The 144,179-nt window shown below is 39.4% G+C and overlaps 6 protein-coding genes, 1 long non-coding RNA gene and 1 pseudogene across 9 annotated transcripts in view; 5 read left to right on the forward strand and 3 right to left on the reverse strand.

The window, feature by feature from the left end:
• Window positions 1–4,412: 4,412 nt before the first annotated feature.
• LOC131217354 (UPF0481 protein At3g47200-like) lies at window positions 4,413–5,081 on the reverse strand. Its single transcript, XM_058212267.1, has one exon. The coding sequence runs from the start codon at window positions 5,079–5,081 to the stop codon at window positions 4,413–4,415; it is 669 nt and encodes a 222-aa protein (XP_058068250.1).
• Window positions 5,082–14,278: 9,197 nt separating this feature from the next.
• Window positions 14,279–61,835, forward strand: LOC131258013 (F-box/FBD/LRR-repeat protein At1g13570-like). Of its 3 annotated transcripts, none has more exons than XM_058259036.1 (4): window positions 14,279–14,369; window positions 58,347–59,206; window positions 60,403–60,558; window positions 61,284–61,835. In XM_058259036.1, the coding sequence occupies exons 2-4, from the start codon at window positions 58,349–58,351 to the stop codon at window positions 61,575–61,577; spliced, it is 1,308 nt and encodes a 435-aa protein (XP_058115019.1). In that variant the 5' UTR covers window positions 14,279–14,369; window positions 58,347–58,348; the 3' UTR covers window positions 61,578–61,835. The 3 variants fall into 3 exon arrangements, with proteins under 3 accessions (XP_058115019.1, XP_058115017.1, XP_058115018.1); XM_058259034.1 differs by lacking the exons at window positions 58,347–59,206; window positions 60,403–60,558; window positions 61,284–61,835 and adding exons at window positions 17,774–18,633; window positions 20,410–20,565; window positions 21,249–21,866 and having other exon boundaries at window positions 14,297–14,369; XM_058259035.1 differs by lacking the exon at window positions 14,279–14,369 and adding an exon at window positions 54,161–54,260.
• On the forward strand, window positions 18,892–74,518 carry LOC131258014 (F-box/FBD/LRR-repeat protein At1g13570-like). The gene is made up of 3 exons (XM_058259037.1): window positions 18,892–19,211; window positions 73,653–73,808; window positions 74,145–74,518. The coding sequence occupies exons 2-3, from the start codon at window positions 73,692–73,694 to the stop codon at window positions 74,430–74,432; spliced, it is 405 nt and encodes a 134-aa protein (XP_058115020.1). The 5' UTR covers window positions 18,892–19,211; window positions 73,653–73,691; the 3' UTR covers window positions 74,433–74,518.
• LOC131258015 (uncharacterized) lies at window positions 36,596–37,694 on the reverse strand. Its single transcript, XR_009177769.1, has 2 exons — window positions 36,762–37,694; window positions 36,596–36,639 (listed from the first exon to the last, which is right to left on the reverse strand). It is a non-coding gene; the product is annotated as an uncharacterized LOC131258015 (long non-coding RNA).
• On the forward strand, window positions 71,526–79,044 carry LOC131217355 (uncharacterized). Its single transcript, XM_058212268.1, has 5 exons — window positions 71,526–71,845; window positions 73,083–73,179; window positions 73,653–73,808; window positions 74,145–74,274; window positions 78,357–79,044. Exons 1-5 carry the CDS (start codon window positions 71,526–71,528, stop codon window positions 78,899–78,901), a joined length of 1,248 nt encoding a protein of 415 aa, XP_058068251.1. The 3' UTR covers window positions 78,902–79,044.
• Window positions 79,045–82,068: 3,024 nt separating this feature from the next.
• On the forward strand, window positions 82,069–90,115 carry LOC131217356 (probable leucine-rich repeat receptor-like protein kinase At1g35710). Its single transcript, XM_058212270.1, has 4 exons — window positions 82,069–83,823; window positions 83,931–84,096; window positions 84,463–85,005; window positions 89,514–90,115. Exons 1-4 carry the CDS (start codon window positions 82,069–82,071, stop codon window positions 89,870–89,872), a joined length of 2,823 nt encoding a protein of 940 aa, XP_058068253.1. The 3' UTR covers window positions 89,873–90,115.
• A 9,354-nt stretch (window positions 90,116–99,469) lies between these two features.
• LOC131258017 (WD repeat-containing protein VIP3-like) lies at window positions 99,470–132,374 on the reverse strand (annotated as a pseudogene).
• A 10,411-nt stretch (window positions 132,375–142,785) lies between these two features.
• LOC131257354 (uncharacterized) overlaps window positions 142,786–144,179 on the forward strand; it is a 1,627-nt gene continuing 233 nt past the window's right edge. Inside the window, exons 1-2 of the mRNA XM_058258250.1 lie at window positions 142,786–143,405; window positions 143,503–144,179. The exon at window positions 143,503–144,179 is cut by the window's right edge and continues 233 nt beyond it. Coding sequence (XP_058114233.1) covers window positions 142,908–143,405; window positions 143,503–143,739 — 735 coding nt within the window. The 5' untranslated portion in view covers window positions 142,786–142,907 and the 3' untranslated portion in view covers window positions 143,740–144,179. The remainder of the gene's footprint in view (window positions 143,406–143,502) is intronic.

The raw sequence follows: 144,179 nt of genomic DNA on the forward strand, positions 1-144,179 counted from the left end.
TGCCTCGATCTCAGGTGAGTATCTATTCGGTGGAATACCACAATTATGCCTGCAAGGTATCTCATAACCACGATTAACCTCATTATTTGAGACACGAGGTGTGATAGGAGAACTTACCTTGGTGATATTCTCAGGAGACGGGTCGTTAGGCATTGAGGAGTGGGGGGTACTATTGCAGCTTCAGGAGATATATGTGCAGCGTCAGGAGATATATCAGGAGACAGGTTGTTAACTGGTACAACTGTTTCTGTATTCTCAGTGCCACCAAACCAGTCAAACTTCAGCCAATTCAGCTCTTCATCTCGTGTCTCCCCCTGAAGAGAAGAATGGGATGCAGGGGAGAAGAAAGTGTCGGTCTCAAGGAAAGAAACATCCATAGTCACATAGGTGCGTCGCATAGTCGGGTCGTAACAGCGATAACCTTTCTGATGGACGGCATATCCCAAGAAGAGGCAACGACGAGCACACAGGTCAAGCTTCGTGCGTTGATTTTTATAGAGGTGAACAAAGGCAACACACCCAAAGACGCGAGTGGAAGCATCAATGTCATGGGTAAGGTGACATAGGTGGACAGAGTTTGCAGTGGGGTCTTAAACTCGAGTACTTTGGAGGGCATTCGATTGATTAGGTGCACCGCAGTAGCCACTGCATCAGTCCAGTAGGAGCACGGAACGTGCGCCCCAAGTAGAAGTGCTCGAGCCGTTTCAAGAATGTGACGATTTTTTCGCTCGGCAATACCATTCTGCTGAGGTGTCTGAGGGCACGATGTCTCATGAATCAGTCCATGATGATTGAAATACTCACGGAACTGATGATTTAAATACTCACCACCATTATCAGACCTAAGAATCTGAAGCTTAGCGGAGAACTGAGTTTGAATCATATCATGAAAAGATCGAAACATAGTAAAGACGTTATCCTTATGTTGTAATAAATATAGCCAAGTCATTCGAGTGCAGTCATCAACGAAAATCACAAACCAGCGGAAACCAGATAAAGTAGGCTTCGGGGAAGGTCCCCACACATCAGAGTGAACTAAAGCAAATGGAACTTCACTTTTATTCATACGTAAAGGATAAGGTACTCGATGACTTTTGGCTAAAATGCAAGTCTCATATTTAAAATCCGAAACAGACAACTCTGAAAATAAATCAGGAAACAAATGCTGCAAATAACCAAACGAAGGATGGCCTAACCGACGGTGCCAAAGCCAAATCTGCTCCACCTTGTCTCACACGACGGACCAACATGATGTACTCGGCCCATGCTGAAATCATCCATATAATAGAGCCCCCCCCCCCCTCTTAGTACCACGCCCAATGATCTCCTTCGAGAGAATATCCTAAATAAGACAAAATGTTGGGTAAATCAGTACGGTGCAATTGAGCTCTTTTGTAATTTGACTCACAGATATTAGCTTATGAGAAAGGGAAGGCACAAGTAGGGTATTAGATAATGATAAAGTTGGTAATAATATTACAGTGCCAGCCCCTTTTACCGCAGAGATAACCCCATTGACATTGGCAATACTAGCCCGCCGAGGAGGAGTATGTTGACAGAAATCCCGTGCATCAAATGTCATATGGTCAGTTGCTCCAGAATCAAGAATCCATGTGTTGCAATCATCATTGCTTTTAAACCCAAGTAGAGCCATACCTGTATTGGAGGTGGAGAATTCGGTCGGAATTAGAGACAAGTGTGGTTCTGCTACCGCCACTGCAGCCTTACCAGTAATGACATCATTAGTGGCTCCATCACGCTTCTTCTTGGCTTGAAGATCATGCCACCAATCTGGATATCCATGCAATTTAAAGCATGTGTCATGGGTGTGCTTAGTGTTTCCACAATGAGAGCATTTGGCTGCCTTGGTATTGGTCTTCTGCTTCTGATGTGGACTAACATGTGACCTGCTGCTGGTTAGAGACAAAGATCCACCATTAGAGGCAGAACTTGAGATAGTCTTGACGCTTTTGGAAGCCAAGACTGCTCCAGGTGTGTCATCCGTGCCGCCAGTTGCTGTCATCACAGCCTGTCGGACGGCTTCAAGACGGACATGGGCATATGCTTGCTCCACCGTAGGGAAAGGTTGCATCTGTAATACTCTATTGCGGATATGGTCCAGGCGATCATCAAGGCCATCCAAGAAAACATACACCCTATCTTCTTGAAGGATGGAGTTATAGTGTTGCACATCAATCGGGCATTCCATGGGATTTGGGCGACGAAAATCGATTTTTCACCAAAGTCCCTGTAGTTCGTTGTAGAACTTTTCCAGTGAACCACCAGCTTGCTTCAATCTGCTTACACGCTGCCGGAGTTCGTAGACTTGGGAGGTATCACTTCCGTAAAAAAATGTAGTGGCAATAGCATCCCACACTTGTTTGGCGGTTGGATATCGAATAAAAGTGCTAATAAGAGAGGCTTCCATAGAGTTGATTAACCATCCTTTGACTATTGCATTATCGGTTCGCCACCGCCTGAACGTGGAATCCGTTGGAGACGGCTGAGGAAAGTCACCATTGATATATCCCAATTTATCTTTGGCTGCGATATATATCTCAACCACTTGGGACCAAAGAGCATAATTAGATCCATCCAATTTGATGCCAATCAGTGCAGCACCCACGTCTATTGTCGGTGTCGAGATAGAGGCTTTATTCAAAGCTTCAGTCACCTTCGTGGTCAGTTCCATCAGGGTAGAAGATGATGGAGACTCACCATGGTTGGAATTAGTGTTGGCCATGAGAGACTTTGGTTGGGAAGACTTTAGTTTAGGAGGCTACGGATAGCAAGGAGTAGAGGATCAAACCTTGCTCTGATACCATGACAACTTTTAGAGAATATTTTATGTATATCTTCATATTTCATTGTACATGGATGAATGCTACATATAGTAGTCTCTTATAGCCTATATTAGGCTACATGCACTAGACATGCTAAAGTTGACCCTCTAATTAGGGAATTACAATCTTTCTAATATTACAATCAAACAACTCACGCCACCATTTACTCCTAAAATCACTATAACGTACAACTCACGCCAACATTAGCTTCACTCATCAGATCTGCCAACACCATATGATAAAGGGCCGGGCGCGTATTGGCTAGTAACCCTGCCGCTGGCCATTGGCAATTGGTCGATGCTCCGTGCCCCCATCATGATGTATGTGTTTCATCCATGCCGTCCATCCAGTTTTTTGGATCATTTTATGTTTTAAACTAAAAGTGAGACATTTAAATCTCGAGTGGACCACATCACATGAAACAATGTTGATTGAATGCTGACCATTAAAAACTTCTTGAGGGCCACGAAATTTTTGGATCAGGGCTGATATTTGGTTTTTCCCTCCATATGACATAATCAACAGGTTGCTGTCAAATAAACATTATAACGGGTCTTAGGAAGATTGTAATAGCGGACATTCAAGCACAACTATTTTCCTATAGTGTGGTCCACCTGAGATTTAGATCTACCTCATTTTTTTCATAAATATCTAAAATGATCTGGAAAAAGGATGGATGACCTGAATAAAATACATACATCATGGTGGGGCCCACGGAGCACTGACCACTAGCCAAACCGCATCGATGAAAAAGATCTATGCCACCAGTATGTGAAAAAGATGGATTGTTTGATAAACTTGCCAACAGTATATATTCAAAATAAACATGTTGCCCACCTTATTCTCATCTGTATCTTTTATTATTATCATCTTCACAGTGGAGGCCATTTCACGCACCATTCAAATAATTCTGTGTGAAGGAGGCCCACCTGATATGCAACACCTACGTGGCGTCTTATTATTATTATTATTATTATTATTATTATTATTATTATTATTTTATGGCTGCAATGTTTAAGTATGGATATCAACATTGCCAAATCACACAAAATAACAGTACAGCTAGAAAATAATTTGTTTTAAACTGTTAACCAATTTTATACAATGTGGCCCACCAGAGTGAAACTTCAATTTTTGAGGAAAAAATATCCGAGCATTGCTTCCAACCAAATGAAAAGCTCGGTATTACACACTTGTTACCTGTTCACACAATTGTGCATGACTTCACGGATAATAAAAAATTCATCACATATGCATGTTACATGTATCACAAATATTTCATGTATACCACATCATAGATAGAAGTTGTCCACGTACTCAATTTAATTTATGATTCATGTTTATAAATTTAGCATTTTATTGTGAAAAAGACATTTTATTGTGAAAGAGACATTTTAAGTGTATAATTAATGTTTTTTTAATATATTTGCTTGCGATTTTGGAAGGAACTGATAATTTAGATAATGTTTGTAAGTTAATATTTCTTCAAAATCAATTGAAGTTTAGCGTTTTCAAGAAATATTGCTCACTCTGTTTATTTGTTAACCGCACATCTGAAGTAATAGCCCTTCAAGCTTCCTTACATCCATCCCATTTGGTCCTCTGATAAAGACTAACGTCCAAAATTATGTCTGAGAAATAGGACCCGTCGTTGGAAATAGCCACATCCCTACCCAGCATCTTGAACTCGTGGGCCACATCCCCGTCGCTGTTACCCAGCAAATCCTGGATAATCCTTCTCTTGCAGAGGATGGTGACGTCTTTGGTGGAGTTGATCAGGCAACTCATGAAGGCGGCGTAGGCGGTGAAGTGTTTAGTGCAATCGTTGTAGCATTGTTCAAACGCGATCAGATTGAGGAAGAAAGAGAAAGTGGTCCCATGGATCACGAACATAGGTATTTTCAATGTGCCTCCGCTGGAGTGGAAGAGATGGAGTAAAAGCCTGGGTTTGATCTTGGGGTCCTCTTTTGTAGCTGTTTCGCTCTTGAGTGAATGTCCGTGGAAGAAATTAAAGATTAGGTGGGCGAGGGAGGGGCAATCATGATCGCCTGGGACAGTCATCAGATCAAATAGGCATTGGAGGACGTGGAATGGGATTTGGTTTTCAAGCACCAGCAAGTCTTTCTGAAGCTTGCTCCACAGCCAAACCATAGTGAAAATGGGATCATCACGGTCGATGAATATCACCTGAGCCACCTTGCAAAGGAGGCCGATGATGAAGCAACCATCGATCACCATCATTCTGACGAATTGTCAATATCATTAGCGTGTACTTGTACTCATTGGATTGAAATTATTGTTGTTAGACATCTTTCTGAAAAAGTTTCATTGGTTTCCATATCTTTGACTCTTACTTTGGATCTTGTATATATGTGTGGTGATAGCTTCTTAGCGGATTGTGGGATGGTGAATGAGAATTGTTTGTTTTTTCCCTCCAAAATAAGGCATGTTTTGATATTTCGAAGCACTTTGTATACCATCGTTGTGTCATTTAAACATGTAAAAGATCAGGGACATTCATCAAGTGGGACACTGTGAGTGTACTCATTCATAGTGGTGGCCACAATTGGAAAGTCCAGATTTCATGCATGCGGATGAGTTGCTACAAGGCATCAATCTCACACCATACGTGTAGTCTTGTTGAACATTTTCAAATGAATAAGTTTGTTAACTCATTAGAGAGATACATGCCCTGTATGCGGTGACTGGCATGAATATAGAATAGGTCAACTCATCAAAGTGGGCCACATAAATGTTGAGCGTGGACATGTAAATCCTCTACCCTTGTCTTGAGCTGTACATTTTTTTTCTTGTCCCATCTGCTGAGTTGATTGAGCTGATCCTTAAGGCAAGGGATACACTACCTGAGAGACCACAACTGATGGACAACATTGGTTATGCACATGCCTGCAAACTCTACACATGTGGAATGGTTGCGTGTAACTAGCACAGATCATGTGTGTATGTGTGTTTGATGCAGTTGCAAATAAAACTGAAATTATTGTAGTGGAGATGCTAGCAGGATTCAGATTACTTTTTTGGTGCGTACATCAAGCCATATCCAGGAGGTTTTCAACATTGGAGTCGTGGTAAGAGTTTCCATTTCCACGCTTCCATGCGGTGTGTGTAGCCCACTTTATCTTGCAAATACCTTCCCGAACATGCGTTGAGTATCTTTCTTCATGTGTATTTGTGCATTACTAGTAGGGCACACAGGATTTAATGCCTATTATTAAAAACTTATTGGAAGTTTTCGATAACCTGATGTTTGTGTTTTCCCCTTGTATGACCTTATTAATAAGTTGGATGGCAAATAAACATGATGGTGGGCCCTGAAAAGGTTGCAATGTGGGCATCATTATATCCATTGCGTCCTGTGGTGTGACCCACTTGAGCTTTGTATATGGTTCATTTTTTGTCTCATTCTCTAAAATGAGCTGGCAGAAGTCGGATGTACGGACGGCATGGATAAAACACATACCTCCCATCAGGTCCACCATCTGCACATACATGCCATGTACAATCAAGGTTAGCGTCCTGAAAAATTGGTCTTTTATAAGTTAAAAGAAAAAAATAAAATGAAATGTAAGTGTTTGCAATAATCTCTTCTGAAAATTATGTTGGACCACGATCTTGTCTATGAATGGTAGGATTCCTTGAGTTCCATCTTCCTGGAAAATGCTGGAGATGGGCCAGACTAGCTAATTGAGCTTTACGATCAGCCCACTAGAGTGCGATTTCAAACCCCGTGATTAGATACATGGTAGATAATCGGTCCATGATGAGAAGCAGGTCCTTGCTGAGTTTGGTACTTCAATGAATGGTAAGGTTGTCAATGGGCTGGGCCATCTTAATCAGCCCTCCAGGCAGTCCAACGGCCTAGGATAGGGTTAAAATTTAGGCCTGTGGCTCATTTTTGGTCCTGAAGAACTAAACGGTCTAGCCAAGAATTAAATTTAATAACCGTTAGGCACAAACATGATTGGGAGTGACCCAAGTTAAGATCCATGGATCATGCTCGGTCTTACTTTGGCATGCCCTGAGCCCATCCCATTGACAGTCCTATTTTAGAGTGGGCCACAAGAACATGATGATCAGTCTAGGAAAATGAGCTGTTATGGCAAGATTTCAGCCATACATATAAAATGCATGTCCCTAGAGTGGGCTTTGCTCAGTTTGAGTCTGTAAGGACTGGCCCACCTGCCCTCACCATTGAGATCCCTTGTAGAACTTGAAAAATAAAAAAAAAAAAATTAAGTGATATGTGTGATAATTGAAGATAGCTTATCTAGTGACCCAGCATTGATGGGCGGTTTCCCAAGAATTATACGGTTCAAATGATTGTAGAAGTGCCATTAGAGGACTGTTTTCTCTATCACTGGATCAACCTTCTTTTTATTGTCCCATTGTTGTGGATATATAACACGGTCTATTAGATAAAGGGTCCATATCGGACACCCCCATCCATGTGGCTTGTATCTAAGAATAACATCCTTGTAGATGACCTTTTTTAGAAAAAGAAAAAGAAAAAGATGCATTGTGTTTACACTTGCCCTAACACGGCTCAAATCAATGAGTGAGATGTCAGTACTGCATGTTGGCACACTCATACAAAAATGAAGGAACAAATATACTCATAACTAAAAAAGATTGCAGACACCTATCTATTGGGGACATAAATCCTACTAAGAATCCTAACTAAACAATCAGAGACATGTGCACAACTAGAATCCTAAAGGTGGTCGTCTATCTTATGACACATGATCAGCAAGTTCAAGGCATGCTCAATTAGTAGTGTAGAAGAAACCTCTCTCTATATAGAATTGTCATTTTTGGACTCCTTAATTAACCAGTTACCATACGATTATATGATTATGCATGCAGCTTATGCATCTAGATTATTAGACATGAAGTTAAAACAGATTAAATTAGGCATTGAGAGTACATTCTTACAAATAAGTTTACGGTTGGATGAAATTTTACATTACCTTCTCTTATCAACACGTTCTCCGCAAACGATGGTGATCTCCTTTTAACACATTCTCTACAATTATGATGGTGGACGGCTGACTTGCTGATCTTCCAGGTCCCCTCTTCCGATTCCTTCCTGTTTTTCCTTCTAAAAATGGCCAGTGAACCAACATGCGGGAGAGGGAGCTTTTTATCTTAAGAAGGCAGTGCTCTGTCGACCATCAAAATCCCAACTCTCTGATAGATATATCAAAGATGGGGGAAGATATGGTGTGATTCAGTGGAAAGACAGTAGAATCTTGATGTAAATACAGCTTGATTTCCAATGTTTGAAAATTCGGCAGCAAAAGAAATATCCAATCACATGACTTATTGGATTCACGTGAGTTTTACTCCACTTGGCTGTAGTACTCAGCAATCCAAACAGGCCTTAAACAAACACATAAAAATAATAGTGATGGCTCATTACCTTACATTTCATAGGAAATTTGAAAAGCAAATAAGCCCTAAATAAATAAGATGTTTATTGGATAGCTAAAAATGAAGAAATCTATTAACTTTATTTACACAATCAGGTCCTTGAAAAGAAAAGTGTCCCCAAATTGGTGGGTAGGATTTTTACCCCAATCATATTCACTATTTCATGGAAGCACCACAATAATATTGCTTTTCAAACGTTAATTTTCTACACCAGATGGCATTGTTTACCTATGTATCGGATGAAAATACTCATAATTAGCTTTCAAAAAAATAAAATAAAATAAAAATACTCATAATCAGCTTTTAAAAAAATAAAATAAAAATCTATGTACTTGTATCTTATTTTATCATTACTCTTTCCAAATTTTTTTGGCAAAAACTCTTACCTCAGAAAATTAGGTTATTTTTCTTCTTTTACTCATAATTTTGTCTTCTTTTACTTATAATTTTGGATTGAGCTTGTTAGGGAAAAAAAATTATAAATAATTCACTTTTAAAAGATGAGTGCTTTTTCTTAAAAAAAAAATAAAATAAAATTATGTAGCTAGATTTTTTGTTAAGAAATAAATAGAGAGACAGAAAAGAGACAGAAAAAAATTCACTTTCAAAAGATGAGTTCTTCTTTCTACAAAGATTATGCTCTAATAAATCTACTTTAAAAGAAACTGATATAAAGAGAAGAAATATATTTTATTTTTTTTAAAGAAAGAAATAGCACTTTTAGAAGACGGGCTATTTCTTCAAAAGATTAAATATAGATTGAGTTTTTTCTAATTACGAGATGGATTTAACATCACTTTTGAAAAGTCAAATGGTATTTAAATGAAATAATTCCAAATCAATTCGAAAGTTTGTCAAATTATCTTTCTAATGAGCCTAGGACCGCCACAATCTAGCTTGTATTGAGAAAGTTATGAGTGTTTTCGTGAGACCGCGTGATATATTATTCAAATTGCAATTGTTATATTGGGCTTACTTTTAAAAGGTTAAATGGTTTTCAAACAAGATGATTATAAATTTATTTGAAATATTGTCAAATTATCTTTCTAAAGAACATAATATCACCCTGATTCAATTTGTAACAAATGAATTACGACATTTCCATGGAACTACTTGATATATAGTCCAAACCATAATCTAGGCATTGTTTTAAATAAAAACAGGAATTTAGACCTACTTTTAAAAAGTCAAATGGTCTTAACTTGAGTCAATTTCAAAGCCATTAGAAAAGTTTGTTAAATTATCATTCCAATATATATAAAATCATCTCGCTTTGACCTATGATGAGGGAGTTATGACCATTTTCATGGGACCGATTTTGATTACCATTTTGTCTAAATTGTAATATAAACATTGATCCACTTTTCATAGGTGAAACGATCTTCAAATGATATAATTTCGAAGCTATTTGAAAATTCATTAAATTATTTTTCTTACGAGCATGAGATTATGAGTAATTAGAAAATTCATTAAATTATATTTCTAACTAGCACCCCAATTTCCTTCATGGTTGCATCTGATAGAATTCATTTTAATTCTTATACCTCTCATCTCTTGAAAACTAGATAAAAGGAAATTCAGATTTGATTTTCATGGTTATACCTTCCAACTAGATGAAGATGGGACTCTAAGTCCAATTGAATTCTTAAATCAAGCATAAAGATTTTTCTGATCTCTACAAGTGAATCCTCTGAATTTCTAGTTTTCCACTTTTGATTTCTACAAATTTTAGATTAATATTTTCATCATTACTCCCTTATATTCATTCAATTTAGATTTCATCTTATTCTAATTCTAGTTCTGGTTAATTTCAGATAACGTACAGGTTTTAGTCCTTGTGGATTCGACCTCGGTCTTATCGAGTTTATCACTATACCACAACCTTATACTTGGGTGTGAACAAGACCTATAATGAGTGAGTTATAAAAGCTTACTTTTGAATATGATCTAATAATAAAGTACTTGCAAACCTTATATGAACCACATGAACATGGTGATTGAATATATACCCACCATTAAAAACTTTTTAGAGGCCACCAAAATATTTATTTGCCACCAACTCTATTGTTACGATCACAAAGACCTAAATGAGGGGCCACACAAATATTAGATTGATTCAAAAGTTGTGGCCTACCAAAAAGTTTTTAATTGTCAATCGCCATTGTTACCCTTAGCATGGTCAGCATGATATTTGGATATGCTTCATTTTTATTTTCATTTTTACAATGATATAAAATGAGCTTTCAATATTGATGGGTAGCATAGATGTAAGGCACATGCATCATGGTAGCCCACATTTAGGGATCCACCAACCTGGATCCATTAAAGCCGCCCAGATTGTACTTAAGTTGATTTGTGCCCGGTGTACAAATTCATTGGAGAGTGGATTAGCTCTTACTCGGGTAAGACATTAATTAGTGAGTGTTACCCGAACCATGTGGGGCCACCTTTATATATATATATATATAAACTTCGGAAGGGGGTTTGTCTAATAAACCCCGCATTCTTTGCCCACGTGACAAGGCACGTGTATGTATAGCGTTGTTTGTGATCTTGGACCGTTAATATCATCTATCTATGATGGACGTGGATCACCGGGAGAACATGACCCCAAGCGCAAGGATGACACAACGCCTGACGGCCTGAAGATCCAACGTGCCTTAAAGACCCAGGGTTAGCGTACATAGAATTGGGCCTTCGGCCCAACCCATAAGACTACAGACGCCCAGCTAAAGCGGGCTCTGATGAGAGGCCACGTGCTTCGCACGAGGCCTTCTATTGGGTCCACATGACCTGGACCTGACGCAGTCGCGCACTTTCGAAAGAGTAAAGTTATACAGTTGTTTTGAACAAGTACTGTGGAGATTCAATTTCATTCATTCGACTGAAATATTACATCTTCATCTTCTTCGTCTTTTATGCTTACTCTGTAGCATAATATGTTCTTCGTAATCAATTACATATGTATTATCTCTACTTATAATTATCTTCAATGCTTCGCCATCGTCGTCGATATCTTTCAATTCCGATGTTGTCGACCATTCGTCGCCTGCATAAACGAAATATCTTTGTGCGACCAATTCCACCGCAGTATAGATGCGTGAATTTATCGTAAATGGCATTGAACCTTCATTGAATTTTTGAAATCGCAGATTTCGCATGAATGCACTGGCTTCGCCTTCTGCGTCTTCACGATCTATAATGATATGTATCTTTATTCGCTGCTTATGGCATCGTGCTTTTAATTTCCATACTTTCAGAACCATTTGATCAAGGTTATCTTGTCCATCTGCGAGTCCTTTATCGAAGTCGAACAGCTTCGCCACCGCCTTATGAATATAATCTTCCCAATATATATTCTTTATTTTCTCTTGAATATCTGTAGGCATTTCTTCCCAACGATCCATGCTTCGCAATGCTCGTTTAATATATATATATATATATATATATATATATATATATATATATATATATATATGTTTCTATCCAGCCTATCTTTTCTCATTTTAGGATGAAATTCCGTACGATCTAAATATAAGGTAGACTATACCACTTAGAACATTGATGAATGATCATTAAAAGCAATTTATGGGCCACAAAAGTTTCGGATCAAGTTGATCTTTATATTTTTCCCTTGGTCCAGATAATCTTGACGTTAACTACAAGTTGGATCGGAAATAAACATTAAGAAAACTATATGATGGAGCCTTACAAAATTTTAATGGTGAGGCACTCAATTATCATTGTTTCCTATGGTGGGTTCCCCTTGAGATTTGGATCATCCCAAATTTGGCCAGAGAAACCAATGGACGGTGTGGATATACAACACATCATCAAGTGGCCCCACGGTAACCTACCACCATAGGAATGGACGCGGATTAGATCCTGACAGGTTGAGTAGCAATACTTGCCAATGAAATGACGTCACCAAGTTATGTAGGACCCACTATAATGTATGTGTTGTATCCATACCATCCATTCATTTAGATTGATCATTTTAGGACATGAGACAAAGAATGAATCAGATCCAAATTTGGAGTAAACCCCACCATAGAAAATAGTGGAAAGAGTGACGCTCACTGTTGAAACCTTTTTAAGGTCCACTATGATATTTATCTGAAATCCAATGTGTTCATAAGTTAAGACAGACATGAAAGAAGGGAAAATAGAAATTTGATCTTAATCGAAAACTCTCGTGGTCCTTAAAATTTTTTAAAGGTGGGCGTCACTCTTTCCACTGTTTTCTGTGGCGGGTTCCACTCGATTTTCTTTTTATCTTACTCATTCTTTGTATCATACCATAAATCTATATTTCCAAATGGATGGACGGTGTGGATACAATACATACATCATGATGAGTCCCACGGAACTTGCTGACGTCACTTTAGTGGCTAGTTTCGCTACTCAACCTGGCAGTAGCTGATCCGCGTCCCATAGGAATGGATTGAGTGGGTGCTGCACACCACTGACCTTAGTGGTGTGTTGATTTCACCAAGTTTGTGGGCCCCACCATGATGCACGTGTTATATCCACACCGTCCATCCATTTTAACAGATCATCTTAGATAATAACAACAAAAATGAGATATATCCAAAGCTCAAGTGGACTACACCACATAAAGCAGTGGGACAATGATTCTCACCGTTGAAACCTTTCTAGGGCACACCATGATGTTTACTTGTCATCCAACCTGTTCATTAGGTCACAAAGGCATGGATGAAAGGAAAGAACAAAAATCAGATTGATCCAAAACTTTTGTGATCCTTAAGAAGTTTTTTATGGTACAGTTCAATCCCGACTGATTTTTGTAGTGTGGTCCAGTTGAGCTTAGGATATATCTAAACTTCTGGGATATGCATTAAACTGATCTAATAAACTAAATAGACGGTGCGGATATGACGCATACGTCATGGAAATCTGTGCCACACCACGCAATTCATTGCGCCTATGTGTACACTGTCTGAATATCCTATGAGGCTACTCTAGTCCTGCCTGGCAGCGGTAGGTGTGGCGGGAGCGTACGCAGATTCCCGCCAAAGCCTTTCGCTGGAATTTCGTGCGACCAGAAGTTATGTGCGGAGAGAGTTTATGCGAAATCTACACGTCCATCAGTTTTGAAATATCATTTTTGGTGTGTACGTGAATTTCTACTGTTGAAACCTACTTAGGATCCACCACGATGTTTATATACCATCCGTACCGTTCAAAAGGCCATTCTTACTAGGATGAGCTGAAAACATAAAATGTATCTGATTTAAAAATTATGACGTTCCTCGCATAGTTCAATGCTATAATATCAATCCTCTGTCGTGTGGTCCAATTGAGACTTTTATTTTCATCCTTTTTTGGCACATATCTAAAATGATCTGGGGAAAACTTATGGAAGGTGTGGATTTCTCATAAACAACACGGTGGGCCCCACCTAGCTTCCTTTAGCAGGAAGTTCCGGCAAAGCCTTTCGCGAAATCGGCGTCGGCGGGAGCATGATTTCCCCAGGATTAAAAAAAAAAATGATACTCTGGCAGAATGCGATGGATGATGCGCATGCACTTAGAAATTGCAAAAATTTCAAAAACTTAATTCAAATTGAACCATCTAAATTATGTTAATCAGATCGAGTTGCATTATGAACTAAACTCTATGCCTATTTGTTTAATTGAATATCCGATTCATGGGCGTCCATTGGACGGCTGAAATGAAAGAAATCCACTTGTCTTATTCCATAAAACAATGTCCACAAATCAGAGAGTAGGATTTTCCAACCAATCTAATTTTGGATCTAGAGTTTAGTGAAACTCTGTTACACAATATAGGCGGTTCAATCCTTAGTTCCTGAGTATAAGCGTGCTTTTTTTTTTTTTTTACACACGCACACACATACTCTCGCTAGTGGAAGGTACTCGTACCCTTGACTCAGTGTTGAAACTCCTGAGAGGCTGCCAATACTCTGCCGAGTGTTAAATAACTACCCTTTCAACATAAGCTAGTCTCAGCTGCAGCAAAGAGAAGAGAAGATGAAGAAGACGAGCTCAGCGTTGCTGTGAGACACGTGTGGAGATCCGAGCTTTACTTCAGGTGGGCCACACTCCTTGCAGCCCCAAAAATGGGGCACGGATTCGGTGGATCCCTGTGGAGCCCAATTTGATGTACGTGTTATATATCCACGCCGTTCATCCGTTTTTCCAGATCATTTTAGGATATGGGCCAAAAACGTAGCAGATCCAAGTCTCAGGTAGACCATAACACAAGGAAAGGTGGTGATTAAACGCTCACCGTTAAAAACTTCGCAGGGCCTACCGTAATGTTTATTTCCTATCCAACCTGTTGATAAGGTTACACAGACATGTGTGAAATGAAAAATAAAAATATCAGCTTCATCAAAAACATTCTGGCCCACAATAAGTTTTTTACGGTCAATCTCCACTGTTTCCTATGGTATGGTCCACCTGAGATTTAGATCTACTTCATTTTTGAGCCCGTTTCGTAAAAGGAGCTCGCAAAACGGATGGAGGGCATAGATATACAATGTGGGCCCCACAGTCAGGGATCCACCGAAGCTGCGTTCCTAAAAATCCAGTTCCCTCGATCTTGGCTGGTAAACTGAGTGTTTCTGAATAACTCGGTAGAATCGAGTTTTCAATCTGAGTCATTCATTTCGGGTCGAGTTGACTTTCTCCGAGGTTTGTGGGGGTGAGTTTACCACACCTATGAGGCAAACATGCTCGTCCATGTAGCCAATCTAAATTGTGGGCCCCATTGTGGATGAAGCATAGCCCAAGAGTTCAGAGTTGTCAGATGATCTGAACCGTCAGATAGAGTGGTACAAAGAAAATGGAGATTATCAATATTCGGTAAAGTGAAATCGATGGTGAAGATAGTCCAATCTGTTTATTTTTGAGCCATGCTCCAGTTTGGATGTGTTCATAATACTAAGGGTATGGATTGGGGTAAATGTATGATTTATGGTGTGTTAAATATTCTCTAATTCAAGCAAAATGTAAGAGGCCGATTCTTCTACAAGCTCTTGTAGGGTGGGGCCCACAGGGGTGTGTGAATGGCATCCAAGCCGTTCATCAAGGTTTGCCCTACCATAAAATTTGGACCGCCCAAATATCAGGCCCATCCAACCATCATGCCTCCATCGAATGAGAGATGTGCTTATATCCTCTAGTGATATAGTCTGTTTAACCGTACTGTGGCAGGGGATGGTAAATCAGGCTTCTCCACCTGAGTGGGCGCCACCTAGATGGCTCAGGTAGGCGAACTAAGGGCTGCAGCCATGATGCCATGGGCTATCAGCAGTTGTGCCTAATAGGTGGACAGTCCTAAATCAATGGGGCGGGCTTGGGCTGGGCAAAATCAAAATTTTGATTAGGCTCTGGCCAACCAAACCCAGCCGTAAGAATTTAAAATCCGGGCCAAAGCCAACCCCAGGCTCGGACAATCATGAAAATGGGATGTCCCACTTGAATGTGGAGTTTTCAAGGTGGCTTTTCATGCTTTTTCTATGGCGTGCCCTACCTAATTAACGTTGAATTGACCTGATTTTTGGAGTGTCCCATTTTTTTGATGGATAAGCTTACTGATGGCTGAGATGTCATGGGCACCACAGTGGGCCATATAGTAAGGTATTCCGTATCGGTAACAGTGATTGTAACGGTCACCACCATTACTTATATGGGTATAGGTTGTAATGGCCGATATAGGATCCTAACAATTATTACAACTCTTTTAATGGTTGAAAAATTTCTTTTGCCTAAAAAATTTTAAAAAAATTATCTAGAAAATTTAGAATAATGTAAATATTCCAAATATATGTTCATTTTTTTGCTTTGAACATGTTTATGGTAATGTAACGGTCCACTCTTTGGTAAGAGTGTTATATCGAGTTGTCTAGTGAATTTGTGATCATGATTATATGTCTCTAATGTTTATATATCACAATCAAGAATTAGAACTAGAAATTAGAAAAATACATAAATATTACTTTTTCAATTTTTTGACAAAAAAAAAAAAAGGTCCTTAGAACTTATTCACTCAAATCACTTCAATATACAGTTTTAATCTAAAAAACCATAATAAGAGTGGTCCAAATCTATTATAAAATTATTTAGAATAGTTTTTAAAATGAAAAAAAAAAAGAAAAAGAGAGGTTGCTTTTCAACCATTACAGGGAAACAGTCATTGTGCCCTGTAACAGCCTTTACAGCTACCATAATAGCTAATATGGTACCAAAAAACTATTTGTCACGTTTCATTCATTCCAGTATCGCATAACGGTTATGGTCATTGCCTATACATATTGGCTTTTACAGACATATCGTAATAGATATGGAACACCTTGCTTCACATACCACCTAGTTTTACAGACAAGTAATGTGTGAGCGTTTCTCTCCTATAACATTTTTTTACCAAAGGTTGTGTTGCTAACTATGGTACATGAGTTGGTCAAACTATGACTTGGCTTGAAAAAGAAAATGTCGATTCAGACTTGGCACATTTCAGCATTATTAATAACTTTTAAATACTAAAATATCCTAGAACCTCCAAAAAAAAAAAACAAATGTAATAGTTCTTGAGAACCTTAGCTTGTAATTTTTAGTTGATTTTGGAGGCTTTAATGTTTTTAAACCATGATAATAATATTCTAGAGCTTTAGCAAGTTTTCGGTTCCAGCTAAATGGAAGTTTCCTCTATAAAAAAAAAAAGGAAAAAAAGAAGAAGAAGAAAGAGGGTTGTCTATAACTTGTTGATGCGGGACAATTAACCACCTGCTCTAAAAGCCTGAACTATTAGAGCATGGCGAATCAATCCCTTTATCTCATAGCTCAGGCCCCACATCGCATGGGTTATGACCTTGGCCGAAACCCCTTCATGGCCCCAAATCATATGGGTACCGCCTCACACAGGCCGCCCACCCCGAGTGTGCCCCTGCATCCCACATGCAACCCCACTCAAGCCCGATGTGAAAATGCCCCTGCATTACTTGCATTTGCCATGCTAGGAAGCAATGTGCACCATGGATCAGAATCCTCTACAAAACCTGTTCTTTACAGCAGGTACAAGACCCAAGATCTGTGGGGCCTACTGTGTTGCGTGTTTGACATCCACATTTTCTAGTAAGTGCATACATGCATCTTAGGCCTTGTGGTCAAACAAGCCTGATCCACAACTCAGGTAGGCCATACCACAATGAGAACGGAAGCAGACATCACCAACGGTATGGACCACATGTATTTTGGATTGGCCTTATGTTCAAACTTAAGAATGAACATGACGCAGTGCAGCTGATGGATGGGGTGGATCTCATTCACATTTTCCTGCGCATGGCGCTCACACACCAACATGGTACAGATAGAAGTGAGGTTTGCTAGAATACATCTAGCATTATGGGATACAACACAAATGTATTTGTTATAGAAATTATTCTTTCTCCCTGTATTAGTGGATTTTATAAAGTTGCTTGCATTGTGGGACAGGCATGGAGGCATCGAATCCTCAAAACATGATGGAGATGGACCGAGTCCAATTTCGAAACTTGGATATGATCAGCCACCTTCCACCAAATGTCATTGATGTCATTCTCATGTGCTTGCCTTTGAGAGATGCTGTGAGGACAAGCATCTTGTCGCGTAGTTGGAGGTACAAGTGGGCCACAATTCCACATCTGACATTTGACAAGCGAAGTGTACCATCTTCAGTCGATGATTATTCAGATTTTGATGAGCTCGAGCTTGTGAACTCTAAGCTCGTGAATGCTATTGATCAAGTTCTCTTATTACATAGAGGTCCAGTTCATGAGTTCAAGTGCCAAAATTACCTAGAAAGCTGCCCCGCCATTGATAGATGGATACTTCTCCTATCAGGTCATGGTGTGAAGAGTTTCATGCTCAATCTTTTGCCGGGCGAGCACTATAAGGTGCCTTCTTGTCTATTCCTCTACAAAAACCTTATTCAACTGAAGCTATCCCATTGCATTTTCAAACCGCCTAGCAAGTTCGAAGGCTTTCATAGTCTCAAGACCCTACATCTTCAAAACGTTACCATTGACAACTCATTCGAAGACTTGATTTCGAAATTCCCTTTTCTCGTGGCGTTGACACTGAGGGAGTTTGACGGTCTCAACCGTCTTAAAATTCAAGGCCCCAAGCTCCTGTTCTTTGATATCAGTGGTAAATTAAAATATCTCTGTTTCGAAAATATCCCACTTGTAGCAACTGCACGCATTCAAATGACCTTACCAAATGATTACAAGAAAAGCAAGGATTCCAATATGATCAAGGTTCTTGGATGTCTACATCGCGTAAAGCGGCTCTCTCTTCAAGGTTTTCTTCTACAGGTAACAAATTTCTTGGTTGTTATAAAATTGCTTTTAAACTTACTTCAAATCACGATAAACGGGGAAAGTGCTACATTTGTTGGCCAGTTTCATCCCAAAAACCCAAGATCATGACCAGTTTGCAAGACCATCGATCACAATGGCATTCCATTCTTGCCTCAATTTTTTTTTTTGGTGAACTTTGCTTATGTCTCATAGTTTTTTATGCCATCTCTAGCCCCCTTTTTATAGAGCACATTCTCTCTCATTTGCAATGACTAGATATCAATACCCATTGAGAAATGACCCTCTTCAATTGGCAACTGAAATCAATTTTAAAAATGATTTGAAGACATTTTTTAAGATAATGTATTTGTTACTGTTAATTTATATTTGAAATCTCAATTATTCCACCATGATTATCCTTTCTCCCATAAGGCATCATGACCGCCTGTTGTTAGTGTAGCCGTTAGAGCATTAGATTTTCAAGTAGAGGTAGAGGTGCATTTGAGCTTTCAGTAGTGTATTTGTATTTGACCAAGGTTCTTGGATGCCTACATGGTGTTAAGCGGCTCTCTCTTGAAGGTTTTCTTCTACAGGTAACAAATTTCTTTGTTGTTATAGAATTGCTTTTAAACTTACTTCAAATCGTGATTAAACGGGGAAAGTGCTACTTTTGTTGGCCGGTTTCATACTGAAAACTCAAGATCATGACCAGTTTGCGAGACCATCAATCGCAATGGCATTCCCCTCTTTCCTCATTTTTTTCTTTGTGGGACTTTGCCTATGTCTCATAGTTTTATGGTATCTCCAATCCCATTTTTATAGAGCACATTTTCTCCCATTTGTAACTGCTAGATATCAATACCCATTGAGAAATGACCCTCTTCAATTGACAACTGAAATCAATTTTTAAAATGATTTTTGACATTTTTTAAGATAATGTATTTGTTAATGTTAATATATATTTGAAATCTCAATTATTCCACCATGATTATCCTTTTGCCCATAAAGCATCATGACCGTCTGTTTCCAACTAGTCCAACCAGTCAGACTCATTTTGGCCAAATAATCCCAAATAATCGTTTAATCTAAAATAAGGGATAAATCCGTATGCTGTTGTTAAGTGTAGCGGTTAGAGCATTAGATATTCAAGTAGAGGCAGAGGTAGAGGTGCATTTGAGCTTTTAGTGGTGTATTTGTATTCTTTTAGAAGTAAATCCACCTAATCCGCTTAACTGAACTGACCCAGCCAGTTTTGGTCATAGCTCGAAAACCTCAAAACTCGACTCGAATATTAGATGTCCAGCTGGGTTAGGTCGACTCAATGGCTTGACTCAAGTAGACTCAAGTCTATATTTAATAATTACTTTAATGAGAATATCTAATAATAGCTTATTAATATAAAGATTGACATAAATGGTCATAGATGAAATGTTTCACTAATAGGCAGTCTATAGCTTTTTTAAGACAGTTGAGGTTTCAAATCCCACACTCTAAATAAACCAGTTCATGTAGGATTGTGGCACAACTGCATTCTTAGCATGACGGGATCAAAAGAAGGCCAGACATGAGTGACTCAGCTCAAGTCATGCTGAGTCGTGTCAACCATGTCAGCGAGCCATCATGACTACTCTCAAATTCTTGTTGAATTGAGACTTGACTCGGCCGAGTTTTGAGTCAAGTTTCTGAGTTTTACGACTATGGTGTTGGCAGCCAGGTGCAGTTCAATTTGGTTCAGCTCGGGTTTTAAAATGTTGGCAAACTAACTTCTTTTCTTTGTGAATTGGATCGTAGTTTTTAGCTGTAGGTTATGTACCAAAGAGACTTCCAACTACGTATAATCGTCTAAAGAGTCTGACGCTGACCATAAATTTCCTAAATCTGGATGATTTACTGGTGGCTCTCTGCTTATGTAGAAGCTCTCCTAACTTGCACGATCTCTGGATCATGGTGAGTTACTTGGATTTTTATTTTTTATTTTTCCTTCCTTTCCTTTTTATCTTTTTTCATAAGGGCATTGGCAACAAAATAGGGAACATGTTGACAGTGGGTGTCCACCATTGATTTGCGTTCAGGGCCCACCCTGTTGTTTTTATAGATCATTCGAACCGTTCACGATGTGGACTGGTTTTGTAACTGAAGTGAGCCCCAGCGAAAATGAATGGTGTGCATTGGCAATTACATTGTTCCCATTTCTGTCGCCCATCTGAGCTTTATTTGGGCTGAGTTTTTAGGCCTTGGAGCAACTTGGATGGTGTTCAAACACCACATGAGCTTAAAGACTTAATGGTGTCATAAAGCTCACCTCATTTCATATTGGTATGGTTTGAAATATGAATGAATGTAATATGAAAATGCCGAGGCAGTTTGTAGGCAGTTAGTGGCAGATGGCTATACATGGCACACATTCGCAAGATACCAGATATCTATTAGTGGGCCCAAAACCTCATAGACGGCCTTGATCTTGCACCCGATATGACCATGAGTTGCCTTTGCATTTTACATATCCATAGCAATCACTATTTGGGTGATTCTGCTTGAGCTGCACAAGAAGATCAAATTCTCATTAGTAGTTCCCAGAGGAGTCAGGTGATTGCAGTCTAACAAACTTGTGATTTGATGAACATTTCAAGGCCCACTCGATGAGTGCTACTAGAACGCCCGACGAGAAGTTTTGGGAAGTGCAAGAACATTTGGATGGCTTGTTTGCAAACCTCCAGATTGTGACTGTAACCAACGTCGTTGGCTTTGGGGAACTAGATTTTGTAGAGTTTGTACTTGCCAATGCACTGGTGCTTGAGAAGATGAATATTATGATTAAGGAAACGATGGTTCGTGAAAAAGCTGAGATTTTCCAAAAATTGATGGGTTTTCGAAGAGCTTCATCACAAGCCAGGATCATATTCTTGGGCCTCAACAAAAGTAGGTAGACTGTATTTCTCCATCCTTTTTTTTTTTTTTTTTTTTGAGTACCAATGGGGTGTGTTCGTCCAATTTCATTGTGGCCGTTCATCAGGTGGGTCACGGCTTGAAATTAACCACATTTTGTCTATATGCAACATGCATGTGGCCACCCGGATGAGTGGACCAGCTGGACACAGTCACTTAGTCTCTCTTTTTTGCGATGATGTGTGTTTTGATATTTTTGAAGACTTGTGTAATCCATCCGTGGGCTCATCTTAGATATTGTACCTTCTTTTCAAGTGTCATTTAAAATTGCAGAAGATCAAGGACATTCAGTAAGTGGGTCATACTGTGAGTTTACTCATTCACAGTGGTGGCCACAATTGGATAGTCCAGATTGCATGCATGCATGTCATCTGGTATTTGGATGAGTTGCTCTAAGGCATGTGAGGCCCATATGTGAGGTCTTGTTGAAATGTGGAGCCCGCCTTTGATGTGGACCATCAGTCATGTAAGGCTTGTGTTGGATGTGGCCCATTAATTAGGAACTAACCTTTGATGTTGGCATTTTATTATGTGTTGCCCACCTTGATGTGGGTCATCCATCATGTGGGGCTATCTTTGATATGCACTGTTCATTATGTGGAGATGAGAGAAACGAAGTAAGAACTTGAAGAGTTGAAAAGCTAATAAATATTTCTTAATGATATAAGCAACTTTGAGATGATAAGCTACATTTGAAAGGTTGAGGTGATATTCAACTAGGCCTAGTTTTACTTCGTAAAATTATTTCCTTGAAAGTATCAAAGTTGGAAAGTTAAATAAGATATTTATTGGACAGCTAAGAATGAAGAAATACAATAATTTTATTTACATAAATTAAGTGTATATGAACTAGAGCTTTTTAAAATTTTAAGAGAAACTGATTTTGGGATCATCTCTTATGGACATTCCATTTGAAAATGTACTCGGTTTAATTTTAGTTTTTATGTGACACGTGTATTAATTCATAGGGGACCGGATTAGGTGGTACCCACCTAACTGTGGGCCCACCTTGATGATTTCTAGAAATCCCACATATTAAAAAATAATAATCCTGTGCATCACTTTTCTTCCATCAGATGTCTAAGATCATCTCATGAGTCTCTTGAACCATATAGAGCACAGAAAACCGTATAGACGATTCTGATTGGTTCTTCATACTACTACAAGTGCTGTGGAGAGATAATCTACTGTATTCCCATGTCACTGGCACTACCCTGTCAGCTTCCAAGGAATTAATTTTCTCATTATATGAGTACGAACGCCAAGATCAAGGAGACAGGACTCACATCCAAACTTGGCGGCCACGGTAAGATCGACTGGATTGAAGTTAGGCCAGCATAAGATAGGTGAGAAGCTCTAGGGTTGCACATGGAACCGGTAGAACCAATAAACTGGACGGGCACGGTCACCAGATCTGGTTCCGAAAATCAAAGAATCGATTAGTTCGGTTCGGTTGAACCAACCATAGAACCGAAGTGTGGAACCGAACTTGAACCTGACCATCCCAAGCAATGAATAATTATTTTTTTAAAAATCCTAATATCTTGATTCTCTTCATGCTGCCCCTGCTGCTTCCATTCAATTCTCATCTCTCTCTCACAAGATTGCCACCAGTTATGCACTACTGACCGCAAGATGCTCCACCTCACCCAGCCGGCAGCCATGGTGTCTCTCTCTCTCTCTCTCTCTCTCTCTCTCTCTCATCTATACCAATGCACACCTTACACAATATCTAGACCATTCATCAAATGGATCACAACATGAATGGACATGGGCTGGATTATTTTTTTTAAAAAAACATGCAATTGGGTTGGATTATAAAACGCCCAGGACTGTAGAACCGATTCGGAACCGAATTGGTTTTTACAGTTCAGTTCTAGGGTGCAAACGGTCCGGTTCTGGTTCCAATTTTCTTGGAACTATTAGGTTCTAGTTTCACCCCAGAACTGGACCGAACTGACCCGTGTACACCCCTAAGAGGCTCCCCATCCACATATTTCTAGGAGGCTTGCTAGCTAGTCACACCACCTTTACACAAGAGTGGATTAGGTCTCTACCCTGCCCTCACCCAAGACAGTGTGGGTTACTGTGGGGTTACTGTTGGCTGACCTTGATGTATGTATTATGTATCCATGTGGTCGATCCGTTTTTTAAGATCATTTTAGGGTATTATGCAAAAAAATGAAGCTGATCTAATTATCAAGTAGAATATACCATAAGAAAAAGTGGTGTTTCACCATTAATGGGCCACAAAAGTTTTTATATCAAGCTGATATTTGTCTGGGTTTTAGTCCTTACATCAGTGGTAGACTCTGAGGAGTTTCAACACGAGGTCTTGGTGTTTTTTTTTTTTTAAATATTTGTTTTTTACCTTCATTCAGGCTTATGTGACTCTATCAACAGATTGGATGGTAAATAAACACTATGGAAACATTAAGGTGCATCCTAAGAAGTTTTTAATGGTAGGATCCACCTGATAATTAGATCTACTTCATTTTTGGGATAATATTCTAAAATTATTTATAAAAATGGATGGGCGACGTGATATATATATATACACATCAAGTGGGCTCACAGTAACTTCACGTTAAGGGCCGCACGGACTTGGGTTAGGCAGGGGTCTCACCCAATCCGCTCTCCCTTTATCCAGGCAACATTACAGGAATGACACAAGCGAACCTGTCAACTATATGGGACATTTGACGGGTGCATAAGTGGACCCTGCCTCTCAGATGGACAAATCAAAAAAAACAACCATTTAGCTTCACTCATCAGGTGTGCCAAAGCCATATGATAAAGGGACGTGCATTAGCTAGTGACCCTGCCACTAGCGATTGGCTATTTGACGCAGGGATGAACGTGATGAGGTCGATCACCGTCTTCCTCAAGGATAACTACTCCGAATCCATGGAGCTTCTCTAGACTCCTCACAAAGACTTTTCAAATCCACAAGGAAAAAGTAAGAATATAAAAATAGTATTCATGAAAATTCATAAATTGATTAATGAATGAAATAAACGAGTTGACAACCTTTTAAGTAAGGATACCAAACAACGAGAGAGAAATTAGAAGCAAACTATAACTAAAAAAACTCCCTAAAATTCGTAACTTACTATAAATAGTAAATTTACTTTTATAGTAAGTGTACTATGTGGCTTAACCACGTTATTCTCGTAATTATTCTAGGCACTTTTCATGTTGGACACAACTCCTAAAGCCCAACGGATGAAGAGTTATAATCAAAATAAAATTTGCTATAAATAGTAAAAACGGAATTAAACATGGAATTCGGCTGTCCATATGATGGAATCTTGCAAATTCGGTGTGGGAAACCCAGAATAGCTGGGTTGGTTGGCTAAAGTAGCTCGTCCTACCCCAAAATCATATATGGTACGTCGAGTAACTCATTCTAGTTTGCAAGATATGCTTGTTTGAAGGTTTTGACAGTCATCGCCTGTTTGAAGGTTCTGATGGTCTCGATGACTTCTGCCTCTAATCGGACCTTCTCTGATTCATCTTGGACATGAAAGTGTCTGCGACCCGCTCTACATCACTGTTGGTCGATGCTCCGTGGCCTCTATCATGATGTATGTGTTTCATCCATTTTTTAAGAACATTTCAAGTATTTATCTATAAAATGAAGTAGATTTAATCTCAAGTGGACCACATCACAGAAAACAATGTTGATTAAACACTCACCATTAAAAACTTCTTGGGCCAGTGAAGTTTTGGATCAAGCTGACATTTGTTTTCCCTAGGTCTGTATAACTTAATCAATAGGTTGGTGTCAAATAAACATTATAATGGGTAATAGGAAGATTTCAAACGGTGGGCATTTAATTACTAGTGTTTTCGAATGGTGTGATCCATTTGAGATTTAGATCTACCTAATTTTTGACATAAAGCTCTAAAATAATCCAGAAAAAGGACGAATGACATGAACGAAATGATCTAGCTAGCCCGCGTCCATGAGAAAAGATGTGTTTGATAAACTTGCCAACCGGACATATTCGACATAAACATGTGGCCCGCCTTATTCTCATCTGTATCTTTTAGTATGATCATCTTCACAGTGGAGGCCATTTCATGCACCATTCAAATATTACGCGTAATGCCCTAGTGGGCTAGTGTGCTGCAGGTACTACTAGAGAGGGCTGTTGCTAAATAATTCTGTGAATGAGGCCCACCTGATATGCAACACCTGACATTTGATTTATTTTTATTTTTTATTTTTATGGCTGTAATGTTTAAATATGAGTCTCAACCCTGGCAAATCACACAAAATAACTAGAGAGCTAGAAAATAATTTGTTTTAAGACGTTAACCAACTTTACATGTGGCCCACCAAAGTGAAACTTCAATTTTTGAGGAAAAAGGATTCGAGCATTGTTTCCAAAAAGATGAAAAACTCAAATCTTACACACTTGTTACCTGTTCACAGTTGTGCATGCCTCCAGGGATAATGAAATTTTCACCTCATATGCATGTTACATGTATCACAACTATTTCATGTATAGCATGTCATAAATAGAAGTTAATCACTGTCGTAGGTAATTAAAATCTGGATTTCTGCATCAACAGCCAAATATTCCCTTTAATTTATGATTCATGTTTTTAAATTTAGCATTTTACAGTGAAAGAAACCTTTTAAGTGTATAATTAATGTTTTTTAGTATATTTGCTTGGGATATTGGAAGGAACTAATTTAGATAACGCTTGGATTTGGTTTTCGAGCATCATTATATCTCGGAGGATTGCATTATGAGCTGATCTCCTCCCCTCGTTATCGACCAATTGTGACATTCTCGATGATATTCTTTCTAAGACCCTAACACCTTTCGCAGTGAAGATCTGTAAGAATTCGAGTAAAAACGACGCATCGATGGCCATCATCCACACTAGGGTTTCTCCACTGAAGTTGAGGTAATGGTGCTAACATGACCGGATCCGAGGATTGCATCATTTTTACTTGATTTTGTTTATCTTTTAAAGATCAATAAAAGCTTAACATTTTCAAGAGATATTACTGATTTTGTTTATCTGTTCATTTCAAATCACAATATTAAATTAATGTTAAAATAGAAAGATGTTGTGAGCATTTTCATTAGTTATAACTGAATCTAACTCTCTTTCTTCTATACATCTGGAGGTCGAATTAAATTTATACTAAGAAATATTAGAAACATTCTCAACAGCAAAAGCCTTTTCAAGAAATATGGCCAAGTCTGTCTATCTCTACTGCACACCATCAGTAAATCTGTATGACAAAAGAAGAAAATTGTATGGCATTTCTCAACCGAAATCTTTTCATACCACACATCAAAAAAATTAAATTAAGGCCAGATAAGTAAAATTAATTATGCGGTCATTATAAACAACAACTGGGCCTTTTCAAGAGATATAGCCAAGTTTAGCTCTCTCTCTTACACATCAGTAGTAGATCTATATAAATAGTAGTAACATTGTAAGGCATTCTCAATAGCAACCAAAACTTACCAAAAGATACAGAGATTAAATTGCTAGAGGAAGAAAATGGTGAGCATTCTCGACAATAATCTCAAGTGCATTTTGCATTCAGATTAAGCAACTGTAATGAAACGGCACAAACTGAGCAAATGGTAAATGATGTACTCAAATCTTTCATTTTTATTTTCTCCGCGGCATTGACAATTTTTCTTCCAACACCATATGCTCACTCCCTCATAGAGTCATTCATTTTTCACTCTAGTCACTTCCATTTTCTACTTGACAATTGTCGTTGTATCCATATTAAGAATTTGGACTCCACTTGTAATAATGGTTAATATCATTAGCACCATAACTGCAATCATTGGATTGACATTATTTCTGTTAAACATCTTTTTGAAAAAGTTTAATTGGTTTACGGAACTTTACATCTCACTCTGAAACTTGTGTATATGATAGCTTATGAGTGGATGATGGTATGATGAATGAGCAATGTGTCTCTACAGTAGTGGTCGTACTTTTTTCGGTTAAAGTCTAGCAAAAGTAACTAAGGGACAGGAGTTGAGTAAATTTTCTTTACACTTCTCTCATTGGCATTGGCAATTATGTTCAATTATCGTTATAAGCATACGAAATCCTCAAGACTCATTCCTCATTATTAGCCTAATTGAATACTATTTAGCAATCAACAGTGCAGCATTAGAGAGAAATTGGTCCAGATTTGCAAGCACTCTAAATCACATTACATTGATCTTTGCAGTCTTGAATATGACATTGTTACCATTTGTGTACTTGTCAATGTGAGTTCATTACCCATAACTATGAGTTCATCTTAAACATTAAGTACCTCCTTTGGCATGAGTTCATCTTAGACATTAAGTACCTCCTTTTTAAGTGCCATTTAAATGTGTAAAATATCAGGGACATCATCAAGTGGGACACTAAGTATACTCATTCATATTGATGGCCACAATTGGACAGTCCAAATTGCATGCATGTAGATGAGTTGCTACAAGGCATCAATCTCACACCATATGTGTGGTCTTGTTGAACATTATTTAACTCTTCTCGCTCCCAGTCTTGCCAATCTAAAACACGTAGGGAAATATATGCCATCGCATGCCTGTCATGAATAGAATAGGTCAACTCATCAAAGTGGGCCACATAAATGTTGAGCGTGAACATGTACACCGTCTACATTGTCTTGAGATGTCCATTTTTTTCTCGTACTAGTTGCTGAGCTGATTGACCTGATTCTTAGACCAGGGACACATTACCTGAGAGGCCATAACTAATGGACAACATTAGTTATGCACATGTATACCTACAAACTCTACCGTGTTGAATGGTTTCGTGGAACTATCTCAGACGATGTGTGTATGTGTGTTTCATGCAATTGCGAATAAAAACTGAAATTATTGTGTTGATCCTAGCAGGATTCAGATTCCTTTTTTTGCTGCGTACATTTCCCATTTCCACTCTTCCCTATGGTGTGTGGCCCACTTGATCTTGCAAATAAATACCTTCCCAAACATGTGTTGAGTATCTTTGTTCATGTGCATTTGTGCATTACTAGTAGGGCACACCGGATTGAATGCCAACTGTTAAAAAAAAAAAAAAAAAATTTAAAATTTATAAATAAATAAATAAATAAATTTGTGAGCCACAGAAGTTTTCGATAACCTGATGTTTGTGTTTTCCCCTCATTCAGGTCTGGACCCTGAAAAGTTGCAACAGTGGACATCATTATATCCACTGTCATGTGGTGTGGCGCACTTGACCTTTTAGATATGCTTATTTTTGAGCTTTCTTAAATGAGCTTGCATAAGCGGATGTATGGACGGCGTGGATAAAACACATACTTTCCATTAGGTCCACCTTCTGCACATACATGCCATGTACAATCAAGGTTGACAACCTGAAAAATTGGTCTTTTGTAAGTTAAAATAAAAATGAGATGTAAGTGTTTACAACCAGCTCTTTTGAAAATTGTGTTGGACCACGGTCTTGTCTATGAATGGTAGGATTCCTTGAGTTCCATCTTCCTGAAAATGTTGGAGATGGGCCGGACTAGCTAATTGGCCTTTAGGATTAGCCCATGAGAGTGCAATTTCAAACCCTGTGATTAGACACATGGCAGATATCGAGTCCAAGATGAAAAGCAGGTCCCTGCTGAGTTTGGTACTTCAATGAATGGTAAGGTTGTAAATGGGCTGGGCCATCCTAATCGGCCCTCCAGCCAATCCAACGGCCTAGGATAGGGTTAAAATTTAGGCCTGTGGCTCAGTTTTGGGCCTGATTTTGGTCCTGAAGAACTAAACGGTCCAACCAAGAATTAAATTTAATAGCCATTACTATTTAGGTACAAACATAGTTGGAATTGACCCAAGTTAAGATCCATGGATCATTCTCGGGAGCCCATCCCATCAACGGTCCTATTTTAGAGTGGGCCACTTGGACATGATGATCAGTATAGGAAAATGAGCTGTTATGGCGAGATTTCAGCCATACATATAAAATGCATGTCCCTAGAGTGGGCTGTGCTCAGTTTGGGTCTGTAAGGCCTGGCCCACCTGCCCTCAACCATTGAGATCTCTTATAGAACTTTCTATTTTTTAATTAGACGGTTCGAATGATTGTAGATGAGCCATTAGAGGACTGTTTTCTCTATTACTGGATCAGCCTTCTTTTTATTGTCCGATTGTTGTGGATCTATAACACGGTCTATTAGATCAAGGGTCCATATCTAACACCCATGTGGCTTGTATCTAAGAAGAACATTGATCTGATACAAGGAGGTAGAGGTAGTGCACTTGCATGTGCTTTTTGCACACGTGCGAACCATCTGTTCATCAGGTTCGCCAACCCAAAATGAAAAAGGTTGGATGGTTTAATAATTAAACTTGTCAGTGTTCCACATTCAACATAAACATGTGGCCCACCTAATGCTTAAATCATCCTTAGTTTTTAATATGCTCATATTGGCAGTGGGGGCCACCTCATGCACCGTTAAAATGTTTTAATAAATTATCTAGGTGACACGTGTGCCACAAGTATAGGTTTGCGCAGAGTTACCAAACATGCATTGCTAAGTAAATAAGAATTACACAAAACCTGTAAAGGGATGTTAATGATACGCACACAAAACATGGGGCTGATCAGATTAGGTAGTAACCCCTCCGAGACCAAGTCCATCCTGAAGAAGCTCTGTGGGCCCCAACATAACGTATGTGTTTTATCCACGCTGTCCATACGTTTTTCGAGCTCATTTGAGGGCATGATCTAAAAAATAAGGTAGATTAAATCTTTGGTGGACCACACCACAGGAAATAGTGGTGATTGAATGCCCACCATTAAAAACTTCCTAAGGCCCACTGTAATGTTTATTTTCCATCGAACCTATTAATTAGGTCACATGGACCTGGATGAAAGGAAAACACAAATATCAACTTTATCCAAAACTTTTGTAGCCCCAAGAAGCTTTTAATGGTGGGAGTTCAATCACCACTTTTTTTTCTATGGTGTGGTCCATTTGAGATTTGGATCTGCCTCATTTTTAGGCTCATGCCCTAAAATGAGCTGGAAAAAAATGGATGGACGGCATGGATAAAAGACATACATCATGGTGGGCCCACAAGGCCTTTTCAAGACCAATACTAATGCCAATGTTTGTGTGATATGCTAAACAGGCTTGAGTCCCATACATAGAACCCATGTCAGATCTAAGTTTGTTTCCATTAGATGGGTTGTGTACTGTTTAAATCATCTTCTCAAAAATAACAAGCCTTTAAACTAGCTAAATCATACAAAATAACATACGGCTAGAAAAGAATTGCTTTAACCGTACCTATATTGTGGACTACTTTCGGACTGCATCCATTAGTGAGATGGCATCACATTGTGTTTACACTTTGACTAACATCTGCAAATCAATGAGTGAGATGCCTATTAATTTAGCTTAATGTGGAAATTCCAGAAATCTTGATGTGCATAGGACACAGATCGGCTGATGTAACTGAGACACCATAGCTGAGAAAAATAGAAAATCAGATATTCCTCTCCTTACACCTGAATTCAGAAATTAGATGAGACTTACGTTTATGACTTATGTGTTGGATGGGGACCTAGCGCGTGTTATATATTTGTTGTGGTGAAGAGAGTTTGAAACCCATCACAACTCTCTTCTCAGCTCCACACTTTCAGAATTCATGAAAAATATGTATGCCACCAAAATATGAAAAGGATGGATTGTTTCATATACTTGCCAACGGTATAGATTCAAGACAAACATGTGGCCCGCCTTATTCTCATCTGCATCTTTTAGTAGATCATATTCACAATGGAGGCCATTTCATGCACCATTAGAGTAATACACGTAATGGCCTAGATGGCACGTGTGCTGCAGGTAAACTACTAGATAGGGCTGTTGCTAAATAATTGTGTGAAGGAGGTCCACCTTATATGCAACGCCTATGTGACATTTGTTTTTTCTCTTCATGGCTGCCATGTTTAAATATGGGTATCAACACTGCCAAATCACACAAAATAACCAGATAGCTAGAAAAATAATTTGTTTTAAACCATTAACCAACTTTATACAACATGACCCACTAGAGTGAAATTTCAATTTTTGAGGGAAAAAAATCCGAGCATTGATTCCAACCAGATGAAAAGCTCAGTATCACACACTAGTTACATGTTCCCACTTGTGCATGCCTCCAGGTATGATGAAAATTTCATCTCACATGCATGTTACATGTATCACAACTATTTCATGCATGGCATGTTATAAATAGACGTTAGCCACATACTCATTTTAATTTATGATTCACATTTATAGAATTTATCATTTTACAATGATAGAGACATTTTAAGTGTATAATAAATGTTTTTTAATATATTTATTTGAGATATTGGAAGGAACTGATAATTTAGATAATGTTTGAATAGGAAGAAGATTCAGCCCTAGATCCAATTTTCGAAATGGTGTTCAAGATCTCAATCAGCAGGACCGCAGAGTGAGGAAGCATGGTGCATCAATTCATCTATTTGTGGTGTGGTCCAGATGATATTTGGATATAATTTATTTTTTGTATAATGCTCTAAAACAATCTCTAAAAATAGATGAACGGTGTAGATATAATAAATACATCACTGTGGGGCCCATGTAACTTTGATCTCCTTTGAACCGTTCGTACAACTCTCGCACGACACGTACCTACAGCAGCTATATAGCTGGTGTGTGGTACACCAGCTCATGCCCCAAAATGATATGTCAAAATAGATGAACAACATGGATCAGACACATATATCACCGTGGGCCCATGGAGCCCCTTTCAGGACCATTAGGGCGTGTTTGGCTGGACCGGTCCCATGGGCTTTGGTGGGATAGAATGGTTTTTAAGGTAATGATAGTAGTGTCAGTGTTTGTCGGTTGATCCCATGGGTTTGGGATAGCCCATGAGATATCGGTGTTTGGATGGTCACAAATGGATGGGTTTGCATCTCCACTACTTCTCATGGTGTGCCCCACTCATCGCTTTATAGCTGCATCAAAACAACTTCATGGCTGAATGAAGGCAGGTGGAAATGATGGAGGGAGTAGATATCTCATTGATATCTTGGTGGGCCCTACACATGGGTGAAAACTTATATCTCGAAATTGGCAGCATCCAGGCGCTGTTTAGCTGATGTGTGGTACACCAGCCAATCCGCTTCCCCCAAAACCCTCATTTGCATCCCTCTCCCTCTCTCTCAATCTCTCTCTCTTGATCTCCCTCTCCTGATTTCAACCCTCTCTCTCGATCTCCCTCTCACTCTCTCTCTCCCTCGATCTCCCTCTCCCTCTTCCGATCTCGCCCCTCTCTCTCTCGATCTCCCTCTCCCTCGATCTTCCTCTCACTCTCCCCCACCAGCCGCTGCAACCCTTTCACTGAAACGACAGTCCCCACATACGGGGTATCAGCTTCAAAATGATAAGAGCTTAATCACCAATGTGTGGTGCAAAAAGCACTATGGATGTGTCTTCTCCAAGATATTCCATAATAGTAACGGGAGCATGACATTTTGTTTTAGGTTTCTTATCTAGGCTAGTTTTCTGTATGATTTTTGTTTTGATGTTTGGCTAGGTTTTTGCCTATTGTACTTTCCATTTGTCTGTCTTTGATTCTTTGCTTGTTGGGCCCTTTCATCATAGGATCTTTCATTTTGAAATGATCTTTCAAAGGATCTTTCATTTTGAAATGATTTTACCTATGCTTCATGCGCGAAGGCCCATGATTTAGGCAGTTTGGATTGGCCCACATGTATGCCATGTATTACATAGATATATTATGGTTTTGTATGGATTTGTAGAGTTTGTTGAAATAATTGTCGTTCAATCAGCTTGTTTCTTCATTCCGTGACTACACTTTCTGTAGAGACAATACAAAACTTATCCCTTCTGTCTAAATTGAACTGAAGAACTGAAGATGCCATATGGAAATATTTATTTGAATATTTGTGATTCTGCTTGTCCATTTCTCTATTCCAGAAACTTCCATCTTGTCTATGATGATTTGAAGATAGGAACATTTCAAATGGCTTTTAAGGGCTATTTGAATATCGATAACTTAATTGAGCTATTTTCTGTTCTATCGCTAGGTAACTTCTATCGGCGCCTTTCTGAGCGCCGATAATTGTAAGTTTTTCCGACGCGAAAAAGTGCCGGTAAAAATCACTTAGAGTGCCGGTAAAAATGGTTTGTGGACACTTTTTCTTGTGAAAAAGCGCCGTAAGATTTCTACACAAGCGCCGGTAGAAGCCTTTGTATGGATTTGAGAGGCCCTTGCATGCCAATAATTTCAGGTCGTGTAGATACTCGACGGGTGTCGTGCTGTTGAACTGCTCCACCCACATGCCCATGCTCACATCTTCCATCTTGAAGAGTTGTTTCAGAGTTGAATTGTTGGCGTGAAGGCCTTTTTTTTCCTTTTCTTTTTCTTTTTTTCAAGTTGGTAATAAGGGTTAAAACAACAGCAGCAGAAGTTTGTACATCTTACCCTCAAGGCGTGTTTCTCAAACTCTGTTACAACAAATTGTGCAATGTCTGATGATACGATGTAGCCTGGGCCATTGGCATATGGTGGATAATCTTCTTCTAGCCATTCCTGAAACACAAACAATAAGCATAGTGTTGTGAGCTATTCAGAGTGAAGGAAAGAGAAGTTGGTAATGAATAAGACGATGAGAACGAATGACGAGGTTTCCACCAAAAACCATAAATATTACAATGAAAGTATATAAATCACCAGAAAAGCAATACCGCCCCAATGCTTGCAGTGTTTGCTGCATTTGACAATAGACATTCTACTAAAGCTGAAAAGTCAGCAGGGAATTGAGATTCTAGTCCTGGTAAATTAGACTAATGTGGCTATCCTGACTATGCAACAGGCCATGGTGTTTGGACCAGTGTCCTGACTTCTCTAAGAAATGAAAGGCCTGAGCATGAATAGAGTCTCTAATACTAAAGTTTTCAATTCAGTTCCATTTTTGCCAACAAGATATGAAATTTAGTTCCCAGTCTGCTCTATTTATTGCATTAAATCATCTACTTTTCAATCTTTTGCTTCCTATAAACCTGTAGTAAGTTAGTGAGGAAACACTGTTTTCGAAGCATGTTGGTGTCCCATAATACCTCTTTTACTTGCATAAGTAAACTAAGATAAGTACCCGACCCCAAAAACTCTTCTAAGATGGAAAAGGCAAGTAAAGTTCCAGATTTTCCTTTGTTTCTTCCAAACAGTTCAATATGTAACCATGGCCGTCCCCCATTCAAGGAATGCAATTCAGAGCATTTTATCATCAAGTGCGATTTAGTACCACATAATTACTCAAGCAACAAATTTTATTTTATTTTATTTTTAAAAGAGCAATATAATAATTTAAGGGAAAGATGGGGAAAGTTAATTTATACCTCATATGTCACAGCCCATTAACCATAACGCAAGGGCTTGTGGTAGTAATTCATGTTTCCAACATGTAGGCTTCTACCAATGGGGACTTTCTTGGCTTCCTTAATCACCGAATCTATTCTGACCAATGTGTCATCATCACATTTCATGATATAATTTGTAGAGACTGTACGGACCTGTGTCAATAAACAAATACATTAAGTCCAGCAATCCTTATAAACTTTTTCATTATCAAGGCATACAATTTTCTAACTTTTTCTTTCTTAATGATAACAAGATTTCATAATTAGAAGTATTTCTATTCTGACAAATGTGTCATCGTCACATTTCATGATATAATTTGCAGAGAATGCATAGACCTGTGTCAATAAACAAATACATCAAGTCCATCAATCCTTATAAACTTTTCCATTATCAAGGCATACAAATTTCTAATTTTTTTCCTTAACGATAACAATATTTCATAATTAGAAGTATTTCCAACTTTGATAGTTGAATTTCACTCACCCCATACTCACAGATGGCAACCGTCTTCAAAACAACCAGATCATAGCTATCCATGAAAGGCACTATTACAATGTCGCCGAAGAACTCTGCTTCTTTCTTTAGCTCCACATTCACTTCCTTCCTTCCATGCTTTCCTCAAAAATGATACCCAACATTAGATTCTAAATTCAAGTTAAAACAGTGCAAAGATACACATGGATGGTTTCAGAGAATGACTCAAGAGATGCCCTTACCAGTGCCACAAAGAATCGGGCCACCACATTAGAAGATATGATTTGTTGTGACTGCATCCAAGACTTCCTTGACAGCATAAGCTTTCTATTCTTAGTATCTGAAAAGCTACTTCGTTGCTGATTCCAACTCTAGATATGCCTCAACTAATAGAGGATGACCTGATTTTCTAAAAATGCTTATAGAAAATTGACGGATGGTTCCATGAGAAAGGAAAATATATGAAGAACACAACAAAGTGTGATATGATACCATCTGAAAAAGAAAGAAAATAGTGTTAGTATTTCTCTATATCATGTGTACAACTTATAGGGAGATTAATCCCTATCTCTAGGAACAGTTGCAACAAAAAATTGTTATCTATAGCAGCAATTACAACAAACAGTTCTTATCTCTATGCACAACTAGAAGATATAAGGTTGACAATGAGAAAATCAAATTCTAATAGGATCCACCACCACTCCAAATACCGCGGCATCTCCCTACCGCATCCACACCAAGAGTAAATGTGTCGGTATTGAATCAGCCACTTCAGCCTTGATCATCAAAGCTTCTTAAAATTCCTCACATCCTAAACTCCATAATGCATTAGCCGCTCTCATGCTAATGGAACACATGCCAGTCCCCTGTCATCTAAATGTTTATATTAAAAACAACACGGCTAGCATAGATGACCGGCTTATTGGCATTAAGCCCATTAAAGTAGAGTCCAAATGATATGTTAATGTCCCTTGACATACGCCTGTCTAACTGAAGGAAATGATTAAGGCAACCATTCTTCTCTGTCGCTGATAAGGTACTTGCTACAATTGACCATTGTCTCCAAGGATGGAAGTCAAGGACACTTCCATGAAGAGATGTGTCTAGATGTAAGCACTGAAAACTAGGAGGACCTTCCATCCACATGGAATTGAATAATCTGGACCACAGAAATTTAGTTTCTTAATACAAATTGTGGGAACATTATAATAAATGTGCTCTTGCATGCATGATTCTATAAACATATATACAAAAAAGGTCCACCATAAGTGGATGGTGTACCTTTAAATCTGACATCCTTGAGGGCCTTTCGGTGCACAAACTTGACTATGTTCCCACATCTGAGAGCTTCATTAATGACCTTCAATTAAAAAAAAATTAAAAATCATAAACATCATGGGAAACAGGCTAGAAAGTGAGAAAAATAATAATAAAAAGAACAAGGAGGACAGATAGAAAAAGCAATAAACAAAAGTGTTAATCTAGCATGTGTGTTTTGCACCATTCATTAAAAGTAGGCTGATCCACTACAAAGCTTTTTAGCTTGAGTTTGACCTACAATTCTAGGTGTGGGCCCATTTTGATTTGTGCATGACATCCAATCTAATTAACTACCTTTGGACCTCTTCATGTTCTCCTTGGCACTCAAAAGAAACTCACTTGGATATGATGTGGACAACTTGAGTTTTGGAACGGCCTAATTTTTGGGGTGTCCGTTTATAGTGGGGTGCAAGTCTGAATGGATGCATTGGATGGCATATAGAAAACACGCTGGGCCCCACATCCAATTTGGAAGATTTTAGTGGTGGGAACCCACACCCAACAATTTCCTCTGGAACGGCCTTAGGTTTGGACAGCCTAGTTTTTGGGCTCGAGGAGATGCTGTTGGGGCATGTGATGGATGGATTTGATTTTGGTGGGCCCCACATATTGCATTGTAGATTAAGCATAACCTACAAAGCTTCTAATGGATCCGGCCCCAAAAGTAGATGGTGATGTCTCCACAGTCCAAACAACCTATAGGCCTCCACTGTGACAATCTTAAACATCTGATATCAGCCATTGAACTTGGACCCATTGATGAATTAATTTTCTTCTGTGAATTTGATGGCCATGATCTCCTAGTTGGATGGTCACGATTGTCCATTAAGTTCAATCTCCACACCATGGTCCACTCACATTGGAGCCCCTCAGGCCTCTGTTGTAGATGGAGCATAAGCCAAAAATCCCCCTGATTGGATGATCTTGACCATCTGACCTCAGCCAATTCGATGATTATGATCATTAATAAGTTAAAATCATCATCAGGATATGATACATCCACATTGGGGCCATGTGTACCATCTATCCAATCACTACCATTTAAGAAACCAATAGAAAGTCATATATTATATATAATCTATAGCCCTTAATTTAAAAGATTAGAAAGGTAACACTTACATGTTGAGTAAACTTCATTTTCTAAGTCATTAGTACTCTCCTATTCCTTTTACATTTCTTATGCTTCCATGCTCTTGACTGTTGCAAAAAAAAAAGGGTTTCTTTCATTTTCTCTCTTTTCTTTTTATAAAAAATTTCAAAGAAGGCCATTGAATTTCAGCTTTTTTATATGGAGCTTGAAATGGCTAAAAGGGGAGGAGAGAGAAAGATGGTCTCTACCCTCAATTGTTGCAGAGCAGCTGGTGATTGACCCAAGAAGAGAACTGCCAATGCCATGAGAAGGGAGGTGGTTTCATACCCACCCAACAAAGAATCCAGTACAAAGCTCACCCTTTCATCCTCAGACAGGCTATTTGCTGATAGGAGTATTTCAAGGAAATCACTTTTCTTATTATCAGCAGAGATCTCTCCCTTTGATCTTCTCTCTTCAACTATAGCTTTCACTGTAGAAGATATTCTTGCTCTAGCCTGCATACACACACACAGTCAGTCAAAAGTTCTGGTTAGAAAGTAAAAGGAGCAAATATCTAATTTGAAATGACACTAATGGTGGTAGTTCACTAACAGTCTCAAAATGGTGGTGATCCATGCACCCTGCACATGTGATGCATGTATCAGAATCAGGATCTTTCAAATTAAGTGGCACTTTTTGGGATAAACAACAACCTCAATATCAGACTGATCTGATGGTTAGGATCATTTGGGCAACATCATTTTGGACTCTCAATCAACCATAATATGCCCATGGATTTCCTTACATATATGCCTAGTGTGGATAATTCACCACCCTTCAAAAATGGTGGTAAACTACAACCTTAGTCTTGTCAAATGATAAAGGAAAATGGAAGAGAGATGTTTACAACCCTGTGCCTTTCTTGCAAACACCCCATCTTTCTATTTATTGATAGTAGAGTAGTGCACTATAGGTACTGTAATAGTACCAAAACTAGAAGAAAATGGTGTGTGCATCAAAAAGATGGGTGTAAATGACACTTACCTAAGAAAATGGTATCTATGCATGAAAAGGGTCTGAAATATTTCTACTGAAATATGATTGGAAGTACCTGAACAGCTCTTGCATATGGAGTGCCTGGAATATATAATGGAAAGGAGATGAGTCCTTTCATGAAAGTGAGGAAATCTTCCAGTATATATATGTGTGTGCGTCTCTCTCTCTCTCTCTCTCTCTCTCTCTCTCTCTCTCTCTCTCTCTCTCTCTCTCTCTCTCTCTCTCTCTGTGTGTGTGTGTGTGTGTGTATATATATATAAAAAAAATTGTAACTCTCTTAACCCTAATGCATCACCCACATTGGAAGCCAAAAAAAAAAAAACTGCATCAGCCTCAAACAGCCACAACACCTGCAGCTTGACAAAGGGAAGACCCAGTAGCCAACGTAGAGATTCACCATAGCAGCCAGATCTTGATACAAAGCCAGCTAATTTTAAGATTAATGGGACCCACTTGCTGCACCCAATTCTAAAAAACTGGCATGGACAGCTCTTATAAAAAAGGTCATATCCCACCTAAATTTTTCGTCCACTCTCCATATCTTGCCAATTGCTCCAAAAATACACTCTACAAGTTTTTGAACTTCTTTTGTTGCCATTTCTCCCGAGCTCATAACTATTGCTGCCTCACCAATAGTTGGAGTATTTGGCATTACCCTGATTATTCGACCATGGCCACCCCATTCCTGCAAATCTTTTAATTTTGTTCCTGCGGCAATGGACACGAGAAGTTTCTTCCTTGAAAGCAGTGGCTTCAACTCCAAAACCACCTCCTTTACAACTTGAGGTTTTACAGAGAGAATGATCATTTTTTTCTTATTCAGTCCACTTCCATTGATACCACACAATGCCAAGACAGTCTCCTTTACCTCCAACCCAACAAAAACATGCGCGGTCCAAAGAACGAGCAAGAAAAGTAGGGCCATGGAGGGGCAGTTTCTAAGCAAACAACTATGCATATAATTTTTTTTATATGAAATATAGAATTGAGGCCATTTACATATTCTTCAAAGCATTGAATTTGATAACACAAAATTCGAAAACGGAAGTATATTATCCCATGCATATACCTTTTCGTAGACATCACTAATGGAGATGCGCTCCTTTCCGGGCATACTTGGAATTTCTAAGAACGATATGTAAACTTGCTCATTATGTTGGAACCGAGTCTACAAAAATAAATGATAAAAGTCAAATCATAAGAATCCCACAAAGAAACTAGTGCCATTGAAATTGCAGGCCTTTTCATAATCATAATTGATGATGTGTCAGATTATATGACCAAATCATGGTTTTTGGGGCTTCCGAAACATGCTCACAGTTGATGTCTGGGTCAGTATGGAAAACAGAACCTACATTGAGTGGGTTGCTTTTTCCCAACTTCAGCCCAAATTCCAAATTCAGAAAGAATTGTAAATCGACTAAAATCAAAAATTGAATTCCAGCAAAATAGTACTACCAAGAACCCTTTGAAGCTAGAATATTTGCCTCAACATCTCTTCAATTTTAACACATTTACGATCATAATATCTAAAACAGAACATGGATAAATTAAACAAAAAGAACAACGGGAGGTTTAAACAATTTTGGTACAAACAATAATCTAATTAAAATACACCACATCAACACAAAGTACGATAATCAGGCATAGAGCATAGAAACAAAACAAAATAACAGTTTACTATAGCAACACATCAAATCCTAAAAGCAGTTGTTGGAGGCTGTCAAACCAGATAACACATTCCAATGAAAAATTACAGAACAGAACTCACATTTTCATGCGCACAATCACATTTTGATAGTAATCATAAAAGGATACAAGAATACCATGCAGTTTTGAAAGAAAAAAAAAACGCATACCTCTCCAGCTTTGACTGTTATAACATGAGGTGTAAATCCAACACCTGCGGATCCTGCAGATCTGGTCTATAAAAGACAGAGAGAGAGAGAGAGAGAGATAGAGAGAGAGAGACCCTAGAGGAATAGAGGTGGATTGAGAAAGGGGAAACAAAGAGAGATGGTCGATTGAGAGGGAAAAGGGGAAATAGAGAGAGAGGGTCGATTGAGAAAGGGATAGTAGAGGTAGAGATGGCGATGGCTATCGCTGCATCTAAAGGGAGAGAGAGAGAGAGAGAGAGAGAGAGAGAGAGAGAGAGAGTCGCAACGTTGAGAGAGTTAGAGAGATAGCGTCGGGGGCGGTGAGAGGGAGAGAGTCGGGAGAGGGTAGAACATGAGGGTTAGGGCTTTTGGGAGGGTATTTATACCTGATCGTTAACCGTCGCCCGATCTTAGTTAGCGCCGACAGATGAGCGACACACAGCATCGACTAAGCCGACTGTGATGAATTGAAGATAGGAACATTTCAAATGGCTTTTAAGGGCTATTTAAATATCGATAACTTAATTGAGCTGTTTTCTGTTCTATCCTGATTCTTGTTTCAGTTGAACAACTGAAAATTTCATACAGGCTTTGGGAGTTTCTTAAATATTTTGATTCGATGGAGTTGTTTCTCAGTTTTATGTCTAGCCTTTAGAAAATTTTCAACTTCAACATGCCCAGAATTTATCCTTGTTGTATCATTCCAATTTTTTATATATGACTATCATATTCACCAATGCATATGGGATTTATGCCCTTTCCTAGATATGGTAAAACAAAAACATGAACATGCTTGGAGGATGGGCTTCAGCTTCATTTGTGATTTGTGGTGCCTTTAGTTGGCCTTTTAGCCCGTGTTCTTTTTTCTTTTTCTTTTTCTCTCTCTCTTTCTTTTTTTTTTCTTTTTTTTTTTTTTTTGTCAGTTCTTTTGGTTTTCTATTCCTATTTTGTTCTTTGATTTTATTCCCCTTCTCCTTGTTGCTCCTTTCGTTGTTGTTTTCCTTTTGGATAATATTATCATCTTTCAAAAAAAAAAAAAAAAAAAAAGAAAGAAAAAAGAGAAAGAAAAAAGAAAAATCTTGTGTGTTCAATGCAACCCGTTGCATTATGAGCTGATGATTCAACGAACTGTACCTTTCCCTTTGTTAAACAGTTCCTAATGCATGAATCATGATAATCATGAAGCTGCTCATGCATTTCTTGTCAACTTGTATTCCCCATTTTGATATTCCCTGTATGAGATGTTCTTTAACCTCTTGAGACATTTCCTTGTCCCTTGTGGGTATAACAATTCATTGTGTTTTTTGTTTGTAGAAGAAAGTGTAAGACACCTTTTTCTGTGAATTAAATGGCGTTTTTATTTTATTTTTTTTAATGCTTGGTTTATTTGCTTGTTTACATGATGACAAAAACTTTAATTTGTTATTCTAATACAATAGTTTACACTGCATATCTTCATAGTTTATAATATACTCATCTTCCTTGGAGTGTCTTACATTTATCCTTGGGTGTCTAGAAGGCCACTGCGAAGATGGTTTCAGCTTGTGTTAGACAGCAGTGTATCTAGATCACCCTTGTAGATCAGTAGGCTAATGCTTCATGGTGTACACATGTAGCTAGGAGCATGTGGCATTTCGTTGAGGCTCTTATCCTAAAGGACATCGGCTAGCTTAACATAGCAACTTAGCTATGTAGAGCCCATCAAAAGCTGGGTTGCACTTATCCCCTTGTTCATTGGTGTAGATGATAGGCCCTGTTAGAGTAGATCATTCTGCTGATAGGCCCTGTTAGAGTAGGCCTAAAGTTAAGATAAAACATACAAATCTGAATTTTGGCATGTCATGAGTTTACCATAAATGATATAATTGACAACTATAGTTCACACATCAATTGGGATGACCATGGCAATTGTAACAATTGCTATGACTTGGGTGGAGCTCATGTTTTATAAGTCAAAAGATGCAAAAGTGGACAAATTTACAAGATTGTTAATAGTTGAAGGTCCCATAGAGACAAACAATCTTATATTTCATAGTAAAAACAAACAAATCATCATCAAGTATCACTATGTATGTGATTTCATAAAAATATAAAAAATGATGCTCAAGTTTTATAAATTTGAATATTAGATGACCAATATTTTTACAATGGCATTAGAGGCAGAAGAATTTCTTTAGTTGAAGAGTATGATGGAAATGAGATAAAGGCTAAGTTTTTTTTTTTTATATATATATATATTTTATTTTAACATGCACCTGCCACACACCCACGCACTCAGTAGTGGGATTTCACCCATCCCACATGGTGAATCTAGGAGCCTATTTCTCAGCATGGCCATGTTCATGGTGGGTCCCATTCTCACCTGATGATGGCTCGGATCTTCCACACTTCAGCGAGTGTGCCTCAAAGAAAATCATCAATCGTTTTCACAGAATCTCATTTGCTTTTATAAAAGAAAATGCTGACCCTAATTTACATGCTTTTCTTTGGTGCAACTGTCCTTGCTTTTTCATGTATTTCAGTACATATCATGCTCCCTTGACAAAACCAATAAATGTAACAGATGTTTGTATGGATGAAAGTGCTGTGTCAAGCGATCTTGTTCTTGCTTTTCTTTTAGATTAAGTGGTCGTGAAGGACTGGTGCAAGCAGACTTCCAGAAATATCATAGCAGATCTTCTTTGTGGAATTTGTATCCTGAAATATAAATAGCCTTACCTTTTGAAGCATAGAGTTGCTAATATGATCTTGTAATTTTTAGATATGCTGGAGCCGTAGATGCATTTATACATGACATGTATGCTGTCCCGGCATGCGTGGTGGACATCTGAGCCATGCATCAGATGGACCCCACTGGACAGATGACCTGGCACAGAAATCAGAGCGGTCAACTCATCCGGTGGGCCCTTGCATGAAACCATTGGACAGTTCTAACTAATTGCCAACTGTCCACATTCAGCATATAATTTTGACCCATTTAATGAGTTGTCCAGCCTATTTTTGCCTAGCTCATCTATGAGGTGGGTCCACATGGTGCACTACTTTAATCCCTGACACTTTTCAGGCTGGCACATGTAGCTATATGTATAGGTGCCTACTGGCTTAGCAGATTGCAGCAAGTCAAGAGTTCTTACCATAACATCTTTTATAGATACTATTGGAGTATAAGAAATGAAAATGAAGCTAGGTTTGCTTCATAAGTTTGTGATGCAACTTACTGGAATATCCTCTGTAATTGAGGTTTTGGAATCAGCATTTAAGGGAACTCTCTCTACATCTTCAGGACTTGCATCACCTTTCAGAGAACACATTAAAGGCTAAGCAGGTCTACTTCAGTTCTTGCTTGGATAAAAAACACAGTTATGAATCAAAATAGACTAGGTCAGCTTTATTGTGTGCAAGCCTGGTTGCTTGCATTGTTCTTTTATGACTAAACAATAATAAACCATCCTTTGTTTCTTGTAACTTGCAGCTGTTGAATATGTCTGGGAATTCTCTTATGGGTGCGGTTCCAGCGGGCATTGGGGACACTACCAAAAAAAAGAGCAAAGCTGACAGTTGTGTGGTCGTTTCCCCGCTGATGGTTTTGACGGCTAAAAGCCATCGGCGAATTACAATAAATCCGTCAGCAAAACCAAAACTTTAAACCGTTGTTTGTAGGTGTCGTGGGTGTTACCATAACCTTGGGGCCTGCCTTGATGATGTGATGTATATCCACACCGTCCATACATTTTTTCAGCCCATTTTAGTCTGTGGTCCTAAAATTTAGGCAAATCCAGTACTCGGATGAACACACACCATAGGAGACTGTGGAGATTGTATACCATTAATCTGTGGTGTGGTCCACTTGGGCCTTTGATTTTCCTCCTGTTTGGGTTCATGCCTTAAAATAAACTTTCAAAATTAATGGACGGAATAGATAAACCACATACATCGTTGAAAATTTCTTGGGGGCGAACGAGGTTTTGGATCAAGGTTATATTTGTGTTTTCCACGCGAATTTCCTACCAAAGCCATTGTTCTCAAGTTCCTACGCTGGAAACATGGGTGGGGCCCACGGTGATATTTTTGAGAAATCTACCCCATCCATCCATTTTGTGAGCTCATTTTACGACTTGATACCAAAAGTGAGCATGATTCAAGACTCAAGTGGGGTGCACTAAAGGAAATGTTGGGTAGGGAATTTCCTACCATTGAAACCTCCCTGGGGTTGAAAGTAATGTTTAAATAACATCAATATGGTTCATAACATCATTCCTACTGTGATTAATTGAGAACAAAAATATTACAATGATTCAAAACTTCTGTGGCCCCACGAATTTTCAACTATGGATGTTCAACGCTCACATGTTCGGGCCACTTGAGTGTCGGATCCGGTTCATTTTTGGTCCCATGTTAGGGTAGATTTCTCACAAACACCATGGTGGGCCCTACCTACATTTTCAACACAGGAACTTTCAGCGAAGAATGGCTTTAGTAGGAAATCACAGATTGGCTGAAAGAGCATTGCGTAGTGAGATAACTCAGTACTCTGAGCGTATCAAGTAAACTCAGTGAGATCCACCATGATTTATATATTTTATCAACTTTGTCTATCCATTTTTCCAGATAATTTTAGGGCTTGGGCCCAATATTGAAGCAAATACAATGCTCAAATGGACCACACCACAGGAACAGTGTGAATTGAACATCTGTAGTTGAAAATTTCTTTGAGGCCAAAGAGGTTTTGGATCAAGGTTATATTTGTGTTTTCCATTCATCCATGTCTATACGATCTCATGAACAGGTTGGATGACAAATAAACATCACCGTGGGGCCTAAAAAGGTTTCAACAGTGGAAATCATTATCTCCACTGTTTCCTGTGGTATGATCCACTTGATCTTATCCCCTTAAATTAGATGGGAAAACGGATGGACGGAGTGGATAGACAACGTACATTCAATGTGGGCCCAACTAAGTTTACTTAGTACGATAGAACCTTACTGAGTAACTCAGTACCCAATCCGATTTCGGTTCGGCTAGTGACGCTGCCACCTACAGGTGGCTAATGGTTGGTGCTATGTGGACCCCATAATGATGTATTTGTTTTATCCATGCTGTCCATCCATTTTGAAAGATAAATTTAGGGTTGATCCCAAAACTTAGATCTAAATCTCAGGTAGACCACACCATGGGAAAACAGTTGTGATTGAATTTCCACCATTAAAAACTTCCTAGGGCCCACTGTAATGGTTATTTGACATCTAACCTGTTTATTAGGTCATACAGACTTGGATGAAGGGAAAAAATATATATCAGCTTGATCCAAAACTTTTGTGGCCCCCAAAAGTTTTTAATGGTGGCAGTTCAATCAACACTGTGCGGTCCACTTGAGATTTGGATCAAACTAATTTTTGGGATCATACCATAAAATTATCTAGAAGAATGGGTTGACGGCATGGATGAAACACACACATCATGGTGGGGCCCACAGAGCACCGACCACTAGCCATTGGCTAGTGGCAGGGTGAGTAGCCGATCCGTTTCCCCCAATCTGCGAAAAAAAAAGAGCAGTGATTTTTTTTTCTTGCGCGCCCTCTCTCCCACTCTCCCCCCAATCTTCTTCATTAGTAGCAGCCCTAACTAGCAAACCCTCTCCCTAACACGCTGCAAACCCCGTCTTCCCCACGACATCAACCCCTAAACATCTTGCAAACCCCTATCTTCTCCAACTGCAGCTCCAAAGTCCCAAACCCATCTTCGTCTGTGAGCTTAACAACCACTCCACCATTTCTGACAACTGCATTCCCCAACTGCCATTGGTGACGAAACCCAACTCTAGCCACTGCCCCAAGTTCCAAATCCACAGGCCAGACGAACAATTTCAGTTGTAGGAGCATCAAATCCGACCACAGTTATCGCTGCCCCTCCAACCCCAATGCCTAGAAGCCATCCACCACCACCATCCATGACCACACTATTGTACACACTCTTAAGATTCTCTGATTTATTTTTATTTTTTTTTCTATCCAACATTTCTATTTTTTTCTTTTCTTTCTTTTCTTTTTTAGACATGGGCATCTGATTGGGATTTGGGATGAAATTGTATTTCTTTTGTTTTTTTTGTTTTTTTTTTTTAAATTATTATTTTCAATAGAATCCTTTTTCTTTCTTTCTTTTCTTTTTAGATTTTTTCAAAACAGATCTCATTTTTTTCTTCCATAATAAATGTAGTTGTGCATGTTTAGACTTTTCTTTCTTACCATGCGTTGTTGCTTTGAACTTTTTATTCGGGTTCAGATCTGTTTTGTTTGGATCTCTGTACATCATCATTGTTATCTGAGTTGTTCTGTATATACTTTTTTTGGAAATTGTTTGACCAGGTTATCTGCGCACAAGTGTATGAGACTTTGTCGTGTTTCATCAGTAATCACATACCTGATTGGTCAAAAGCTTCTCAATCACCATCTGTCAGCATTGCCTGCAATTTTCATATTCTTAGCAATAAGCTAAGTGTCCATTTCTTAGATTGGCAATGCTTTTAAATGATACTTGTAACCTTTTTGAAGAAATAAAGCTTCTGAAGATGTGGTCTGTGGAAATTATATGGTATCTTGAGTTCGATATGTTCTTGGTGTTCGGATTTTCCCTGACACATTTTTTTTCTTTTGTACTATTGATTTTTACCATTTTCTCTTTCTTCACCATTAGACATGGTAGCAACAAAGCCCAATAGAGAAGGAATCTTCAAACTTACAGTCGGAGAGATGTGCAACAGGTAATAGATTTACTTCAATTTGAAATCTTATTTCAATTTTGATTTTTATGTGGATTACATTGGGTTTTTAGATTTTCAGTAATTGGGATTTTGTATACAAGTTGGTCATCTTGTGGACAATGTGTATCAGTCATTTACTTTGTGCTTCCACAAAAATTGGACACATGCCATGATGGTTTGTGATCTGAATTTTTGGTGAGGAAACTTGTTTGACAGTCATGGTCTGCTACAGCGGTTGAGGCCAAATGCACGCACACGTTGAAGGTGATACTTTTGTACTTTTGTATTATATGTATGCAACTGTTGCTTGATGTGGAAATTTGGCCCTGTTCAAGTGTATAACTGAATGCAATTTGGGGTCCATGTTGATGTTTGGGTGGCGCTTTTACGATGACTTTTACCAGGGATGATAAAACCACTGGAGGTAAGTTCACAAGAGTCTGCTTGTATCTTTGATTTCATGTTCCATTTTTTAATGTCTGCTAGTTCCATAAAATGGTGTTTGATCATTGCACACAATTGATAGCTTAGACATGGCAATTTTTGGGTGGGTCATTAGTTTGCATTTAGATTTGATAAAAATCATCTAAACAATGGAAATGATCCTCTTGAGCTTATTTTTTAAATAGAAGCCTCTCCATATAAAATGGACAATCAAGATTATTAAATAGAAGCCTCTCCATCTCCATGAAGTTCGGTGACCTTCAGTTCTCATATTGGTTACGTTCATTTCTCTTCCGATGAAGGTTTTGTCTTTGATATTTGAAGTGAGAATGGGCTGGTAATGGCAAGTCACATTTTGGTTACCTTCCTTTTCTGTTTTCTTCTTCTTCTTCTTCTTCTTCTCCTCCTTTTTTCTTTTTTTCTTTTTTTTTTTTTTTAAAATTTTTATTTTTATAATTCAAAGACACAGGGTGTCCCCACCTCTTTTTTCGAAGTAAGACTAATCCCTTCGTTTTCTGTTTTTGGTTGGAGTTGGTCACATAGTGAACCCAATATTGCAAATGCTTTTTGGTGACGCAGCCAAAGTATGGTACTGCTTTCATCAACAGCTTTCTTTTATCTTTACTAATTTTCCTTTTCTTTTTCTAGAGGTTGTTTCTCATCTACAGCCATAGGGCGTGTTTGGATTCGCGTATAGGGCTGTATTGCATTGTATTACTGTACGACACGTGTACTCCGGACATTGTAGACTGTATCGATGAGTCTTATCATTGATAAGCAGAATGTTTGGTATGAAGTGGGTTTGGAAATGTAATCAGCGGATATACCTAATTCATTGTTTGTTGAAGGATCAGACTCCGTAGTGAGAAAGTGTCTATAACACGGACCACATACAATACTTGCTATGGACCACGGATTGGCTACTAAAACCTGACACCTCCTAATGGATGGTGTTCGATGCTCTGAGGGCCCCACCACAATGTATGTGTTTCATCCAAACCGTCCATCCACTTATACAGATCAATATACTGTATGACACCCAAAATGAGGTATATCCGGCATCTAAAGTGGACCAGGTTACAGGAAACAGTGTTCAATCAATCGATAAAAAATACACTACCTGGTCTTACAGAATCTATTAGAATGATCTGTATTGGGGAAAAGAATGATCGATTTTTGGCAGGATGAAGCAGCGTCTACATTCATCTCATCTTCGTCGTAGCCAAAGACGCTAAGGTGAATATCCAGGCAGACGTCCCAGATATTGTCGGAGAGGAACGATCTCCTCTCTCACAGAGGTGAAGACGAACGGAGAAGAAGAATGAGAGCGCAGAAACGCGCTGCGCTATGGTCTCTCGAAACACCAGAGAGTTTTTTTTTTTTTTTTCGAAGGCGGTGCAACGCAATGAAGGCGTTGCACTGCAGGATGTGAAGAGACAACTGCACAGAGACGCGTGGCTTTCATTTTCTGGTTCGGCGACGTACACGGGCGGCGCGTGTATGGCTGATATCAATTCAAATTCAAATGCGTGTTAATGTATTATTTTAAAATAAAACAATGCAGTACATTTTGGGCCTGCGATCCAAACATGCCCTAAGGTGCAGTGTGGGGCTTGCTTGTGCTGGCTTGTGAATCATCGTGGTATCCATATCGTTGACTTCCCTACGATTTTTTTTGGTAAACTGCTTGAGCATGACCTTTCATGTGTAGGGGTACCTAATGATTAGCTGTTTGCTTGGTATGCATATCATTGACTTCCATTTTCAATTTTTCATCACTTGACTAATGCTATGGTATTTGATTGTTATAATAAGGTATGTATGAATCATTTGCGGGTGTTTTTGAACTTGTACTTCTATGAAATGTTTGGTGTAGTGAATGATTGCTTGCTTCAACAGTACTTTATCAATGTATGATACTGCTCGTTGTAAGTCGTGTTTCAATGTTCTCTCCTAGAATAAAATGGGATTGATTCACATGTCTTTTTATGGTTGAGTGTGATGTTGCAACCTGAAATGCAACTGGCTCCTAGGAAAACCAGGAAAGCACAAGTACACAGTGGCACCTAATCCTGAGTGGCACTAGTTGTAGAAAGGAGTATTTTCCTTTAAAGTCTCTTCTTTTTTATTTGAATATTTTTGATATTTTGCTTGAGATCTCATCTTTGGGACGTGTATTTGAATCATTTATCTGGGGTGCTACATGTTGGACCCCATTAAACTAGCTTTAGTACATTTTCACATGCATTGCTGTCCAAGAGTAGTTTGATTTTTAGGGGGGAGTGCCTCCGACAAAGTCCCTGCTCGGGTGGGCACACAAATCAAATTCAGGAGAGTAGTTTGGCTGGTGTTTAGATGCAGTATTGAATTGAATTGCCTTGAGCAGGAGAGTAATCCAGTTCTTTGATGCTCATGTATTTATTTGAAATTTGGATGGTATATTTGATTTTGATTTCTTCCTTTTCTATTACGTAGACTTTAACCTTTTCAAATAGGTTGGTTCGTTTAGGGTTTTGGAGAAATGAGTATATCGGGTTTTGGATGCGTGTTGATTAGGCAATCAATGCACACATCTAAAACTAGATATACCCATTTCTCCAAAGCTCTAAACAAACCAACCTATTTGAGAAGGCAAGTCTACACGATAGAAAATGAAGAAATTAAAATCAAATATATCATCCAAATTTAATTAATTTTTAATTTTAATTTAATGAGGATTGCTGACGGCTAAAACCGTCGAAAATGCTGACGGTTGGCCTTAGACGTCGGAAAGGCCGACGGCTTTAATCCGTCGGCGAGTAATGCCGACACATCCTTTACCGATAGACCTTGCGATGGCTTCCAGCCGTCGGGGAAGGTTATTGCCGACGGTTTTTAGCCGTCGGTGTTGAGCTTTCTCCCACCTGGATCCCAAAGCTTAATAGGATTCATCTAAGCTAGACCGTACCGTCGGAAACATTAATGAATAACCATTGAGAACTATTTGGGCCGTACAAGTTTTGGATCAAGCCAATCTTTATATTTTTCCCTTAGTCCACCTATTCTTGACATTATCAACAAGTTGGATGGGGAATAAACATTAAGAAAACCGTCAGACGGCAACCTCTTTATTTTTTAAATGGCGAGGACCCAATCACCATTGTTTTCTTTGGTGTGTCCCCCTAAGATTTGGATCCATCTTAAAATTGGCTGGAGAAACGTATGGATAAGGCATGGATATATATACAACACATCATCAAGGTGGGTCCCATGTAACTGTAACACACATGGGAATGGATTGCGTGGGTGACGTGTGTTCATGACACCAAGTTTTGTGGGCCCCGCTATGATATACATGTCATATCGACACCATCCATCCATTTGGAGAGATCATTTGATCATGAGCACAAAAATGAGGGAAGGGTTTGGCTGGTGTACACAACAGCGATATAGCTAGTGTGGGTACACGTACACACCAGAATAAATAGCAGAATGACAAGTTGAGCCAAATAGTACACTTGCTATTTTTTGCCAAAAACCTTGAGCACTAGTGGAAATCATGACAGTATAAATAGTAAGTTTACTATTTATAGTAAGTCACAAATTCTATAAGTTTTAAGTATAATTTAATTCCGAAACTTCTTTGCAAGGTTTATATTATTATTTAAGAGGGTGTCAGCGTGTTTTTCATCCATGATATTTTTATTTCGATTTTTTTAGAATTTTTTCTATTTTATTTTTCTCTTGGATCTAAGGTAATTTCTGCACGAGGAGTCGAGGGAAGTTTGGTTGATTTGTTTTTTAATTCGGAATAGATATCCTTTCCAAGAAGACTCTGCTCGACCTCATCATGCCCATCTTTCCGTCAGTATCAAAACTATCCGTCCATCCATTTCATCATTCGCAAGCCAAAAAGACATCCAAAGCTGAGGTGGGCTACTGCGGACAAGATTCCCACCGTTGGAGCCTTCTTAGAGCTCACCATTATGTTTATTTATCATCCAACCTATTCGTGTGACCACGGTCACACGGACCATCTAAAAGGTAAAGACAAATATCAGATTGACCCAAAACTTTGTAACCCTTTGGAAATCTTCAATAGTACATTATCAATTTCAATTGCTTTATGAGGTGTAGTCCACTTGAGCTTAGGATCTTTTTAAAATTTTGGGTTATGACTTAAAATGATTTTATAAAAGGCATAAACGGTGTGGATATGACTCATACAGCATGGTGGGGTTCACAAGACTTGGTGACGTAAACCCAATACAGAGGTCGGTGGCATATGCCAGACCACGCAATTCATCGCGCCTATGCGTACGCTGCCTCAGTATCTTATATTATGATACCCTTGAAGGCTACTCTAATCCTGTCTGGCAGTAGTCCTGGTAGAGTGCGGCGGTAGCAGGCGCAGATTCCCTGGGCAAGCCTTTCCTACGAATTTCGTGCGCCTGTAAACAAGCTGGGGCCCACCGTGCTGTTTATAGCCAATCCACCGCGTCCATCAGTTTTGAAAGATCAATTTAGGAGAAGGGACTAAAAATGATCTAAATTAAAAACTAAAGTTAGCCACAAGTAAGGAAAAATTGTGTAGGTAAATTCTTACTGTTGAAACCTCCCCGGATCCAACGTGAATTTTATATAACATCTATACCATTCATAAGGTCATTACTACTAGGATGAACTGAAAAATTAAAAATTATATTGATTCAAAACTTATGTGGCGCCTCTCATATTTCAACGGTAGAAGATCAATTCTCTCTCGTGTGGCCCACTTGAGTTTGTATTTGCATCAATTTTTCGCTTCATTTATTAATATGATTTGGGAAAACGGATGGAGGGGGTGGATTTCTCACAAAGAAGAGGATCGGCCCCACCTAGCTTCCTGTCGCAGGAACTTCATGCGAAAGCCGTTCGCGAAATCTGCGTTGGCGGGAGGGAAGCGGATTGGCTGGTGTACCTCACACCAGCTATATAGCTGCCGTAAGTACGTGTCGCGCGAAGACGAGCACTGACGCTCCTCGAGCTCCGAGTTGTACGAACGGTTCAACAGAGATCAAAGTTACATGGACCCACAGTGACGTATTTATTATATCTACACCGTTCATCTATTTTTAGATTTCATTTTAGAATATTATCCAAAAACTTAATCATATCCAAGGATCATCTGGACCACACCATCGATAGCAGCGGAGATAATAATTTTCACTGTTAAACAGTTTTTAAGGCCCACCCTAACGTTTATTTTGAGTCGGGATCCTCTGTTATCGGGTCAATAGGGAATTCCTGTTACGCTAATGGTTTGGCGTCTGAAGCTGTTTTATATATATTTTATTTTTTTAGTGAGTGGTGACGCGGACCAATGCGAATTTGGGTATCAGGAATTCTCTGTTGACCTGATAACAGAGGATCCGGACTCGTTTATTTTACATCCAATCTATTCATAAGGTCACAAATACCCGAATGAAGGGGGAAAAAAATTTTATATTGATCCAAAACTTTCATAACCTCAAAAATGGTTTCAATGGTAGACGTTCAATCTCCCACTATAGTGTGGTCCACTTAATAGTTATATATTCTTGTTTTTCATCTCAAGCCTTGAGACTGGCTAGCCAAATGGATGGACAGTTTAGATATAACACATGCTTCGTGATCAGACCCAAAAAACTTGCTGACGTCGATTCAACGGCTATATAGCTGGTGTGAGGTACACCAGCCAATCCGCTTCCTGGCGGGAGGATGATTTCCCATAGAGAAAAACTTTCGATACTCTGGCAGAATGTGATGCATGATACGCACGCATATACAAATTGCATAAATTTCACGAAGTTAATTTAAATTGAGCCATCTAAATTATTTTAATCAAATTGAGTTGCACTATGAACTAAAATATAAGCTTATTTGTTTATTTGAATATCCGATTTATGAGCGTCCTTTGGACGGTTGAAATGAAAGAAATCCACTTATCTTATTCAATAAAAAAAAATGTCCACAAAGCAGACGGTAGGATTTTCCAACCAATCTAATTTTGGATCTAGAGTTTAGTGAAACTGTGCTTAAACAATATAAGCGGTTCAATTTGAGTTTTTGATGTTCACACGTACAATTCCTTACTTCCCGAGTATAAGAGTGCTACTCTGCCGAGTATCAAATAACTCTATCAAATAACTCCCCTTTCAACATAAGCGAGTCTCCGCTGCAACAGAGGAGAAGATGAGGAAGACGAGTTCAGCGTTGCTGTGAGACACGTGTGGAGATCCGAGATTTACGTCAGGTGGGCCACACTCCTTGCAGCCCCAAAAATGGGGCACGGATTCGGTGGACCCCTGTGGAGCCCACCTTGATGTATGTGTTGTATATCCACGCCGTTCATCCGTTTTTCCAGATCATTTTAGGGCATGGGCCAAAAACGTAGCAGATCCAAGTCTCAGGTAGACCATAACAAAAGGAAAGGTGGTGATTAAACGCTCACCATTAAAAACTTCGTAGGGCCTACCGTAATGTTTATTTCCTATCCAACCTGTTGATAAGATTACACAGACCTGTGTGAATGAAAAATAAAAATATCAGCTTCATCAAAATCATTCGTGGCCCACAAGAAATTTTTAATGGTCAATCACCACTGTTTCCTGTGGTATGGTCCACCTGAGATTTGGATCTACTTCATTTTTTAGCCCATTCCCTAAAAGGAGCTCGCAAAACGGATGGACGGCATAGATATACAATGTGGGCCCCACATTCAGGGATCCACCCAAGCGGCGTTCTTAAAAATCCGGTTCCCTCGATCTTGGCTACTAAACTGAGTGTTGCTGAATAACTCGGTAGAATCGAGTTTTCAATCTGAGTCGATTCATTTCAATCTAAGCTATGGGACACTGGCCTTGTGTAGAGGTTTGTGGGGGTGAGTTTACCACACCTATGATGCAAACATGCTCGTCCATGTAGCCAATCTAGAATCTGGGCCCCATTGTGGATGAAGCATAGCCCAAGAGTTCAGAGTTGTCAGATGATCTGAACCGTCAAATAGAGGTATAAAGGAAATGGGGATGATCCAAATTCAGTAAAGTTAAATCGGATGGTTAAGATCATCCAATGTGTTTAGTTTTTGAGCCATGCTCCAGTTTGGATGTGTCCATAATACTAATGTTATGGATTGGGGTACATGTATGATTTATAGTGTGTAAAATATTTTCTAATTCAAGCAAAATGTAAGAGGCCAGTTCTTCTGCAAGCCTTTGTAGGGTGGGGCCCACACTGGTGTGTGCATGGCATCCAAGCCGTTCATCAGGGTTTGCCCTACCATAAAATTTGGACCGCCCAAATATCAGGCCCATCCAACCATCATATGCCTCCATCGAATGATAGATGTGCTTATATCCCATAGTGATAGAGTCTCTTTGACCGCACTGTGGCAGGGGATGGTGAATCAGGCTAGCTCTCCATCTGATTGGGCCCCACCTAGATGGCCCAAGTAGGCAAACTAAGGACAGCCATGATGCCATGGGATATCAGCAGTTGTGCCCAATAGGTGGACAGTCCTACATTATCATTCCCCTTTGGACTTTGGAGGAAGGCTCTGTCATAAATAATAGTATAAAAACTTCAAAAAGTTGAGTTGATTTGCCCGAGTTGACTCAACTCCACCAGATTTCACTGAAACTTGGCAAAAAGCCACATTATCATGACCTTGTTAGCATTTAGGGCTGTCAATCGGGTTTGGGCGGGGCAAAATCAAAATTTTGAATAGGCTCCGGCCAACCAAACCCGGCTGTAACAGTTAAAAATCCGGGCCAAAGCCAACCCAAGCTTGTACAACCATGAAAATGGAATGTCCCACCTGAGTGTGTAGTTTTAAGGGTGGTTTTTCATGCTTTTTTATGATGTGCCTTACCTAATGTTGGATTGACCTGATTTTTGGGGTATCCTATTTTCTTGATGGACAAGCTTATTGGATGGCTGAGATGTCATACAGACACCACAGTGGACCCCACACCAAGATATTTTGTATCGGTAACGGTGGCCGTAATGATTATCACATATACTGATACGTGTTTAGGCTGTAATAGCCAATACGAGGGTGTAACGACCATTACGACCTAAATAATAATTGAAAATTTTCTTTTGCCTTGAAATTTCTGAAAAAAAATATCTAGAAAATTTAGAATAGTGTGTGTGTGTGTGTGTGTGTGTGTGTGTGTGTGTATTCATTTTATTTTATTTTTTTGTTTTGAACATGTTTATGATAATGTCCACTCTTTAGTGAGAGTATTATATCGGGCTGTCTGGAAAATTTATGAACATGATTATATGTCTCTAATGTTTAGACATCACAATCGAGTATTAGAACTAGAACTCAGAAAAAAGGCATATATACTACATTTTCAAAATTTTGAAAACAAAAAACTTTTAGAGCTTCTATTCGTAAAGATCACTTCAATCTGTGGTTTTAATCTTAAAAACTATACTAAGATTGCTCAAAATATATTATAAAATGATTTAGAAGAGTTTTTGGAATGAGAAATGTGAAGAAAAAAAAATGATGAGAAAAATGAATTTAAATAGGAAAAAAGTTGTCGTTTTTCGATCGTTATGGGGGAAATAGTTGTTGTGTCCCGTAACGACATTTACGGCCATCGTAACAAAAGATACGGTCCCAAAAAACCAATTGTCCCATTTCACCCCTGTATTGTGTAACGGTTATGGCCGTTACCTATACATATCCGCCTTTACAAACGTATTGTAACAGATATGGAACACCTTGCCCCACACTCCACATAATTGTACATATAACTAGTGTATGAGCATTTCTCCTTGTATAACACACACACACACACATTCCCCTATAACATTTTTTTACTGTATGCTGTGTTGCTAACTATGATACCCAACTTGGTCAAACTATGACTTGCTTGAAAAAGAAAAAGTCAACTCAAACTTGTCACAACTCGGCATTATTTATATATTAATAATTTTTAAATACTAAATTATTCTAAAACCTCCGAAAAAATGTATTAGTTCTTGAGAAACATAGCTTGTAATTTTGAGTTGATTGAGCTTCAAGAAGAGTTGAGTTTTCATGTTATTAAACTATGATAATAATATTATGCAGCTTCTGTGATTTTTCAGTTCCAGCTGCATGAAAGTTTCTTCTGTGACCAGAAAGGTGGTGGTCTATAGTGTGCATTAGCCATGCTTGGAAACAACATGCAGCATGGATCAGAATCCTCTACAAAACCTATTCTTTGCAGTGGGTACAACACCCAAGTTCTGTGGGGCCTACTGTGCTGTGTTTTTCACACCCACATTGTGGATTAGATGCACAAATCGATGTTAGGCCTTATGGTCATACCAGCCTGATCCACAACTCAGGTAGGCCATATCATAATGAGAATCGAAGCATACACCACCAACTGTAGGTTTGTGGTGGGGCCCACCATGATTTGTATATTTTTCCTGACTTACTCGTCGGGTCCGCCTTCCGAATATCAAGAGACATTTCAAAAATCAGCTTAATTAATTTACTCAAGGAGGCCACATGGTATGAGCGTCAAGTTTCCAGGCATGATTTTACATTGTTTCCTATGGTTGAGTGTGATGTACGATGAAAAATGAGGGTATGCACTTGATGGGCAAAGTGGATGTAAAACAACAACATGGTGGGCCCCACAGAGCTCAAGTGTTGTACCCCTTGTATACAACAATGCAATAGGTGTTGTAGAGGAGAAACGCAGGGGAGAAATGCTTTATGTGCATGAGATCCTTCCCATACATCAGGTTTGCCACCCATGCTTGGCCTTGTGCCTAAAACATCAGGTGAGCCACAACACAATCAACAAAGGGATGGGAATGCCCACCATTAAAACTTTCCACATAACGTGTGGGGCCACAGTACATAGTGTATTTATGACATCCAATTCATTCATCTGAGACACCCAAAAAATCAGGTGGGCTACACCACAGGCAATAGATGGGATGGGAATGCCCTCCATTAATAAAATCTTCCACATTATATGGGGCCCACAGTAGTATATTTATGACATACAATCCATTCATCTCACACACCTCAATGGGGATGTGTGACTTTCCAAAGTCCAAGTAATTCCAAAACTCAGGTGAGCCACTCCATATGAATTTAGAGGTTTTAAGCATGATTTTACAATATTCGTTGTCGTATGGACCGCATGTGTTTTGGATTGGCTTTATGTTTAAACTTAAAAGAGTGAGTTTTGATAGAATACATTTAGCATTATCGGATACAATCATACAACACAATGTATTCTAACAAACCTATATAGAATTTATTATCTCTCTTTTTCCCTGCATTAGTGGATTTTATAAATTTGATTGCATTGTGGGACAGGCATGGAGGCATCAAATCCTCAACACATGATGGAGATGGACCGAGTCCAATTTCGAAACTTGGATATGATCAGCCACCTTCCACCAAATGTCATTGATGTCATTCTCATGTGCTTGCCTTTGAGAGATGCAGTGAGGACAAGCATCTTATCGCGTAACTGGAGGTACAAATGGGCCACAATTCCACATCTGACATTTGACAAGCGAAGTGTACCATCTTCAGTCGATGATTATTCAGATTTAGATGAGCTTGAGCTTGTGAACTCTAAGCTCGTGAATGCTATTGATCAAGTTCTCTTACTACATAGAGGTCCAGTTCATGAGTTCAAGTGCCAAAATTACCTAGAAAGCTGCCCCGCCATCGATCGATGGATACTTCTCCTATCAGGTCATGGTGTGAAGAGTTTCACGCTCGATCTTTTGCCAGGCGAGCAGTATAAGGTGCCTTCTTGTCTATTCCACTACAAAAACCTTATTCAACTGAAGTTATCCCGTTGCATCTTCAAACCGCCTAGCAAGTTCGAAGGCTTTCCTAGTCTCAAGATCCTACATCTTCAAAACGTTACCATTGACAACTCATTCGAAGACTTGATTTCTAAATTCCCTTTTCTTGTGGCATTGACACTGAGGGAGTTTGACGGTCTCACTCGTCTTAAAATTCGAGGCCCCAAGCTCCTGTTCTTTGATATCAGTGGTAAATTAAAATATCTCTGTTTTGAAAATATCCCACTTGTAGCAACTGCACGCATTCAAATGACATCATCAAATAATTACAAGAAAAGCAAGGAGTCCAATTTGATCAAGGTTCTTGGATGGCTACATGGTGTAAAGCGGCTCTCTCTTGAAGGTTTTCTTCTACAGGTAACGAATTTCTTGGTTGTTGTTTTCTTCTACAGGTAACTAATTTCTTGGTTGTTATTAAATTGCTTTAAAACTTCAAATCATGATTAAACGGGGAAAGTGCTACTTTTGTTGGCCAGTTTTGTCCCGAAAACTCAAGATCATGACCAGTTTGCGAGACCATTGATCGCAATGGCATTCCACTCTTTCCTTTAAAAAAAATAAAATAAATTGTTGTGGGACTTTGCCTTTGTCTCATAGTTTTATGGTATCTCCAATCCCATGTTTATAAAACCACATTTTCTCTCATTTGAGAAATGACCCTCTTCAATTGGTAACTGAAATCAATTTTAAAAATGATTTGAAGACATTTTTTAAGATAATGTATTTGTTAATGTTAATATATATTTGAAATCTCAATTATTCCAACATGATTATCCTTTCTCCCATAAGGCATCTTAGCCGTCTGTTTCCAACTGGTCCAACCAATTATCAGACCCATTTTGGCGAAATATTCGTTTAATCTAAAATAAGAGATATACCCGAATTCTGTTGTTAGCATAGTGGTTAGAGCATTAGATTTTCAAGTAGAGGTAGAGGTGCATTGGAGCTTATAGTGGTGTATTTGTATTCTTTTAGAAGTAAACCCATCTAATCCGCTTAACTGACCCAGCCAGTTTTGGTCATAGCTCAAAAACCTGAAAACTCGACCCAAATATTAGACATCCAGTTGGGTTGCGACTCAATGGCTTGACTCAAGTAGATTCAAGTCGATATTTAATAATTACTTTAATGAGAATATATAATAATAGCTTATAAATGGTCAGAGATGAAATGCTTCACTAATAGGCAGAGTCTGTAGCCTTTTTAAGACGGGTGAGGGTTCAAATCTCCTACTCTAAAAAAACCCAGTTGGTGTACGATGTGGCACAGATGCATTCTTAGCATGAAAGGACCAAAAGAAGGCCAAACATGAGTGACTTGGCTCAAGTCATGCTGAGTCATGTCAACCATGTCAGCGAGCAGTCGTAACTTCGCTCAAATTCTTGTTGAATCGTGACTTGACTTGGCCGAGTTTCGAGTCGAGTTACTGAATTTTACGACTATGGTGTTAGGAGCCAGGTGCAATTCCAATCTGGTTCAGGCCGGGTTTTAAAATGTTGGCAAACTAACTTCTTCTTTTTTTTTGTTCTTGTTCTTTGTGAATTGGATCATAGTTTTTAGCTGCAGGTTATGTACCAAAGAGACTTCCAACTACATATAATTGTCTAAAGAATCTGACGTTGACCATAAATTTCCTAAATCTGGATGATTTATTGGTGGCTCTTTGCTTATGTAGAAGCTCTCCTAACTTGCATGAACTCTGCATCATGGTGAGTTACTTGGATTTTTTATTTTTTATATTTTATTTTCTTTCTTTCTTTCCTTTTAATCCATTTTTCACAAGGACATTGGCAACAAAATAGGGAACATGTTGAGAGTGGTGTCCACCATTGATTTGCGTTCAGGGCCCACCGTGCTGTTTTTATAGATCATTCCAACCATTCACGATGTGGACTGGTTTTGTAACTGAAATGAGCCCCAGCGAAAATAAGGGGTGTGCATTGGCAATTACATTGTTCCCATTTCTGTGGCCCATCTGACTTTTAATTGGGCTGAATTTTTAGCCCTTAGAGCAGCTTGAGTTGATGCATCTGATAAACGAGTTGGGTGGTGTTTAAACGCCACATGAGCTTATAGGCTTAATGGTGCCATGAAGCTCACCTCATTTCATATTGGTATGGTTCGAAATATGAATGAATGTGATATGAAAATGCCGAGGCAGTTTGTAGGCAGTTAGTGGCAGATGTCTATACTTGGCACACATTCGCAAGATACTGGATATCTATTAGTGGGCCCAAATGTCATTGACGGCCTTGATCTTGCACGCGATATTCTACATGCACGACCACGAGTTGCCTTTGCATTTTACATATCCATAGCAATCACTATTTTTGTGATTCTGCTTGAGCTGCACAAGAAGAAATTCTGTGTGTATTTCTCAGAGGAGTCAGGTGATTGAAGTCTAACAAACTTGTGATTTGATGGACATTTCAAGGCCCACTCAATGAGTGCTACTAGAACGCCCGATGAGAGTTTTTGGGAAGTGCAAGAACATTTGGATGGCTTGTTCGCAAACCTAAGGATTGTGACGGTAACCAACGTCAGTGGCTTCGGGGAAATGGATTTTGTAGAGTATGTACTTGCCAATGCACTGTTGCTGGAGAAGATGAATATTATGATTAACGAAATGATGGCCCGTGAAAAAGCAAGTATTTTCCAACAATTGATGGGTTTTCAAAGAGCTTCATCACAAGCCAGGATCATATTCTTGGGCCTCAACAAAAAGTAGGTAGACTGTATTTCTCTCTCTCTCTCCTTTCTTTTTTTTTTTCCTTTTTTTTTTTTGAGAACCAATGGAGTGTTTAGGTCCAATTTCATTGTGGCCGTTCATCAGGTGGGTCACGGCTTGAAATTAACCACATGTGGTCTATATGCAACATGCATGTGGCCACCCTCTCTCTTTTTTGTGATGATGCATGTTTTGATATTTTTGAACACTTGTGTAATCCATCTGTGGGCTCATCTTAGACATCATACCTTATTTTCATGTGTCACTTAAAATTGTAGAAGATCAAGGACATTCAGCAAGTGGGTCATACTGTGAGTTTACTCATTCACAGTGGTGGCCACGATTGGATAGTCCAGATTGCATGCATGTGTGTCATCTGGTATGTGGATGAGTTGCTACAAGGCATCAATCTCAAACCATAGTGAGGCCCTTATATGGGGTCTTCTTGAAATGTGGACCGTCCATTATGCAGGGCCTGCATTGGATGTGGGTCATTAATTAGGAACCAACCTTTGATGTGGACCGTCTGTTATGTGTTGCCCACCTTGATGACGTGGGTCATCAATCATGCAGGGCGAGGTGGAAGGAGTGAAAATCTCATTAACATCATGGTGGGCCCCACGCGGATTGACTACTGACACTGCCAGTGGTGAGGTGGAGGTGGCTACTAGACAGTGCTATGTGGCCCGTAATGAAGTATATATTTTATCCACGTCGCCCATCTATGTTTTCAGATCATTTCAAGGCATGAGCCTAAAAAATAGGCAAATCTTCATCTCAAGTCGACCACACCACAATAAAACAGTGTTGGTTGAACGCCTACCATTAAAAACTTCCTAGTGCCTATTGTAATGTTTATTCTCCATCCAACCCAAAGAACTGTATGAAGGGAAATCACAGATATAAGCTTCATTCAAAACTTTTTGTGGCCCCTAAAAAGTTTTTAATGGTGAGCATTTAATCACTACTGTTTCCTGTAGCGTGGTCCACAAGGGATTTTAAACTCCCTCATTTTTAGTCTCATGCCCTAAATTGATCTGAAAATTTTGATAAACGGAGTGAATAAAACATATACATCACGGTGGGTCCCATATGACACCTTCCATTAACTACTGGCTAATGAAGAGTCAGTACGCAATTGGCGTCCCCGGACGAGGATTGCGTCCCACCCCGCCGGGCTCGGACTAGCCACGAACGGGCAATTGTGTGTGTGGGCCCATTGTCATGTATCTACTTATGGTTCATTCCTTTTTGTCTTGTCATTTTAAGATATAAGTATAAAAATGAGACACATCCAAAGCTCAAGTGAAATACACCACAAAAAGGACGGAAACAGTTTATGATGTATGTGTTTCATCCATGCTGTCCATCTATTTTTCTAGATCATTTTAAGTATATGACCAAAAATGAGGAATATCCCAATCTCAAGTGGAACACATTATAGGAAAAAGTGTTGAATGAACTTCGGCCATTAAAAACTCTTTGGGGGCTATAAGAGCTTTGGATCAAGCTGATCTTTGTTTTTTAACCTTCATCTGAGTCTGTATGACCTAATCAACAGATTGGATATCAAATAAACAGTACAGTGGGCTGTAGGAGGATTTTAATGATGGATATCCAATCATTATTGTTTTCCTGTGGTGCGGTCCACTTGAGATTTATATCCCTTTCATCTTTGGGATCAAGCTGTAAAGCAATCTGTAAAAATGGATGAACGGAATGGATGAAACAGATACATCATGGTGGGGCCCACAAATTACTGACCACCAGCCACCGGGATGGAGGGGACGCGGATTAGATACTGACAGGTTTAGTAGGGAGACTCCGCGGAAGTGACGTCACCAAGTTATGTGGGACCCACCATGATGTATGTGTTGTATCCACACCATCCATCCATTTGGAGAGGTGATTTCAGGGGCATGAGATAAAAGAATGAGTCATATTCAAACCTGGAGTTGACCCCACCCTGATGAACACAATAGGTAAAAATGGTATCCAAGCTGTTCATCAGGGTTACCCTACACGAAATTTAGACCCCCCAAAATCAAGGCCATCCAACCATCATCTTTGCATAATATCATAGATTGTGTTAGTCTCTTTGACCGTATTGTGTGAAGGATGGTGAATCAAGCCTCTCCACCTGAGTGAGCCCCACCATGGATGGCCCCAGTAGGGCAAACTGTGGACAGCCATGATGCCATGGGCTATCAGTAGTAGTTCCCAACAGGTGAACCGTCCTAAATTATCATTTTCCTCCTGAGGAAGGTTCTATTATAAATCATTGTTTAAAAGCTCCAAAATGTCGAGTTGACTCGACTCGACCAGATTTCACTGAGGGTCGTTTGGACGCCGGTAGTTTTTTCAGTTGTAAACACATTACACCTGAAAAAGATTTTCAGGCGTAATTAGTTTACATGCTATTTAGTTTGGCTTTTAAGTGGTAATATGTTTATATGTAAATAAATTATGTTTGGCTAGCTTGTGAAGTGTTTATAATAAATAAAGTAGGTATTCAAACCATAGAGCTTTGGGCATTAAACCTTTCAAAATATGCAAATCACATCAGAAATACTTGATTTTTTTAAATGGTTCTAAGAGATTATTAATGTATGCACACGCTAAACAGCTTGCATGTCTTCCACCCATCATAGTGGCACCTAATGCAAAGTAGAAGTTTTTAATGGTGAACTTCTCATCCTTCCCTTGTGTGGGCTATTTGATAATGGATGTGCTGTTTTTTTTAGGGCCACAGAAAAGTATCAAGGGTAGTACATGATAGATAGATTGGATGTACCATGCACATTATGGTGGGCCCCACAAATCATGAGTGTATATTACCTATTGTGTTCTAATACGTAGAATGCCTTTTTAGCATTATCAGAAACATGAATTTTTACCAAGTTTCATATTACAACTAAAAGTTGAAATCTGTTTCTAGCCTGTAAAGTCTTTACAAGCAAATACATCCATCCAAACAACCCCCGTGATCCTTTTATAACTTAAGAACTTTACAGGCATCCAAACAACCCCTAAGACTAAGAAAAACTGGACGTGATCATGACCCTTGTTAGAAAGTAAGAAAAACTGGACGTGATCATGACCCTTGTTAGAAAGACTCCATTTTAAACTCTAATACTCTCTCTCTCTCTCTCTCTCTCTCTCTCTCTCTCTCTCTCTCTCTCTCTCTCTCTCTCTATATATATATATATATATATATATATATAAAATCGTATGGTTTTAGAAGATGAAGCAAAATAATTCATTTAAAAAAAAAATCATTTTTGTAATTTCCTTTCGCACCGCGAAACACAATGGGGCTTTCGGTTCTTCAAAATTCTTCCTAACAATTTAATTTTGACTTTTCATCATTCATTTGTACAATCAAAGGAATATTTTGATAAATATGAAGAGTCATAGCATAGTACAGGAATATCATGTGCTCTTATTAATTGTGACCTAAAATACCCCAAATAAATAAATAACTTTTGAGGGCAATTTAAATAATAGAGATTGGTAGTGGCCACTACCCATTGATAAATCAAGTAGAAGGTGAAAAAGATTGAATCGAGGAAGGTATATAGTAATGGTCTCCTACGAACCATACCGCAAGTAATTTATGTGCGAGCCTTCATATGTAAGCCGTAAGATGAGGAGAGCGGCCGGGATTCAACTTCACTGATAGAGGGAGAGTCTTAGAAAAAGACTCTCCTACACTCATGGAAACACTCTTGGAATTGCAAGTGGGTTTCACTCAAAAGTTTTTCATTGGAAGATCCTTTGTAAGGATTCTGTATGGGGCCTACTATGATGTTTGTGATAAATCCAACTTGTCCATCCGTTTTTCGAAATCATTTTAGGACATGGGACCAAAAATGAGGATCCAAAAATGAAATGGGCCACATGAGAGGAAACAGTGGGGATTTAATGACCACCGTTGAAACATTCATATGGCTACAAAAGTTTTGTATCGATTTATGTTCCTGGTGTTTTCATTTCATCTAAGTGGAAATGACATTATAAATGGTTTGGATTTAATATAAACATCAAGGTGGAGCCTACAAAGGTTTCAATAGTAAGCATTCCTTTCCCCACTATTTCATCTCGTATGGCCCACTTGAATTTTGGATCCTCCTCATTTTTGGTATAATGTCCTAAAATGATATCTAAAAACGAATGGACGGGTTGGATTTCACACAAAGATCACGGTGGGCCCCACAAAGAATTCTGCCGCATATCTTCGTTGGAAAGGCTTTAGCAGAAATCCGCGTCGCTAGGTTTAGGAAGCAGACTGGCTACTCCCCCACCACCGACCAATGGGGGTGGTCGGTGCTATGTGGGCCCCACCATGATGTATGTGTTTCATCTATGCCGTTCATCTATTTTTCCATCTAATTTAAGGGGTTGTGCCCAAAATTGAAGCATATCCAAAGATTAAGTGGATCATGCCTGGGAAAAAGTGAGGATAATGATTTTCACCGTTGAAACCTTATCAGGCCCCACAGTGATGTTTATTTGTCATCCAACCTATTCATAAGATCATACAGACATAGATGAAAGGAAAAAATATATATAAGCTTGATCCAAAACTTATGTGGCTCCCAAGAAATTTTCAACAGTAGAAGTTCAATTCAACGGTTTCATGTGGTGTGGTCCATTTGAACATTGTATATACTTCATTTTTGGGATCAAGCCATAAAATTTTCTGAGAAAATAGATGGACGAAGAAGATAATATACATAAATCATGGTGGACCTCACACAGTTTACTCAGTAAGCTAAGCAATCCCCTTCCGTCTAGGAGGGAAGCGGATTGGCTGGTGTACCACACACTAGCTATATAGCTGTGTAGATACTTGTCGCACTTAGACAAGCGCCAACGCTCCTCGAGCTCCGAGTTGTACTAATGTTTCAAAGGAGATCAAAGTTACATGCCCCACAATGATTTATTTATTATATCCACACCGTTCATCCATTTTTCAAGATCAATTTAGACCATTAAACAAAAAATGAATCATATCCAAAGCTCAAATAGACCACACCAAAAGTAGCAGCGAGGACAATGATTTTCACCGTTAAAATATTCGTAGGGCCTACATAATGTTTATTTCCATCCAATCTGTTAATAAGATCACAAATACATGGATGAAGAGGAAAAGCAAATTTCATGTTGATCAGAAACTTCTGTGACCCCCAAAAGGGTTTTAATGGTAGACATTCAATCCCCAACTACTTTTTTCGGTGTGGTCCACTTGATCTTTATATCTGTCTTATCTTTCAGCTCAAGCCTTAAGACGAGCTTGCCAAATGGATGGACATTTTGAATATAACACATACCTCATCATGGGACCCACAGAACTTGTTGACGTTAATACACCAGTTATATAGCTGGTGTGTGATACACTAGCCAATCTGCTTCCGTCTCGGAGTGGGACCCGGATTACCTAATGAGAGGTTGAGTAGCTGAAGTGACATCACCAAGTTTTGTGGGTCCCACCCTGATGTATGTATTATATCCAAACTGTCCATACATTTTGAGAGATCATATTATGGAATTATCCAAAGAATGAGGCAGATCAAAAGCTCTAGTGGACCCCACCACAAAAAAAAAAGTGGGGAGAGTGATGCCTACGGTTAAAATCATCCTAAGCCCACTGTACTGTTTATTTGACATCCAATCTGTTGATTAGGTCATACAGACCCATATGAAGGGGGAAAACAAAGATCATCTAGATCCAAAAGTTTTATGGCTCCCAAAAAAATTTGAATGGTTGACATCCATTCAACACTGTTTCCCGTAATGTGGTCCACTTGAGATTGGGATATACCCCATTTTTGGTCTCATACCATAAAATGATTTAGAAAAATAGATAGATGGCATAGATGAAACACATACTGCATGGTGGGACCCACATAGCACCGACCACCCACCATTGGCCAACGACGGGGGAGTAGCTAGTCCGTTTCCCGAACCCAGTAGACACAGATTTCCTACTAAAGCCTTTCCCATGAAGATCCCGTGGAAGGTTTCTGTGTGGGGCCCACTGTGCTCTATGTGTGAAATCCAACTCGTCCATTCGTTTTTAGATATCATTTTAGGACATTATATCAAAAATGAGGAGGATCCAAAATTCAAGTGGGCCATACGAGATGAAACAACGGGGAAAGGAATGTTTATCGTTGAAACCTTCGTAGGCTCCACCTTCGTGTTTATATTCCATCCAAACCATTTATAAGGTCATTTTCACTGAGATGAAATGAAAACACCAGGAACATAAATTGATACAAAACTTTTGCAGCCATATGAATGTTTCAACGGTGATCACTAAATCCCCACCATTTCCTCTCATGTGGCCCATTTAATTTTTGGATCCTCCTCATTTTTGGTCGCATGTCCTAAAATGATTTCGAAAAATGGATGGACGGGTTGGATTTATCACAAACATCATAGTGAGCCCCACACGGAATCCTTTGTAACACCCTAAAATTTGGGGGTCGTGCACGTGCTTGACTCCCAAGTTCCCGGGTATTAATTTTATCCAATCTTTTTACTAATTTATGTTTAATCAGTGTAATGCACAATATGGAATTTCTTAAAAATTAAGCACCATCACAACTATTCTGCTGAAATGAAAAGAGATCAATATATACAGGTCCGAAAGAATATACATGTGTCGCACAAGGCACCCAACAAAATTTCAAAAAGAATGTCATGTCCAAATGAATAGAATTGAGTCCACTACCCAACGATTCAGATCCTGTATACTGAGCCGATGGGGAATTGTCCATCAGCTGGAAATAGGACAGCTCGTCCTCCTCCTCAAGGCTCGCGCCACCCCGGTCCTCGTACTCTATGTCACATGCATTTACGGGAGAGTCTGGTTGGTGTTTTAAAACACCGCCCCAGAGTGGGAGTGAGTGATCAACTCAGTGGGTGCTAGTAATCTTAAGTTGTAACAAGCATCAATTATATTATGAATTTAATGAAACGCAATCATTCATAAACACTTGGCTAATCTTATTAATGCATATGCATGATAAATGATATGATGCATGCCCTCGCCACAACACTCCCTCAAGCGACTCTGTCACTCCCTCATTGCGACCTCGACTGCCGGTTGCCAACCTAGCTAGTGCGATGCAATGATAATGTTAGCCGAGTTCTTAGTTAATTTCATTCATCCACCAGGTTGGAAAAACTGATACACTCTATGTATTAATGCCATAAACTAGTTGCGAGGCCAAGACCCCCCAACGTGTGAGGCCAAGACCCCGTGATCCTTGATCCCGTCGAGTTCCTCATCCCCGACTTCAAGCACATGAGGAGTGCTGAGAAAAGGGATCGCTCGCAATCACTTCGGGGAGGCTCGTCACCCCAACGTAGGCCGACGGTTCGGACACAATGTCTCATTCCACCATGCTCGGCTCATGAGGCAGTGGATCGGTTTCAATTTGGTTATCAATGGGCTACAGCGGTTGAAGGGTATTCCAGGTTCTATACATGTGTGAGCAAACAAGGTTAATAAGCAAGGTTGGTCAGTAGGTAGACTAGACCTTATGAATTCAGGCAGGCACGTGACAGACGACATCGGGCACGAGTGACCTAAGTAGTCTAACTACTGTCACCCACACGCACCCGCCCAAATCCATGGGTCTAGCCTTAGGATAGTCCTACTAACGGGACCACCTTCACTCTCATCCTATTCCTGACCAACCTGAGGGTTTGATGGTAGTTTATATCATGCCAACTATCAGGTTTATCAACTACATAAGCAAGATCATGAGTTCATATTTTTTCAACATACAATTCAGATTTATTCTAACAAGCAAGGCTAACAATATCAGGAAACAAAAGTGCATGTGTTTCGTGTGGGTTAGTGAGGAAGCTAGGCACTTCATATATCCCATAGAATAAAAATGCACAAGAGTAACGAATCATACATACCATAATGCAACATCATATAAGAATCGACACGACATGAACATGCAAGCATCCATTTGCACCACATCATGAGAAGCAACAACATTCCATAACAATCCATATTAATTGATAAAATCGAAACTGAGGTCCTTCCTAGGTTTCTCTAGATTCTTTCAATACATCATCCAAGCAATCAAAATCATTAGACTCATAGTATAATTGGTGCCAGGTCACCTAAGGATAATAGTCCACACCAATGAATCGTTGAGAGCTCTAGGAAACGATCTAGGGTTGCCAAACTCGCGATGGATTCGTAGAGATCCTGAGTCAAAGGAACTTTGCATGTTAGGATTACATGCAACATCTAGCTCAACACAAAGGATCTCAAGAAGATGGGTGCTTACCTCTCCAATCGGTTGGACTTCGAATTTAGAGTGGTGGGTGTGGGATCTCTTGAGAAAGAAGGAAGGAGTTGCAAGGATCGACTTCTCTTGAGCCCCACCTTCAACTATGGCCCACTTTCTCTCCCTTCTTCACTCTCCCTTCCTCTCTTCTCCCTTTCTTCTTACTCCATTTTCTCTCTTCTCTCTTTCCCTTCTCTAAGGTAAATTCGTATGGGGAGAGGGGTATCCAAAAGAAGTCCCTTTTATAATGCCAGATTTGGTACAAATAGCCCCAAGTGTTGGGTTTTACTATACCAGCCCTATGGGAGGGTTTTTCTAGCTCTAGGACCCACTATGGGGCGTACATAATGATATACACCGTAGGATAGTTAGTCCTAACGATGATCTACGTATGGACATGATCGGCCCGCCATTTGAATGCGCCGATCGACAGATATGACTAGAAGTCTATTCAACGGTCACCGATGGTCGATCGGGGCCGCGGCTATACGGATATGAGTAAGAAAATATCCTTACTCCACGTGTGAAGTTTGGTCGTAAACCAACGGTTCGAAATTCTCAACTTTGCATAAGAGTGGACGACCCAATTCACTTAAGTTTCAACTTCTTTCTTTAGGGTATTTGCACTTCTCATGCACTCGTCCTTCGACTCAAGTTGAGCAGTTCTAGACACTACCCAGGTCCGACTCCCACGATGGACGTCGAGCCCAGTAAGACGGACATTACTCTATAATTTTAGAACTAGTGGCCCACCAATGAGCGGTCTAGAGCTTGTTTAAAAAATCAAAGCATTTCTGGAATGAATTAGGTATTGAGATTTCTCGTGAGCGATGATTAGGGTTTGGATGAACTATGTTTATAGGATGACCTATTTATAACTAGTGAAAGTGGAGATTTGGTCATGATTACTCTAAACCATCGGTTTTAGGCTAAAAGAATACGAGGTTGACTTGGTCTAATAGTCAAGATCTGGGTCTTATCTGACTTGGCCCCGGTTAGATCTTTAATTTAGTCATGATTGTCTTGGTTAGTTAGCGATGGGTTGGTTAGATTTGGGTCCTATGTGAGTAAATCATGGGGCTACACTTGATGTTCAAGTGATTGGGCGGATTCGTTGGCTTCCTACGGTTGATTAATCGGACTTGTGCGGTTCTTTATTGGTACCACCCCTGTATAAACTAACAGTGAGTGCTAATGGTCATTAAGTGATATTATAAGTTAACTAATAGAAAAAAAAATTCAAGAATTTTTTTGGAAATCCAAAATAGTGAAAATCCAGGATGTTACATCCTTGCACAAGATCTTCCAACGAAAGGCTTTTACGTGAAATCTGCTTGCAATTCGAAGAATGACTTCATGAGTGTAGGATTTTAAAGACTCTCCCTCTCTCAATGCAACCGAATCCCAGCCGCTCTCCTCATCTTACACGAAGGCTCGCGCATATATATAAAACGTCTATGTGAGGTTTAATAGAATACATCTAGCGTTATAGGATACATCAAGATGTATTCTAACAAACCTCTATGGAAATTATCATTTCTTGCTCTTTATAGTAGTGGATGGCATAGAGGCATCAAATCCTCACTACATGATGGAGTTGCACCAAATCCAATTTGGAAACTTAGATATGATTAGCAACCTTCCACCAAATGTCATTGAAGTAATCCTCATATGCTTGCCTTTGAGAGATGCAGTGAAGACGAGCGTCTTGTCACGTGATTGGAGGTACAAGTGGGTCACGATTCCACATCTGATATTTGACGAGCGAAGTTTTCCACCTTTGGACGATTATTCAGAGCTCGATAATCTTAAGCTCATCAATGCTGTTGATGAAGTTCTCTTAATACATCGAGGCCCAGTTCATGAGTTCAAGTTGCAGATTTACATAGGAAGCTTCTCCGCCATCGATCGATGGCTACTTCATCTCTTTGATAATGGTGTGAAGAGGTGCACCATTGATTATTTGTGGGTGGAACAAGAATAATATACGGTGCCTTCTTCTTTATTCCGCTACCAAGACCTTATTCATCTTAAGGTATCCAGTAGCATCTTCATCCTGCCTAAAAAGTTCGAAGGCCTACGTCATCTCAAGACCCTTTATCTTGAATACGTTGAAATTGACGACTCATTCCAAGATTTCATTTCCAAACTCCCTTTTCTTGAGGAGTTGACACTGAGGAATTTTTTCATTAATATGATGTCAGTAAATGAATACAAGAAAAGCAAGGCGTCCTCTCTGATTAATGTTGTCGTTTGTCTACATGGTGTTAAGCGGCTCACTCTTGATGGTTTTCTTCCACCGGTAACAAAATTCTACCATTGTTGTAAAATTTCTATTGAATAAATGTTTATTGTTCCTTTCAAACTTGAATACCTCTTTTCATAACACATTTAGTTTAAAGTAAATATTAGAGTATATGTTACCACAGATAAGATACTTTACTCACACACACACACACACACACACACACACACACACACACACACACACACCTTTTATTCTCAATAAATTAAATAAGTTACATTTTCTATAATGTTGTCTTTTGTGGGTTAGCAGTAGTGATGTTGTTAGAGCATATATGGTTAGGCATGATAACTATGCATGTATAGAGCCCTCTTGAGGCTGCATCTCAGACTATTAATTTTTTATCATTTTATGGGCACCCAGAAAACAGATTTTCAAAATTTTCTTCATTTCAAAGAAATAATTCCAAATTAATTTTACAGCAAACATAAGCTAAGCTTTTCTCATCAAGACTACTTATTTTTTGAACTACTAAAAGTGCATTCTTAAGAAATGTGAGCCAAACAGCGCTTATGCATTTGTTTAGGTTCTGTTTGGGTACATGGGATCCTACCGAATAGGTATTTAGTTATAATCATTATCTTAGATCTCTAGCTGTATCAAATTTTTGTGCATTCATAAGCTCTTTCCTCTACTTAATTGCAATGTTGGTTATTTTATATTTTTAAAAAAATGGATTTTATGAAACCACAATTAGACAGAACCACCCCAAAAAAAAAACCTGTAGATGATAGCATCCACACTTTAAGGGTCTCTTTATTTTTACCACTTTTCACTGGAATAAGTTATGGCTAATAGCCATGATCCTGTTATGGAGTGGTAGAGGCTATTACATAAAGGTAAAAGTGGCAACCGTTAGACATTATGGGGTTGTAACAGCCATTACAAGAAAAATGAGCTAAATGACCCTAATGACCCCCTTGTAAAAGGAGTAATGGCTCTGTCAAAGTCGTTACAAGCAATAAAGATTTTTCAGGTATTTTAATTTTTTCTTTTTTTAAGACTATAACAGTCACATAGTAAAGATAACAGTGTTGTCTGCTATGTCCACCATTATCGTTATGGAATACCTTACCACTAGCATATTTCTAAAATGACGATAATACCTTAGTGGCAATATATTGGCATATATTGATGGAAGAATATATATATACATATATATTGATGGAAGAATTGGTCCATTTTGTTGTCCACAATGAGTGGTCCATATTGTTATCCACGTGCTTTTAACACCTACTTTTGAATGGTGCAAACCATTGACCATGTGTTGAAAAGGTCTAAATCATTGTTTGCCCTATCTCTTTTTTATTATGAAAAATAAAAAAAAAAAAAAATCACCCAATGAGTGAGTCGGTTTAAAAATCTGATCTCAATTCTCAATTTTCAATGCAAATGGACAATCTGCAAACTAACTTCTTCTTCTTCTTTTTTTCATGAATTGTATCATAGTTTTTAGCTGCAGGTAATGTACCAGAAAGGCTTCTGAAAATGTATAATCATCTAAAGAATCTGACATTGAAGATAAATTTTGAAAATCTGGATCAATTATCTGTGGCTCTTTGCTTATGTAGAAGCTCTCCAAACTTGCATGAAATCTACGCCAAGGTGAGTTACTCACAATGTTTTTTCTTTCTTTCTTTCTTTTATGACTATTTTTCATAGAATCCTCAAGCAACGACATAGGGAACAAATTGAGAGTGATGACCGGTGTCGATTTGCATTTGGGGCCGGCCGTGATACCTATATATAATATAGGTCATTGCAACCCTTCATGGTGTAAATATTGGTCAGGAAAAAAATCAGACGGTTTCGCAACTCAGGTGGGCCCCAGTGAATATTAAGGGTGTCCATCTCTAACTTGTTCCCATTTCTGTGACTTTTGATCTTGATTCGGGTGATTACAGTCTAACAAACTTGTTTGAGTTTTGGTGACATTTCAAGGTCCACTCAATCAATGCTGCTAGGATGCCCCATGAGAGCTTTTGGGAAGTGCAAGAAGGTTTTGATGGCTTATTTGCAAACCTCCGGATTGTGACCGTAAATGGAATTATCGGCAGCAAAAATGAACTGGGTTTCATAGAGTTTGTTCTCACGAATGCGCCTGTGTTCAATGAGATGAATTTTAAGATGAGCGCAAACTTAGCTAATTCAATTTTTAGGATTTTCAGAGATTTAATGGGATTTCAAAGAGCTTCACCACGAGCCAGGATCATCTGCTTGGGGAAGTAGGTTTGAAAAAGGATTTTAGATGATCTAGGGTTAGGCTAGGAGGGTCTCTTATTGCCTTCTTTTTCTTTTTATCTGAGTTATTTTACAAAGACACTACCAGAATAAGGGGCAAAACCAACGGTGGAGATTATCCTCTACCGGCACTAGGTAGCGACGGGTGCTGGCAAGCCTATGCTATATATATATATATATATATATATATATATATATATATATATATATATATATATATATATATATATATATATATATATATATATATATATATAAAACCCTAGCAGCTCCCTGCCCCGATAATCCCCAAAACCCTTTTCTCCCTCTCACTCTCCACATCTCCCTCTTCTTCTCCACATTTCCCTCTCCTTCTATCTCTCTCGATCTCCCTCTCCCTCCAAGTGCGCCCCAAAACCCTCCTCTCTCTCTCTCTCTCTCTCCAGCATCATCTTCACCACTCTAAGTGCGGCCAGTAGTCCCCGCCCTTCACCTCCTCCACGGCCATTTCTGGTAAACAATGGGACCAATGATCTAGATGGTCTGGGTTTTTATAGATGTATGCCATTTATACAACGGATGCAAATATAGAATAGTCTTGCCATTCATCATTTGTTGTGAATGTTTAAGGTGTGCACAACATATGTTTGATGAAATGTCTCTGTTTTAACAATTTTCATGCTCTTCTCTCACAACGATCTTCAACTTGTGGCCAACCTTTTCAACAGCCAAGATGGCATACACGCATGATAGGTTGGCCATGGGCAACTAAACGGATAGCAACCTTTTTGTCCATTGAGGTTGATCAAAATAGCTCTATCTCTGGTCCTTACTCATGATGGGACAGATGAACTTACATAAAAATTTCAAGTAAGAAAATCAGGACCGAAGGATTCTTGTTTTAAATGTAGGTGCCACTCTTCTTGTTTGGAAAATGCTCTTATTATTCATTTAATAAAATTGGGTGAGTGGAACAGCTAGAAACCTTGAATTTTTTTATTTTTATTTTTAAAAATCTAATGTCACTGTTTCTTGTTGAGGTTTGCTGGAATACATCCCGACTTATTGCCATATAGCGATTGAATTGGGCCCTTTTCGATGTCTCAAACTGTTTATATGATGGTCCTCTTTGTGGAAGGGAGATGGCAAAAAATAAAAATAAAAATCCAATTAAAATGTACCATTTGATTGTTGGTCCATATTCAAAGGAAAAGAGTCAAACACGTTGAAATATTCCATTTAAGAGTTTTGTTTTTTGTTTTATTGTTTTTTGTTTTTTTAAAGGAGGATTTGGGCCAAGCTAAATGGGCTAAACGTTGGGTTAGAAAATGGGCCAGGCTCACGTTGAACCCTACCTAACTCGACTTCGGTATAGTTATTAATGGGGTGGGCCAAATGATTTTTAAGTGGGTCCGGTCATTGGACCGTTTGGTAAAGTGGAAAACCTCATTAATAGGATCATCTCCTTTCAATATGTCATCTTCACAATCATCATTGTTTGGATCTTTTCTTTTGGTGAAGAATGTGGTCCTATTGATACTACGGTTATGAACATGCAATCATGCAATTTTTAGACCATGGGCCTTCAAAGAGCTAGCCTATCAATTGGATGGTTGATGTGATTTATGTATCTTCTTTTCTCAGGTTTGTAATTTTGATATTTTCAGAATCAATTAAAGAGAGCTTCTATTGTATGAGTTAGGAAAACAAGAGATTTTGAAAAGATGTTCTGCTTTAAGTGTGTAAGCTTCTAAGTGAAGCTAACTCCATTGCTGACAAGAAGTCATCTCTTGGAATAGCCTGTCTATTTTGTTATCCATGGGCCAAATTTGGAATAGGGTCTGTTTGGATTGGTGGAAAATGGGATACAACAACAGAGGAAAGAATACTGTCACCTGATGTGATGGTTCCAGTGGTTTCTGAAAATCAGTTTTCTTTTCGACTTCCTCAGTAAGGGGTCATTTCCTTTTCTTCTCCATGGTAATGTGAAATGGAATTTCCTGATTAGCGACCCTTATCCCATGTACATGTGCCACATTGCTACAGGCGACATGGAAATCAGATTGCGTACTTTGTAAACTCTTTTGAGACAACCACAAATGTATGTGGCCCACTTGATAATTATTTTGATCAATTCCAAATATCAGGATAACACATTCAGGTTGTAACATATCTGAATGTGGGCCACACCATTGTTTTATATATTAAGCATGAATTCAATAGATATGTGCACTTGTTTTGTAACAGATCTACACATGTGGCTAGAACAGATATGCACATGTGACTAAAACAGATCTTGCACTCGTTTTGCAACAGATCTACACGTGGACTGTGTGGTTTTGCAACAGATCTACACCATGTTTTGCAACAGATCCAAAACATATGAATGGTTAAGATATGTGCACTTGTTTTTCAACAGATCTACACATGTGAACTGTGTGGATGCTAACAAATCTACACGTATGGAATTAGCAAAACTAAAACATAGTTGATGCGGATTGGCTGATGTGCATCATACCAGCCATATAGTTGTTGTATTAAAATACAACACTAAAACATATAGTTGCTGCGGATTGGCGGATGTGCATCATACCAGCCATATAGTTGTTGTATTGAAATACAACACTAAAACATAACTGTGCTGTATTAGAGAAGCGGATTGGCTGATGTTCATCATACAAGCTATATTGAGGTCAGCCACTCATGTGGGTCTAATCACATGGTATGAGTTGTATCATTACCCATGATGATCAAATGCACATCATCCGATCATGTTCCTACGTGTACAACAGCTATGATGTACACCAGCCGATCAATTTCTCACGTGTACAGCAGCTATGATGTACACCAGGCGATCAGTTTCCCACATGTACAGTAGCTATGATGTACACCAGCCGATCAGTTTCCCACGTGTACAGTAGCTATAGCTGGGTGTGTGACGTCAATTACAACAATCTATTGGCACGTATGGTGAGATACGTCACCAGCAGCTGTATTGATGAGATACGTCACTAACAGCTAGTAATGTACATCACGATGGGCATTTGGTGAGCGGCTAAGAATAAAATATGGTGGATGATATACATGGACATGGAAGGGACAATTTGATCATAGGGCCATGTACAAAATGAACGGCTAATTATAAACATAATTCTACAATTTCTATTCAATTTTGTACATGGCGCATGTGGATGATACCAAGGTGTCATCCACAATATCTATTCAATTTTGTATATGGCCCATCCATATGATGGGCTACAAACTGACAGCCATGGTCACAAAAAAAAATGCATGCCAGGCTAATTTGAAAAAAAATAGGAATCCAGATCGTTCAGTTGTGGGTACTGTCCACAGCAGTTCCATCTAAGTCCGAATATAATACATACAACACATATCATTCGAAAGCCACAATTAGGAATCCAATCCAAAAAAAAAAAAAGGATCATTTACCTTTTTAGATAAAAATAATTGGAGATCCGCCGTTGAACGCTCTGATACCACTGAAGGGAAGCGCAGAAGGTGAGCCCTCAAGATCTAACGGTCTACACGAGTTTTGGAACCCTCACAAAGCAGAAGATCGATGCTTCAACAGCCCGTCTATCTACTACTGGAGTAGATAGATCTATTCACACCTCTGATCCTATAGTATAAGTGACCCCGGATTGCAATTTATGGATTAAATCGTCCCAAGGACAAGCCAAAATGGATAAATTATAGTGCACATTATATCTCTCTGTATACTCGAGGTGGAAGGCATGAGAGTTTGGATGAAACTATATCATCCGGTCATATCCCTATCTCCTATCATAAATCAAATTCAAAGTTGAATTTGAAATATAACAAAAAAAGAAGAGGCGGGAAGAAGCCTAAACTTATGGGACCCGCCCACTAGTGATTGCCTACCAGTGGGCCCCACTGGCCTACGTCCAACAGTGAGGACAAGCATCTTGTCGCGTAATTGGAGGTACAAGTGGGCCACAATTCCAGATCTGACATTTGACAAGCGAAGTGTGCCATCTTCAGTAGATGATTTTGATTTTGATGAGCTTGAGCTTGTGAACTCTAAGCTCGTGAATGCTACTGATCACGTTTTCTTACTACATAGAGGTCCAGTTCATGAGTTGAAGTGCCAAAATTACCTAGAAAGCTGCCCCGCCATCGATCGATGGATACTTTTCCTATCAGGTCATGGTGTGAAGAGGTTCACGGTTGATCTTTTGCTGGGCGAGCATTATAAGGTGCCTTCTTGTCTATTTCACTACGAAAGCCTTATTCATCTGAAGTTATCATGTTGCATCTTCAAACCACCTAGCAAGTTGGAAGGCTTTCATAGTCTCAAGACCCTACATCTTCAAAATGTTGCCATTGACAACTCATTCGAAGACTTGATTTCCAAATTCCATTTTCTTGAGGCATTGACACTGAGGGAGTTTGACGGTCTCACTCGTCTTAAAATTCGAGGCCCCAAGCTCCTGTAATTGGATATCGGTGGTAAATTAAAATATCTCTGTTTCGAAAATATCCCACTTGTAGCAACTGCTCGCATTCAAATGACATCACCAAATGATTACAAGAAAAGCAAGGAGTCCAATTTGATCAAGGTTCTTGGATGTCTACATGGTGTAAAGCGGCTCTCTCTTGAAGGTTTTCTTCTACGGGTAATAAATTTCTTGGTTGTTATAAAATTGCTTTTAAACTTACTTCAAATCATGATTAAACGGGGAAAGTGCTACTTTTGTTGGCCAGTTTGGTCCCAAAAACTCAAGATCATGACCACTTTGCAAGACCATCGATCGTAATGGCATTCCCCTCTTTCCTCGTTTTTTTTTTTTTTTTTTTTTTTTTTGTGGGACTTTGCCTATGTCTCATAGTTTTATGTATCTCCAATCCCATGTTTATAAAGCACATTTTTTCTCATTTGCAACTTGTTAGATATCAATACCCATTGAGAAATGACTCTCTTCAATTGGCAACTGAAATCAATTTTAAAATGATTTGATGACATTTTTTAAGATAATGTATTTGTTAATGTTAATATATATTTGAAATCTCAATTATTCCACCATGATTATCCTTTCTCCCAAAAGGCATCATGACCGCCTGTTTCCAACTGGTCCAACCAATCAGACCCATTATGGCCAAATATTCGTTTAATCTAAAATAAGGGATAAACCCGTATTCTCTTGATGGAACATTGGTGCCAGATATGATCTGAACTTTCAAATGGAGAGGTACAAAGAAGATGGGGTTGGTCCAAATTCCGTAAAGTGAAATCGGATGGTTCAGATCGTCCAATCAGTTTGAATTTTTGCGCCATGCTCCATTTATGATGATGTCCACAATACTTATGGTATGCAATGGGGTACAACTGTACATGTGTGCCTTATGATGTGTAAAACATTCAGAATATCTGATGTAGAATGTGTCACGGGTATGTTCCTAGCATGGTTGGGACAAAAGAAGGTGGGCCGTAAATTAACCGTAGCTTTTGATCTGAGTATCATTACGGGGCGCACAACCTATCAATCTTTACTGAAACGGGCCATTTGAGGTGAACCGACTCACGGATCACATAAGTCCTAGTTAGAAAACTCGCGCTTTCAGCTCAAAAATGAATTTTTAGAAAAAATTTACTATTGTTAGTAATTCCAATTTTTTTAATATTTTTCTATTTTTAGATTTTTAGATTTTTTTTCTTTTTTAGAAATAACTTTTAATTATGCTAGGATTCTGCTAGCAAAAGTTTATTTGGAATTTTTATTTTTAGAAATTTGGCTTTAGAAAAGTTTTATTAAAATTTTGATTTTTATTAGAGTTAGAATTTTGCTATTTTTGTATTACGAATTTTAATTTTAATTTTAATTTTTTAATATATTAATAATGTAACATGCACATATAGATTAGTTAATTGATCAATCAAATTATGAATTTTATAGAATTTATTTATATTTTTATTGCTTTTTCTTCATGGATTCAAGAAGTCTCCGGGAGAAGTCTAGAGAAGTTCCATGGATTCGGAACAATTATTCCCTTGAGGAAGACGGTGCTCGACCTCACATCCTCCTTGCATCAATATTGCATCAATATCCTTACTCGCGTTTCTGTTTCTCTAATTTTCAGACAAATTTTAACGGGGCAGTTCTTCTACAAGCCCTTGTAGGGTGGGGCCCACAAGGGTGTGCATGGTATCCAAGCTGTTCATCAGGGTTTCCCCACACAAAATTTGGACCCCCCAAAATCAGGCCCATTAAACCATCATCTCTGCATAATATAATAAAATATTGTTATAGTCCTCTCTTTGACCCTTTTGTGGGAGGGATGGTGAATCAAGCCTGTCCACCTGAGTGGGCCCCACCATGGATGGCCCAAGTAGGGCAAACTCAAGACAGCCATGATGCCATGTGCTATCAGCAGTAGTGCCCAACAGGTGGACGGTCCTAAATTATCACTCCCCTTGGAGGAAGGATCAATTATAAATCATTGTTTAAAAATTCCTAATCGTCGAGTTGATTCGACTCATTTCACTCCCCTTGGACGGCCCTAAATTATCACTCCCCTTAGGGTTTAGTCTCACAGCCCTTGAACGGCTGAATTAGAATGTGGGGTCCCATAACTATATATTTGACAAGTCTTATTAAAGTCAGCAATTTGCGGCTCGATTTTGACTCAAAATTCTGATCCGCTCACTTTGTTGTACTTATTGAGTGCATCGATTTGATTGGGTATGTTTGGCCACATGTCCTAACTTGATCTGGAAAAATGAATGGACAGGATAGAATTCTCACAAATGACAGTGGGCCCCACCCAGTTTCCTGTCGCAATCCGTGTCCGGCTGGTCACGAAAGGATGAAAGCGGTGTGTAATTTGTAATTTATAAAAGAGACCTGTTCCTCTACAACATTATTGAATAAACTTATCTAAGAAACATCCGTGCGGCCCACAGCGAGCTTTTCTTGAAAAATCAACCCAATCCAAAACTCAGGCAGGCCATGCCCTGTAAACTCTTGTATAAAACCAATAAAATCACTTTACATGGCCCACCTAAGTTTTGGAATGACTTAAAATAGGTGTACATTTATCCTGGTGGGGCTCATCTTATATGATTGGATTGGATGGCATAAACGAAACACATGGCCTCATACACAGTTTGAAAATACATAGCACAGGTGTTCCCATCACAACTGTTTCCTGATGTGTGTGGCCCACACCCATGGTCTGGATGGGTCTGCATTTTTCAGATGCCGGCTGAACATGAAGGACCTCATATTGTGAGCCGAGTGAATATGGACCCACAAATGATAGTTGGCCCAACACGATTTATAATAGGATATGCTTATTCTACAATTTAGTGGAGGAGCCGGCCTGGAAAGGAAGACCAAACCTACGTAGACGTCAAGTCATGCTAGGGTTTGCTAGGCGTCCATTTGTCATGCTAGGGTTAGCTAGGCGTCCATTCGTTCATCTCATACAAAAATTATTGTTGACTCGAACTTTTCAACAATTCATACAAAATTGCTTTGCTTGTGCTCGATTGGGCATTTGTTTTATTGTTCAAGGAAGAACTGTAGATGATCTGACTGAGTCGAAATCTTCGACTATAAAAACACATGCATCCATTTTTATCACACCATAAGCAATAACAGCAATGGCCATGAAAACATCTTTCTCCCACTCTCTTCTGCTTGTATTGGCAGTCTTTCTTTCTTCCAGTGCAGTTGCAACATCCACCTTCGGAGAAGCAGATGCTCTAATGAAATGGAAAGACAGCCTCCTGCAGTCACAATCTCTCCATTCATGGTTTCTTCCTTCTACTAATGCTAGTACCATGACAATCTCACCATGCAAATGGATTGGGATCTCCTGCAACAGCCTCGGAAGCGTGACAGAGATAAGCTTACCCAATGCCGGCTTGTTAGGTAAGCTAGATAACTTGAGCTTCCCCTCATTTCCAAATCTCCTCCATCTTAATCTCAGTGGCAATGCCATCACTGGAAACATCCCAGCTCATATCAGCTCTCTTTCAAAACTTTCCTCCCTTGATCTCTCCATGAATTCTCTCTCTGGCATTTTACCTCTTTCACTGTCTAACCTCACTAACATTTCAGAGATTGACATTTCATCAAATGAAATGATAGGTGAACTAGTTCCAAGTTTCTTCACCAACTGGACCAAACTCATCTCCCTTCAGTTCCAGAACAATCAACTCACTGGGAAAATTCCATCTCAAATCGGCCTGCTTAAACATCTCCAGATCCTAAGCCTTTGGGGAAATAAAATCAGTGGTTCAATACCTCTTGAAATAGGGAATCTGCACAATCTGACTTCGTTAATTTTATGCAAAAACTATCTTACCGGGCCAATTCCTCCATCATTAGGTGACTTGACCAGGCTCACGATCCTCTGCCTCTTTGACAATCAAATTTCTGGTTCAATTCCCACACAATTTGGGAATCTCAAGAATTTGGTTGAGTTGGTGTTGTACAATAACAATTTAACTGGTCCAATCCCTCCCGCTTTAGGTAATTTGAGAAACCTTACACTTTTGTACCTCTACAACAATCAATTTTCTGGTTCAATTCCCACACAATTAGGGAATCTAAAGAATTTGGTTGAGCTGGCACTGTCCAATAACAGTCTAACTGGTCCAATCCCTCCTACTTCAGGTAATTTGAGAAACCTTAAATTCTTGTACCTCGACAGCAATCAAATTTCTGGTTCAATTCCTCCAGAAGTTGGGAATTTAATCAAACTCAACGAGCTAAGCCTGTATAATAACCTTCTAAAAGGTTCTATCCCTACCACTTTCGGAAATTTGACCAGCCTTGTTATTTTGTCCCTTGGTTACAATCAATTATCTGGTTCCTTGCCTCAAGAAATGACAAACATGACAAATCTTTCTGCACTCTACCTGGGCGGCAACAACTTCTCTGGGTATTTACCACAGTTATGCCAGGGTGGATCTCTTAAAGCATTCACAGCTTTTGACAACCATTTCATTGGTGAGATCCCGAAAAGCATCGGAAATTGCACTAGATTAACTAGAGTGCGGCTTGAAGGAAACCAGCTCACTGGAAATGTATCGGAAGCCTTCGGTGTATATCCACATCTCACATTCATTGATGTTAGCAACAACAGGTTGTTTGGTGAACTCTCACCAAACTGGGGAGAATGGCAAAACTTGACAATGCTTCAATTCTCTGGGAACATGATCACTGGTACAATTCCTCCTGAGATTGGGCAGTTGACGCAGCTAGGAGTGCTTGGTCTTTCTTCAAACTATCTGGTAGGGGAGATTCCAAAGGAACTGGGGAGGCTGACTTCTTTGTTCAACTTAAGTTTAAATGATAACCAGCTTTCTGGTCCGGTGCCACAAGAAATTGGAAAACTATCCAATTTGGAGGTTCTTGACTTGTCAATGAATCACCTAAGTGGTCCTATACCACCTCAATTAGGGGATTGCTCCAAACTCCGGTATCTAAAATTGAGCAAAAATTATTTCAATGGAAGCATTCCATTCCAAATTGGCAATCTGATACACTTACAGTTGCATTAGACCTTAGCCATAACTCGCTAAATGGAGAGATATCACCACAACTTGGGAAATTGCAAATGCTGGAAATGTTAAACCTCTCCCACAACATGTTGTCTGGCTCAATTCCGAAATCTTTTGAAGGTATGATCAGCTTGCAATCCATAGATTTTTCATACAATGATTTAGGAGGCCCTATTCCTAGCAGCAAAACCTTTCAAAAGGCTCATGCAAATGCATTCATAGAAAACAAAGGCTTATGTGGTGAAGCGCAAGGTTTGAAACCCTGTAATGCCCCTTCAACAAGCTATGGTGATGCAAGGAAAGGACACCAAGTTGTCATCTTCATTATTCTTCCTCTATTAGTGGCCTTATTTCTTTTATTTGTGGTCGTCAACATTTCTTTCATTTATTACGAAAGAAGAAGAAATCCGGAGCAATTAGTTCTTGAAAGGAGCAGCGGAAATCCATTTTCAATATAGAATTATGATGGGATTCTCATGTTTGAAGACATTGTGGAAGTAACAGAGAGTTTTGACGACATATACTGCATCGGAATTGGAGGGTATGGGAAAGTTTATAAAGCAAATCTCCAAACAGGCCAGGTAGTAGCTGTGAAGAAACTTCACTCACTCGAAGGTGGGGAACAATTTGATCAAAGAAGTTTTAGAAATGAAGTACGAGTATTAAGAGAAGTCCGTTATCGCAACATTGTGAAGCTTTATGGCTTTTGTTCCCATGCTCGATGCTCATTTCTAGTTTATGAATACATGGAAAGGGAAAGTTTGGCAAGCATCCTAAGCAATGACGAAGGAGCAATACAGTTGGATTGGACTACTAGGGTGAAGGTTATTAAAGGTGTGGCCCATGCTTTATCTTACATGCACCATGATTGCACCCCGCCAATTGTCCATCGAGACCTATCAAGCAACAATGTTCTGTTGAATTCGGAACTTGAGGCTAGTGTCTCTGACTTCGGCATTGCACGGTTGTTGATACCTGATTCATCCAATTGGACTACGCTTGCAGGAACTTACGGATACATTGCTCCAGGTTCGTTGCTTGTACATTCTCTATGCTTTAATAGTTTTATTAGCAATTAGTCTTTATTTTTCTTATGTTTACTTATTTTCTATTTGCAATTATATACTTAAAAGTTTGTGCATTAGTTACCATATTGTTGTTCCATGTGGAAATCTAAGGCAACTGAAATATGAGAAAATTTATATTTGAAAATTTTCCCCTTTCCCTGTAAGATTCCTTAATTAAACGATTATGAGAGGCAGTGATTGTATTATTCGATTCCCCAACTTTATTTTGGGTAAAAGTTATGAAGCATGTTGATGCAGAAATTTGGTTGATCCTTCCTCACCTCCCATTAGTCGAAGTACCTACGATTTATTAGAAAACAAGGGAAGACATTGGAGGCGTCAGTTAAGGGTGGGGACACTCCGATGCCTAAGTCAGGTAGTTTCACAGTAGGAGCAGAAAAATCGGGATAATTGTCGTACATTTAATTATGACAGCGGGTGTATTTATAGACTTTTGGGGGTGGTGGTGTATATGGCAATGCCTCTCTATGATGAATGCGTATTGCGAAAGGGATCTTCTTCTGAATGCATTTTGGTTATCTCCTTGAAATCCACGGTGAAGATCTCGAGAAGATCTTCTTCAGATAAGATCTCTGAGTAGTCGGAATACGAGGAGGTCTAGGCAGATAGCTGAGGCTAACCTCCAGGACAGTTGGGTCGAGATCTAACTGTCATCTATAGTCGAGAATGGTAACAGACCAAGCTAAAGTGTTGATCGTGGTCGAGGCTCTTCTTCGAGGCCGAGGTCAGTATCCAAGGTTGAAGTTGCTACCTGAGACTAATGTCGGCATCTGAGGTCAAAGTTGGTACTCGAGGCCAAGGTCGGCTTCCGAGGCCGACCTCCAAGGACAAGGTCATCCCTTAAGACCGAGGTCGATACCTAAGGGCCAAAGTGACAATTGAGGCTGAGGTATAAGCAATCCATAGTCATCGAGTCTGGCTGCTCGGCTCATCTGTCTCATATATCTGGTCAGTCCATTTTTACCCATAATAAAACATATGTAAATATTTAAAGCTAACATGACATAGGAAGTGTGAAACAATGAAAGAAAGATCACCGTCTTCTTCAAATAATAAAAACCTTACTTGGTGATTTCTTAAATCCAAAAGAAAATGAAAGAGAAATTTCGGATATTTTATAGAATAATTAAGAATAATTCATATGGAATGCTTGATTACATCACTTATATGAAAGACCCAAAACCCTTATTCAAAATTATCCAAAATAGCAAAATGTTTACCCTAATTCGAAGATATCTAAAAAAGTAAAACTCTTCTAAAGCCTAATTTTTCAAAAATAGAAAGTCCAAATAAATCTTACTAGAGGATTCCTAGCATAATTACAAACAATTTCTAAAAATACGAAAAATCCTAAAAGTCTAAAAATAATGAGACCAGGTAGACGACCCGTTATACAGGTCGGTTAACCCCGGAAGCATCATTACATAAAGAATGATAGGTCATGTGTTCCATGACGATACCTAGATCAAAAGTTACTGCTGATTTATGATCCAAACTTTAAACGACAATTTCTCCCTATTCGAAATGAATTTCTTCAATTCGGATGCGCTTGAGGCCTATTATATCATGTCGTACGTAGGACTGGGCCTGGATCTAACGAACTACTTCCACTTCTGTTTAGGCTTCTTTTTGTCTAACTGTGCTAAGAATGCATTTATGGCATGTCTATTTTGGCTAAAAATTAATAAGCATCTGTGAATATTTAAAGTTAATACCACCATGCAATTGAAGATAACTATAAGGATGCTTTTCCTTTGCACACTTGAGTTCCATCATTGTTGCATTATGCATGGTCGAAATAATGTGGCTATATGGTAAGACTAACCCCTGAATTCACATTTAGGGCCTGTTTGGATACCTTCAAATATGTTGCTTTTTAACTTATATTAAGTGATTAAGTTACATTTTCACTTAAGTTAGTTTAGTAGGCATCATTGTAAAAGTAACTTATGTGCTACGGAGGCTATCAAAATGCGCCCCCCCCCCCCAATTTCTCTCTCTCTCTCTCTCTCTCTCTCTCTCTCTGGGTCCATATTAAAGGAGGCTCACTCTCACAAACGATATCAACGGAGGCCCTACTGATGGATTGTCTACATTGAAGGTGGGGCTCACGGAATGGACAATCCATATCAAAGGCGGGCCCCACATGATGGATGACTCCACATTAATGTGAGCCCACATAATGGATAGTCCACATCAAAGGTCGGCGTATAATAATAAATAGCCTGTATCCAAAGCAGGTTGTTATGATGGATGACCCACTTTAAAAGCGGGGCCTATACGATGGACAGTCCATGTCAAAGGTGGTCTCCACATGATAGGCGGTGGACATTGAAGTAGGCCCCACGTGATGGATGGCCCATATCGAGGTGACCCCACATGATGACTATCCAGATCAAAGGTCGCCCCCTAATGATGAATGCTCCACATCCAAGGCAAGCGCGCCCCACATGATGGGCAACCCACATTGAAGGTGGAGCTCACATAATGGACAATCCAAATGATAGGCATTTCTTATTGGTGGACCCCACATGATGGATGATCCACATCAATGTAGGCCCCACATGATGAACAATCCAGATCAAAGTCAGCCCTATTGATGAGTACTGGTCCATATCCAAGGCGGGCCATGCATGATGGATGGCCCACATTAGAGGTGGGGCCCACATGATGGGCTGTGGATATTGAAGGTGGGCCCTACATAATGAATGGTGCACATTAAAGGTTGGCCCCTAATGATGAATGCCCCACATCCAAGGTGGGCCCCGCATGATGGACAACCCACATCAAAGGTGGGACCTAAACAATGAATGGTCCACATCAAAGGTTGGCCCCATATGATGGATGGTGGATGTGAGGGGTACCAATTAGACTTAGGGATAATTACTTATGATGTTAGGTATCAAACATGCTTTTCTACTTTTTGGTTGATAAGTATGTTATTTAGCAAACATATTTATATGCTAAATAAGCAATATAGAAAACCACACATACTTCTAGCATAAGTAGCTTATCTAAAGTAACTTACGATCCAAACATCCCTTACCTAACTAATTTAACCATCTGTTATCAGCTATTAAACTTGTGGTTCTGACCTTTAAAAAAAATAAAAATAAAAATAAAAAAAAAATCTAACTGTTCATTTGTTAGCTACCAATTGGATGGATAGAATCCTCCAATAAGTGTTTTTTAAAATAAATAAATAAATAAAATTGCTCCAACTACAATATGGGCCATGTTTTCAGATGGTCTGGATTGATTTACAAGCACACCAATTGCAGATAGATGGGTTATCACAATTTAAGAAATGTTTGAGAAAACTCATCGCTTCTATCCCATAAAAGTAGTGTGAAAATGATGTATTAGGAAATGTGGTATCCTGCAATGCTCACTGAGATTGAGATCCTAGAGGATGGTTGGGTTTTCTCTATTGCACAAGGGTTCCATAGCTTAACAATCCAAACTGTTGATGTGATGTCTCACACAGTGAGTGCTTGACGCAACAAAAGAAGTTTCAAGATTGGAATATCCTAGCCATCGAATCTATGGTCTTTCTTTGTTGAATGTGCACAATTGCTTTTATTCCCTTGATCATCTATCTGCTACCCAGTAAAATGGTTAGAATTTCCAATTAGGTGAATTGTTAATGCATGAACCATCCATATTGGGGCCCACTATATCAATGGTTTGGATATTGGTACTATATATGGACCCCACCAATATAGACTTGAGCAAAATATCATAGAAACTCTTGGGTGGAGAAAGCTTGTTGGTTGTTTTCTTTGATTCCCATACTGAGAGAGAGAGAGAGAGAGAGAGAGAGAGAGAGAGAGAGAGAGAGAGAGAGAGAGAGAGAGAGAGAGAGAGAGAGAGAGAGAGATTTGGTTTGTCGGTCCAAAATATTGATACGAGAGAGAGAGATTTGGTTTGTCGGTCCAAAATATTGATACAAGAAACAATACCCATATCACCCAATCCTTGCCAATGAAATGTGTACCATTACCCTCTGGTTGACACATACCAGCTTCTCATGCGTGTAGGACATACGAGGCATATGTAAAGGTAGGCCCAAATATGCACTAAACATAATTATTAAGCCATCACCATGTGAAATCAATGGACAGTTTTGGGAAAACAAATGCCAATATTACACACTCAATATATGCATGTGGTGTGCCTGATGAGTGGACCATCCTGACTTTCTAGCAAATTCATCTGAAAGTTTGGCCCATCTTATGCACCTTCCAGATGTACCACACACATCTCAATTGGCACATGCTTAGTTTGTAGAGATTCCTTAGGAGATCCCCTTATCCGGCAACCACAAAAATATAGAAGATAAGAAACCTAATTTAAGAAACACATGTGAATTTGATAATGATTAAGAGTTTAGTTATAGATGATTAACATATAGAAAAGAACATGACTGAAATATCTTATTTCTTGCAGAGCTTGCATATACCATGAGGGTGACTGAAAAATGCGACGTATACAGCTTTGGTGTTGTGGCAATTGAAGTGATGATGGGAAGGCATCCTGGGGAGCTCATCTCCTCTTTAACGTCACCTAATAGACAAGACAAACTGCTGAAGGATACATTGGACCAACGTCTCTTGGATCCGATGGTTGAGGTTGAACAGGAAGTTGTATTTACGGTGTCCATGGCACTTGCTTGCATTAAGTCAAATCCAGACTCTCGGCCAACCATGCATCACGTGGCTCAGGAGCTATCTGTTGGTGGGCCTTCTTTCTCTCTAGAACCATTCAATGCACTTACATTATGTCAACTGATGGATCTGAAGGTATAATTGAGTGGATGAAAATCCCTCAGGTTGTGGGTGTGTAGTGTCAAGAACATTATTATTATGTGTGTATATTGTGTAAAAATCATCAAGAACAGAGATGGTATTTTCCCTATTATGCTATGTACATAGTTCAGTGGGTGGGGTCGATGTTTATCTAAAATGTCGATTGCTAGTATTGGTTATCAAAATAAAATGTAATAAATGTAGGTTGAAAAAATAAAGATGTTTCCTTGTGGCGTGCTTATTTTCTAACTTAAGGTTTTTAAGCCAAAGAATTTGCCTTTTAGGTATTGTAATCCTTCCCTAAAATAACAATTTTGTACTAAAGTATTATTAGGAGTAGAAGAATTAGTGTATTTATCAGCTGAGAAGGTATAAATTGTGGATTCTTAAAATGGAAGAGAAAAGAAGAAAAATGAGAGAAAAAAGAAAGATGACTTCACACTCTGACAGTGTGATTCAAGATGATCATATTGTATCTCAATCCAAAGTATCTGCCAAACCTACTCCATTCTACAAAGGCATAATGGGTAGCCTGAGCCTTTCTTTTCATGCAACCCTAATATTAAGAGTGTTGAAACTATCATAAAGAAGGGCCTTATGTTGTATGGATATATCCCAAAGTTCATATAAATTGAATAAGCCTCAGGCTCGGAAGAGGATTTTTTCTAGAAGAGAAGGCACTCTAAAGAACTTTAGGTTGGCCTTTGCTATAACCATCTTCTATTTTCTTTTTTTCCTGTTCAGCAAGTCCTTCAATAAAATAATTAGTTGTCTATTTTTAAGGCTTGTTAAGGAACTTTTTAAATACTTGGAAGGAGATCCTTTTTTCAAAGAACACAAATGATTTACTTTCAGCTGTAAGTTAACTTTTTTCCACAGCTTTTTCATATATAAGATAATCTTAATGTTTTGATTGATAGAAAAAATATATTTTTTTTTTGTGGAAAGTACAATGTAATCTTTTTTTAGGAGCTTGAAAAGTAAAAGGAGAGAGTGACATTTTCATTTAGGAATGATTTTACATCATTCATAGGGCGAAAAACCATGTTCCCTATGCTGCAGCTGATGTTAAGTCTTGGTTTTGATCAGTGTGGATTGCTCGTGTCGAAGACATTGGAAAACTCCCAGAGTCGCTTCTCCTATGTCATTGTAAATGACATCTCCTCACAAACTACATTGATTTTTCTCTCTCAAATAAATTACCTTATACACAACACAACTTTCAACGTGTGAAAATTTTCCAAGTCATATCATGATTCAAATTATTTTGGAGCATGAGCCCAAAAATGAGGCACTTCGCAGCTCAAGTGGTCCACACCACAGAAAGCTGAGGGATTGAATGGTTATTGTTGAAATCTTCCCGGTTCCACCGTGAGGTTTATTTGCCATCTAACTCTTCATAAAGTCATGTAGACTTGGATGAAGGGAAAACACAAATATAGCTTTATCATGGCCTTTCTTTCAAATTAAAAACTTTTTCAATATAGGCATCCAATTCCTGTTGTTTCCTGTGGTCTTGGTTTTCAATATAGGTATATCCAAATCTCAATTGGACCACATTACACAAAACAGTGTTGAATGAACGTTGCCCATTAAAAACATTTTGGGAGCCATAAAAGTATTGGATGAAGCTGATCTTTGTTTTTTCCCTTCATCTAGGTATTTATAACCTAATCAACAGATTGGATGTCTGATAAACAGTACAGTGGGCCTTAGGAGGATTTAAATGCTGGATATCCAATCACTATTGTTTTCCTGTGGTGTGGTCCACCTAAGATTTATATCCCTCTTATTTTTCAGGATAAAGCCCTAAAATGATCTTTAAAAATGGATGAACGGAATGAATGAAACACATACATCATGGAGGGGCCCACAGAGCACCGACCACCAGCCACGCGGCTGGTGTAAGGGGAGTAGCCAATCCGTTTCCCAGTTAACTAAAGTGGATGTGGATGCTGATTTCACGGGGAAGCCTTTCACGAAGGCTAACGGAAACTGCGAAACATCTGAGAGACCGTAATGGGTGAACTAGACCAAGGGATACTAAACTTCAGTCCAAGAGACATAGGGACGTCTCTGTATGAAGGACAGTATCTCTCTAATAGGTCCGTACCCCTGAACACTTCAGGATATACAGAAAAGAAAGGATACCCAAGACTGACAATTGTTTTATACATCTCTTTTGTTGATTTCGATTTTTGGATCAACTTAGAGGCTAACGGAACAGCACTGAAGGAGCATTCATTGCAAGAAACAGTCCATTGGTATTCAACCAATGACATTTTTCCACGTCACTTCAGTAGCCTTTTGGGTCCTGAAGCGTTCAGTATCCAATCCACTCCCGGTGGGGTAGGACCAAATCCGCACCTTACCGAGGTCGGTGCTCTGCTATACATACTGTAAACCGATTCTTCCAAAGGAACGGAGTACGGCTGCAGTAGAGAGAGAGAGAGCAGAAAAGAAGACGGCGACCTAAGGGTTGCTGTGACACACGTGTGTATATCCAATCTTTTACTTCAGGTGGCCCAAATTCTTTCCAGCACCAAAAATCATTCATTTATTTATTATTTATTATTGTTGTTTGGAGGAAAAGAGAGAGAGAGAGAGAGAGAGAGAGAGATAACAGAACTCGGAAGAGTACACGTTTCCAGTCAGGTCGACTTTCAGTTTTTAAACCATGGAACACAAAAAGGTTTTGAAAAGAGGACTATATATTGTGTGAGTTTACCACACCTATGAGGCATAGGTGCTCGTCCATGGATCCAATCCAGTTTGTGGGCCCCATTGTGATGGAACATTGGTGCCGGATATGATCTGAACCTTCAAATGGAGAGGTACAAAGAAGATGGGGTTGGTCCAAATTCCATAAAGCGAAATCGGATAGTTAAGATCGTCCAATCAGTTTGAATTTTTGCGCCATGCTCCATTTATGATGATGTCCACAATACCTATGGTATGCAAATGCAATGGGGTACAACTGTACATGTATGCCTTGTGATGTGTAAAACATTCCGAGTGTCTGATGTAGAATGTGTCACGGGTATGTTCCTAGCATTGTTGGGACAAAAGAAGGTGGGCCATGAATTGACTATGACTTTCCTATCAATCTTTACTAAAACTGGCCATTTGAGGTGAACGGATGTGGGTCTCATATGTCCATTTAGTCATGAAACTTGCACTTTCAGCTCAAAATTATTTTTTAATAATTCTGAATTTTTTATATTGTTTTATTTTTAAAATTTTAGATTTTTTTTTCCTTTATAGGAATAACTTTTAATTATGCTAAGCCTCTTCTAGCAAAAGTTTAATTGGATTTTTTTTTTTTTTTGAATAACAAAAGTTTATTATTCAAGCTAGGAATAACTTTTTTTTTTGAATAACAAAAGCCGAGCCGGGGGCCTGCTCAAAAACAGCTCGAACTCATTTTCAAGCTAAAGAAATCAGCCCGAACCAAGTTGATTCGAGCTTTTCGAGCCGGGTCGAGCGACCTAACCAAGCTAGCTCGGTTCGTGTGCCATCTCTAACAGCATTGCGTGGCTCAATTAAATCCCGCCACGTTCCAATACCACCAAGCTGCATGTTCTTAAGGTTATTGGGACCTGTAATTGGAGCATAATCGTACCGTACACTTCAATTGACAACAAGTTACCGTCCATCATGTGTGTATCTGCCAGTGTGGTTTATATGTTTTGTGCACATCCAAGCCCGATGGGTCACGGGTGTATGTTGAATCAGACCGTTGGCTGTCTATTGTTTTCGTACACTGGCACACCTGATCTTAACGGTGGAACCCACCTTTTTAACGGCTCGTATTTCATTTACACAACAAATACAACAGCTTGCATTTCTGCCTGAGTGGGTGACAAACTGTCCATTGAGGTGTATGCGAAAACAATACCACTCGGATTTGCTTGATCCGAGGAGCCCCTGCATGAACGGGGGATGCTCAGAAACATTCCAAAATGTGGACCGCTGATAGTAAGGTCCTCCAACTTCAATCTTTGGCTTATTATCTGTTGGATGCGGAGCCGTTTGCTGCAAGTTTTTTCTTTTATCCCTTAAACTTTCTATTTACAGGTTGCGTATGATCTGCTTCAGGCACCGTCGGATGTATATCCTAGATGACCGAACGAAAAGGCCTCGATGATTTGTACAAAGTCCCCTTAAGACTTTTTTTTATTTTTTGGTTAGCTTGTTAGTATACCCCACTGTCAGTTCACACTTCACTGTTAGCCACCCCAACTAGGGAATCGATACCATGACCTCGGGTTTTAGACTATACCCATTCCTTAATAAGCATTTTTGTTTACATGGACTACCACTGTAGGTGTAAAACTCACATCATTATATCTTACATATCTTACCTATGATTTAATATTGCCAACAGTCAAATAACTGTAATCACTGTAATTCTTCCTAATTAAGCAAGATATGGATTGGTGAAATTGTGTTTACCTTGCATAGTTTCGTGAGCCCCATTATAATGTATGTGTTATATCCACACTGTCTATCCATTTTGCATGATCCTTTTCTTGTATGAGATAAAAAAAAATCAGGTATATCCAAAGTAGAAATGGACAGAAATGGACCACACTACATGTAGCAGTGGGGATCGAACGCCTGCCATTGAAAACTTTTTGGGGTCCACAAAAATGTTTGATCAAGTTGATATTTGTGTTTTCCCTTCATCCAAATTTGTTTGACCTCATGGATATCCTGGACAGCAAATAAACATCTTGGTGGGCCGTAGGAAGGTTTCAATGGTAGGCATCATTATCCCAATGCTTTTTATAGTGTGGTTCACGTGAGCTTTTGGATCTTCCTCGTTAATGGAATTACATCAAAATGTTAAGGAGTTAATAGAGGTGTATTGCAAACTGTCATAAAACTTGTTTTACTTCCGATTATCATTATCGTAGTAATGATAATCATTACTCATTTACATATATTACACCACTTCATCGTGAAACTTGTAAAAAGAAAAAGCCCTAAGAGGCTTCGATCATGGAATGTAAGGTGCACAATCCAGGAGATTTGTGGGCCATCCCCGTTCATACTTATCAGGGATGGGTGGCAATGTAGTAGGATTTGATTGGCGTGCATGCCATTGTAAGAATGGTCCTGGTCAAGTAAATACTCAACTAAAGAACTTTCAAACATGATTTGCACAATCAAATACCACCACATCACGGCCCTACTATACAATCAAATACCACCACATTGCTGCAAGTATCAATTGGGTCTGGGTGGAAGCAGCAACTAATTCAAGTCCGTCTTTTTTCTACTTCTCTATTTCATATATTAAGGTGAAAGAGATTTTATCTCATATCATCCTTAGCCTCTTTTATAAACAATCATATCAAAGTGAAAGAAATAAGGGAATGTTTGCATGATTTAGCACAGAGAAATAAAAGCATGCATCTATCCAAGCAATGAAAGAAAAGACAAATCTCGTCACCTGCCTTAAGACACCTCCATCTCACAAAATCTCTCTTCCAATTAGACTGCATCACGTACATGTTATTGCTTGTCCACTCTTGAAAACTCAATTCATATTCTTCATGCACATCAAGATCTCGTACAATAACATGAATGATCATTGAACCCTCGTTAACTCTTTCGACAAGGTCATTGTTCCAAAACTGAAAGATATGATCATGCACTTGATCTTTCTTTAACACTAACCTGCTTAGATGACCCACGTCACTTTCTATCAAAATTTTCTTGATTGTCCATTGATTGTCCTTGAATATTCTCGGAATAAGTGCATTCGGAGGACGTATGTTCACTATAATGTGGGAGGGAGAGAGGGCATGCAGAGGATGCATGTTCATGGTTGGATGAAAAGAAAAGTGGGATAAAAAAGTTAATAGAGAAAATGATAATACATAGCAGGAAGTGAGAGAAAATGAACAACGTGAATATAATATATGGGGCCAACCACGCACTTCAATCCGAGTCTAGGGGATGAAGAAAGAGAGTGCAATAGCAGTATACCCGCCTCACACAAGTTCGGCACTGGGTAGGGCTATGATGGGCCACCGTCGATGTATCAGTTTTATCCACACCGTTTATCCATTTTGCTTTATCATTTTACGTCATTGGACCAAAATCGAGGCAGATACAAGGATCAATTGGCCAAGAAAATGGGGATTGAATGACTACCGTTGAAAATTTCTTGAGAACTATAGAAGTTTTTGATTAAGCTGATATTTGTGTTTTCCCTTCATCCGGATCCATGTTATCTCAGAAAAGGTTGGATGGGAAATAAACATCACAGTGGGCCCTAGGAAGGTTTCAACAGTGGATGTCATCACCATCCAATCCGCGTCCGTGATACACTGGAGTGGCTTAGGTGCGGCGCAGCCTCACTCAAGACGTGCGGCCCTTACTGTGATCCTTACTCTTACTCGGGTGGTAGACTCTCAGGAGTTTCGACACCCGGTCAAAGGTTCGAGTATCCATAGGTGGTGAAATTCCACTAGGGTGAGTGCGTGGGGGTGTATGCGTGTGAAAGAAAAAAAAAAGCCGAAAAATGAAGAAGATCCAAACTCAAGTGGACCATAGTAACAGTGGTGATTGAATGCCCTGCCATTAAAAACATTTTAAGGTGTAATGTTTACATAATGTTTATTTTCCATCCAACTTATTGACAAGGTTACACAAACATGGATGAAGCCAATAAAACAAATATCAGCTTGATCCATAACTTTTGTAGCCAATTAATGTTCAGCTGCTAATGTTTCCTGTGACATGATCCACCTAAAATTTGATCTGATTCATTTTTAGGATAATGCCCTCAAATGATCTGGCAAAGCGGATGGACGGTGTGGATATAGAACACATCTATCAAGGTGGGCCCTACAGTAAGTGCCGCATCATTTGTGTGAGGCCGAGGCCACACCTAATCCGCTCTCCTGAGGATGGAATGGATTTACGGGGAGCGGATTCGATCAGGTTGTGTGACACCGAGTTCGCTCAGGGCATGACCGTGGGGCCACCTTTTGTATTTCTGTGTATCCACACTGTCCTTCCTTTTTAACAGATTATTTTATGGCATTCGCCCAAAATCCAAGCAGATCCAAAACTCAGGTGGACCATACCTTAAGAAACAATGATGATTGAATACCTATTGTTAAAACTTCCTACAGCCCACTGTAATGTTTATTTTCAATCAAAGCTCTAGATAAGGTTACAAAGATCTGGATGAATGGAAAAGTCAAATATCAGCTTCATTAAAACATTTTGCGTCCCATAAGCATTCAATCACCACAATTCTTTTTGGTGTGGTCCATCTGAGATTGGATCTGCTTCATTTTTGGGCATACGCCATAAAAACAACCTTTAAATACTTCTAGACGCCATGGATATACAACATTTGTTAATGTGGGCTCCAAAGCTCCGGCTCTCTAGGTTACATGGAGCTGTCCAGGCATGCATTCTCCTACCTTCTCAGAGTGTGACTCCGACAGCCCGGTAGTTGATAGGAAAGTGATAAAAAAAAAAAAAAAAAATGTACACGTGGCACATATTAAATGTAAAAAAATCATATTATTCGAGTCCCACTATACATAGGTAATATAATTCAAAAGATTAATGGGATTCAACTTTTTGTGTGGTCCACTTAAACTTTTGGCATCCTTCAATTTTGGTCTCACGCCCTAAAATCAGGCGGTAAAACGGATGGACAGCATGGATAAGATATATAAATCATGGTGGGCTACAAAAAGTCTGCATACTAGCATATTGAGTTGCTCGGTACACAATCCGCTTCCATCCAAGTATATCATGGAAAGCATGCATCGAGAATGCATGTGACAGAGGCTCTCTCTACTCCACACCTCCATAGTACATGTGTAGCACTTTCAGAACAATCCGAACCATTGACCTTGTGGGCCGCCACTTGAAGTGACAATGGCTCAAAAATAAGACTAGTCAAGCAATTGCAGAGATTATATTTATAGCCAACAAATGGACGGTTGAAAAAGGTCCATACTTGAGGTTGTTAGTTGAATAGGGTTTCAATTGTAATTTTAAGAAGGATTTCAAATATGACTCCCACATTTTAAATCAAGTAGTTATTAGTAAACTCTGTCAAGTCGTCTACTGGCGTACCTATACCCAATCAAAACCGTCAAAATTGTTAGGCCACCAATACACTGATTGGATCATAACCATATAATTTTTCAATTGAGCTTGGACTACTGCGCCTTTAAATTTATCAGTCGATTGGAGGATCGCTCATCCAACGGCCATCACTAAGGTTAGGATCCTATGATGCTTGATTTTGTGGGCCATGCTCCATCTGCATGCGGGGCCCACTATTTTCAACGTACAGAGTCTCGATCGGATTAATGTGTCACATGTATAAGCTCGTTTATCTATCACGCATCATTCCGTAGATGGATTATGCCCCTATCTAAACAAGTGGGGTCCATGGTTATGTGGAGTCCCGCTGCGGATGGATCATGCTCCAAAACTCTCCCAGATGGGGATAATAAAAAACCTGGCCTTTCTCAGTTGACTATCTACAAATGTTGTATTTCTATTTTTAACCGTTTATATATGGACCAAAAAGTAAAAAGATTAGTACTGTCCCATCGTTGAGATCTCCAAGGTGTAGCCCGTCTACAGAAGGACTCAACTAGCCAATGGTCCAGATTGCTGAACCATGCACCGCACGTGTCAAAGCTGAAAATCTGTGGACTCTGTGCAACGACGTGAGTAGTAGGAGCCCAAATCTTGAAAACGTGCAATGTTGGCACGTGTGGGGTGCTTGAGCCTTCACTCGATTTTTTCAAATTTGGAAGATCCACGTCCAGGATGAGGTCCACCATATCAACAGGTTTGAGCGGTGGGTCGCACATGAAGTAAATCCAAGTCCACTGCAGACCATGAGTTATTAACTCATGATTAAGACCCGTAATGAATGATGTGATTCAACCATGCTAGTTTCCACTTTTTGGACCATCCAATTTTTGTCTAATCCCATCTATGATATATGATCACCATCCAATCCTCAACGGTTCATTTTTCATGTATGTGAATGAGCACTCTCACCCTCAAGTGGGCTTGAATGTCCATGGCTGGTTATCATTTCCTTAACCGTCCGTTGGTGAATGTGTCCTAGAAAACGAGACAAGCGGCCCATCTACATTCCAATGGCATCAACCTAGAAGAAGGCGCCAAATAGTGGCGGGGATCTTCAATATAGCCATCCCCAGTGAGGCCCATCAGATCAATGGTTCAGATCACTGAACCATGAGCCCCACTTATAGAAACTGGATATAGGACCAAACCATGCATACAGTGGCAGTAATACATTTTGAATATCAACGATTGAAAACCCAGCTCAGCTCATCAGCAAACCGTATCGTTTGATGTCGGCCAGGATTTTGTGCAAGTGGGTCAACTAACGGTCCCAACATGGATGGGGATTTCACGAAATATCACTGAATGTAGAGAAAGCGCTCATTTGATCTTTGGAATACTTAAATGTCAAATACAAATTATTCCTGCACCTCAAGACCATATACCATCTACAGTTGGCCCATCAAACAAACGGTCTTGATGACCAACCCATGCCAGACCCTACAATTGATATTTAATGAAAATCATAGATATAAAAATCAGGAATTTGTTACACTAATTCTGCAGAGAAGATGAGCCAATCCTATTCAAAAAAGTCCATTCTCAAGAGTAATCATACAATGAGATGCTCTTGTCATCCGACACACTGGCGAGCCGACCAGCACGCACGCCGGTCCCACTAGGTGGGCGGAACGACACACCCCAGACCTGATCTGTATGGTTGCTCATAGTTTGGATGGCGGCCCTCATGCCCAGGTCCCAAAGTCGAACCGTCCGATCGCTAGAGCCAGTCGCGATGGCTGCACCATCTGGGCTGGCATCCACGCTCAACACCCAGCTCGCATGGCCTGACATGGCCCCAACAAGGCTCTTCCCCTCAGCATCATACATGTGCACATGCCCATCATCAGATGCCGTGAAGAGCACACGTGGGTCGACGGGGGAGTACACGAGTGACCTCACTGGCATGAAGTGGCCTTCCAGGTGATGAAGGAACTTGGCACGTGCAACATCAAAGACGGAGATAGTGCCGTCCATGGCGCCGCAAGCTATACGCCTCCCATCAGGACTCCATGCAACTGACAGAACAAACTTCCCACTGCCAATCTTGTCAGGGGGCTTGGATCCTTCTGGGCGTGGGACTGCTAGGGTCGCAATCATCTACCATGTGGCGGTGTCCCATAGCTTGGTAGAGGCGCTACCTCCATCAGCAACTGCCAGCACAGTACGCTGGAAAAAGAAAAAGAAAAAATCTATTATTCAGCCATGTCAGGTGCATGAAAATTCAGGCAGTATGTCGGCATGTGCTGCATGCAGGTTATCCATAACAGTCTATTTTACAAGGCAAAAAAGATTTTAGAAGGCTATATTCTTCAATCAACCATAAGGAAGAAGCAATATGAGAGTTCCCAACAATAGAAAATCCATAACAGGCTGGCAAGATACAAAAAGATTTAGGGTCTGTTTGGATGCACTATTGAATTGAATTGCAACAATTAGTTCAATAAAGAGGAAATCCAAATAAAATTACATATTAGTTTCAAGCTAGACTTTAATGTAACTGCAATTTGAAGGCTACTTCCACACTATCAATTATATAAGGCAACAGCAATTTGGTTATTTCCTCTACTCAGTTGAGAGTAACAATCCACCTTGAATTCACCATACCTTTGGATGTGTGTAGTCCACTACAGATTACTCATGGCCCTATAATCACCATGATTGAATAATCAAAGCCCTCTGATTAACAGCATGCAATTGGATGGTAAGAGTAAGCATGGTCTTACTGTTCATTTTGCAGGCCCTTAATCAGATGGCTTCAATTACCTGATCAGGGTGGTTATAGGATCACCTGTCGTCCGACTACTCTTATCAAGAGGTCCACCGTGATCTAAGGGGTGACCCCCCCTCTGTGCGTGTGGATACACAATTTAAGGTATTTCTACAAAACCCCTAAGCATTACTGCATGAGGATAGGATGGTGTAGAATTCCTCTTTGACATTAAATAGCCAAGCGACCCAAATTCTGAAATGTTAAAGACTATTTATAGATGGACCATCAATTTGTCTCCATGACAACAACCAAGACCAAGACTTAAATTACGATTATGCACATAAGTCATAACCACCAATCCAGAGCCAATACAAACCAGGTAACATTCTAAATGGCCTGCCTTGGGATTGAGCATTCACCTCATTCTCTCTTGAATGAGGACCTCGCAAACTCAATTGCTCAGCTTCAGATAATCACTTCGACTCTATTGAATAATGAAAATCATATCCTCATTGCCCATGCCTGTACCGTCAAGGCCGCCACAATGATAAGATTTGTGGTGTCTAGATGTGGCCCTACAAGCAAGGAGGGAGTGCAGATGGTGGGAGGGTGGGTGGCAGTGCTCAGGCTAAAACATGCTCAACTAACATCACTTTGGAAAGATATGGAGAAAGAACAGACAGTGAAGGCCAACAAATAGAATGCTTCAAGTCAGGTGTCCTACAAACAACAGTCCTCTCTCCTGGTTCTCATGGTGATGGCTAGCAATCTCGAATCATCTAGTGATGAGCTTTATATATGCATTGGAGCAAGGGGTGGACGATAGCTGTTCGGATATGATACCATTGGACCAACCCGCATGTCTCAAATCCTGCTGGCTAGGATAAATGGAGTATTGTTGCCAAGTCAGTGTCCAGATCTGCTAGAATCCTTAAGACATAACACTCAAGCCAGAGGGATATCGTAGATCAGGGTCAGGATAGATGGTGTATTGCCGATGGATATCTTGCTGGCAAATCTTCTGAAGGGGCACGGTCTAGTGGTACCGGTACACTGTGGGCTTACGGTGGTACTGGGCAGATGTGCGACCCACGTGATGTCCAAGAATCCAACCCGTCCATAATATGCGTCACCTCAGAAAACCCCTAGAACCCCAAACTCAGCCCGATCCAAAACTAAGGTGGACCACAGAAAAGGAAACAAGCTAGGAGGGCAACGCCCACCCTTAAATTTCATTCTTTCGTTTGTTTTGAAAGATGAAATTATTTATTAGGCAAAGCCAAAAGAACATGCCCAAGAAAAGCAAGCAAAACCAGAAGCAAAGAACAAAGAATACACGAAAAACAGAAAACTATAGTACAACAAGCCAGTCCCATGACTGGAAACCACCCAGACCCAGACCAAGGAGCCCAATCTCTAAAGAAGCTTAACACCCTACAAAAGACCCCAGCAGAGGAGAGGCAAGAATTCTGAAAGTAGCAATTGTTCCTCTCAGACCAAATAGCCCAAATAACCGCAAGGAGACAGTCTCCAAGTCTTCCTACCAAACAAACCCCCATCTTTCGATGCTAAGAGTCAAAAAAACCCTTTATAGACGAGGGCATCATCCGGTGGACACCCGCACAAACCGGCAACCTTGACCAAATGTCCCGTGCAAAGGAGCAGTAGAGGAAGAGGTGATCCACTGATTCGGCTCCTTGAAGACAAAGCAAACAAATGTCAGTAAGAGCCATTCCTCTTTTCCAAAGATTGTCTATAGTAAGGATGTGGTTCTTTCTGACCAACCAAGCGAAGACCATGACTTTAAGGGGGGCTCCAACTAGACTGCCCCAAAGGGATTGCACCTAGTTGGGAGAGAGTTAAGAGACAAGAGTCTTGTAGAAGGCCTGCACTGAAAAGGTTCCCGAACTAGATAAGCTCCAAACCACAGTATCCTCTATCCCGGGGGAAGGAGCATAACCCTATCATCGAGATAGGAGAGTGGTCAACAATTCTACTCACAATCTATTAGAATTCTTCCAAATGGGGGGGGGATCCAAACCCCATTCGCACCTTCACTCAAAAAACAACCTACCACCGAAACATTGATGTCACGGCCAAAAGCAGACAAAGCGAGGAAGTACGAAATGAGGGAAGAATCACCACGCCATTTGTTAGCCCAGAATCTCACTGCTTCCCCATTACCCCAAAAAAAATTCAAACCATTAAAGGCTTTGGGAGCAACCCTAGCAATCCCTTTCCAGACAGAGGAGCAATAAAGAGAGGAGGATTTGGTCCATTCGCCACCAAAGTCTATACCATATTTGGCTCCAATAATCGATCTCCAAAGGTTGGATCCTCTTTGTTAAACCTCTGGACCCATTTGCCCAACATTGCCTCATTAACCAATTCTAATCTCTTAGGAAGTAGATTGCGTCCAACCCCTGCTCGGACAATAATTTGTCCATATAGGAGTTCCTGTGGGGCCCACCGTGATGTATCTGTTTATCCACGCCATCCATCCATTTTCTCAAATCATTTTAAGATATAAGCCCAAAAATGAGGCAGATCCAATGATTAAGCGGACCACACCAAAGATGACTCTTGTATTTAATGCAACCCAAGCTCACTATTCGGTGTGGTCCACTTGAGCATTGGAACTGCCTCATTTTTGGGCTCATACCTTAAAATGATCTGTGAAAATGGATAGAGAACATGGATAAAGAGACACATAACGGTGGGCCCCAAAGAAGCCCTTATATGGACAGATTATTGTTCGGGCGGGGGTCAGACGTAATCCGCTTCCGATCTCTTAATGATCGCTCCCCTGTTAAAGTAGGAAGTATAAACTTCCTACCAAGTAAGGAGAGGGAATTTTCTGTGGGGAGATCCTCCCTACCAAAGGAACTCCCCAAGGAGTTTATCGATTCGAAGGATGATAAATTTAGGGCAATGGAAAAGAGAGAATAAATGGGCATGTTGGAGAGAAAATCCTTGATTAAAGTTATGTTGCCACACGGCGAGAGGAGTTTCTTTTCCAAGGGGAGAGTCTCCTCTCCACACATTCCAAGATTTTATCCCAAAGATAAAGAGCAAGTTTTCCCACATGGAGGAGAAGATCAAGGTATGTTGTTAGAAGAGTTCCTACACCGCACTCAAACGTTTCTGCCAAGCAGGAGATCTCCATCGAAAGGTTAATTATGAAGAATTCACTTTTAGACAGATTAACCTTCATAACTGAAATTAGAGTTGTACACGAGCTGAGTGGAGTTTGACCCAAGTTTGGTTTGGCTTGTTATGAGACGCCCCCTTTCGAGCTTTACACAACCCGAGCTTCAAGCCTATCCCTACTGTTTGAGCTTGGTTTGGTCTAGATTATACAAGCTTGAGCCAGGTTTGGTTTGGTCCAAATATCCAAGTCGAGTCGAGCCGAATCAAGTCAAGTTTGAATAGATGTCAACTCTTTTTAATTTTTATTTTGCTAAATAAACAATATACATAATATGAACTTTTTTAAAATACAAAGATAACACTACGAGCATAGAATCTACGAGCTGAATTAAGCCAAGTCAAACCGAGCTTCGAGCTGATATTGCCCTAGTTTGAGCTTATTTTTTTTTAAATTTTATTTTATTTTAAATGAGCTTTTTTAAAATACAAAGACATCATTACAAGCATATAATTTACGAGCTGAATTAAGCCAAGTCAAACTGAGCTTCAAGCTGAGCCAAGCTAATACTGCCTTGGTTTAAGCTTAGTTTATTTTTTTTAAACAAGCTTGACTGCGAGGCTTGGTTTGGTTTGAACTTCTATTCAAACCAATCCAAGCCAAGCTTTTTCAAACCAATCTGAGCCAAGTTTTCCATTTGGTTTGGTTTGTGTCCAAAAGACTCCTCCACCTTGCAAAAGACTAAAGTATCATCAACAAACTAGAGATGACAAATGGGTTGGGATAAATTTTCCACCTTAAAAACCCTTTACGGGCCAACCTCCTAGCCCTTAGAGCATTCAACTAAGGTCTTCCAACACAAGGACAAACGAGAACGGAGAGAGAGGATCAACCTGTCAAAGCCCTCGAGAGGCTTTAAAAAACCGAAAGGCCGCCCATTAACAAGGACTGAGAATCTCACAGACGAGACGTAGGAGCAAATCCACGCCCTCCATTTAAGCTTGAAACCCATCCAAGTCATCATATAGTCTAGAAAGGAACAATCGATATGGTCATAAGCTTTTTTAACATCGAGCTTGCATAGTACCCCTGGATGACCAGATCTATGGCAAGAGTCCAAACATTCATTTGCAATCATCACACTACCCACAATCTGTCCACCAAACACAAATGCACTGTGAAACGGGGATATGGAGTTTGGGAGGACAACTCTCAATCTTTGACTCAAAACCTTGGCGAGAATCTTGTAGGGACTGCCTATCAAACTAACTGGACGAAAATCTTTAAGATTCGCTACCCAAGAAATCAAACATATCCGATTTAGTCAAATTCCAAAACCATTGAAAGAAATCTAAGGGGAATCCATCAAGTCCTAGAACTTTGTCCCTATCAACGTCCCAAACAATGTTTTAAATGTCGACGATATCGGTCGATATATCTTGTATCGCACCTATGCGATACAAAATGCATAGGTAGTGCCGATATATCCCACCTATTCGATCTAGTGAGCATTTTCATTTTTTTATCAATGTTTTAAAAAAAAAAAAAAATTGTAAATAACGTCAAAACGAAGTCAAATGGTTACAAATCTATGATACTTCAAGTTTTCTATGAAAATTTATGGATTTGGAACTTCAATTTTGAGATTTTGAGGAGATAGGTCAAATTGCAGAAATTTGAGAAAAATAAAAAATTCTCACAAAACACAAAACATGAAATTAAACATGTATGTAACCTGATCTAGTGATTCTTCTTTTGCTATTGAATGTATTGCTTTTGTTTCCATACATGTTTTCTTACGTCTATAAATTATATGAATAGACTTTGAATATACTTGCATCAATTCAATTGGAAAACACATATATTAGGACCTCATGCAAAGGAAGCCCCTATTATGTGCATTTTTTTTTTGTAATGTTTTGATTTCTAAGTATGTATTGATATCTTTTTCAACAATTCCTGAAGTTTCATTGAAAAATTCGACCAATTTCCCAATGTTCCCATGTTTCCCAATAACAACGATACATTACATGATACGACCAATATATTCCATGAGATAACTGATATTTATTCCGTATCCCAAGGGTGCAATACATTAGGCAATAATAATATTTAAAACATTGGTCACAAACAACAATCTCTATTTCCTCTAAAAGGATAGGCCGTTCAAGAGAGTCGGCCTCCTCCTAAAATAACCAATTGAAAATGAGATCATTGATGTTTGGCCAATTCGTACCCTCATCCGAAAGTAATCTCGAGTAGAAGGTGACGATGGAATTGCAAATGCGATCCTTATCAGATACCCTCTCCCCATCAATCATCAAAGAGGAAATAGAGTTCGCACATGCCTTGGCATTGGCTATCCCATAAATATATATATATATATATATATATATATATATATAGTATTGCGATCACCTTCTTTGAGCCAAATAGCCCGGGACTGCTGTCACCACCTTATTTCATTTTATTTTAATTGAGAACTGTAGTCTGAAATATACTCAGCTCAAGTTGAAGACTCTGCTTCAGACGGTTGACCTCCTTTAACATCCAAAGCTTGAATCTTGTTGAGAATGGTAGTCATTTCAGATTCCCTTTTGCTGAAAATTTGAGTTTAATCTTAAGGAGCAGCAACTTTTTAAAGAGTTTGAATCCCAGGTGGCCCTAAACCTCAAAGGAAGACAACTTTTTAAAGAGTTTGAATCCCAGGTGGCCCTCACCTCAAAGGAACCACCATTCTAAAACTAAGGACCAAAACCCTCCGTCTCAAGCCATGCCAACTCAAATATGAAGGGTTTCATTTCAGTCCCCAATTGATCTCATCCACTTCCAATAAGATAGGACAATGGTCAAATCATTGGCTTGGGCATCCCTCTTTGGCGGGCAAACGGGAATTGTTGGACCCATCCCGGGGAGATCATGAATTTGTCCAGCAAGGACATAGACGGACATGAAAGACCATAGGACCAAGTATATTTCATGTCTCCCATCAGGAGTTCCGGCTGTTCATGTCTGCCAACCCAGTCAAAAAAACCTCTAATGCTAGAGGTAATCTTCAAGCCATTTAGCTTTTCGTGAACAAACCTAATAATGTTAAAATCACCTCCTAAGCACCAAGGGAAAGGCCGCTTATTCCCAACGAAGGATAATTCTTTCCAAAAAGAAAGACTAAAAGATGATCTAGTTGGGTCATAAACTCTGGAAAACAACCGACGGAAACCAGAGGACGAGTCTCGAAATACAATGTTGACGAAGTATTGACCCAATTGTTCAGGTTGAGAAATATCCTCCTTCAATTTTTCATGACTACCACAGAAGCTTTGGCTCCTTGGAGTCCAACACACAAGAAGAAGAGAAAAGAAAGGAAGGAAGAAACGAGCTCAGTCAACTTCAAAATTTTCTCCGAACTCTTGGCTTTCTTGAAGTAGTTGCATCACTTACCAAAAGTGAAACAAGTATTTCTCAGTACTTGATTTGTTTCAAAGAAGAGATTAATGCCTATTCCATCCTCATCCATTTTCCGCTACTCTCCATCTTTATAAATGTTCCCCAGCTGCAACTTCTGGCATTTTATAGTGCACAATTCTGATTTGTGAGTAACATATGGGACCGCCACTTCCTTGTGGTGGATTAGCTTTCAATATGCGCAACTTCACCATAATAAGTTTTAAAGGAGAATCAAATCATAACTCGTATGAATAATTGCACATTAGTATCATATCATATACATGTGAAGGCAACTATCCATTAGTTTGGATACATGTAACCTAATTAGCTCGTCCCACATTAGTATCATATCATCTTCATGTGAAGGCAACTATCAATTAGTTTGGATACGTGTAACCTAATTAGCTCGTCTGTACCAGACGGTTTGGTGATTGACAAAAATGTAGTACTTTGTCATTCCTTGCCCATACCAGATGGTTTGGTGATTGACAAAAATGTGGTACTTTATGCCATTCGTCATCTGTACCAGACGGTTTGGTGATTGACAAAAATGTGGTACTTTATGTCATTCCTTGTCCGTACCAGACGGTTTGGTGATTGACAAAAATGTGGTGCCTTTTGTCATTCCTCCCTCTATCAGGCACAAACCTAGTCCCTGCCTAAGGTGTTTCTTGCTCCAATCCTCTTCCTACTAGATCCGTACTGGGTACGGAACAAGACCTGTTAGTGAGTTCCATCTCAGTAATAGAAAGACATGCCACCAAAAGCATTCTGATGGAGCAAGCAGAATTAGAGCCTTCTCCCGCCATAATAGCCACCACCTAGCTTCGCTGCATAAGGACAGTAGCAGCACATACATCGAGTTGAAGCAGGAAAATGTTCATAAGAATAGCGATAAGGGACTGCCTTGTGGTCTTCCTTTCTCACTGGATCTATATTGGTTTCCATCTTTGTCTTGGACATCAGTAGTTAAAAAAGCAGCAACCAGATCACATGTCTCACTACCTGGATCAGTATGTGATTCGAATGTGGCATTGAGCAGAGCATGACTTATATTGTAAAAGCAGCCAACGCTATCTGCTTTGATTAATCTATCAACCTTCCCCCAACTTTCTACTTGCACGAAAAATGTAAGAGCCCTTCACCCTTTTCGAAAGCTGTGGGAGTAGGTGAGAAAGATGTCCTCCAAAACAACATTGTCAATAGCTTGGATTGCAATAGCTAGCCTAGCACTAAAAAAGTCTTGCTATTGCTTGGCTAGCTATTGCTAGCGCTTGGTCAAAATCTAGCTAGCTATAGTGTTGTCTATTGCTATCTAAGCCTTGGTCTTAGGGAAGTAACGGAAGTTTCCACCAACCATGCCTAACATGATTCCACAAAGACCACCTTTAACTTGGTTAATGGAATATAGTCTTTGCCAATTTTGAATACAGACAATCTTCATTTCAGGTTTCTATACAAATAATAAATAATAGCTAAATAAGGTGATTATTACATGCCATTAGATATAAATACACTTTAATATTTAAAATAAAAAGATACCTAATCTAGCGAGTTGATAATCCCATGGAACAATGTTGCAATGATCAAATTCTTTTCAAATAACTTTATGTGAGGTTAAAGAAGATATAATCATATCAATGAACTGTTGTGCAGCGAACACCCTGACATAAAGTCCACGGCTTCTAGCAGTCCACTAGCGTGTCTGTATCAGATCAGATTCATCTCACATTTAAATTGTGTCACCAAAAATCCAAAAATCAAGAAGAGATTTTTGGGTCAAGAAACATGTTTACGAATATAGGCCTAGTTCTCTATGTTGTCCTCTATACTGGTGTAGCTATACATGCAGGTGGACACGTGGACACTCCAATCAGTCCAAGTGGACTGACCACACATGCATATACCAGTACGCAAAATGCACATCCATTGCACCATAATATCCATCCAATTAATGCCCTGAAAAAAAATACAAGATCATTGGACAATTCAAAGAAAGTCCAATCATCGATCTTAACTACGCATTCAGTAGGCCCCATATTGGATTGATTATAGTTCTCCTGACTCACTTAGACAAGTCAATAATAACCATTCCACTTTGGTAAACAAATGTTTACAACTCACTACATGAGGTGAACAGTTAAATGGATTAAATAGTCAGACTGACATGATTTTACACAGTGGCCCATGAAGAGTAGGATTGACTGTCTGGACCGGTTGTAATAACCCTAATTCCTGTAGCGATTTACACACTCTTGCGCTATCAGAGCTCAAGGATTAGATTTTACTGAGGACCTTGGGTATGGGTTACACTAGGGCTTAGGTATGAGTCATAAGGAACCTAAGGGTTAGTTTTGGTCAAAGTACTTAGATAGAGTTTAAGTAAGGTTAAGTAGGGGTTGTAGCCCAGTTTAGTTGCGGGTAATGGAGAACATATAGCGCTTTGTATACATACTTAGGAACATTATTGATAGGGTGCACTTTTTTTAAATGTGTAGTATTGTTGATGACTATATTGATTGTTTACTTTTACTTGCAATGTTGTTCTTGTTACTTGTTACTCTCAAGTAGGGAGCGCTTAAGCACATCAGGGTATGCAGCGACAATGTGGCTGTGATTACGATTGAATCTCGGGGACGAGATTTCTATAAGAAAGGTAGATTGTCATAACCCCAATTGCTGTAGCGATTTACACACTCTTACGCACACTTAAAACCTACAACATATGAAACCTGGCTTTGATACCAACTTGTCACGCCCCGACATTCGAGTACCCGAATGTCGGGGCATGGCACCGGTTGGATGGAGTGTTCACATGTAACTGACTGGCCGAGTATAGGGAGCTTCCCTATCCATCTGGTATCGAGAACTAATCAATGTGAAAGCTTTGGATTGTCTTGCAATGATGAACTGAGATCTTATCTAGTAAAAATCAAGCACATAAGAGATATAATGGGATTGTCTTGCAAATTGCAATGATGAATGAGGATCTAATCCTCTGATGACCAAAAGATGGAAAATATCATTGTGAAAACTTAGTTAAATTGACAAACCAAGCACATATATACAAGCAGTCACGCACATACACCCACAGAGACTAAGAAAGATGTAGAGAGAGATTAAATGAAAAGAAAGGATGACAAAACAATTAAATGAAAAGGTCAAAGGTGTAAAAGGAGAAAAATCTTACATTGGGATCAAATTGCATGTTCCAGACTTCTGAGGGTGGGGCCTCAAGAGTTGAGATTGTGGCATTGGTATCAACATCGAAAACATGGACAAAGCTATCCAAAGAAGCTGAGGCCGCAATGACTCCTGAGGGATGGGCAGCCACCGAAACAACACCAAGGCTATGGCCAGTATTGGTACCCTCTGAGACGAGCTCGTCAGGACGCCAGAGTTTCACGGTTTCATCAAGAGATCCCGTCAGTAAAAGTGCGGGCCGGGCATCTGTAGCTGGGACCCAAGTGACTGCCCAGATCGACTCCTCGTGGGCATTCTCCACAGATTTCAAACCAGCAAGCTTCATCACTTCTGTATAAACGAACAAAATAGCCTTTACATGAAAAGAAAAAGGGGGGGGGGGGGGGGGGGGGAAGGATGGCGTGCATGTATCCCTGTGTATTGTAGCCAAGTTTCGACCAATGTAGCATGATACATTCATAAAGAATTGTGTCAGACTAATGATACAGTTGATATTTTTATTTTCTTGTCTTTCTTTTCTTTTTTTCTTCTTTTCTTGTCCTTTGTGTGTGTGTTGGAGGTATCAATGACCCAAAATGATGCCTCTTTGCATCAGTTTGCATCATCGAATGCCTTTTCTTTTTTCTTTTTGAAAGATTTGCATCATTGAATATTCCAATACATAACACAAATTTATTTCCTTCTTTGTTTGGGATGGTCTAGTGTTTCTATTTTGCATCGAGGATATCTCATTACCCTACACATAAAAAACACGCAGTTAGAAAACATCGAAGTATTGGTCATAATGTCACTGATTCAATTTTTCCCTTCAACTAAAAATCAAAATAAAAATCATCCTTGTCATCACAGCCCTGTCGTAACCATTTAGAGTTGGCACTACAATTCATGTTTTCCCAATTACACTCGAAAGTGAAAAGCAACAACTACCACAAGGGCATCGGAAAAATGTCGTACAGCTGGCTTCCCACTTGATATCAACTTCTTACTTCACCCAGGCTATATAAAAAGTTGTACAGTTATATCTTCAATTTTGCGTCGCTTCCAAGTGGAATTTCCACGACAAAAGGTATAATTTATCTTTAAGGAATACAAAATAACATAATGTTAATATTTAATAATCGTCAATTATCTTATGTTTCAATTTTATGGGTTTTTGTTATATCTTACTGTCATGTCATTTCATAGCTATTTCTATAACTTTAAAAACATATCATGAATAAATTCCATGATTTGTCAAGGGAGAAATTTATAACATACATGTTAAATTAATGTTAACTACCCTATAAGTTTTATGTTTAAAACTAAAACATATTTTCAATTAATGTTTTAAATTAATATTCAATTCCTAATTGTTTTAAGTTTTTCTTTTCTCCATATTCAACTTTGGTATTTATATATATATATATATATATATATATATATATATATAGAGAGAGAGAGAGAGAGAGAGAGAGAGAGAGAGAGAGAGAATCAAACTCAAACTGTTAAAATGCAAAACCGGTGGATCATTTCAAATACTAAGGGTAGCAATTTAAACCATAATTTCCAATTTGGAGAAGACATGAGAAGTGCTAATATGCATCCACAGCGCGAACATATATATGCAGTTCCCTCATGGTAGAGGTGGCGAACATGCCATCTAGTTAAGACTGTTGATCTGGTGGCCCACTCTACAAATGATCTATAGGCCAAAAATCCAGTAACCGAACAACTTCGACAATCCAATTGTTGTTAATTTTACTGGTCAAATGTGGACCACTACTCTTTTTTCCAGGCCACTTATCAGATGCATATAGAGTAAAATCCCCTCGCCTTTTGGTATATTGCCTATCTCTGTGGTGGCCCACTAGAACAATAATTCCAGTCACCAGTCCTGCTTGCCACATGTGCCGTGACGATGGAACTACATAGAAACTTTTACAAGGTGGTATGCCTATTAGCATTCTTTTTTTCTTTTTCTATTTTGTTGAATGAAATAGTATAATTTTGCACTATTTCAATTCCCCAAAGTAGAAGTGTGTGTGTGTGTGTGTATGCAATTGCGTAAAAAATTAACAGCAATAAAAGATGCGAAGCATGGATTAGGTGGGCTGTAAGTAGTTCTTTTTTTTATAAAGGTGGGCCATAAGCAATATTGCATAAGCAATAGAATCATCTGTCTCTTACAAAGGTTGTTAACAGTAAGAACCTTCCTTATACCCACTAGCCAAGCTAGCGTGCTACCTTTGGAGGGGCACCATATCGCCATATGAAAGTTGTCAGGCTAATCTCTTCACTACATCCTTCCCACTTAACATCTTGTAAAAGGAAGACCGAGATATGTAGTTGGAAAGAAACCCTCCTTACATCTGAAGATCCTCACAAAATTTCCCACCCCTTCTTTAGAAACATCCACCCCCAATAGCACGCTTTTACTCATGTTCACCTTTATTCCCAACACCACCTCAAAGCTAAACTATAATCACTCAGAGTTTATCCACCTTTTCTTTGACTCTCTTGCATGATAGTAATGTGTCATGTAAGTGTGTGTGTGTGTGTGTGTATGCAATTGCGTAAAAAATTAACAGCAATAAAAGATGCGAAGCATGGATTAGTTGGGCTGTAAGTAGTTCTTTTTTGTTTAAAGGTCCACCCCCAATAGCACGCTTTTACTCATGTTCACCTTTATTCCCAACACCACCTCAAAGCTAAACTATAATCACTCAGAGTTTATCCACCTTTTCTTTGACTCTCTTGCATGATAGTAATGTGTCATGTAAGTGTGTGTGTGTGTGTGTGTATGCAATTGCGTAAAAAATTAACAGCAATAAAAGATGCGAAGCATGGATTAGTTGGGCTGTAAGTAGTTCTTTTTTGTTTAAAGGTGGGCCATAATCAATATTGCATAAGCAATAGAATCATCTGTCTCTTACGAAGGTTGTTAACATTAAGAACCTTCCTTATACCCACTAGCCAAGCTAGCGTAGCTACCTTTGGAGGGGCACCATATCGCCATATAAAAGTTGTCAGGCTAATCTCTTCACTACATCCTTCCCGCTTAACATCTTGTAAAAGAAAGACCGAGATATGTACTAGGAAAGAAACCCTCCTTACATCTGAAGATCCTCACAAAATTTCCCACCCCTTCTTTAGAAACATCCACCCCCAATAGCACACTTTCACTCATGTTCACCTTTATTCCCAACACCACCTCAAAGCTAAACTATAATCACTCAGAGGTTATCCACCTTTTCTTTGACTCTCTTGCATGATAGTAATGTGTCATCAGCATATTGTAAATGAGTCACCTGGAATTCTGATCTATCCACCCGAAATCCTTTCACCAATCCCACCGCGACTCCATTGTCAATCATCCTACTAAGTTTACCATAACCATCACAAACAAATATGGAGATAGAGGATCTCCTTGTTGCAACCATCTAGAAGCTGGAAAGAAACCATTTGGGAATCTATTAACCAAGACCGAGAATTTTGCTGAACTAACAAGCCTGGATCTAAGACCACCATTTCTTTCCGCACCCCATCCTATCAAGCATATAATCCAAGAAATCCTAAGCTACATGATCAAAAGCTTTTTATATATCAAATTTACATGTAACCCCTTTCAATCCTTTCCTATTACAGAGTCAATACAATCTTGAGCCACCAATGCCCCGTCTACTATATGCCTCCCTTTCACAAAAGCCCCTTGTGATGTAGAAATAACTCCAATAACCTCATGAAATCTAGATGCTAATACTTTTCCTAAGATTTCATTTCGACCTCCCAAGAGACTGATAGGCCTAAAATCTCTAAGACATTCGACACCTTTTTTTGGGATTAACACAATAAATGTGGCCCCTAACTCTGATGCAACACCTCCTTGTTTGTAAAAATCATTGATGAATTCGACTACCACTCGCTTCACTAACTCCATTACTTTTTGATAAAACGCTATTGGGAAACTATCTGGCCTGGGAGCTTTGTCACCTCCCAAATCTGAAACTGCTTTCACTAGTTCTTCCTCTGAAAAAGCTTCTTCTAACGAGCACCACTTCTCTTGAAATAGAGTCAAATGGCAAATCGTCAAGTGTAGGTCTTGACCACTTTCTGTTTGAATGGATTTGTTAATAAAATTCAAAAAATATGAAAGGAGATTTGGACATATGACCCTGTGGAGTAGTGAAAAGCATCGTTACCAATTCACCATCTGCTATATCAGTTAACAAATCGGCTATATTTTCTTTTGAAGGAAGTCGGCTGTTGTTTTATACTCATTCAACTTCAAAAAACTATTATTAATTATTGCATTTAGTTGAGTATTCGAGTCAACACAACCTGTCTGGATATCAAGCCGAGTTGAGACGAGTTTTCGGGTTTTTGAACTGTGGAGCAAATGTGTAGACTTCACTCTCCCTCCTGTAATATATCTTGTGCTTATTTTTGGAAAGGCCCCCTTTTCAATTTCTTTTGTGTGTCTGTTGCCCATGAACGATCAAGATTCTCTAAAAATATATTTTTCAGTTTGCATTTGGCTTGGAATGACAGGAAATGGAACTTCTAGATGTGATTCTACCCTTTGTGATTGTACTTTCTCTTGATTGTGAGGTCATTTTTTGATAGAAAATCCAGTAATGCAATTTTGCCTCTTTGGCCAAACTAGTAGGAAGAGAACATGAACAGGAGTAGGTTATTTGAGAAGTGAAATTTTATTGTTTCAATCTTGCCCCTGACGAATCCGATTTGTTTGTGTTCTCACTCATTTCTCTGCATTTTAAGATCAAACCCATATAGAGGTGGCGTCATTGTTTCACTGCTGCCAAGTGCCAACATTTCATAGCTTCCAGGTTGAAGGATGTGGTGAATTTGATTTTTAGTGGTACTCGTCATAGACATGAGAGTGTGTTTTCTGCACTTAATGCATTGAAGTAACCATGGATTTCTATCCTCTGTCAATTAGATTGTCTGTGTAGATGTTGCTGACATTGACGTGTATTTGAACTTTAATGTGTTTCATTTACGTTTTTATGATCTTTTAATTTGGGAGTATTTTTGAAGGAGGGAGGGAGCCTCCCTTGTTAACAAAGGTTCTTCTAGCAGGCTTTAAAGAAAATAGATGATCCACACGTGGGGGATTTTCCATTTTGGCGCCCTTTAGTCGTGCAATGCAGTTAATTGTATGGTACATCAGGGAGGACAGGAGTATGGTAGAGCTATCTCTTGCTTGCACATGTGGAAGGGTGAAATTTCAATAAGGACCGTCCATATATCTGATCCTATTGTGGATTGAGAACTTAGGAAAAGTAAAGGTACATAGGATGGATGAAGGCATCTGATCGGTGGCCATTATATGATGTTACCAAAAAGCTAGTTAAAAGTTTTTGGTGTGGGACCGTCTGATGAGTACAATTTTTTAAATATGGACCTTTTATCGTAGGATTCACTATGGGGTTGTTTGTTTTTTCATTTACTCATGTATTTCCTTGTAAATAAGTAATGATTATTTACATGTGTAAATGCAACGCCTGTACCGAGGTTGACATTGACAGGGAGCTTGTTTGAAAAGCTTCTCATTTTTTTAATACAATTGTTCAGTTTCACATATAAACATTGTGGGCCCCACCATAATGTATGTATCTTATCCACACCGTCCATCCATTCTGCCAGCTCATTTTATGGCATGAACTAAAAAATGAGGTAAATTTAAAGTTCAAGTAGACCACACCATTAAAAAATGGTGAGAATTGAACACCTAACGTTGAAAACTTCTTGGGGGCCACAACAGCTCTGGATCAAGCTGATATGTGTATATAGCCTTCATACATGTCAATGTAATCAAATGAACGGGTTGGATGATAGATGCACATCCCTGTGGGCCCTAGGAAGGTTTAAACTTTGAACGGTGGGTGTCATTAACCCCTTATTTCCTGTGGTGTGGTCCACTTGATCTTCCAGTCTATCTTATTTTTTTGGCTCATGCCCTAAAATGAGATAGTAAAACAGATGGATGGTGTGGATCTCACAAACATTACCGTGGGACCCACAAACTTCAACAGTTTCCAATCCCTCTTGGTTTCATGCTTTCTTGGACACGATTTTCAAGATGTAATTACATGTTTGTCTTTCCCTTAAACAAACACCCTTCGAAATTAATTATTATTTATTTACCTACATTTACATGTGTAATCGAAAAAACAAACACGCCCTATGTGAACGGTCCAGATTAACGCAAAACCATTTCAACCTGCGCGAGTCTCGCACGAGGCCCGCGTGTCTCGCTAAGCAGCGAGTCTCGCCGCGCATATAAAAACGAGCTCTACCTCTCTTCATTCTGTTCTGATCTGAGAGAGCCGATCCTTATGCCGATCGGTATCGGTCTCTCCATTTTCATGGTCATACTGGTGTTGTTGATAGGGAGATTCCTGCTACTTTTGTGGAAGGTAATTCTCCTTCTTTCTTCTCCTTCTTTCTCTCTCTTTTTCCTTTCTTTTTATATTTCTCCTTCTTCATCCGGTTTGAATTTTTTTCTCTAATGATAGGGAGGTAATCACGTCGTCCAACGCACCATAGATATGGTGATGGAGACTTTGGTTTCTATTGCAGTTCACCTTTTCGAATCCTATCTGGAAAAGCTAATTTCAGTCATGGCAGTTGCGGTCGCGGTCGCGAGCAACCAGGAGGTCCTGAGCCACCAAGTCATGTGCCAATACCTTAAGGTGGTCCTATGGAGGAAGCTGCATCTGCTCCACCACCTGCTCCACTTGAGCAGCGAGAACGTCCTGTGGAGGAAGCTGCATCTGCTCCACCACCTGCTCCACTTGAGCAGTGAGATCGTCATGTGGAGGAAGCTGCACCTGCTGCACCACCTGCTCCACTTGAGCAGCGAGTTCCTGTGGAGGAAGCTGCACCTGCTCCACCACCTGCTCCACCCGTTGTCGGAATTGCAATTGCGCTACTACCTGCTCTTCGTCAATTTCGTCCTGATGAACTTCCCATAGCAGACATGGTTTAGGTTTAGGACATTGCATCTCCTACATTCCATCTGCCCGTTTTTTTATTTGTATATACAAAACACTGAATAAGGGTGGATGCCACGTGACGATTGCTTTCCAATTCCAATTCCAATTAGAAGTAATGAGTTTGAATTTTCATTTCCCAGGTAAATACATTTTCATTTCCCGAGTAAATACAGGGAAATAGAATTTTCATTTCCCGCAACCGCCATGACGGAAAATTAGTTTTTCTAGATAGGATCCGAAAACATGTACAACAATAGAAACCAAAGTCTCCATCACCATATCTATGGTGCGTTGGGCGACATCATTACCTCCCTGTCATTAGAGGAAAAAAATTCAAACCAGAGGAAGAATCCGATCGAAATAGAAAAAGAAGGGAAAAAGAGAAAAAGAAGGAGAATTACTTTCCACAAAAGTAGCAGGAATCTCCCTATCAACAAAACCAGTATGACCACGAAAATGGAAAGACTGATACCGATCGGCATGAGGATCGGCTCTCTCAGATCAGAACAGAATGAAGAGAGGTAAAGCTCGTTTTTATATGCGCGACGAGACTCGCTACTTAGCGAGACACGCGGGCCTCGTGCGAGACTCGCGCAGGTTGAAATGGTTTTGCATTAATCTGGACCGTTCACATAGGGCGTGTTTGTTTTTTCGATTACACATGTAAATGCAGGTAAATAAATAATAATTAATTTCGAAGGGCGTTTGTTTGAGGGAAAGGCAAACATGTAATTACATATTGAAAATCGTGTCCATATCGACACGATTTTCAAGATGTAATTTCGTCATTATGCTCCTTCCATATCGACCATAAGTGTGCAAGCATCGAGGTTTGAGAGGCACATGCCTTTCTACTACTACTTTTTTCCTTTAGGTCTCCATTGCCTTGCTTGAAAAAAGGGCCTTGAATGGTCCTGGCATCACCCCATTGGTACCAAATAAACTGAGAATTTTCATTAAATTTTCACGGTGAACCTGCAATGAGAAAAGAGATTATCCACTGCCTCCTCGTCCGTAAGGATAGGTTACATACATATTGGGGATAATCATATTCCTGCTTCTGAGATGAGTTATCGGTGGACCCAGATACTACCGGATATTTGCAATCCAAGACATCGACTGACTAAAAATATCCCCTGATAACATGGCATAAAAGGAACTCACAAAGAAGAAGGCTCTATCCCACTAATCCCTCTCCCCGTGAAATAGGAATATCTGCTCAATCCACCCATCATGCGAACAAATTCATCAATTTCCTCATCCATTAGATTTCTACTAAATCCAAGGCATCAAACAACTCACCTATCACATTTGTTATAAGCTTGGGAAACCATAACTTCTCTTTCCTCCTGGCACTTGGTACAATCCTAGGAATGCATTACATAACACTACAGCAAACATTCCCCTAGAATAAAAAACTAGCCCCGTCGCAGAATCTCCCTTTTGTTGCCTTCAAAGATTCCTTTTCCATGGTCAGTGTTTGGAATACTCATTTTCCATGGTATGGACATTAGGAGGAATTGTCTTTGTTTGGAGTTCAGATGGTTTGGTATATGTGGATTTCGTGATTAGACTCTTCTCTATAATAGTTTATTTAAAGGTGAACAATGGTGATAGTTAGCTTCTCTTTGTAATGTATGATTTGTACGATCCAAGCATTTAGGAAAAATTGTATTCCCTTTGTAGTAGATCGAATGCGCCATGATGTCCGGGCGGTGGCTTCAACATCATTAAATTCTCGCCAAACTTGGAGGATCGGTTTCTGGTGTAGTCTAGAGAAGATTCCCACGTTCATTATCTGATCATTATGATATTGTATTCAAATCTAAATATCTAATATGGAATTGTTAGGTCCATTACCTTTCAAGTTTGAGCTGATGTAGAGTGATACACGGATATAGTTAGATTAGTTGAGGTCCCTTAATGTTGAGGGTTGGATTATTGTTAGCCGGTAAATCTAAGGACAATTAAATTGAAATTAATGCAGTAAGGAGCACTTTGGGAAGGTTGAGGAGACTTAAGCAGCAGGTTTGGAAAATATTCAACTAATCCATAAGAGTAGCGAGACACGCGGGCCGCTGCTTCAGTGGATAAGCAGATCCCTGGCTATGGGGCCACTGTGATGAATGTGCATTACATCCATGCCGTCCATTCATATTTATAGCTCATTTTAGGGCATTATCCAAAAAATGCAGCAGATCCAAATCTCATGAGGACCACACCAAAGGAAACAGTGGTGATTGACCATATCTTCAATCATATCAATTACATTTCCTTTATATCTTCAATCACATCAATTAGATCTTCAATCATATCTTTAAAATCAGCCTCATGTATCTCCCAAAATAGTAAATTATAATCCTTGATTTAGGCCCCTAAATCTGTAAATAATAGGCCAAAAAAGCAGGACATGTTGGGCCCTTCGCTAAGTCATGGGCCCACGTCATTGGCGGGCCCTACGGTGGGCCATGGGCTTACATCAATGAGGAAGTATGCGCTTTTGATGACTTCTAGGATATAAACCATTAGCACTTACAACAACTGAAAAATGATCTAGAGGCATTCATTGACCAATCCCATGGTCAGTGCCATCAAGTTCATTGGTCTATTGTCTAACACGAGCATCATTGATCTAATGACAAGGCCTTAAATTTTCAAATCTTCACATAAAATCACTTGCATCATGAGGCATAATTAATAGCTTACCTTCTCTATCTCCACAGATGCATCGTCATCAAAGTCAATGGCACTGTCAGGCAACATTGATTTACACATCCTACGGCCAGTGTAATGTGAACCATTGGCACTTGCAACCACTGCTAAATGATCTTAGTGGCATTCATCGACCCATCCCATAGTCAGTGCCATTGACTTTGTTGGTTTGTTGTCTAACACGAGCATCATTGTTCTACTTGTCTAACATGAGCATCATGGTCTAGTACAGTTCTGGATCTTTGTTGTGCATGACCAAACCATCTAAATCTACTTTCTATTATCTTATTACCTATTGGTATACTACTCTTAAGCTCCCATAGATGCATTCATTTCTAATTCTATCCTTCCTCGTCATGACACTCATCCATCTCAGCATCTTCATTTCAGCTATCCTCAATCCTATAAACATTTTGTTCCTTAACTACCCAATATTCTGCTCATAAAACATGGCCGGTCTTATAGCTATCATATAAATTTCACCCTTTAGTCTGATTGGTACACGATGATCATATAAAACTACAAAGGCACAACTCCATTTCTTCCACCCAGCTTGAATTCCATGGACCACATCCTTCTTAATCTCTCCACTCTCATGAATTAATGACCCAAGACATTGAAAACAGTCATTTTGGGATACTTATTAGTCAACAATCTTAACTAATTCCTTTTTTGCACTCCTATTGTTACAAAAATTGAAGTCCTTATACTCTAGTTTAGTCCAACCAATTTAAAATCCTTTAGATTCTGAAGTACCCCTCCATAAATCTCTGTGTTTATGCCCTCCCTCATCTTGCCAATCAAAACTATGTATCTACAAACAAAATACACAATGGGATCTTTTGCAAGAAAATGCCCTATTAACTGGTCCATAACCAGTTAATAGGGTTCAAGTACCCATAGGTGGTGAAATCCCACTACGGTGTGAGTGTGTGGCGGTGTATGTGCGTGTGTTACAAAAAAAAAAAAAAAATGTAAAAATGTACCGGCTCAATGCCAACCCCTGGTGCAAGCCTATAATAATTGAGGACTCACTTGTCTCTCCACTGGTGATCTACAAATTTGATACCACCAGTGGTTGTCACAGGAGGATACAATCTAAATGGAACCATACATGTAGCGTGAGGATGAGATTAGTCTTTCAAAATGTCCTTGACAATATTTTTAATAGTGAAGATGACTTTCTACATGTTTATAATTCATAACTTATTTTCGGTCAGGATATAAAGTAGAGTTTAGTTGTTGGTTAGATCATAGATGGATGCGTCAATGGATAAGGGAAAGAATATAACTTATAAGTACCTCTTATACATAATTTTTTTGAAGAAATCGAGAAACACCAGTGATACTCATGTTGGAGACATTGGACAGTAGAGTAATGAAGTTGATGGCACTGCCCATGGGACGAGTTGATTGATATCACCCAACAACACCATTAACATTAAAGAAAATGCATGTGGGATGGAGGGGAAGGTAAATTATTAATTGTCTCACGATGAGAATGATGTTATGTTGAGATTTGACATTTCAAGGTATTGATAAGTACCTCTTGTACAAAATTGTTCAAATAAAAATCGAGACGTGACAATGAGCTCATCTTAGCCAACAGGCCAGCAAAGTTGATGGCACTGACTATGGCATGGGTCAACATGCCACATGACAACACAATCCACTCAAATGATGATTTTCTACATTTGGTTCTACCATCCGGAATATCTACCCAAGTCAGTGAAGTCATCGGAGTTGCCATTAAGATGACGTCAACTAGAAAATGTAAAGTCACGCCGATGAAAAAATCCCATTTTGTAGTCACATGAAAAAAAGAAGAAGAAGCAAGCAAGCAACTAATCCAAGAGATGGTGCTGATAGTGAGTAAACAGTTAGAAATTTTACTATCTTACTTTATTTATGTGAGTTGGACTTGTAGGGGGAATTGGGACCGACGCACATGGCAGTTGGCACGATACAACATGGTCATTCTAAGATAGTTGTGTATTTAACTAATTCTACAATTAATTGCTTGCATTGTTATTTATTTGTTTGATCGTTTCTAAAATTTCTATTAGTCCTTTGATGGATAGAATGTATTGACACTGAAGCCCACTAGTTATAATTTACTGTGAATCTATAAATTTGATTAGGTGACGAACGGTTACCTCCAAATATTTATAGAGCGACGGAAACAGATTCATCAAGCAGCTTACCATGCATAACTGCCAACATATTTTACAGTAATCACCCTTAGCTATAAATAGACGATAAATTCCTGGTTTGGTCGTAGAGATTTGAGCAGTTGGTACAATTCAAATAAGTTAAAATATCGAGGATTCAGACTATGAGTGAGTAAGATCATTCTTCGGGTTCTTAATACAAGGAATTCTGTTACGTTTCAGGAACAACGACCTTATGTTGCTTACTTATGTTTATGTGGTTGTATATCCTCTTCCTTTGAACATCATTGATTTGGATATGTAGTTAGCACCTTTATGTTTTTTTTGAAGAATCGGACGTAGCTAACACCTTTCATGAAGAGATTTACTATCTTGACTCCCTTAAAAGTGGAAAACAGCATATAAGTGTGTGAAAGTGGTTGTAATTGCCTACTTCAATAAACTGGAAAAGAAAAAAAAATTACAATTGTCTACCTTAGTATTCACAGCAAGCAAGGGGCTAGGCCTAATTTATGTTATTTTGAGTCAAGGAATATAATTGACACTGAGGACCACTTCAATTTATGTTAGAATCTCATCATTTCCTCTCTGTATAGTAATGATCGCTTTTCAATCCACCAGTGCATCCAAACAAATTAAGAAATATGGCAGCATTCATTTCAGAACATCATCACCATTACCAAGCCTTCTATCAACTACATGTGGCCAACTTCCTGAATCCTGTTGCAACATTCCACTCCACCATTCACTTCAGAACATAAGAGGTTCATTGAGCTGTCTCGATTTACATTAGAGTGACAACGCATGTATTCCTAATATTTTCCCCTTCCTTTCTGCCACAAGAATAGTAAAAAATCATGAAATCGGACAGTGCTTGTTGCGGAGGAATGATAGAATTATCCCGAACTGGTGGGTGGATGCTTTTACCTAATTCCCACAGTGCCAACAATTTAGAGTTTTGCACTACAACTCAATCCGCAATCCATTCAATTCATCGTGGATGAGATGACCAAATTGGGGGTGGCTCTATAATGACAGAAACCCCTAATTGCAATTATGCAGACTTCAAGTGCCACTTGAAACAATAGTATTTGCAATTTCATCACTCATCCTCATTGTGAATGGAGAGGGACTTGCCCCACTCTAGCCATTTTCCCTTCATTGTATCAGGTTATAGCAACTCCATTCGGTTGATTATCCATCCTGAATCTTGCAGGCAGGATATACAAGATTCTAGAATAAGGTCCTAGTTTTCCAACTTAAGCCTTCGTCGATAGGGCACAAAGTGGTAGAAGGGTTATGAAAGCAACTGAAGCAATCGATACTCTAAAAAAAGGGAAAGTTCAAAGAGAAGGAATCGAACATAACATAACCTGGCTCTGGAAAAAATCACATGTATCAAACCAAAGAATACCTAAAAAAAGCAGAGAAGGACATTTCGATCCTTGTTCACCAACCTGAACAAGGTAATAGAAGATGCGAAGCCCTTCAGGATCTTTGCTGCTCTGGACATCAACAAGAGATCCCATCTTTGAAGTGGTGAAGGAGTTGTGCTCGTTCCCCATCACGATCTCGAGCTCCTGCCGACCCACCCGGTCCGGCTCGGGCTAGTTGTTATCATCTTCCTTCATTATCTGAAAACCCAAAATAAAATGAATAAAACCCTAGAAAAACCCTAGGAGAAAGGGCAGACCTCGCTCTCGGCGATGATTCTTGGGCATTCTTTGAGGACAGCAGGAGTGAGGAAGACTTCCTTGCAAATCATCATATCGCTCTTGTAGTTGGAGTTGTTGGCGTATCGGAGCTTCCTGTCGGGCCGAAACTCAAACTCTAGGAATTCGTGCCCGAATTTGCCCTTATGCCCTATATAGTATCTCAAACAGAACTCCTTGATCTTCCGCTCCTGACATTTTCCTTCTTCTGATTTCCTTCAAGCTTCTTGTTTCTTCCCATTTTGATTTTTCTCGTAGGGAAAGTGAAAGTTGTGGGAAAGAGTACCTCTTGGGTACTACCACGGACCTAGCTAGAGACGGACGCCTCTTGCAGGGGTTCTATGGAACCCACTTTGATCTACTTGTTTAATCCACACCGTCTATCCATTTTGACAGATCATTTTAGGGCATGACCCAAATTAATAGGCAGATTTAGTATTCAAATGGCCTGAACAGTAGGTAACAGTGGGGATGGAAATCCTACCGTTGAAAACTTCATGGAGGCCACAACAAGTTTGGATCAATCGACATTTATGTTTTCCATTTAAATCCAATAAAATCATATTTTCCATGTATCATGATTGGTCCACGTAATCACTTACGATACAGTGGTGTGTGATGATGTGGCTCAATCAAAATGAAACAATTAGAATTTTTCTACTTGCGGCAAATAGAGGATTCAGATTATTCATTGGACGCGGATTTCCTGCGAAAGGTGGCAGTTCCTGCGCTGGGAACTTAGGTAGGTCCCACTGGGATGTTTGTGAGAAATCCTCACCGTCCACCCCTTTCGTGAGTTCATTTTAGGACATGAGGCCAAAAATGAACTGTATACAATGCTCGAGTGGGCCGAAAACGTGATAACTGAACGTCCACAGTTGAAATATTCATGGGGCCACAGAAGTTTTGAATCATGCTAATATTTGTTTTTTCAGTTCATCCCAGTATGAGCGACGTTATTAACGGTATGGATGGCATGTAAACATCACTGTCAAACCCAGGGAAGTTTCAACAGTGGGAATTTCCCTAATTACCTTTTCCTTTAATACGGCCCACTTGAGTCTTGGATCCTGTTCAATTTTGGTCTAATCTCCTAAAATTAGCTCACAAAACGGATGGACGGAGTGGATTCCTGACAAACATCACGGTGGGCCCCACCTAAGTTCCCAGCGTAGGAACTTCCTTTCGCAGGAAATCTGCGTCCTTATTCATTCATCCACGTCATTTGACATTATAAATAGATTAGATAGTAAATAAATATCACGATGTGTTATAAAAAGGTTTCACCGGTCGGCATCATTCTCACCCTGCTTCATTTGGCACGGTCCACTCAAGATTTAGTATCTACCTCCTTTTCAGGCTCATAACCTAAAATAATTGAACGGGGTGGATAAAACACATAAATAAAGGTGACCCCCTGGATCTCCTTCCAAGAGCGTTCGTCTCATGTGGGGTAATACGCTATCGGCCCAGAGGAAGAGAGCGGACTGCCTGTGCAAGGGAAGGGAGATATCTCTGTGCCTAGGGATGTGCGGGTCACAAAGATATTTGTGACAAATCCAGTCTCTCCAACTGTTTTGAAAGGTTATAATAGATAATGATAATATGAACAAGTCAGATCCAATATTAAGGTGGGCCACACCAACAAAACAGTGGGAACAGCAATGTCCACCGTTCAAATTTTCCTAAGCTGACCATGATGTTTATATGCCATTTAATACCTCCATAGAATTATTACCACTCAGATAGACAATAAGAACAAATATCATACCGGTACAAAACTTCTGTCACCGTAAGGCATTCAATCCCTATTGTTTCGTGTGATATATCATCGTGAGTTTTAGATCCGACTAATTTTTAGAATCCTGCCCTAATGTGGTCTTTCAGAACAGATGGATGAAGTGGATTTTTCACGGAAATCTCTATGGGCCCACAATGTGTCACAGGCAATCCGTTCCCCAAAGGAGTCAGTTTTCATCTGTCGCAACTCACGGTCCTGCGAGAGTCACCATCCACTAGGGCCTACATGCTGAGATGATCCTGTGATTCGAGCCGTCCATATTCATGATACTTTCATATATCCAACTATAATTCTTCGTTGATTATACTAGCCTTTTGATTTTTTTAGAGTTGAATGCGAGCCACTGCAGATTTTCTTTTCAATGTTATAAATAAACTAAAGATAGTGACAGTCACAATCATCCATTCACCATAATTTTCTTGCATTGACCTGCATATCATATAGTCAACATCATGAACGGCTTGGATCATAGTAAAACTCAACGTGTGGGTTGGACCTGAGCGCGATAGAGCCAAAATGAACTCAGGAGTCAGGAGTTGGGAGACAGTAAAGCAAGAAGAACGGCAACGGCCTGCCCGTGCCCCCGGCCACAGGAAGTTCACGTGGTCGGAAGCTATATGGGGCCCACAGATTTACGTGGCAAATCAACTCTGTCCATCAGTCTAGAAAAGACCACAATAGTATAGTATTGCAAAAATCAGCTGGATCTAAAACTTAGGTGGGCCACTTTACATGAAACAGGGGGATTAAATGCTTACCATTGGAAACTATGTAGGGCCCATAGAAGCTTCGTATCAGGACGATTTTTATACCTATAGTTTATCTGACTGGTAATAAACCTACGAGCGGTTTGAATGGCATATAAACATCATGCTCCAGGAAGGTTTCAACAGCGTACGTTTCCGTTTTAACTGTTTCGTGTTGTGTGACCCATGTGAGTTTTATATCTAACTATTTTTCAATTCCTGTCTACAGTGGTCTTGCGAGATTGATGAACAGAGTGGATTTATCACGGGCATCTCTGTAGACCCCGCATAACTTTGACCACAGTATCTACACAGGCATGTCACGTCCCGGAAGAACCGACACGAGAGAGAGCCATCCATACGGACGCGGATTGGCTGGTGACGCTGCCACTAGGCAGGTGGCCAGTGATCGGTGCTATATGGGCCCACCATGATTTATGGGCTTTAAGAGTTGTGTCCAACATGAAAATTGTTTAGAAAATTTAGGAGAGTAACGTGGTTAAGCTATATAGGACACTTACTATAAATAGTAAATTTCCTATTTACAGTAAGTTACGAATTTTGGGAAGTTTTAGTTATAGTTTAATTCCGAAATTTCTTTTAAGGCTTGTTATCCCTATCTGAAGGGTTGTAAACTCGTTTATTTGTATTCATCAATCAAATTACGAATTTTATATAATTTATTTTTTATTCTCCTTGCTTTTTCCTCGTAGATTCGAGAAGTCACTGTGAGGAGTCCAGAGAAGCTTTATAGATTTAGAGTAGTTATCCTTGAGGAAGACACGGTGATCGACCTCATCACATTCATCCATATGTCAATTGGTATCAGAGCGACGACTCCCTTCGGGCTGATGGCAAACAACGAATGTATGAACCAAAATCCTATGGATGGTAATTCAGGGATTCATTATCTTTCGAAAAGAATGGAAGTTTTTCACCAGGAGAGTTAGTCGACTATGCAAGGGATACATGCAACCCTCAACCGTATTGCCGAGGCGCTAATTTCGCCCTGAGCCCAAGGCGATGCTCAACCGCCTGTAGTTACTGTACGAAACAACCCCGATTTCTACATAGCACCCACCAATAATGGTGAATCACAAGCCACCACTGTGAACATGAATAAGCCATTGTACATGCCAAATGTAGAGATAAATTTACAATGGCACAACATCTTTCGAACAAGGTGCACTGCATACAAAAAAGTCTATAATGTGATCATCGATGTCAGGAGCGATGAGAATTTCGTGTCGAAAACAATGATGGAAAAGCTACAACTGAAAACAGAAAGGCACCCATCTCCATACACGATTGGATGGATCAAGGAGATCAATAAAACAGAGGTAATCGAACGATGTCGTATATCTTTTCCATTGGTAAATATTATAAAGACGAAGTAATGTGTGATGTGGTCGACATTGAAGCTTGTCACATGTTACTTGGTCAACAATGACAAAATAATATTGATGTTATACATAAAGATCGGGATAATATATCTATATTTATTAAAGATGGTAAAAAGATTATCCTCGCCCAAATGGGAAGGGAGAACAACCCAAGACTTCTAAAGTGGATGGACAATCTCTCACAACTGAACAAGCTTTTGTTAAACAATCTGAGGAAACATGAGATATATATGTATTAATTGAAAAGAAAGAATATATGAAGCCTGTAAACATCTCAGGGGATTTAAAATCAGTGTTGCGGACGTTCAAAGCGATTGTGTTCGATGAACTCCCTAATAAATTGTCTCCCATGCGAGATATAGAAAACCACATTGATCTTGTCATAGTGATAAGTCTGCCTCATTGCCCACACTATCAAAAAGAATGTGAGATCTTAAAAGTATAAGTGAAGGAACTGATCGATATTAGTCAAGTCAAGGAAAGCATGAGTACATGTATTATGTTAGCTCAAAAGCCTAATGCCAAGTATAAGAAAATGTCTAATAAACATCAACATCAGATGTTATCTTATAATCATGAGCCAAGTACCTTGAGTAACTCGATGACAAGTTTTTTTTTTTTGGGTAGAGGGTTCTGATTTAGAACGTGTCACGGATACATTCCTCGCATGCCTAGGCCAAAAGAAGGTAAACCATAAATTGACTATAACTTTTGATCCGGGTATTGTTACGGCGCACTTGACCGGATATTAAGAATCGAAGCAGGACGAGAACTCATTCTTTTGAAGTGAAGGGGGCTGATGTAAAGCAGGTCACAGACACTTTCATGTCCGAGATGGATCAGAGAAGGCCCGATCGGAGGTAGACATCAAGACCGTCAAAACCTTAAATCAGACATATCTCACAAACCGGAATGAGTTACTCGACGTACCATATATGATTTTGGGGTAGGACGAGTTACTTTAGCCAACCAACCCAGGTATGCTGAGTTGCCCACACCAAATTTGCGATATTACATCATATCGACCGTCGAATTCCATGTTTATTTCCGTTTTTACTATTTTTAGTAAGTTTCAATTTGATTATAACTCTTCATCCATTGCGCTCTAGGAGTTGCGTCAACATGAAAAGTATTTAGAAAAATAAAGAGAATACCGTGGTTAAGCCGCATAGGACACTTATTATAAATAGTAAATTTACTATTTCCACTAAGTTATGAATTTTAAGGAGTTTTAGTTATAGTTTAATTCTGAAATTTCTTTCAAGGCTTATTATCCCTATTTAAAGGGTGTAGACTCGTTTATTTGGATTCATCAATCAAATTACGAATTTTATAGAATTTATTTTCTATTCTCTTTGCTTTTTCATGTGGATTTGAGAATTCTCTATGAGTCCAGATAAGCTCCATGGATTCAGAGTAGTTATCATTAAGGAAGACGGTGATCGACCTCATCACGCTCATCCTTGCGTCAAATAATATCTCAAATAAATTTCAATCCATATTGAGTCCCACTAAATTAATAATCTCACCTAAAAGATAATCTTACCACATGTAATATAACAATATAGCTTTATTATATTCCCATCATTCCTCTGGCTCCCTGTTACATCTCTCATGCCTAATTTATTGAGGGAGATTACATAAAATACATCCCGAGGCATTGCCCAAGTTCAGTCATTCAATGGTCCTCACTGTGGATGGGTATACCCCGCAAGATTATTAGATTGAGATATCTCAACCCAAAAAGAGTCAAGGATCAAAGGGATTAAATAATTCAATATAAGATTTTATTATTATTTTATACCAATCTAGGGTGCTTTCTGTTATATAAATGATTTTGATCATTGAAAAATAACTCAAATTTAAGCTGTAAGCATCACATTGCAATACATACATATATATTCTAACAAACCAGTAGCTTTCGAACTGGTGGTAAAAGGTTAAAAGCCGAGGTCCAGCAGGGAAAGCAGTGGTGTCAAGGACCAATCAATAGTGGTAAGTGGTTCTAGATGGGTCCCTCTAGATGGACAGTCAAAATTCATTAGTTCCTAATTTACTGAAGGTAATCAGAATAGAGAAAATTTTCAGATGGGAGAAAAATATGTACGTTGGTTGACAGGCAAGGTTTAGCAGGGAAACATGCAGAAAAGTGACAACTGGGATAATCAGTAATTGTGAGCCAATCCAGATGGGCCCCACTAGATGGAGAGCCAAGATTCATGAGTTCCTCATTTACTCGCAGTAAGCAAATCAGCAAAAAAAATTCCAATGCTAAAAATTATTAATGATTAATAGTCGAGATTCAGCCTGGAAAATCTGCAAAAAAGTGATGTTTAGGATGATCAGTAATTGTGAGCCAATCTAGATTGGCCTCACTAGATGGAGAGTCAGGATTCATGAGTTCCACATTTACTAATAATAATCAGTTCAGAGGAAATTTTCCATTGCTAAAAATGAATGGTGGTTGATAGTCTAAGTTTCAACAAGTGAAGAAAAGTGGCGTCTAGTCTACGATCAATCAGCAATTCTGAACCATTCTAGGTGGGCTCTAGATGGGCAGCCAAGAAATAAGTACGCCATTTGTTTGAGTGTAATCAGGTTAGAGAAAATATTCAGAAGGTAAAAGCAATGATGGGTAGAAGTCAGGGTTCAGTATGGAACACTGCAGAAAAAGTGATGTCAATGATCAATCAATAATTGTGATCCATTCTAGCTGGGTCCCGCTAGATGGACAGTCAAGAGTCATGAGTTACTCATTTAATGAGAGTAATCAGATCAGACAAATGTTTTCAGATGGAGAGGCTTCCAATTCCATCTCAGAGAAGTGGGACATACAAAACAAATTGCACAGCTACAATGACCAGACCTCAGAGATGAAGTCAAGATAAACCACTAATACAATTTCAATCACACACACAAAAAATAAAAAATCATATTATATGAAATTCAAATTCAATAGAACAATTAAGTAACAAAAAAAGAAGGTATGAACAAAAACCAAATTGGCGTGACTACTTTACCAATTCATCAAATCAAATAGAGGATTAATTCAATAGATAGCATCCAAATTCCATTTATTTTTCAACTAATTCATCAACTTCAAGTATACCACGAATTAAAAAGAAAGAAATATTGCCATGTGCATCGGATTTTGACCCTATTCATCAAACATGTTTGCTGTTCAACAAAGCCTAACGAATAGCATCTTCATTTTCAGTACAAATGTTTCAACATAATAAGAAGAAATAAACTTGGGTACTCTGCAAATCAGTAAGGTAACACTTACTTCAATCATCATAGTCACTAAAAAATACAAACCAAGCATTCAATCCATAACATTTCAAGCCAAAGAAAGCAACAACTTTAAAATTAATGGATTAGTTGGAAACCACCACTGTGGACCCAATGCTCATCTTACATGTATGTTGCACACGTATGTCATGTTGGCATATTTGACATGATTTAGTTCTTCAAGCTCACTCTACTTTTGAACATGCATAATAGACTTCCAAAATTCTTTCCAGACATTCAAACACAGTTTCTTGACTCCAAATAGTCAAACTCCAGGGTGCCAAGTGGGGCCTATGGTTTGGTGATCCCATCTATTCATATGATGTTCCCATGGTAGTGGGTGGACGATGGACAATGCCTGTAAATTTCCCTGAAAGGACTTCCCTAATCCTATATTAATAGCCCACAAATGGATGGTTATGAAAGTACACCTGTGTGATGATCTGGTTGCTTCAATGGGCCATCACGTCAATGGGTAATGATCCAAAAGACAAGTCTGTATGTGATGATCTGGTTGACGTGATGGGTCATGATAGAATGCGGTGATCTGATTGATTCAATGGACCATCATGTAGATCTGATTGATTCAATGGACCATCATGTAGATGGTCATGATCCCTTTAAAAAAATGTGTGCAGTGACTTGGTCGATTCAAGGAGCCCTCGCGTCAGTGGGTCATGACCCTAACCAAATGGATAGGATCATCCAATTGCTTCAATTTAATGGGACATGGTCCATCCACATCATGGCAATAGGATCAACAGTACCGATCTCAAACACGTTTTCCATGTCTCAAATACTTCTCTCCCTCTTCTCCTCCAAATATCCACTATTATTAAGAGGCCCAATACAATTATACAACATGACTAACAACAAACCCCACAAGAAGGGAAAAAGAAAACGGAAGGACCATGCGCTGATGTACCTGTCAGCAAGCTGTTGCTGCTGCTGCACTCACTCCCTCCCTTCAATCTTCCCCATTCAACCGTGGATGACAGAACACATACCCCGCGTTTTGGGCGTTTCGAAGGGATTTGGGCGTTTTCGGCGTTTTGGAGGGATTTGGGCGTTTTGGGTGTTTTGAAGGGATTAGGGCGCTTGGGGGATGAAAATACTCCAGTAGTCTCTGATAGAGCTACATAAACGCGACTCTAGGGCCATGTGGGTCCACTTAGAGGATTCTAATAGAATCCATTCCGTCCATCTGTTTCAAAATAATACAATAAAATATAGTAATAAGAAATAAGAATATCCAACAATCAATCCAGATACACCAACAAAAAAGTGTGAAAGTAACATCGTACAACAGCCACTATTCGAGTATTGGTCACTACTTTCTGAACTAAATTGCCGACCGTACCGGTTTGGTGATTTTGGTGTAGTGCTCGTTGCTAGTGATGAAATGCTGACCATGGCCCACTAAAAGTTCTAAAATGTGGCAGGGACTTTTGGCAGCTGTGTCCATGGATATGGAATTCAAACCCTGTCTTTGCAGACTAGGCAAGTCCAACGTTCATGCACATATCCACACTCACTCATGTAAGATATAAAACTGAAAAGAAACCATCTAAATTGTGGGCCATACCATGGAATAGTGATGTAAAAATTGATTGGTGGATGGTGTGGATATAGAATGCATACATCAAGGTGGGTCCCGAGATAAGGGCTGCACCATCTTGGTTGAGGTCAGGGCTGCACCACTAATGAGCCCTGCCATGTAATTGCAAAAGAACCCAGGCCATCTCTTTTAATTTCACTTGGAAGGGTTATCCCTTGATTGAGATTATTGAGCTGGTGTGCCTTATTGTGAATGAGTGATATTATTTGAGAGAGAGAGAGAAAATAAAGAAGATAATTACAAAAAGGCTATAACCATCGCCTGATATTACCTTATGTTCCTCTTTTTCTCTGTAATAGTTTATATGGATAGGATTATGTCATTAACTTACATCTTTAATGAATTTCAATCTATATTGGGTCCCACTAAATGAACAATTCCAGCTAAAAAATGATCTATTATATTCCCATCATCCTTTTGGCTCTCCCATAGCTAATTTACCAGGGGAGGTTACCAGAATACATCCAGAGGCATTGACCAAAATCATTCATTGAATGTTTGTCACCGGATATCCAAAAAAATTATTAGAGAGTCACAGAAATATTTCAAACATCTGAATACGGTCCACATTCCGCGGAAAGAGTCAAGGGATCAAAGGGATTAAAATATTCCAATTCAAGGTTTTTTTTTTTTTTTTGGTGTTGTTTTTTCTAATGTTCTAAAGTATGACCTACTAGATAAATGATTTTAATTATTGAAAAGTAACCTAACTCTAACGGGAAACGTTACACTGCAATAGGTTGATATCCATTATAAGAAACCTCTTTACCAGCAATCAAATGTTGGACCATGGCTGCTCCCTAAGGGCCCGTTTGGCCGGTCGGATTGGAAGAGACTAGATGGTATTGGAAGGGATTGGAAGTTAAATCCCAGGATTGGCCAGGCGTGCCAAACAGAGTCGGTGATCTGATCCCAATCCCATGGATCTTAAGACAATACACTGATAACACCATCATTACTTTTAGGGCCCGTTTGGCCACCTGCATAGGTGGGATTAAGCTAGATGGAATTGAAAAAGTAGCAGTAAATGCATGTGTAAGGCATTGTCTTTGGATTCGGTGTATCCCATGCTTTTTAATGGCATGTTTGGAAGATATGGAACTAACTACCCGGCGGGATTGGGGCCATATCCTGTTTGGGAAAGAGAGGATTGCAAAAATCCGGCTGGTCAATCTGTCGCAGTAACAAAGCCAAAGTGGGAGAGAGTGGGAATAGAGATACTCTGAGAGATTATGAATATCTGTACACATGCACACCGTGATGAATCACCTTCCGTCGTAGCTGTTCCCTTAATCCAAAATGTCCGAACCTTGTCTACGGCAGGGATGATGGCTCCGACGGAATTTTGAGAATTTGGATTTTGAATTTGTACTGTTGAACTTTTCATTTTTAACCGTTCGTTTGATGGGTGCGATTAGATAGTATTGGAGACTTGTTCTCTGTCATTTTTTGAATTATGCCCCCATTCGACTCGACAGCATGGCCCACCCAATTGGATGGTTTAAGTTGGGGTTAATGCATAGTAGTTCCAAGAGTGTAATGGCTTGTGCATGGTTATGGGAGCCATGGTGGGCCAGGTTATATAAATCAGTCCTTTGAGAATAAATAAATACAAACATCGATCCAGTGCATTACATCTCGGATGCGTATATTGAGACACTTGGAGGGTCAGATCATCAACGTGGGTCGTCCATCCACTCCATTCCGTACTGGCCTCCATTCTAAAATCACACTACTGTGATGGTCATGATCTTCACTATCTCATCAATGGATTGCAAAATAAACGGTCAGCATCAGTTAGAACTCAGATGTCCTGCCTTGTCAAATAGCAAAAGCTCTATGCTACCGAAAGTTGCACCGATTGCACAATCCTTGCTATCCAACCATCGAGTTGGACCATTCACCCGGTCCAGATCACTCTTTATGGGCCACCTTACAACATACCATTTCAAATGTTGTGTGGCCCCACGTATGTGTCAATGGTGGACATTCAATCATCAATCGTTCACCCCATATGTGAAAAAGATTTTCGTTATTTCTGGTTCAATGTCATAACATATTATTTAAAATCTGATGAACGTGGTGGATTTCCCATAAACATCACTGTGGGACCCAGCTAGCTATCCTTTGCACGTGGATCCGTCTGTCACGCGTTCACAGGAACAAAAATGTTAAATCGAATTGGTACCCACTTTATATCATCCTGACTTACTCAATACGCCCTTTTCGTACTGAGTACACTTAGTTGGGCCCACCATCAGTGTATTGTCTTATCCACTCCGTCCATCATTTTTTTCAGATCATTTTAATGGTTGAGACAAAAAATAAGGTATATATAAATCTCAAGTGGACCATACCATAGGGAATAATGATTTCCACCGTTGAAACCTTTCTATGGCCTACATGTATGTCTTTTATCATAAAACCTGTTGATAATATCACAAAGACATTGATTAAGTGAAAACACAAATATCAGATTGATACAAAACTTCTGTGGTCCCCAGGAAATTATCAATGGTAGATGTTCAATTCACACTGTTTCTGATGGTGTGGTCGATTTGAGCTTCGGAAAATTTTCAGTTTTATGGGTAATGATCTAAACTTATCTTCTAAAATGTATGGACGGAGTAGATGTAATCACATACAACACTAGGGGCCCACGTTCATGCGTCGTACCCAAATGGACGTCACTCTTTATGCACGGCAACGTAAGCGGTCTAGCCTGTGGTGAATACGAAGCGTCGCCCACGGGATTGCAAAACCTTTCCTGTTGACACGAGGTATTGGTGGGAGACCCGATGTTCAATATCCCGGGATGAAATATGGTTTCCAAACAGGAACGTACGGTGGATATGGCAGGCGGCGAAGTGCAATCCCACTGAATCCCACCTAATGCAGGTGGCCAAACGGGCCCTTAAATCCCATCCAATTCACCCTAATTCGTTCAAATTTGCCTGGGATGTGTTTGGTTGGAGGGATTGGAAGGGATGGGAAGGTTTAATCCCGGGATTGGTCGGGTGCGCCAAACAAACTGGATATAGCAATCCAGGGATATAGCAATCCCATGGATCTCAACACAATCCACTGACAACATCATCATTACCTAGAAATCCATGTCATCCACCCTAATACCATTCAATCCCTTCCAATCCACCCGGCCAAACGGGCCCTAAAGGGTTCTAAAATGAGGTAGGTACCAGTAATTGCTTGGATATGGCCTGTGACCATTGCTCCGTATGGACTTTGGCAGCCGTGTTGGGCTGGGGACCAATCATTGCGTGGATATAATCTATATCCATTGCGAAGTATGAAATTGGATTGCGTACTGAGTTACGCTCCTATTGTACTGAGTAAACTTAGTTGGGCACACCTTGAATGTATGTGATCTATCCACACCGTCCATTCATTTTTCCATCTAATTTAAGGGGTTGAGCCAAAAATCAAATCATATCCAAGGATCAATTGGACCACACCACAGGAAACAGTGGGGATAATGATATCCACCGTTGAAACCTTGTTAGGCCCAACAATGATGTTTATTTTTCATCCAACCTTCTCATAAGATCATACAAACATGGATGAAGGGAAAAAATAAATATAAACTTGATCCAAAATTTCTGTGGCCCCCAAGAAACTTTCAACAGTAGACGTTCAATTCAACTGTTTCCTGTGATGTGGTCTATTTGAACATTTTATATGTTTCATTTTTGGGTTGAAGCCCTAAAATTATTTGGTAAAATGGATGGACGGAACGGATAAAATATATAAATCATGGTGGACCAAACAGAGTTTACTCAGTACGCCAAGCGTAGTGAGTTACTCAGTACGCAATCCGCTTCTGCGAAGTATGGACTTTGGAAGCCGTGTCGATGGGGTGTGGCTTAGGTGGATCTAGGCGGGTGAGATCCCTGACCGTGGGGGTCTACTGTGATGGATATGTCTGATATCCACACTGTCTATCTATCTTGAAAACTTATTTTAGGGCATTAGCCAAAAAAAAAAAAAAAAGATCCAAATCTCAAGTGGATCATAGTACATGAAACAGTGGTAATCGACCATTCAAAATTTATTGTGGGTCACAAAAGTTTTAAATCAAGCTGTTATTTGTGTGGTCTATTTGTCCAGGTCTTTGTGGCCTCATTAATAGTTTGGATGGCAAAGAAACATTCCATTAGCCCCTATGAAGTTTTCAATGGTGGGGATTTAACCATTACTGTTTCCTATGGTATGGTACACCTAAGATTTGGATCTGCTTCATTTTTAATATAATGCCCTAAAATGATCTTTCAAAATGGATGAAAGGTGTGGATGTAAGGAAAACTCATCAAAGTGGGCCCCACAGTTTGCAATCCACCCAAACCACGCCATGTCGAGGGGCTGCGGATTCCCTACAAAAGCCATTCGCAGTATCTTCATGTGACGAGAAGTTATGTATGCCCACCTGATGTTTATGGGAAATCCACCCCGTCCATCAGCTTTGTTGGATCATGTCACAAGATGGGCTAAAAAAGGATCCAAATCCAAAACTCAAGTAGGCCGCACGTCACGAAAGCGTGTGTAGGTAAATTTCCACTGTTGAATCCTACTTGGGATTAACTGAAAAAACAAAAATTAGTATGATTCAAAACTTCTGTGCCCCACGCATGTCACAACTGTAGATGTTCAATCCACTACAGTAAGGGCATGTTTGGCCGGGTGAATCCCATGGAATTAGGAGGGATGGGATGGATTTTAGGGCCTGTTTGGTTTTCCCGAATAACAGTATTCGGCCTGCAATGGGCAATTATGACTTTTCACATGTGTTTGATTTTTAATGGTATTAAAAGTAAATTAAAGAACGCTGCAGTTGGTGGGAAACCGCAGTAGATCAGACGCCATATCCTGCTGAAATACAGGTACTTGAATATAATCGTCTGACGACTGTCTGTCAGACTGAAATGGGTATGGTGGTCCGCAGGACACCGTACCATTTAAACAGTTCATAATACAAAACACACATATGCACTTTGTATTTCATTTTTGCACAAAAAACGTCTCCCTTCCCTCCATTCGCAGTGAGAGCGGACTGATAGATGGCGACCCACATGCAAGGTAGGATCGGGGCCTTCCGAGTTCCCTTTGCATGGATCCTTCCCGAACGTCATCCATACTAACCATTCTTCTCTCTCTCGTTTTCAGTCTGAGGAGATTAGATCTTACTGGAACCCTATCAACTGTCTTCACGGCTGCGTTGGGTGATTGAAATAAAGTGCAGAGGTAATGCTCTGATTGCTGTTATCTTCTACGGATTTCCAGTGATTTTTTCCTTTTTTAGTTTTTTCAGACAAACCTTTTGTTTACTGGCAACTGTGTTGTCACTGTTGAGGGGTTTACTTTGAGTATGTTGGAATCTACTAGCCTGGAGCCACAAATGAGGGTTCAGCAACATGTGCATGGAAGAGGATAGCAATGCGGGCCCCTGGAAAGAAGTTTCTATAAAGAAAAATACCTCTTTATAGCCATTTGGATATCCCGCATTTGGTGGATGTGGCAGAATGGGGTGGTCCGATCTGCTGTCTTCATCCCGTCCAGTTTTGCAATGCATGGACTATTTTTTTGGATTTGAAAATGAACGGGTCCCACTCCATAACATGTTACCCTCTGTTTTGTTGGATTTTTGGGATATCCCGCATGTGTACTCTCTGTCTACCTTCTTTCTTACATTATCTTCTTCACAGTAATCTAAATCCTCACTTTACCTTCTGTATAATTGAGGTTAAATGGCTTTTTGGGCAGACGCATCTAAACAGCAGGGCATGTTCTGAAGAACGGCTTGCCTCTCATACATTTGGGCCGCATTGCCACATGGGTTGGCCTCTAGATGGGCTGGCATACGTGCATGTGTTAACTATTCTAATAAATTGAAAGAGTTAGGCTGTATATGGGTTGGCCTGAAGGCAGTTGTTTGACAGAGTTCATTTGAAAAATATATAATAGGAAAATCAGTTCCTTCTTGCTGTGTTTCAGTTGTTACTAAGGCTTGCTGATGTTTGTATATAAACTTTTACACTACTTTTAGCTTGCAAAGCAAAGCCAGGTTGGAGATCTGTATATTGTGTGGATGGTTGACACTTGACATTGATGATGGGAGATATATCCAGGGGTTGAAGGTGTGTGACATTCTACCATTGACATGAAATCCCAAAACTTTTCAAGCGCCTGGATAGCAATTTGGTCATTTCTTATACAATGGAATGTTGGAAATAAGTGAGAGATTTTCAATCGTTCCTTCATTTGTTATGATGAGCTGGCATAAAAATCAGGCTACCTAACTCACTGGGAGTTTATTGATTTATGTGTAGGTAATGAAAAATTCCAACCATGCATGTTGAGGGTCAAATATTGCATATCAGACCCCAGTTATTGCCTGCATTTATGAACATGGTACTGTTTAACGGCCCGATTTAATCGTGTTTGTGATGCAGGGTGTATTTACGAGCTTGGATTGAAATACGATGCTAAAAGTATGGATTTACGCTCAGAATTCACCAAGGCAATGGACGAGACCCCAGGGAACCAAGATCAATGGATTTACACGTCAGAGACCGAGAAAATCAAGAAACTGAAGCTCAAGTGGCCTGAAAGTCAGCCAGAATGCAAGATCACAGGGTTTCTACCATCTGTTCAGCTTGAAACTTTATATCTGGCCTGATGACCATAAATTAACCGTACACATCAAATTTCAGCCATTGGTCCTTGTAGAAGTGGCCAAACGGACAGATCAACCCATAAAACTTTGATTTGGGGCTTGCCTGATATCTAGATATGCTTCAAATTCAGTTTCAACCCCTTAAATGATGCGAAAAAATGGATGGACTTAGCGGATTTCTCAAGAACATCATGCTGGACTCCACACGTACACTGCGTGTATATAGAGTACACGTGCACCAGCCGTGCACCATTACAGCCAAAATCAGTCAACGCATGCTGACCCACTTCTATTTCCAAATTTAAAAATGCAACAGCGTTTACACTGTCCGACGTCGGGATTGCTCAGTGGACCCCACTCATCATGTAATGTGAAGATCTGGACCGTCCATTATATTTCCAAAGGCCGTATGATTCAATCCTAGGTGACATAATTTCAGAAGCTATCGTGGATTAGATTTCAACCGTCCAAATGTAGGACAAACGGTAGGGAGAAAATTCTTTGGGCCACACCGAAATCAGTCCAAAACCGACCATTCCCGACTGGTTTTTCAAGGGAAAACCAATGGACGGCGTCGATTTCTTTGAAAAATCTGATCATGACCCCACTGTCAGCACAATGCAAGAAGAGCGAGCTCTGTTATGCACGTATGGAGAGTCTCGGACAATCCGGGGCATTCCGCGATCTTGGCTAGGATCGGACTGACAATCCTAACGGATCAAATCTTTCCCCTGGAGTAACCGGCCATCATCAAGAAGCTTGAACGGATTGGATGGCCGAAACAGATCGGTTAATCATGTCGAACGCGGGTTGAGCACAGATCCCCTGCACAGGTTGCGTTTCGCAGCTGCGTAACGTGCATACGGGTTACGCACGTTCCCAACCCTCCACTGATAGCTTTTCACTGCCTGTATTGCTATATAAAAGAGATGAAAGAAAGAGCAGAGGGGAGCTCGGCTTGGACGTGAAGCACATAAGGGTTGGAGAGAGAGTAGAGTTGTTTTTTTCTTTTTCTTTTATTTATTTTATTTTTTGTTTAAGCGATTTAGCCTAATCATGTTGCTAGGTTAAACTTCTTAGCTAGGGCTAAGAGGTGAAACTTGTAGCGTGATTGGGGTGTTAGTTTTGCCTTGATTCATGGTTATTGAACTCTTATGGATTCTAGTTTGATTATTAAGGAATACTTTTAGTTTTTAATGGTTTATTGTGACTCAAATTACAATAGATCTGCAATAGCTTTGAGTATGTTCTTTTCATTATGAGATTGTGAACTTAGGAGGCCCTATTGTTGGCTATCGTCTCATGGGCATGGTTGGGTGATGGAACCCTTCCTAACTTTCACAATTCTCTCATGATTGGCTGTGAGATTGGTAAATTGTTGTTGTTTGTCATAGTCTCCTGGGCATGGTTAGGTGACAGAATCACTTCCAAATCTTCACCAATCTTATCTGTTGATGATTAGATTCATGAGAAGTTCAGAGATCTGACAAATCTCTTCTTACCAACTGGATAAGATAGGACTCTGATTCCAGTTGTGTCCCTGAATCAGTGTAAGGTAACTTCCCAATTGCTACAAGTAGATCCTTAGGACCCTAGTTTCCTACCTTTGAATTTTACAAATTTTAGTTTCCTGTTTCACCATTACTTCCTCAAATTACAGTCGATTTAGATTTCATCTTAGTCTAGTTCTAGTTCTACTTAGTTTTAGATTACGTACAAGTTTCAGTCCCTTGGGATTCGACCTCGGTCTCACCGAGTTTATTACTACATCACAACCCTATACTTGGGGAGTGAACAATGCACATTATTGCACTTCTGTGCAACCACATCATCTGATCGGTCTGATTTTTTAACCAGGTCATTTATACAGTAGGGCCCAACAAATGAAAACTCTAAAACATAAGTTGGACATCTCACTTTTTATTTTTCTATTTTGGTAACCATCTGCCTTTTCAACTGTTCAATCTGGGAGGATCTTCAGCTCTAAACTGGCATGCATGCACACTATCAGTCTTCAGCTCATCTGATTAGTTTGTCTTTCATTGCATATTTATGAGAATCAGTCGTCTATGACTCATGCCTTTTGGAGCTTGTATACAGTTTTCTGGTTACTTTTCTATAGGCTTGTGGTGCTATCAAAAGGTAACATGATCTGTTATTATAGAGATAGTTTTGTTCTCAGCTTCCATTTTAAAAATTCTTTAGTCATTGTATATAGGCAGGGACTCTCTTCCAAATAATCTTCGCATACATGTCCGTGATTGAGGTATGTGTGATTTTACTGTTTATTAAAGACTGTTTATCTTTTATATCAACTTAATTTCATTTCTGATAACTGCTTTCTATCAGAGGAATTGAAAATCTAATCATCACAAGGGCTGGGATGTTATTACACCTGCAATATTATATACATGCATTAGGTCTTGTGAATGTTGGTGGTGATTTTCTCTACCAAAGTGGTTTGAAGAATAACACAATGTTTTTGTACTCTAACAGCTATAAAAATTAATAATTCGATAGTTAAAGAGATTCATGCTGATTTCAATAATGTGGAATCTACTTGCTCAATATATGTTATATCCACATCGTCTCATATGAATTTCTAGTATCATATTCATATTACTTTACAGATAATGAATAGAATATTTTTTCTTCGGAAGTATTTATGTTTATCTGTTGTGATTGTATGATCAGAAAAAAGGTTCACCATTGGCCAGTCCCGTTGTACGAGTGGTGATAATGCAGTAACTACAGGCCAAGATGAGCAGTACACATGACTACAATGGTGCATGTGTAATGCTCGTATGTAAATTTCAATTTCTGGTTTGAATATCCCAATCATGCTAGAAGTGAAGTGTGAACTGACAGTACGGTATTACATGATGATGTTGTCGCAGTTCAAAGACAATATTTTAATCTTTATTTTTTTGTGTAGTGTGTTCTTGTTTGTCTGTTGTGAATGTATCATCAGTAATAACCAGGCCATACTCCATATTGTCTTGTTTTAATAATTTGAGTTTGTTGGCATAACTGCTAGTATGAGAGGGATTTTGACTAAATGCTCTGTAGGTTGCGTTGTCCTTTTATGAACGTTATAGGACGTGTTTTTTTAATACCAATTCGTTGTTATATCTGAACAAACAGAGTTACAAATGGAACTGGTGCGGTATTACACATATTAGTGGATGCTGACTCAATTTTATACATTTGTTGTACAAGTGCATATAATAATATGGAAGGACATGGATGGACAGAAGAGGAGCTGGCTGCCTTTGCAGCTTCAGTTGCAGCGGCAACTACAGTAATTGCGATTAAGGAATTTTGCAATAGTCTCTTTCTTAGGACACTCTGGAGAGTTGGTGACTATAAAAGAAGCAAGATAATTAATGGGATAATTAGAGCCGGAGATAATAAGTGCATGGCACAACTCCGAATGAAAAAAGATATTTTCTTTCACTTATGCTCGTTTCTCAGGGATATGAATCTGCTACCGGATGGGAAACATGTAACTATTGAGGAACAACTTGTCATGTTCCTCCATACAGTAGGACATAATGTGCGAAACCATGTCATTGGGCATCGCTTTATACAGTCTGGACAAACCATAAGCCGATATTTTTCTAAAGCATTGGATGCAATTATGAGACTATATCCTGAGTTTGTAAAACTCCCCAGTGCAGAAATACCTACAGAGATTTCATCCAATCCCAATTGGAGGACGTATTTTCAGGTATGGATCATGCTAATCACTGCTATTCAAGAACATCATTGTTATAAGATTATGTCTCTTACCTTTTTTTTTTCCTGATAAACCACTTTCAAATTAGGATTGTATTGGTGCAATTGATGGAACCCATGTACCCGCTTATGTTCCTACGATGGACAGTGTCACCTATCGTAACCGAAAAGGGTTTCTCTCACAGAACGTAATGGCCGCTTGTACGTTTGATATGAAGTTCGTATACGTGCTGGCCAGATGGGAAGGTTCGGCCTCTGATGCACGTGTGTTACAGAGTGCGTTGACATTTTCACATGATCGTTTTACAATCCCATATGGTATTTAACCATGGAATGGAAGTTATTTTTTAAATGAATGAATGTTAAATTACATATTGATAATTACTCGTAATTAATTGTAGGTAAGTATTATGTAGTTGATGCTGGTTATGCGCATTTGCCAGGATTCATGGCTCTGTACTGAGGCGTACGGTACCACCTCAATGAATACCACGCGGGTCACAAGCCTTGTAACAAGAAAGAATTATTCAACTACAGATATGCTCAACTATGAAATGTTGTAGAGCAGATTGTTGGAGTACTGAAAGCTCGGTTTCCAATCCTCAAGTCAGCTCCACCATATAACCTTTTAACACAACTGAAAATAGTTATCGCATGTTGTGTTTTACACAACTTTATCCGAGGATTTGGGGGAGATGGTATTGATGCGAATGAGGACTCCTCAACGGTTATAGCGGATGGTATAAACCCATCTCCAATTGAGATA

This window comes from Magnolia sinica, chromosome 10 (assembly GCF_029962835.1).
Source record: "Magnolia sinica isolate HGM2019 chromosome 10, MsV1, whole genome shotgun sequence".
Lineage (NCBI taxonomy): Eukaryota > Viridiplantae > Streptophyta > Magnoliopsida > Magnoliales > Magnoliaceae > Magnolia > Magnolia sinica.

Excerpts from the sequence above, each read along its gene's own strand:
- LOC131217355 (XM_058212268.1), top strand. The coding sequence starts at position 71,526 with ATGATTAGCAACCTTCCACCAAATGTCATTGAAGTAATCCTCATATGC. Across the intron at positions 71,846-73,082 it reads TTTGATAATGGTGTGAAGAG|CCATTACAAGAAAAATGAGC; the intron begins GTGCACCATTGA and ends GGGTTGTAACAG. Across the intron at positions 73,180-73,652 it reads AAGCAATAAAGATTTTTCAG|TTTTTAGCTGCAGGTAATGT; the intron begins GTATTTTAATTT and ends ATTGTATCATAG.
- LOC131217356 (XM_058212270.1), top strand. The coding sequence starts at position 82,069 with ATGGCCATGAAAACATCTTTCTCCCACTCTCTTCTGCTTGTATTGGCA. Across the intron at positions 84,097-84,462 it reads AATTCCGAAATCTTTTGAAG|ACATTGTGGAAGTAACAGAG; the intron begins GTATGATCAGCT and ends TCATGTTTGAAG. Across the intron at positions 85,006-89,513 it reads TTACGGATACATTGCTCCAG|AGCTTGCATATACCATGAGG; the intron begins GTTCGTTGCTTG and ends TATTTCTTGCAG.
- LOC131217354 (XM_058212267.1), bottom strand. The coding sequence starts at position 5,081 with ATGGTGATCGATGGTTGCTTCATCATCGGCCTCCTTTGCAAGGTGGCT.
- LOC131258013 (XM_058259034.1), top strand. The coding sequence starts at position 17,776 with ATGGAGGCATCGAATCCTCAAAACATGATGGAGATGGACCGAGTCCAA. Across the intron at positions 18,634-20,409 it reads TTCAAGGTTTTCTTCTACAG|TTTTTAGCTGTAGGTTATGT; the intron begins GTAACAAATTTC and ends ATTGGATCGTAG. Across the intron at positions 20,566-21,248 it reads TGCACGATCTCTGGATCATG|GCCCACTCGATGAGTGCTAC; the intron begins GTGAGTTACTTG and ends GAACATTTCAAG.
- LOC131258014 (XM_058259037.1), top strand. The coding sequence starts at position 73,692 with ATGTATAATCATCTAAAGAATCTGACATTGAAGATAAATTTTGAAAAT. Across the intron at positions 73,809-74,144 it reads TGCATGAAATCTACGCCAAG|GTCCACTCAATCAATGCTGC; the intron begins GTGAGTTACTCA and ends TGACATTTCAAG.